The 136,826-nt window shown below is 46.1% G+C and overlaps 3 protein-coding genes across 4 annotated transcripts in view; 2 read left to right on the top strand and 1 right to left on the bottom strand.

Moving 5' to 3' along the window:
* Window positions 1-15,179: 15,179 nt before the first annotated feature.
* LOC135898553 (uncharacterized protein C16orf52 homolog B) lies at window positions 15,180-42,332 on the bottom strand. Of its 2 annotated transcripts, XM_065427570.1 has the most exons (5): window positions 41,720-42,332; window positions 35,442-35,654; window positions 34,239-34,440; window positions 33,465-33,491; window positions 15,180-15,318 (listed from the first exon to the last, which is right to left on the bottom strand). In XM_065427570.1, the coding sequence occupies exons 1-3, from the start codon at window positions 41,820-41,822 to the stop codon at window positions 34,253-34,255; spliced, it is 504 nt and encodes a 167-aa protein (XP_065283642.1). In that variant the 5' UTR covers window positions 41,823-42,332; the 3' UTR covers window positions 15,180-15,318; window positions 33,465-33,491; window positions 34,239-34,252. The 2 variants fall into 2 exon arrangements, with proteins under 2 accessions (XP_065283642.1, XP_065283641.1); XM_065427569.1 differs by lacking the exon at window positions 15,180-15,318 and having other exon boundaries at window positions 32,997-33,491; window positions 41,720-42,330.
* A 242-nt stretch (window positions 42,333-42,574) lies between these two features.
* Upf1 (Upf1 RNA helicase) lies at window positions 42,575-80,051 on the top strand. Its single transcript, XM_065427568.1, has 12 exons — window positions 42,575-42,969; window positions 47,972-48,099; window positions 49,122-49,634; window positions 57,629-57,801; window positions 63,855-63,953; window positions 65,352-65,460; window positions 68,335-68,893; window positions 71,372-71,515; window positions 73,352-73,873; window positions 77,321-78,037; window positions 79,049-79,301; window positions 79,825-80,051. Exons 1-11 carry the CDS (start codon window positions 42,778-42,780, stop codon window positions 79,265-79,267), a joined length of 3,375 nt encoding a protein of 1,124 aa, XP_065283640.1. The 5' UTR covers window positions 42,575-42,777; the 3' UTR covers window positions 79,268-79,301; window positions 79,825-80,051.
* Window positions 80,052-103,640: 23,589 nt separating this feature from the next.
* nAChRbeta1 (nicotinic acetylcholine receptor beta1) overlaps window positions 103,641-136,826 on the top strand; it is a 41,334-nt gene continuing 8,148 nt past the window's right edge. The window contains exons 1-5 of the mRNA XM_065427567.1: window positions 103,641-103,992; window positions 116,699-116,835; window positions 118,263-118,307; window positions 118,372-118,481; window positions 120,899-121,994. Of these exons, the coding sequence (XP_065283639.1) occupies window positions 103,827-103,992; window positions 116,699-116,835; window positions 118,263-118,307; window positions 118,372-118,481; window positions 120,899-121,994 (1,554 nt within the window). The 5' untranslated portion in view covers window positions 103,641-103,826. The remainder of the gene's footprint in view (window positions 103,993-116,698; window positions 116,836-118,262; window positions 118,308-118,371; window positions 118,482-120,898; window positions 121,995-136,826) is intronic.

Raw genomic sequence — 136,826 nt, 5'->3', positions numbered from 1 at the left:
ATGTAGTTGCAATTGAATTATTTAATTTCGAAATTACCAGTTACTAGTTTCGTTTCAATTTATTCTTCTGAAATTTAGTCTTACTTCTTCTATTGAACCGGTGCATGCACCACCCGAGTTCATAGCCGAATCCCCGCAGCGGGTTTCGCCAGCTCTCCGAGGAACAACGAACCCCCTGTGCGTATGTACCGCAGAAAATCATCATCATCAGCAGCATAATCATCATTATCACTTTACCTTATTTTTTGTGCAAGCGGCCTGGGTCGTTCCAGAAAGGAAGCTTGTGCGTGTGATCTTGTTGTTGATACGGGAACGGCAAGACTGATGTGTTAAACAGATTATTCACACGGTGTAAACACACATTTTCTTTACTTTCTTTTCTTATAGGCCCAGCGAAAGTTGTCCTGTTCACTTTTCACCTATTTATACTGCGTTTTCTGCATAGTGGTATCACTTACCTCTAGGTTAGCGCGAAGATAATGCCGTTTCTACAGTTTCCCGGTGGACCTTGCCTTATTCCTCCTCGTTGTTGCGAGCCATAGTTAAATACAAGAACAGCGGCGACGAAGACGAAAACAACAATGCCCGATGTAGCCCGTATAGTGACACTTTTGTGTGCTTCCGACTTTTATCTCTTTGCGCCTACTCCCTGCTAGGATCTTTCCTCATTTATTTATTTTTTACTCTTTATTCAATATGCCTGAGTAATGCATTGGGAATATCGGGATGGTCGGTGCTAAAGAAATGTACCTTCCCATTTTTCTGCATAATAAAAAAAAAATTGGACGCCGTTCGATCAGACGCCCACTTTGATATAGGCCTTGCTCAAAATTGATGCATGGATTTGAACGTGAACGACATCAGCCGGAGCCAAGAAAGAAAGAAAGAAAGAAGGAAGGAAAGGTCCCACATCGGGTGCAGTCTTGGAGAGTCTGCGTGTGGCTCCCTGCCAGCCGAACGCGCCACCGCAGAGCTTTACGTGCGACCGCTGCTTGAAACGCGCCGCATAAAACCGCGTGTAGATCGGCTGAGTCCTCAATTCGTGCAACGTTCCGGAAAAAAAAGGTAAAATGATGGAAATGGAAATGCGCCAAATGCGAAACACGTAATAGAATGGAGAGAGAAAGATAGAGATGTCCGTGTCGGGCGCATTCTTGTCGACTTGGTATTTCGCTTAGAATGCTCGGGAAATATGTCCACCTCCCCCTGCCACCGACCTTTCGCATTTCAATAGGCTGCGCGCAAATCCCCCGTATTTTTTTTTCTATCAATAAAGTTTTCTTCATTTAAAGGCTTTGATAAGGAACCAAAATAAAACGGCGTCTCGAGATGTAGGCATTTTCTTCCGTCTGCACCTGACATCCATAAACAGGGTTGCCTTCACAAACGGATAGCGACGCAGACACACCACGGGAGAACAAGTGTGGATTTAACAACAATCTGTTTACATTTATTACTCGAAGCACGCGTTCGAAGAAACGACAAGGCAGGGCTACTTGTAATCAGCCTTGCTGGTGTGGTGCCGCCTCTCATCCCGGAAGAAGCTTCGGGAGAAATAACATGATTAAATAATAAGCCACATATTTATTTGGTTGTTTTTTGGTTGTTTGTGCATACAGAGCCCGCGAGGACATTTAGAGAATGGGGCAATGTAGCTCACTGAAACTCTGTGTTTTATACATAAACACCTTATTTGAACAATACCAACAATAGAGAGGTGATAAGCGCAGTTTCATTTGATGCAGTAACGTAAGAAGTAATGCACATGTGAAATTCACTAGTTGAGACGCATTTTAGGAAAACGATAATATAAATAAGCATAAAAACTGGCAACAAAACGCATACACACACCAAATACAAAATAAGCGGCACATCTTGTCTAGAATTTATCTACTTGCGCGACTGTCGGAAGACGAAAGTGCACGTAAAAGAAAACGAAATGCAGTAAGCTTATAGAGCACAAGTATTTATTACTACTCAGCTTATCCTCGTTTTATAACACTATGAAAACACTATAAAGACAATATTAGATAAAGCTCTTTTTAGTAAGTTACGTTTGTAGAATACCGAAAACCTCACTCTAACCATAAGCAGGGATTTGGTAAATGTGAAAAAAAGAAAACGGGACACAGTAGGACAGGTGGCGACTGCCTCTGTTAGTTCCCGCACTGGCTTCCTGTGATGTCTTGCTTTTTGACAGTGTGTTTTGTCTGGTTATCTGTTTATGAACAAAAAAAAAAGGATTACACTGTAATTTAAATGAACTTAAACTTAGTGGCAGCCGATGGACCCGATTTTGTTCGTCCACTTTCACTCTCCTTTACTTTATCATTTTACAATTCAACTAAAAACCATTGCCATTTGTTGGGCGTGTTGGTAAACTGAAAGCATATTTAGCGCCAGCGCATTGTGTTGTCGTCTCCGTTCCGTCCTTGTTTGCTGGCGCTAAATATGCTTTCAACCAAAAAGCAGTAATTTTTCCTACGATTTCCTTTTTTCATTGTATATTAGTTTCATAAGATTGTGACTAATTGAATTAGATACTCAATCTAAGAAGTGTTTATCAACTGTATTTTGTGCTAAAATGTCCCAAGTGCAAGAATATATTCTTTAAATTGTGACGCAACACTGAAATGCTGGTGTTGCGGTTGAGATGCTTTTTCAGGAAAGGAACTGGGCCTGCATTTTCTGCGCTACTCATCAACAGTTTTCCACCTAATGGATGTCCCAAGTTGGAGTTTCGAAATAACACGTTACCACTCTAAACTGGCTTACTTTTTCCATTCTGGGATACCTTTAACGCCGTGCATGTAACAGTGCCCAGGACGCGAGGCATGAAGGTTAGAATAAAGACCAAAAGCCTCTCGTCGACCCATTCAGAGCAGGCGCACTTAATTCCGACGCCAGTCGCTGCAGCTTTCTGCGCAGTCCGCACTGAGCTGCCAATTTAATGAGGGGGCAGCTGACGACAAAGCAACGACGAGCGAACACCGGCGGTGAGCACGTGATAAGAATAGGCCGAGCGTTATCGCGATCGTTCTTTCGCTTTTTCGTCATCGTGGCCACCATGCAACAGATGGCTGCCCCCTAGAAAATATGCAAGTGCTGGTCTATAAACGCATAGAGTATAAGCAGGTACTGCGAACGCAGCTGTGAGCCGACGACCCAAGGAACTTCCGGTCGCGCGTCTCATCGCTTTACTACGCCAGAAAAGCGCGCTTTGAAGTTGGTTCAACAGTACGCGATATTTTTTTTTACGTCTTCACATATTGTAGTGCTTTGAACGATTGACATAATTTATTTTCATGTCCCATCGACATGAACTCGACATCGACTGTTGCTTGTTTTTCTATTTTTCCGGCGCTCAAGTTCGCTCAATACAGAATTGGAATCTTGACTCACAGTTTTAAGAATGTTTTCTCCTTCACCGTTACTGAAACGTGGCAATATCAGTAACTTTTTTCGTGCAGGTTACAACGAAATAGGTTTGCAAAACAGCGATGAGCAGCAGAGGAAAAGAGTTTAAAATCTGGCTTCTGGTGGTGCATTTCGGTGGCTCAGCATTGTCTTTTTTGCCAGAGGACTGTATCTGTGGGCGAAACCGGAAGCTTTCCACGGTAACTGTTTGCAAATATCAATTGGCTGTATGTACAAATGAGCACATATATCTCCATTCTGGGAGCACACACACAGAATTTGTGTTGTCTTCTCCCTGATGCCCTCGTCTCTTGCTGCCCTGTATCGCACTTCAGAAACCATGCAGCACCAACTAGCCGAACGTCACTCACTGTTGCTCTTCGATACTTGAGCTATTGAGACGCACTTGCTACCTCATGCTCCGTAAACGTACACGGAAGCCTGTCGATTGTTTCCCAGTTCTCCGAGTTTGCTAGCTATAGTCGAGCAAGAGATTAAATAAAATAAATTATGAGGCTTAATTTAACGTTACGAAAATGCATAGTTGGTTTTTAGGGGACGCATGTCCAAAACCTGGCGCCCATGAAGGATTTCCGGCTCCGCAACCACTTCCGCCACATGCAGTCAGCTAAAGCATGGCCCGCGAGAAGTGTATTTGTTAGCGAGTGGCAACCGTCGCTGGGTCGTGAATATGGACGTCCTGGTGAGTTCATCTTGGCCACCTCGGGTTCTTATCGTGCCCTCAATGCTCGGTACACGAGCGTTTTTGCGTTCCTTCCCCACCGGTATACAGACGCCTCTGCTGCGAATCGAACCACCGACCTCGTGCTGAACGTCTCAGTGCCATAGCCACGAGCCACCGCGGTGGGTTCGAGTAAGATCGGTCGCCCTTAATAGGCAGTGGCGCCATATCGAAGGAGCTCCGTGACGGCGTCCTTCGGCGCCGGTACTCCATCTGTACGGCTGACACGCAGCTGTCACGTCCGTGCATCGTCACTCCAGGTGGCGCTACCTTGTGTTTCCATTGGCGTACACAAAAAGCGACCTTTCCGTTGCTTCGATCCGGTCGGCATGTCCGGCACCAGGCCATTTCCTAATTGCACTAGCCGCTTGGGAGCACACCACACTGTCAAGATATATCTTCCTGTATGAATGCAACAACCATCGGCAGAATAAGACTGTCAGGCACGTTAACGGAAAATTAAAAAAGAGAAGCCTCAACTGCCTTACAATAAGCGTTGTAGCGTTAAGCTAATACTCTATACTTGAGGTATAGTAAGCGAGAAGATATGACTGAATTTGGCGCATTTTCTTAACGCCTCCCTATCCCAGCACGATATCTCGACTCCTGTCTCGATTGTGCATGGTCTCCGTGTTGCTCGGTGCTCGCTTGTCACCGTACAGAAAGGCGTACTTAACGAGTTTTCTCATCGCTTTTATCTATCTAGAATTATCCATAACTAAGTGCAGAGATGACGCGTGTGCCGAAATTTGTTTTTCTTGGTTTGTTTGTCAATTTTCTTACTCTAACAACTCTCGTCGTGATTGATATAGCAAATCGAGAATCACGAATTTATAACTTGCGATCACTAATTTAACCCTGGCTTTACAAAAATTAAATTCTGGGGTTTTATGTACCAAAACCACGATGTTATCATGAAGCGCGCTTTAGGGGAGTGCTCCAGTTTATATTTTGACCACATGGAATTCTTTAACGTGCACTTATAGCGCGGTGAACGAGTTTTCTTGCATTTCGCTTCCATTAAACTCGACCGCCGCGACCTCCATGCTCATCAACAAAGCGCCATAGCCACTAAGCCAACGCTAGATATTTTCTTCTATTGAGATTCTTTCTTTTTTCTCTCTCTCTTTCTTTCTATCGCAAACCGCTTGGCTGCGATGCCTGTCGTATACGATGCACCACTGCCATCGCACTGCTCGAGCAGCTCCTGCAACGCTGAAGCACTGCTCTTGCTTTGCACTTCACCCTCTTGTGGCAAGAAGAGGAGTTGAGTGCGCGCAAGTGGCCAACAGCAAACAGACGGCCAGTCGGGTCATTTGACCAGGCCCTTTCGGCGTGTCCGGTCCATTAACTGACGCCTTTGGCACACATCCTAATGGTCCAGGTTGGTTCCGAGAGTCAGCGGAGCGTTTCAAGTCAGTTCCACGTGAACGCCATGTGCTGGAATTGACCTCTGTTCCTCTAGAACTGTGCAGTGGGGTGAAAACTACACCAGTGGTGCTGACGCTTGAGTGACGACGCTTAAAAAAAGTGACGACGCTAAGCATAGCGTTTCAGCGTAGCATTCATTATGTTATCTCTACCGATCGCCGGCCCTTGTCGTTGCCTGAATTTATTTGCACTGCTTGTGCTGGGAGCATATTCTATGCCGATAAGCTACTACGCGTGAACATCGGTTTGTGACCGTGACTGTAATAAAATTGAAACTAAATTCCGGTGTTTTGCGCGCCGATTTCACGATGCAGTTATTAGGGGACTTATTGGGGGACTCCAGATTAATTTTGACCGCCTGGGTTTCCTTGAAGAGCGTCTTGCTCAAAGTACTTCAACGTCTTTTGCATATCGTGTTCGTCGAAATGCAGCCGCCATGACCGGGATCGAGCCCTGAACCTCGACCTCAGCAGCGCAGCGCCATAACCACTGAGCTACCGTGGCGGGTCGAAACCTTGCGTTCGTAATTGTATAGACGATGCGTGACCTCTAGTCGCTGGAAGACAATAGGCCGGCACAGGGAAGTTCCTGAATTCAGTGTGATATAAGACCGATCTTGTCAGGGCCAGGAGCCGCCGGTCTGCACCTGCCACCAAGCGGATCATTTTCTTGGTCCTACCATGTCGCCATTTACTCTGAGAAAGACGCTTCTCGTTATTTCTCGTCATTCAGGCAACCATTCTACACCTGTGTAAAATGGTTGCCTGAACAATGCAGCCGCCAATATGGTACTGTTATGAGGGCCTACAACATAACGAGAACTTCGGAGGGGCTCCGGTTCTTTCCGATCCGCCCCCCTAACCCCCCCCCCCCCCCCCACACACACCTTAAGTGTCATTACCAGAGTTTTGTGACCCACATCACTTGAGGTTTCTTTTGAGTTACCTCTACCTTCTCACTTAAAGTTTTATTGTGGCTAATAGCTTACTGCATCATTGTTGGGGCGGACGTGCACGGCTTCTAATTCATGATTTCGCTTTATTTCTGCAAATCCTGACAATAGGATGACAAGCGCATCATAACCATCAGCAGCGGCTGCCTCATCCGGGTTTGCTCACTTCAGCATTATTTTAAATTTCTTCTGTTAACACCATGCACATACACAATATATTTAAATATGTACACAGGACAAAGTTTATTGTACATTTGAAAGATAAGGAAGTAGCCAATTAACAATTATTTCTAAAGGTATGGATTGCCTATTCCTACAGAATTAATATGTTGCTGTAATAACTCGCTTCAAATTGCTTTGCGTGCTTTCTTGACCCTGAAAAAAACCCGCAGGCTTCAGTGACCCCTGTGGCAGAGTATTTATATCAATGGCGTGTGCAATGCTAGTGAATGATATCTGTCTCGGTATGGCTTTTCTTTCCAGTAAGCAATGCTAACGACTCAATAAAAAAAGGCTCTTCCAATATTCAACATTAATTAGGCATGGAAACATCGCCACTTGGATGCAGAGGTCATAAATGTATGCAGGGTGGCCCAGCTATCATGCATCAAGATTTTTTTTTTTTAAAAGCAATTGTGGTACTCGAACAAAACCCAGTGCATATTGGCACGTAGCCTGCATTCAAGTATCACACAGATCGCGTTGCAACAAAGCGAAACACCGCCAGCGTCCACGAAACGCGCAGTGCGCCTCGCCTGCCTGCTAGCGCGCGTGCTTTTGTACCGCAATAAGATGCAACTTGAGGGTGCCTACAAATTCCTCATTGTCATTTTGATAATTAGGACAGTACTTCTCGAGTTAGATAATTAATTACAAATACATAGTTAAATCTCAGTTACGCAAAAATTATTGGCGGCTACTCTACTGTGTTGGAAGCAATATGCACTAGGATTTTCATTTTCGAGTAATGCTATTGCTGTTATTTTTTTAACTCTTGGTGCAAGACAGTTGGGTAATCAACAGTGTGAATTTTGTTTACTATCTTGATATCATCAGCATATAGAAGGAAAGGTGTATGTATATGGGCCGGTTAGGGAAACTTCTGAGGCCTCAGACTGGGGCGAAGAGGGGCTGGGGCGGGGAGGGTGTTTGTTTATATTTAGCGGATCGTATACCGCCTTTGTGGCGTGCGATGTGAATACGTGCAGGACAAGAAACTCGCAGCGGCCTTATGCATATGACTCAAGTGACCGTGGGGCTCGCGATTCGGTACATTCGGGGAAGTTGGGGTGCCTGAAGAAGCGCTACTCGGGCGAGCAAGTTTGCAACTTCATGATCAGGCATGTCTTCGGGTCCTGGGATCCAGACAATGTCAATAAGTACGTGTAGCTGGCAGGAAACTAGCCGACCATCACCTTCCCAATCGCTTAACTCTACAGCAAGAGAAATGTCCTCATAGCTGTTCCCTCCTTACATTTGTTCTTTCCGTGGCCCTTGTGCCATAAAACACCATTAATCTTCATCAACACACTTGTTCCGTGCCAACCGTGCACACTCTGTACGCTCTAATAGCATAATCACATCGCCGCTCTTTGGTTCACATGAATCCATTTTAATGACATGCACCAAGCTAAGGCTAAACATTTCTTCCTGCTCAATAAACCTCTCCCCGCCTACGTCATGACAGTTGCTGACGTGATCTTCGGGTACACGTGGGAGTGCTTGAGGGGGAAAAAAGCACGCCCCACGTGCGTTGGCAGGCGTTGACAGTATCCTGTATAGCCAGAGTTCCTTCTGTTACAGCGAAGCTGGATATGGCTAGTCGATTCATCCGTCGGGCCCTTTGTCTGTCTGTCGCCTGTAAGCCGAAAACTCCTCCGGCGCAACCCTATGCGCATGCGCGAAAGAAGAAAAGACAGAGAGGCGCGCGATTGGCTGCGCCAGTAGTGACGTCGTTGCTATCCGTCGGAGCACGCGCGCAGCAGTAGGCCACGCGTCATAAGTACTCCCGAGGAGCAGGCAGCTCTCGATCAGCAAAGCCGCGAGCAGAACCGGGAACGAGCTTGCCTACGCCATGCCGAGACTGCAGTCCGGGCACGAGAATAGGCTCGTGTAGCCGAGCGCAAGCAGCAACTGCGTACCGAGGATCTGGAAGCCTACCAAGCCGTCATTCAAGGAACTGTCGGGATTAACCCAGTGTTAAAGACCGGGGCCGCACTTTTCAGCTTCGCTGGTTAACCGTATGTTGTTGGATTTTTGAGTCGGGCTTGTAGGACGATCGGAGGAACTTGGGGCGACAGGACTAGGCGAGCAGGATTTATTTACAGTATTTACAGTTGAACAGGGGATACATTTACACAGTCTAGCGTGACTCCCAAATGAAGCCCGCAAGACGAAGCATACAGCAAACGAGCACACAGCTCACGAGTACATTTCGAGCACAGAGCACGACGACGAGCACACTCTAGCAGCCAACAACAGCCGCTTATAACCACTCCGTTCGACGTCATCGGTCGACGTCACCGTAGAAAGTCCTCGTGGTCGCCTTTGTGAGAAAAGGTTAGGGGTTTTACACACACACATGCCGCACAGGTTTCGGTGCTCTCTCCGAGGGCCGACGACCTTTGCAGCGCAGTCATCGTGGTATCCATTGTCTGGCGTCCCCGTAGTCAGGTGGTCACGCCCGAACCCAGCCGGCGCCCCTAAATTCCAGAGCTGACCTCGCACAGGGGCCTTCGCCGCGGTCCATTGTCTGGTGTCTCGAAAAGCGCATGAGGAGGTTCCGCCAATTACCTCCCCTCGAGAACTCCCCTGAGCTGACCCTTGCCGCGTGGTTGCCGGTTGTCCGCAGTTCATGGTTGGTTAGCGCTGTCCTCGCTGGTTGAAGGGCGCCACCAACCCGGATCGATTGAAACAACTGCAGCGGGCTGGGAATGGTTTGCAGTTAAGTACCCCTGCAGGCTGATCGTAACACCGGAAAGTCCCGCTGCAACTCGATACGAGGATTGAAAGCTCTGCTAGAATTATCAACCACGGGAATAAACTGTTCGTACTCTGGTTGTGATGTCATGTGTCGTGCCTTCCTCTTATTTTTCCATTTTTGCCTCCCTCCTCTTATATTTCCGCCCTTTTTGTCCGCTCTCTGCAAGCGGGTGGGCGTACTGTCCCTTTAAGGAGACAAAAGCTTCTTGTCATAAACGTAAAGCTAGCTTCTTTTTTGCGAGGTAGTTTGTCCTAATAACGGGGGCGTAGTCATTTTTGGAAACAGCGTGTACAAGCACAGTTTGCTTGTATTATGACATGGAAAACGTAGACTTAGCTTTCGTGATGAAATCATATGCGCAAACGACAAGCCTCGGGATGTGCTGATAGCACTTCGTCTTCATTTGAACGATGACCGGCGCCGCCATTAGTTGCAATGAGCAGTGAAGATCAGCGTACTTGCGAATTATGTAAAGAGTGTAGCAGTCGTTTCTTTCTCTCTGGGCATCTGTTTACATTGTTTACGTCAATAATAATTATTCCCGTAATTTTACGCGGAATCGGTTCATCTATTCCAGGGCACGCTTCGCAATGTCCACGCTGTAAGCATGATTAAATTAGGTCCGTGATTTTGGTTGCTTGTTGACAGTCTCGAAAGAGAACAGCAGTTTACGATAGGTAGCGAGGCACTGGAAGTGGTAAGGGAATACATCTACTTAGGGCAAGTAGTGACCACGGATCCGGATCATAAGACTGAAATAATCAGAAGAATAAGAATGGGCTGGGGCACGTTTGGCAGGCATTCTCGGATCATGAACAGCAGGTTGCCATTATCTGTCAAGAGAAAAGTGTATAACAGCTGTGTCTTACCAGTACTGACGTATGGGGCAGAAACCTGGAGGCTTACGAAAAGGGTTCTGCTTAAATTGAGGACGACGCAACGAGCTATGGAAAGAAGAATGATGGGTGTAACGTTAAGGGATAAGAAAAGAGCAGATTGGGTGAGGGAACAAACGCGAGTGAATGACATCTTGGTTGAAATCAAGAAAAAGAAATGGGCATGGGCAGGACATGTAATGAGGAGGAAAGATAACCGATGGTCATTAAGGGTTACGGACTGGATTCCAAGGGAAGGGAAGCGTAGCAGGAGGCGGCAGAAAGTTAGGTGGGCGGATGACATTAAGAAGTTTGCAGGGACAACATGGCCACAATTAGTGCATGAACGGGGCAGTTGAAGAAGTATGGGAGAGGCCTTTGCCATGCAGTGGGCGTAACCAGGCTGCTGCTGCTGCTGCTGCTGCTGCTGATGATGATGATGATGACACGTTTATTTCTGACTTGGATACGATCATCCAGTGAATATGGCCACATGGATAGAAGGGAAATGGTGTAGGTTGTAAGGGTTATATAACATTACACTTCATAAGGGAGCATGCGTACATACAGAGGCATGCTAACTTCCCTTTGATGATCCGGGACAGGTGGAGGGTGCAGCCACGAGCGAAGCTCCGTGAGTCTAACTATATCAAACGCACTGACTGTACACGAAACATGTGCGCCGACTTTATTGCACTGGTCTCCAACAGAACCGACGCAACGTCCTGAGTACGTTACTATGGGCACCCTGCAATGAAGTTTGCCTGTACATGTCGGGCTACCTGGCAGCGGCGGTGAGCACCCGCGGTATAGGCCCTCACCGTCATTTCACCATTGTCCGTGGTGCGCTCAGGCCCACCTGAAAGCCTGCTTTTCCAATTTTCCGATGAATTCACCGCGGCCTCTTGGTAGCTGTTTCGGGAGAAGTGTGAACAAAAAGGGATGTCGGCATCAAATTGTACCGCTTCCCTTCAAAACCGGGGGAAGCGACCCGGCGCCTGAAGTGGATCGTCGCAGTTCGTGTCAGTCTTGCGAATTTCTGTTAAATAAACTAAGATGTAAATGCAAAAAGAAGAAAAAATAAAAATGCAACCAGCAGCGGCATCCTAAAAACACACAATAAAGCGTCAACTGCATAGAAACGTGTGAACTGATTCTCGCTCTTGTAAATTAGTTTAGGTAATTGTTTAGCTCGTCTTTCTCCAAAACAAACGCGCAGTGGTTGTTACGTGTCAAATCTAGCTTCGTAATCGCTCCGTGCTGGAGCTTTGTACGCGCTGCGTTCGCCGCGCTGCGTTTGCGCGGCGCAGCCGATCGCTGCGCCGCCTGACCATTGCAGGGAGCCCATACTTAGTGCACGATGTCATTTTAAACGTCGACCATATGGAATGGCCATATGGAAGTCGTGACAACTTCGTTGGCATCAAGCCCCGCGAAATGGCGGAAGTTGAAAGCAGAGGTACAGTAAATGTGGCCGCCTCTAAAAAGGCGAAACACGCAGAGCATTTCTTTAAACGCCGCCAACCTGATGCCATGTTTCTCGATGTCACCGTATATTGATCAGCCAGATCTTCTGTCGTCAATCTTTCCCCATTGTTTTATTTTACTAAACAGTAGCAACAATCGCTTGTTTTTGAAGCGTCTTCCGATAGAGTTTAAAAATACACGCGGGGCACGCTTTAAATTGACTCCATTTGCGACCATTGACTGCCGAATGAGTGGTCCATGCTTGCAAGTCAAGGCTAAACCCGATGAGCGCAATTTTGTGCGCGACAGCGACGAGCGACGGCTTCGAGCGACGGACCGGGCCGTCGCTTGAACAGATCGCTCGGTCTTGCCGCGCGATCGCTCGCTTCTGCAAATGTAAAATTCGTCGCTCGTCGCCCGGAAGTGCTATGAGCGACTAGCCATAATGCCACGTAGCCATAATGCCACGGCTTGCCACGTAGATAATACCAAAGAAGTCTCACCAGATAAAATTGTTTTAGCTGCGCTATAACACCACTGCTGTGCCCTTCGTTATCTCTGGTGAGCGCGGTATTTTGTTAAAATTATGCACAAGATCTACTTGACGGGGTGCCTGAATAAATCTTAAGCGGTCAAGGAACCCTTGGAGGAGAGTGTGTTAAATTTTTTTTAATTATGGGGTTTTACGAGCCAAAACCACTTTCTGATTATGAGGCATGCCGTATGGAGGACTCCGGAAATTTTGACCACCTGAGGTTCTTTAACGTGCACCTAAATCTAAGTACACAGTTGTTTTCGCATTTCGCCCCCATCGAAATGCGGCCGCCGTGGCGGGGATTTGATCCCGCGACCTCGTGCTCAGCAGCCCAACACCATAGCCACTGAGCAGCCACGGCGGGTGAGGAGACTGTGTTGGGAGGCTGGTTGGTAAGACATTATTTTGTAAACTTAAACTGCGCTAGGGACGAGACATCGAGGTAGAAGAAGACAGGATGAACGCCGTTCGTCCTGTCTTCTTCAACCTCGGTGTCTCGTCCCTAGCGCAGTTTAAGCTCACAAAACAAGGAACCCTTGCCGGCGAAAGTTCTGAAATCACCGTTCTGGGAAATCAAAAATCAAGAAGGGGATTGACAGATGGAGTTGCACACTTTGCTATAAAGGTTATAAACAGGGATACATAAACTGCCTCGGAAAGGCTTCCCAACGTTTCGATAGGAGCCTTTGACGAAGATAGGTCCTCCTATCGAAACGTTGGCTAGCCTTTCTGAGGCACTTTATGCCTGTTTATAACCTTTAAAACATAGTGTTCTGGATAATGAGTAAGGCCAGCGTTCCGCAAAGCTCCTCTTATGCGGAAGGACAGTTCGCGACTGGCCTTCATAGATCCTTCTCGTCATGACGCCGATCGTTATCCTGAGTGGCGCATGCCCGAACAGCAGCTAATGAGCAAACCTTCTTACGTAAGAGATGTTTTGCGAACACAAGTCCCCGTTGCCTATAAGGATGACTGGCGATGGCACGTCGACTCGACCAACACCTCCTGGGCAGTGTCTGGGAGGAGTTGACTCGACGCCCCACGCGAGCTCGTCTTACTCTATGTCACGAACTTTGCCAGATCAGAGATCAACTCATAACTATGATCGCAGCGGAGCTTCAGGAAACGAGAAACTCTTTAATGAGCGCAGTAAATAAAAAATCATTAGTCACTGTAGGCACTTCGCAAGATAACGGCAAAGGCCACCAGCACGATGCAGCTCATTCGACGCATCACCAACAAACACGTGGGCATGCGCGAAGGCAGCGTCATCCGACTCACCCAAGCCTTCGTCATTTCCCAGATAAGGTACACGGCAGCGTTTCACAACTGGACGGTTGCGGAAAAAAACAAGCTCAACGCGCTCATACGCAAGGCGTACAAATGTGCGTTGGGACTTGCGCCTGGAGTCAGCACCACCAAGCTCTTAGAACTAGGCCTACACAATACGCTCGAAGAACTCGTGGAGGCGCAACAAGTGTCCCAACTTGAACGCCTATCCAAGACCCGCCCGGGCAGACACGTGCTTGAAAATCTCGGCATCACATACCACTCGCAACATGACGTCAAAGTAGACATTCCAAGACCCATACGCGAGCAACTATACGTACCCCCATTGCCTCGCAACATGCACCCCCAACACCACACGGGGAGGCGTAAAGCCAGGGCACAACAAATGAACAAAAGTTACTCTAACGACAAGGATGCGGTCTTCACCGACGCAGCCCGCTATCGAGACAGGAAGAGTTTCGTGGCAGCAGTTACTAGCCACCGAGGCAACCACCTCACGAGCGTCACCGTGAACACGGCACATGCCGAAGCGGCAGAGGAAGCGGCCATAGCACTGGCCCTCACACAAACCAAAGCTACATACGTGATCTGTGACTCGCAAACAGCAATTCGCAATTTTGCAAATGGGCGCATCTCGCAAGAGGCATATCAGATACTCCAGCGACATCCCATACACCAGGGAGAGGCCGACATTGATACCCGAAGGCATTTGCTGTGGATCCCGGCACACACTGGAATGAGCACCCCCAACGAAGCGGCTCACGGCGTTGCTCGAGGCCTGACTCACCGAGCAGCATCGGAGGAAGAGCCCCCGCGGGGTACTGCAAACGTCTGGGCATGGGAGGATCGTATGACCACTTTTCACGACATCACGGCACACTACCAATTACAAAGACGCATATACCCATTCCCTCACGCTATGTTAGACAGGACGCAAGCAGTACACTTCAGACAATTACAAACAGACTCTTACAGAAACCCCAGACTCATGCACGCCATGTATCCAGACATGTACACTACAAACAGATGCACATCGTGTGGCGAGGTTGCCACACTAAATCACATGCTATGGGAGTGTCGGGACCTAACAAACAAGTCGGGCAGTGCCGACCCCTCCGTCTCTTCCACCGCCAGCCTCCAGTCACGCTGGATGACCGCACTGCTCAGCTCTGACCTGACAGAACAACTCTGGGCCGTCCAGCGAGCCGAGGAAGCCGCTTCGAGACAAGGTCTCGGAACCGCGTCCGCGGCGGGTGCCCAGACCCACTAAAAGACGCCGGACTCAAATCTTGCTGATTTGAAATTAAAGTTTACGCTCTCTCTCTGTAGGCACAACAGGGACGTTTATTTTTCTGAATTTTTTTTTTCATTGGAAAGGCGGCAGTATTTGCATTCCCATCCCATCAGAGTTCAGCAGTCACGTCGGAGCAGTGGTGCCGCAATGGGAGTCGATCGTTTTCAGGGATCGATCATAACGCGCGCGTGACCCGTTGTCTGCCTCGCTATGCCCCGCGCTGCCTCGCTCTATAACGACGAGACGCTGGGCCGACAGCTTCGGATAATTCACTCGACAGCTTCGCTGCAGGAAACAGCGTCCCACGGCTCTCCTATAGCGCGTCGACTGGCCTGCATATAAAAAAGAAGCATATATGCGAACATCACCAACACAATGAGAATAGCCGCTCAGATGGGAATAATTCTTAAGCACTGGAATTTTCAGTTTGGGAAGGAACAGCATATATTTATATGGAAGCACACAGCCATTCCGAGATGTCTCAATTATCCTGAACTAATCAATATGGCAATACGACTCGTTTGTGCAACAGTAATTCGATCCAATGCCACGCCGGTATAGTTATCTTCTTCGAATCAGACAAAATAGGCCTATAGGCATTCTGCGCTCCGTTTATCGTGTGATCGTTTCAAGAAACTATTTTGCGCGAAACATTCCAACGCATATCGTTGAATTTCAGTCGCTTTGACTGATTGAAAGATAACTGCATGAGGTCAGCGTGAATTATAAAGCAGAAGCAGAAATCTCGTCAATTAACGATTAGTTTTGTCTGTACTACTATGTTCTGTCCCGTTTTATGGTGCCTGCTGTGAACAAATTAAAGTTTTATATGCATCTGGCGCCTAGAGTACGCCATCTTTATTGGTTTCGTAACGAGTGAGAGGAGCAGGAAGGAGAAAAAAGAATGTAGGACTACGTATCTGATTTCTGAACCAAAGTTGTGATGCCTCGATCCTGTGCGTTCCTGAGCTCCAAGAGCCCCTAAAGCGAAGAGAAAGTGCAAAAAATCAACAATGCTCGCCCTGGAAATTCATTGGCATTCTCTTTGAGATGAGGCGGAAACAAATAGTCACCTAGCCTGCATGATCTTATCAGGTTTTACTCGTATATCGCAGTCTAGCTTTTTTTGGTTATCTATTTATTTTTTTTCTTTCTTCAATAAAGCTTCTATCTACATATTATATACAGAGGGAGAGAAGTTTAATACGAAATACGGAAAGATCGGTCTGAGGTACAATCCTCTAGCCAGGTACTCTGCGCTGAGAGAAGGGAAAGAAAAATTTTCTAGTCAGGGAAAGTTGGCAAATAGTGTCATCGGCGAAATATGACGCCATTGACATTGCGAAGTTTGAAGATTGGAAGCCGTAAGCTCGATATGACCCGTTGCAATTGTCCCGTGTCTCATTTTGCCCTACCTTAACCTAGCTTCAACATTAGGATGGCCTAGGTTCAGTCATGGAAGATGTACCTTTGTTTATTCATTCGTAACTGCACTTACCATTGTCATGATACTTTTAGCAAAATAAATGTTGCCTAGGGGCTAGTTGATTTTAGCAGGCAAAGGGCTGCATAGTTCTACCGTGATTCGGAGCTTTGTAAGACGATCACACGCACAAGATGAGCAAAGTGAAGCTGCCTGTTCAGTTTCAAGACAAGGGATACGTAGCATACAGGTCCACTAACAGTGCCACTGTTTTACTGAGTTAGCTTTTTTTTCTTCCACTGTTTCTTCGCTTTACTGCAGCTGTTGCCCGTATATTCATTCTCATCAATGTGATTATAAAAAATCCGACATAACCCATCTCATAATGACTACTGACGTTCATGCAATTAGCATTCAAGCAATCTGACGACACACCGTATTGCCGAAAACATCTTCACTTACAATCTGCAGAGGTCATTCTAAAGTTTCTATTGCTTCGGGCCCGTTCTTCAAGCTCGGCAGCTAATGCCTTTTACTTGGCATGTCCTAACTGCAAGGGAGACTCTGTAACCGGTTTCCTACAGAATCGTGATTGATATCATAGCGGTGGAATGTGCAGCTGTGTTTTTTTTTTCTTCTTTTTTTGTATTGGGTGACCTGGCGCACATTAGGACACCGAAAAGAAAGCTTCACTAAACGCGGCATTCCAACCTCGGTCAGTTCGGTTCCGCTGGCACAGTATAATTGGGGTTCAACATATCTGTCTTTCAATGAAGTACGACACGATCGCAAAAGCTTCTTTTTCACACGTAACACCAGTTCTCACTATCAGCTAGAAGAGTGCGTGTTCTACCTTTTTATCAGTAAATTCTTGCCTTGTGACACGACTCGCGCAAAAAAGCGTCTCAAAGCGCCGACTTGCGTGATTGAAGCTGGCAAAGGTGCTATGCGGTTTTAGACGTGACGTCAGTGGTCTGATGGGCAGAGCGTCGGGCTGATGTGCTGAGGGAACTGTGCTGGAAACCAACCGTTGGATATTCAATTTCCTTCTGTGTTTCACGAGCAAATGCGGTAGCAGTTATGCAATAGCACGCCAAAGTGGGATTATTAAGCTAAAAATGCTCATCGCGTTACTCGTCGTTGGTTTGTGCACCGTTTTGTCTGTGTTACCCTCTTTCAAAGCAATGTGTCTATATTTAAAACTATTCGCTGCAACTTGTCTTCTACAGCATTGTTCTCAGGTAAAATAAATACTGACTATAAGGGTTGTAATAATGTGAAAAACCACATGGTACGGTAACGCGGTCTTCTCCCTAACAGCTCTCGCGTAGTGGTGAAGCCACTCTTTAGAGATGCTATATTTAAGAGGCGACTATTTGAATAAGCTAACTGGCGTTGGCACGACAGAAGTATGCGTGCGATTGTGGCATAATAATATGACTTTTTCTTATGTTATTAATCCTAATAGTGCTGACAAAGAAAAGTTACAGTGTGCCATAGACCCATTATACTGACGAATGCAGACTACAATATTTATGCAAAAGTCTTATCTAATAGGCTTCAGTAGCAATAGTACTGCTCATTGGACCTCACCAAACGTGCGCATTAAAAGGCCGTTCCATGCAAACCAACTTACACCTAGTCCGGACAGCTTTTCAGTATTGCTCATTCCACTGTGACCAGTGGCGTACCAACTATTTCTCGAACGGGGGGGGGGGGGGGGAGAGGCAAATCGCAAACAATCTGGTCTCTCTCTCTCTCTCCCCAATATATATATACATATATATATATATATATATATATATATATATATATATATATATATATATATATATATATATATATATATATATATTTATATATATTAGGTTAGAGAGCTTGGAAATGCGTCTGTCAGATACTTACACCTTTTTAACAGACATAGACATATTTATCAATCACACGTGGTGAACCATGGGGACCAGAAATATTATTTCAATTTGCATTCATTTCTTGCAACTATGTAAAATCTCAAGATGATACAGGGACAAAAGGCATTGATGCCCCACAGTGGTCGCGGGTCCCGACCAGTAGCAGCAGTACAACGTACGTGAAAAATGCGCATTTGCTACAAACAATTTTAGCAATTAAACAAAGAATTGTACTTCATATTTAAATCTGCAGCATAAATGTATCGCTAGTTAACGTAACAGTGTTGTTAAGGTTATACGCAACGAAGTACAATCAATATAAATTGCTTACATAAAGCTGTTTCTTTCGAACAGTTGCAATAAAAGCCTCAGTTTCTATTGACTATATCGAATACTCTAAAAAGTTGCTCGTATACATATATATATGACTGTTCCGTTTGAAACCTTGCCCACAAGTAATGCTTTGGAGCGCTTCTTGCTGGGAGTTTTTTAAAAAGCCAGTAATTCATCAGCACATATGTTACTTCGCCATAACATTCACCATACTGTCCTACCTTCCTGCCCGCCCCCTTCCCCTCCCCCCATGTCAATTTCAGCTAAATTTGATATCGGTTGGGTTCACAGATCTTCCAGGGCAGCGGGATAATTTTTTGATTCGCAAAACACATTTATAAAACTCCAGATCACTTGTATGCGTAATTTATTGCAAATACCATAATTCATCCACTGCCTTTGAAGTTTACCTACATATTGCCTATAACGCGCCCTTGATTTTCGCCAATTATAAACAAGATGTCTTGTTTAGTTCACCGAGGACAACGATGAAACCCAGTCCGAACATGTTATGACACCTGAAAATAGGGAAATAATTTTTTTTTTCTGTCAGTAATGTTCTATCAGAAATTATTTGCAACGCTTCTAACTGCACCAGGAACATAAAAATTTTGTCGCACATTTCAGTTACCATGCCGCCTGTCCGCTTTCCACAAAATATAAACCTGTTGTAAAATATAGTTATGTTTGGACACTGGGAAGCATAGCTGATAGCAGCCATATCACACGTTCTAACATTCGAATAAGATTTTTTTTTGTTACAAAGGCTGTGTTTGACCAAGCCATACTTCGCTCAAAGAGTTTTCATAGCGTACCAGCACTTTTTGCTAAATTTGGCCTTGGTGGCTTTAATAGTTCAGCGGGATCAGTTCTCTCCCGCTCGTAAGGCACGCTCATAACACTCTGGAGTGCTTGTATACGTAATTTATTGCGAAAGCCCATGTACTCTGAACTTCACCTACACTTCACCCATTAACTTGTCCCTACAGTCACCAAACAAAACGAATCTCTCTTTTATATTAGTGAGGGTACCAGGCGAAACTAATATATATCACGCATGAAAAAGTAAAAAAAAAAAGATGAGGGTTCAATGATTATTCTTAATGCTTCTAAATAAGCCAGAAACGTTAACACTTAAAATGCTGTCTATTCCTACAAAGTATAAAATATGTGAAACGCAGAGTTCTCTTGGGATATTGGGAAACCTAGCTAACAGCAGCAGCGTGATACCTTTGAATACTTCATGACGATTTTTTTAACGCTGTATTTGAGCAACTCGTATTTCCTATCGCACATAAACTTGGCGCGTTGGTCCCCTTATGTTCGCAATATTTTACCTCAATTGTAGTTAAATGTAGTTTTGTCAGCGCGGCCGCATTACACCGCCCGCAAAACAGACTAATAACGCTATGAACCACTTACATATGTATTATACTGGAAATGCGCATTTAACCCACCCATTTGGAACACTGCCTGCACATTGGCCATACTATGCCCCTAATTTTCCACCCACATATAAAGAACATGCCTTCTTTAGCTCACCGTGGACACCAGAGAAACAAACTACGAATCTCGTATGATGCACGAAAGCACATTAAAAAATGGGGATTTAATAATTATCTGCAACACTTCCATTTAAAGCAGGAAAGTGAACGTTTCGCAACGCATTCCGTTTAAAATTATCTCTATTTTCACGGAATGTCAGCCATCTCTTGTGCTGTAGTTTAAGGAGTATGGGAAACATTCAGATTAGCGGCAGTATGACACTCTGGAACGCTTCAATCAGTAACTTTCTACAAAGGCTGCAATGAACCTACACAGAACAAACATATATCGCTCGTCACTCAGAACATTGCTTCGTACTTCGAATAAATATAAACACTGTGCCCCGCTTATCTTGCCGAGGATACCGGGGGAAAACAAATAACTGCGGTGTATAACGCATAAAAATTGGGATAACGCGACCACTCAGTTATTGTTTTCAGAGTACCTAAGCAACCTACACCAGTGTGAACTTTCGGTACACGTCGCTAAAAAGTGGCCCTCGTTTTTCGAAATACGTAATATCTGCTTTTCTTTTTTCTGTCTAGTAACAAGTAATAGTGTAGCTCTTATTTAAAAACATCCTGAAAAAGAAATCGTCAAAGTCAGAAATGACACATTCCTTTAGTAAAAGTTCAAGTCAGTGATCTATTGGTATTGCAATGGCTCTGCACGTTCGACCAAGGCCATTTTCACTAGCATATTTACGATAAGCCGTGATTGCACGACGAAATTGGACAGTTATATCTGTAAGAGATTTGATTAGATTTCCGATGGTGTTGATATACTGAGACTGCAACGCTACCTAGGTTATCTCTAGACAGAGATTAAGTAGTTCCAGCATTTGATACACCAACGATTTCATGGCGTAAGGCACGGCAGTCGTTGGGCGCGGCTGATTGTAACACTTTCTCCGGACCTCCCCCTCCCCCGTATATAGGTTAAATGTACGAAGCTGATTGTGTTTTCGAATACGGAAACAGCGGTCCCAAAAACCTGGGCATGATGCAAGTTGCGCAAGCTGACATTTGTTAGGGCGCTAACTGCCCAGCGTCAGGGGTTCTCCGCAACGCGAGTTCGTATATTGCCAACCCCTCGCGTCGTCCGCTACAGGGCGTCCCGAGAAGGCACAAAAGACAATCCTCGCTGTCGAAGCAAGGGATGCGCGGTAAAGAAAAGCGTTACTTGTGTGGTCACCCTATTAAGAAAGAAAATTTAGCTTCATCTGTAGTTTTGTTCGACTTTCCAGCGTGCAGCCGAAATTGCCCGCTTTCGAAAGTGGGCGGGTGGGAGGGGGGCAAGTGTTTCTCTTGTCGCCCCGGTAGATACGCCTATGACTGAACACGTTGCACGGCTCCAGATCGATTTAGCAAAAGCACTTGATCGAGTGAACCGCGCCTTCTTTTTTTAAATGTTTCGAATGCGTTAACGTTGGCTCCATTTTTTACAAAGGAGTTCGCACGCGCTGCACTAATGGTTCTACCCGTATCATTGTTGACGGCAATCTGTCCGAGCCTGCGCCCAGTCTTTCCTCTGTAATACAGGGTTGTCCGTTATCGCCAATTCTATTTGCCCTTTCTTTAGAGCTATTGTGCATAAGCATTATAAAGTGCAGCGACATTCTTGGTTTCAACATTTTGGGCAACGAACTCAAACTATTGGCGTACGCAGATGATCTTGCCTTTTTCTGCTCAAGGAAACCGAGCATTGACAAAGTTTTATCATTGACTGAAACATTTAGTATGGCTTCTGGTGCCGAAATAAACTGATAAAAATCTCAGGTCTTTGGTTTCTTTTATGTGAATGTACACCGAGTCAATATGCTGGTATATAATGGACAAGCGTACCATCTAAGTACAGTGGTGTTCCTTTTGATGCATGTAACCTTATCGTGCATTTCTGGCGAGAACGTGTACCGGCACTCCAACGTCACGCGAATTCTTTTACTCCACACCGCCTTCCTAAATTTGGTAGGGCGGCGGTTTGCAACTTGTCGGGACTTACATTCAACGTTTTCACAGAACATTCGCTACTTTTGAGTGGTCTTCCGCCAAAGAGCCTACGAGGCGAGATAATATCTCTAGACCCGTAAGTGCTGGAGGATTTCGTCTGGTGCAGCTAATTGCGCGACAGATTGTCTGTCGTTTCTTCTTTTTTCGTGATATTTCACACCCAATAATACGGTCATTCATGCAAGTTAATGTAGTCGATGATTTACCCAGCCTGGTAGTTTCATTCCAATATTTATAATTTATTGTGGTGTTTTATGTATGAAGTATTTCGTATATTTAGCTGTGCAATTTCCCTTAGTTCGGTTTTCTACTAAATATCCCTACACGGTGTCGAGAAAACAACTGTATAACGATTTCATATAAATGATTTTTCCGCCTTCCCTTTATGTTTTGTAGCGTTCCTACTTAAAGGACACAGTAAACGTAAAGCATTGCTGTGGAACTGGCGTCCATCTTGTCTACAATTTATTCTCACTTCCTTCTTCTCTTCTCCTGAACCCAGACTCCTGCGCTTCTTCATCTTCTATTCCAAGGCTCATACCGCTTCACCCTTCCAGGTTTCTTTTGCTAACCCCTCCTGGGGTAATACTTGAAAACGTTTCCAATCGAAGCACATTCAACTGAGCCACGTTCGCCAATGTACCACACAGTCTTCAATATTCCTTTCTGAGTGGCCGTCTTTGTCACAGAGTAAGGACCATAAAATTTGGCATTGGATTCTCTTACTCCTTTCCTAACTAGAATGAGGTCGGTGACTTGAATGTCTGGAATATCTGAGCAATGTCTCTTGTCAAAATTTTTTTTTCATTCGTTTACGGTACCTCTCCTCCTGCGATTTCTGTTTCCTTTCCTCGACGATCTGGAGATTTTCTAACAGCCCAAGTTCACGGTCCGCCTGAAGAATAGGGGTTTCTCCTGAAGAAGCGAATTGCGGGCTGCATCCCAAGCCGCTGGTGTAGGAGCGATTGTGATGTCTTACAGCTGCTTCTAAAGAGCATTTCCAACCACCAGGGAAACTATCGTACATCCTGATGTATTGTTTAACATCTCGTATAGCACGCTCTGCAAGCCCATTCGCTGCGGGATGGTATGGCGCACAGAACTGGATTGATATATTATGGTCTCGAGCCCATCTTGCTAGCTTTTCGCTCTTGAACGCTGGACCGTTGTCACATACGATTGTCTTGGTTGTCCTAAACATATCCCGTTCGAGAAGGGCGATGACACTATTCGCATCTTCTTTTCCTGCCCGTGCCGCGACCATCCTGGTGCATTCATCTATGGCCAGAAGAAAAGCTTGCGTTTTTCGGACTCCTTCTCGTTTCTTATTTAGCTCGGCGAAATCCAGGTGTATAACTTCAAAAGGCACGTTTGAGTGGCAAGGTATTATCATGGCGTCCGTAGGCTGCTTATATTTCACTTTGTTGATTTGACAAATGTGGCATGAACGAACGTATCGATTGACGTCGTCTTTCATGTGAGGCCACGTAAATCTCTTGACTAGCTTGTTGTAGGTGCGCCAAAATCCATCGTGTCCTCCAGATTCTGGGCTATCGTGGTACAAATAAAGCACCCTGGAAAGCAGCGTTGGCGGGACTTGATAGCGACCTTCCCTAAAAATCAATTGTTCAGTGCCTTCCCACAATTTAATTTCATTGATTTCTGCCGATTGTTCGTTGTTGGCCTGTATCATCAGTCTAGACAATGCATCTGCATCAGTCAAAAGGGGTCCAGGTCTGTGGGAGATGGTGAAATCGAACTGCTGCAAATAGTTCACCCATCTGGCGATACGTCCCTTAGGTTGGGTCATATTCAAGAGATGAGTGAGGGCTTGGTGATCGGTGAACAAAGTAAACTTCGCACCTTCTAGGTACGTACGGAAGTACTGAATTGCTTTGAGGACTGCAAGAGCTTCCTTTTCAGTAGTGGTGTAGTTGACTTCAGGTGGCTTGAGGGTGTAGCTGTAGTAACCTACTACGTGTCGCTTTTCTCGGCCGGATGCTTCTGGACATTTCTGGTACAAGACTGCACCTGTCCCATAGTGTGAGGCGTCGGTATTCAGTTCAAAGGGTAAAGTGAAATCTGGTATGCGTAGAATAGGGTCAGCAGATATTCTGTGCACCAGATCACGGTAGACTCTCTCACATTCCTCATTCCACTCAAATGGAACTTCTTTCTGTGTTAGGCGCGTGAGGCATCTTGTTTTGATGGCAAAGTCTTTTATGAAGGGCCTGAAATGTCCTGCTAATCCCAAAAATACACGCAATGAGTGTACGTCATATGGTTTTACCAGTTGGGATATCCTCTCGACGGACTCTTGTTTCGTGCTTTTGGTAGTCCCATCAAAGACTCTTCCAAGAAACACCACTTTTCTTAAAATTAACCTTGAGGTGTGCCAAGCTCAAGGCATTTAATACCTGGGACAGGTGTGCCTGATGCTCCGTCTCTGTTTTGGAGAAGACGATAATATCGTCTATGTACACGTTACAAAAGACACCTAGGAAAGGCTTCAGGACTTCGTTCATAATCTTCTGGAACCATGCTGGTGAGTTTTTCCAGCCGAAAGGAAGCCGGTTATACTCGTACAGGTCGAAGGGCGTGATAAAAGCAGTGTACATTTTTGTTTCTTCGGTTAGCGGGATCTGCCAGAAACCTTTGCACAAGTCAATACGTGAAAAACATCGGCAGCCACCTGTCTCATCTATAATCGTGTCTATCTTCGGCATGGGAAATGGTATAAGTTCTGTCTGTCGGTTGAGAACCCTGTAATCTGTGCACAGTCTGAAAGTTCCATCTTCTTTCGGCGCAATAGTTATGGGAGAGGCGAAGGGTGACACCGAAGGCCGGATTATATTGGCGTCTAGCATCTCCTGCAATTCCTTATTCAACCATATCTTGCGCTCTCTTGACATGTTGTAAGGTGATTTTCGGATGACGGTCTTGTCGGTGAGTTCGAAAGGCACCTTGTGTGACGTCATCGCCGGTGGATAGCTTCCTATGCATACTAGTTCAGGATAGGTCGTTGCAATATCCTCCGCGCAATTGACAACTCGCAGGTTATCCTTTCTATCCGGCTGTGTCTCTTGCCTTGATAGTCCTTCCACTAAAACCGCATCGTCCCAGTATACGTTGATTTTTAGTTTCTTTATATCTGGTCTGGATAGCAGAAAGTCATACGTCACCCCCTCAATCACCAGTACTTCACTCGCTATTTCATGACCTTGGAACTCGATGTTTACTGAGGCCCACTGATTATGCATTGTCACTTTTCCATCGTAGCCTTGCACCCGTAGTACTCTTCCACTATGCAGGTGACTTGCATCTACCAGCTTGGCATTTATTATAGACACAGAAGCACCGCTGTCAACCAAAGCCATCATGTGTCTGTTTCCCACTTTCACAGGGATGTGAAGTAGGCTAGAGCAAGTTAAATAAACAGTCTCAGTTGTGGTCATCGGGTCGGACTGATCACCCTTGTTTATCAGTTTTTTGTCGTCGGAGCCTCTTCAGCGTACGAAAGTAGGGGAACAGGGTCGCTGTCAATGTTATGCACCCGACCTCTGGGAGCGCGCCAACCCAAGCTCTCTGTGCCGCCTGCAAGGCGGCGCGGTTCTCGCTGATTACGGCTTGACCAATCCGTGCCGGACCGTGTGAAGTGACCGCTTGAGCTAGCGTTTATATTTTCTTCTGAAGTAAATGATATGTCGTGAAGGCACTCCAGGAGCCCGTCCATAGTTTTAGGTGACCGTAGTTGCACTTGCTTCAGGACTTGCGCGTGCAGTCCGTGCATTATTAGTGCTACTACGGCAGACGGAGGAAGCATAGGCTCGGCCAGCTTTAAAAGGCGGCATTTGTCAAAGAAATACTCTACGAGGGAGCCTTGCTTGAATTTGAAATTAAGCGCGGCGTCCCACCTTTGCACTGGGTTGCTTCGGAATGTCGTCAAGAATTTTTCTTTCCACTGATTCCAAGAGTTGCCAGCCTCTTCAATAATGTGCAAATCATACCACTTCCGTGCAACACCGCTTAAGTAACTACGCATGTTAGTAATCTTGTCCTCATTAGAGTGCCAGTTGTTCTTTCCAGCGGCATATTCATAGAATTCAAGCCAACCTTCTGGACTTGATGACATGCCGTCGAATGCATCAGGTTCTACAAATTTAGTCACTGGCTTCTCAGCGTTTAAAGAGCTTATAAGCGATGTCACCAGCTGGTTTTGTTGCGAAATCTGTTCTTGTTGTAGCCGAAGTGCTTTCAAAACGAGGCTCACCTCTTCCGTCGACGACTGTGATCCAGAGTCCTTCCGACGCATCGGTTGAAGAACTAATTCGTCGAAGATCACCAGAGGCAAGTTCACGTTCACAGCACCCTTCCGACGTAGTTCATCAGGGTCCATGGAAGCCTTCTCTAAAACCAGGTTCATGAGTTCTGCCGAGTTGAGTTCGCGAGGTAGTTCCACCGCTGGTTCATCTTCAGCTTGGTATCTCGAAAAGATGATCTTGTCCGCGGAGGTCTCCTCAAGGAAAAATCTCACCCACATGTTGGAGTTCGCTGTCGGCTGCGCCAAAATAATGTAGCGTTCCTACTTAAAGGACACAGTAAACGTAAAGCATTGCTGTGGAACTGGCGTCCATCTTGTCTACAATTTATTCTCACTTCCTTCTTCTCTTCTCCTGAACCCAGACTCCTGCGCTTCTTCATCTTCTATTCCAAGGCTCATACCGCTTCATGTTTTATATTTTCTAGTCTGCCAGGCCAAGTTTTCTTTAAATCAGACAGCGCGATTACAGAACGCAGGCTTTCCCCGTTCTGTGGTCACCTCAGAATCGAAGCCATCTTGCAGAAAGAGAAAAGAATAAGCTCCGAAACATCACAAAAAGAAAAGATTAAAGTCAAGAGACAAGCGCACGTGGTCCCATACTTGCACAAGTTGTCACACCAATCTAAAGAAACTTTCCAATACACATAATATTAATTTCCTTTTCAGTGCCCAGTGTAAGCTGTCCTCGATATGTAATCGTTTGAAAACGTACGAAAGGCCCCTGTGCACCACAAATCATAAATCCAGTTTCACTGACAGCAGGCGCAACGTTATCTATCAGATAGCGGCCGCTGAGCTGTGGAAAAACTTATATAGGTCAAACGGGGCAGTGTTTCAATGAAAGAGCTCGTCAGCACAGCAGTAACCTAAAGAATAGCTATGGGAGTCATTTAGCAGGACATTGTAACAAGTGTCACTGGACTGCAATATTTGAAGAAAAAAAAATTCACAGGGAAAGGAAAAGGTAAGAGGTAAAGGGAAATAATAGAGGCTTATTACATTAGAAAGGAAGGAGCTAGATAAACGTGTAAGCTCTCCCTCTCTTGCCTTGTCGGGAAAAGAAATAGCTTTTTTGGATGAAAGATTACGATGTTAGTGATTTGCAGATGTTTTTGCGACTGGCGTACGCATGCCTATGCTGAAAAATGTATAAATGGCTGGAGAATTTCAAATAAACTTCCAGTTGGCAGTCAGCGCTTGTCTGTGGTATTTGTTTCCTAGTGTCCTTGTTTTATTCGCGCTGTTTAACCTCAGTTCTAAACACATATTTTTTTCTGTTTTTATTACGGCGGGGAAGATTTTCTTATTGCTGTGAGGAAATCAACCGACTCAGGCGAAACCATAGAATGGTAGACTAAAATATATTTGCTTTAATAAAAAAAAAAAGCGAATCTAAACACAGGCAGTCCTCTGACTTCGGGAAAGGCGCAACACACGGCTGTTTGATCGTCGAGTGTACAAAGAGGCTTCCCGAATAATCCGACGACAGGCAACGTGCTCGCGAAGAGCGAGGGCAATGCATCGCGAGCGCGGGAGCACAGTGAAAGAGGAAATTCGTGTTGTCGATCCGGTCTTCCCAGTATTACTGCAAAACTCTCCCAATCTTAGTCACAGAACGCACGCACCACTCGAACGGCGGGTCAATTCCCGGAGCAGCAAGATGGGCGAAAGCGAGGGCCGAGAGGAACTTCCCGCGAAGCCTGAGTGAACGCCGCCGCATCGCATAGCAACGTAGCATCACGACGAGCATGAGCGCGAGCCAGACAAAGGGTGGGGGGGGTTACGAAAGTTGCCTCTACAGTGGCATCATAAGAAGCCAAAAAACAAAGACACCGAGGACAACATAGGGGAAGTGACATGTTTACTTACTAGTGGAATTAAAGAAACGATAAATTAATGGAAATGAAATTGGATCAGAGAAGAAGTTATCACGATCCCGTGTCTCTGCATTACGCGTGCGATGCTCTTACCAATTGAGCTACTGCGGCGCCGTTTTCCCGTCCACTTTCTTGGGTATTTGTGTTTTTCTACTAGAACTAAGTCTTGAAGAAGTCTTTGTTTGTTGCTTCTTATGATATGCTTAATGTGCTTATGATATTATTAATAAACATCGGGCCCCTCGGTTAACCCCTTTTCCTCTCCTTCACTGCAGTGGTAACCACAAGGCATTCGTATAGCGGAGGAAGTTTTCAGCTCTATATAATAAGACGCTGTAATGCACTGCTTGCCTCTCGACTTAAAAGAAGAACTGAAGATGCCGCCAATGAAATGCAAAGTTGCCGCTTCGCCATCATCGACGCGAGGATCACAAGTCACGACAGCACAATAGCGAAATCGCTTAATCGACCGAGCCGAAAACGGCAAAAAAGCGCTGGAAAGAAGCTGCAAAGCGCTCACGTGACCGACCGGACACTGGCCGGATCTCGCAATCGTTGCGACGTCCGCGGTGGTATCATTTCTGGGCACCCCAAGTCAGACTTTAGCCATCTGAAAAAATCAACCAAATGCAGTCGGAGGGCGCTTTTTGACCATCCAAACAAGATGACTGCCTCTGGAGTGCCCCGAAACGACCACCCGAAGAAGCCATCAGGACCCGGAAAGGCGCGTAAGGCACCGCAAAACAATGCAGCCTAAATAAAAAAAGTTAAAAAAGGAAGAAAGAAAAGAAGGAGCTCTCAATAACACCATTTCCGGCTCGAAACAGATTGAAGTGAAGCGTAGAAGAAAGAGAGAAGCCGATAAAAAAATGAAAGCAGTAAAAAAGTGCTGAAAGACAAGGGACCGCCAGAAAAACAAGCGACGTGAATGAAAGTAACCGAGGGCCACTAAAAGGACAGTAAAGAGAAAACTGATTTGAGATGTGTTAGTAGATCACCCTTTCACAGTACTAAAAAAGCTATTGTTGCCGTGAGAAGACGCCTTGGTAAGCCAGGAAATATTCAAGAACGACAAGACGGTTAATTAAGCTTGCCTTGACATCTTCCGTTTAGACGCCGTCTGCTCGGGCCTAGTTAAATTACTTGTAAAAATGAACTACGTAATATTCTAAAGGAGCCAAGGGCTGAAATGAGAAAGTTTCAGGATCTGTTAAAAATTTAAATTATTTGCGGAGTTTTATGCGCCAAATCAAATTCTACTGAACGACTATGGCCACAATGCGAAAAAGTACTTTGCAATCCGCGACGTCACGCCGAAGTACCGGCGCTCGGGTATCGGCGTGAAATTCGAAAATGAAATTTTGGCCATCAGTTTCTCTTCTAATAATCAGCCTATTAGCACGAGATAAACGAGGGTACAGTGGTTCAAGAATATTTATCAGTCAAAACTGATTAAATGTTTCTCCTTCGTGTCCGTTTAATGTTTAATCGAGCAGCAACCACATGAAGTCACCAGACAATGAAGCCAAGGAAAGCGCGGAGGAAATGGAGTATACTACATTAGACTTAATGTTTCAAAGTTTAATGGTACCTTTTAATAATAGTACCGTCACATTTATTTGTACTGCAGGCAGTACAGTTTATTGTGCGTATTTCATTTCTCGTCTGCCTTCCCTGGCGCCATTGTGTTTCCTTGGTGAATTTGCAAGCAAAGCAGCCTCGCATATCGCTTCCGAGTTTCGATGCATTCGCCACAGCTGCGTCCGTCTTTTACACGGATGAGTATGCATAGGGCGTGTCTTCTTACAACCAAGCACGCACTCGACTACCACGCGTCGATGCTCGGCCAACTTCCCTGGTGATCAGAACAAAGACGCGGCCAAGTTGGCTTAGCAGAATCGCCCAAGTTCACGTAGCGCAATCCATAGCCTGGCCACTGCAGACAGGCAAGATACCATATCGAATTTCACGAAAAACATGGTCCATAGAGCATTGCACCGGGATCACACAGTCAGGGTATCGAGGCTTTTCTGCACTTGCGTGAATCTCTGTGACACGTGTTCAGCCATGCATGCGTTACAATATCGTTGTCGAAACAGTCTCTCGACAGGCGGAAAGTGCTGCAAACGACTCGCGAAAGGAAGTATACGGAATCATACCTCATACACAAGTTTAATTGCCTACAACCGACGGGAATTAATTTGGCACGCGGCAACTTAGAATCTTTAAAAGCAGTAACTTAAATCTGAAATGAATGAAAATCTGAAATCTGATTTCACAATACGGGGCAACCACGTGGCAAACTGTGAACCCGCCGTTGACGACTTTTCCACTGGAGTCCTTAAGAGTGGCTCTGTCATCAATTAGTGACTTCTTCGTGACGGTCAATCTGTCAGGATCGGGAGACTGGCCTTCGGTGTAGTCGGAGAGCGACGTTGTTGTCTTGAAGTGAGGTGTCATTTCTGGGCGCTAGAAAAGCCCAAGATCTGGAACATGACTGCTTGCCCCTAAGACTCAGGTGATATTGACTGAGTCGCCTTGAGTGAACGATGAGACGTGATAAGCATTTGTGACAGTTGCATGTCTGCCGGTGAAGCATCCTTTGCTCCGAGGGATCACCAGGCACAACAGCGTTCGTTTGCTTCAGCTCGGAACGTTCGGGAAAGTGCTCGTACGTACGTGTGCGTAGGCTATATCAATATTAAATTTAAGTTTTAATGGGAAGCTTTAGCTCGGGCCAAACTCCGATGTCGCCTTTACAGTACATGTAAAACGCATTAACGCTTTTCTGAGATAAACACTGGACCGATTTTAATGAAATTTGTTGCATCTGAGACAGAATGTTAAATTCTAGACTGTTGGAAGCGGAATTTTCATTTAGCCCTCCATTTTTTTGCAAGAACTGGCAAGTTTGAAAAAAAAAATGGAAACGCGAAGTTTACATATCGTAGCACTGCACTAATAGATATCGCAGTTCTGTGAACTGCACCCGTTAGCGCATCCAAAGTGGACAAATTTGAGTTATTAATTGACATCTTACGTGAATTTGTTAAACTTTTTGCGAGTGTCTTGCAAAAGTCCTACTCACATATTAGTGCTCGATTTGAGAGCCATATATACCGTATTTACTCGCATATGATCACACTCGCGTAATGATCGCACCCCTAAATTTTGTCGTCAAAATTAGATTTTTTTTATTTCCGTGTAATGATCGCACCCCGAACTTGCCGCAGCGATATGTCAAGTTCCAAGTCTAGCTAATAGTGATCGCGCTTACCATCTGTCGAATGCTATGCGAACGACTCAAGACAAACCAAGCGATCTGCACGCACCAAACATTCTTAAGTAGATGCCTCATTTCATTACTTTCATCACTTTCCGCACTTTCATGACCCAAAAAAAAAAGCTGCAACCAAACTTGCCTTTATTATGTGTAGGCTTTATAATGGTTGTAGTCAACAACAACAAATCGCGAGCGGCAACGATAGTAGCCACGTATACACTGATACGTTAAAAGTGTACCCTATTCATACGCCGACGCTTGTAACACAGCTAAGATATTCACCCACCCTTAGCGGAAACGCGCCGTATTAGGATAGTAGTGAACACAGATGCCGCAGTTTCTGCAGCATGCCGGTCATGTGTTTCTATGTCACTGGCAGCTAAGCACGCCCATCTGTTTCTGTCCCCTCAAAGTGGACATGGCTACATTGTTGCCGCAACCTTGCCGATATTAACGATATTATTCATTAGTGATACAGAACAAAATGTTTCAATGAACATGATGTACTCACGACAACACACACACAAAAAAAAAAATCGCGTTCGGCTAGCTCTGCCGGCCGCCATTTCTGTTTTGGTGTCCCGCAATAAACGCGGGACGAAAAAGATTTTTTTTTCTTTTCACGGGAAATTTAACCCTCGCGTAATGATCGCACCATAGAGTTTCCTACAAAGAGTTCCCTCTAGTAATTTTTGTAGGAAACTCTATGGATCGCACCCCTAATTTTGCGTCAATTTGTCTGACAAAAAAGTGCGATCATTATGCGAGTAAATACGGTAATGCATCAATTTTTTCCGCTTTAGATGTACTATTAGATACAATGCACTGAATTGCGATATCGTTTTTCATTGCCGAGTTAGAGTTGTAAACTTCACAGTTTCGTTTACTGAAAATTTGCGATCTTGAATAACCATTTATAAAAAGGTCGATGGCCAAAATCGAAAATTTGCTACCAAGTATGAGAAGATTTTAACTTTTCTTTGAAACAAACCTGATCAAATTTAGTGTAGTGGTTGCCGAGAAAAACTTTCCCGTGCATTTACACAGGAACCCCCTAGCTAAAGCTGAAAGAAAGGAAGCTTTAGAACTTATTATTTATTGGACCGATATCATTTAGTGATATTTGATGTGTAGCGGCTTACTGTCCTCTCAGTTATGACAGTGGGAAACAGGCCAGGCACACCTTTTTACACATTTAGCTCCACAATGACAATTATATTATGCCACGTGTAGCAAAACAGCAAATAAACATCTTACCGCAACTTTTAACAATGTTTCTATTTTCACGGAGAGTGTGTTGGCAGGCTAGTTAGGAAGACATATTTTTGGGAACTTAAGCTGTACTAGGGACGAGACACCGAGGTAGTAGACAGGGCGAATGCAGACTAGCAACTGGTTTATTGAAACTACACAATGATGCCTCTCTGAACAATGTGCATGCCCAAGCCCGATCATAACCATGTGACCATGGAACACTCCCTTACCAAGCCCCTATCTACACCAAAAAATGAAGCTCTTTCCTGAAAAGATACACTGACGGTCTGCTGACGCACCTATCTGGGCCATGTGTTGCTATGAAGAAAGCTTCCAAGATTCCACGTGCCCTTTGGCAGGACAGGACAGTACAGGACAAGAAGGACAGCATTCGTCCTGTCTTCTTCTACCTTCGTGTCTCGTCCCTAGCGCAGTTTAAGCTTCCCCAAAAATGTTTTTATTATTCTTTTTTTACAAAGTGAAAAATGTAATGGAGCAGATACAGTAGGAGTGGAGATTTTACCGCTGTGACTGATGCAATCTGAAGTCCCTGTAAAATAAGAAGTAGAGCAATTGGTTTGAAAAAAATATCGTGCCTGACTTGGCAACATGCTTCATTCAATAAAAACATATTAAACAATACACACTATGTTCAGCCCAAGGCTTCACTTTAGTTTGGTTTACTTCTTTATAGCAAACTCAGTAAATTCAGGTAATTTGCATTACTCGCACACTCCTTCACTGCAGCTCTTTGGTTCCACAGTTTGTCAGGCACAACTCTGCTATGAATTTGGAAAAGATTCCAAATGGCAAAAACCCATTACACTAGACCATTGCAAGAGGACATGTGCACACCATTGCTTTGCCTTTTGAAATGGTTTCTCTTTTATGCAGCCTTGAGGCATGATTGAAAAGCAGACTGCAAAGTTCTCCTCTGACACATAACCTTGTCACAAGAATTTAGACTGGTTAAGCACCAATTGGCTATATTTATGGCCAACAGATACCAGTTGAGTGCTTCATCTGCACCCCCATAGTAGCGTGGATAACTCGCTTTAGAATTACCATACTGGTCCTACACTTGGCCTTCTTTATATGTCATTGGATTGAGGTCAAACCTGATGAAACGAAAGAAAGACCGCTTGTAGTATGCACATTCCATACATAATGTAGAACACATTGCTAGGTGCAAAGCTATATGACATTGCTCGACAAGAAATAATAACTATTGCATCATATTGGTGGAGGTGTAATGCTTTAAAAAGCTTGTGCAGCTTCAGTTACAAAAGCCACTCACCAGAGCTTGCCTGCTCAGAAATGGGGCATGCAGACCTTGCCAGCAAATAGCTCGGAGATGACTGTGATCCAGAGTGCAAGCACAAAGAATATATACGAGAGGCCCACTTGGTGGCTGCTGGGCAGCTGGTATGGTTCGCCCCCGATTTCATCCATGCTGAAGCCCACCGGGAAGATTACAGCAGCCAGGCAGAACAGAAGCACTGCACCATTGATGTTTGGTCACCAAAGGGCAATGCTGCAGCTCACTGCCAGTACTACTACAAAGCAGCAGGCACGAATGTTAAGACAATCTCTTCAAAAGTAAAGTTAGCTGATTGAGAGTGTTATGAAGCTTCCATGACTGTTCACTTGAATGTTAAAAGCTACATTATCTATATTATCAATGACTAAATTTTAGAAATACTTTCACTTATGCTCAATCACTTGTAGGACTGCATCATTTCTCAAAATGGCAACAGGGATATGACACTTCTGCAACCCATCCCTTTGACTGAATTGAACAAGCATCCCCACCTGGCTTCAATGTGAAACTGATAAGAAATGTCATTATCAACTGATTCAATCCCACTACACGATGAAGGCCTCTCCTAAGGATTTCCAATTATCTCTATGCTCTGTCAACTGAATTCATTTTAGGCATGCAATTTTTTTATATCATTAATCAATCTAATCATGTGCCACACCCAAATGTGTTTCATTACTTTTGATGCCTATTCTGTTAATATGATAAGTCAATAGTCATATGCATTATGCATTACATAAACTGTCTATCTCCATTTATTCTAAACCTTAACTGCAATATCAGCTATTTGTATTTGACCCTCTAATCCATACTTCTATTTCTCAATGTAGTAGCATGTGTTACATAACAGCAGCATTCACTGCAGCTCCAAGGCTTGTATTTGACATTAATGTCAGTCCAGAAAGCAGTTCAAGCAATGACTTTTTTAGCTATGGTGGCTGTAAAAAAAGTAAACGCTACGACAGATGTTACAGCTTACAACTCAATAGCTTACAAGTCAGACACTGTTTCTTGAAATTGAATGTCAGTGACAACTTCAACTAAGGTCAGGCCCAAGGAATTCTTTTGTTGGCTGGCAGATTTAGATCTTAAATGTCAAAGCAACAGATTGAGAACTAATACAGCCTCTCTAGGCTGACCGAAGGAATTCACTGTTGAATCACAAGAGAGAAAGCTTACTAGCAGAGAAACCCATCCATCGTGCATATGGAACAACACGGCCATTCCAGCGTGACAATCCAAGTAGCACTGTGGTAGCTGTGATGCACACACAGCCCAGCACAATGCAAACAAGAGCCAGCAGCCACTCTGGCTGCAGGCGTGGAGGGAAGCAGGTTGGTGGCCGACCCTGCAGCGTGGTGCATGTCTGTAGTAGCCCAAGTCGTGTGTCACCTGCACAGGCAAGACTTTCACTGAAGATGGTGTAAATGCACTTAAAAGACAAGGATGATATGTGAAGATGAGACACACATATCAATGAAGCACACACTAGAAAGCCACAAGATGAAACAGTTGTCCAGGTCTTTTTTTATTTCTCAAGGCAGGTGTTAACCATGCATGACATCACCACAGCCTTCTGCATACACTTCTATGCTTGCCAGATCTTCACAAAACTGCCATATGGAGGCCCCATTTACAAAGGGGATGAATATTTACAAAGGAGTCATGATATTTTGGGTAGGGTAATGACAAACCTTGACACCACTCAGAAATGCACCATTGGTACTCTCAAAGGGCAGAGCACAAATGTTATGTGTGCCCTAGAAACAATTGTGATTATGTGCAGGTATAGCTGATAATTTTCTCTTGAGAAGCCACCAAAATCAAAAATTTATATTTTACATGTTGATACCATTTCTTTACTGATGCCGATGCTATCTTTTTTCGTCAAAAAAGCATCCCAAATATGAGAAGCGTGCAAGAAGCACCCTATGCATGTGACACCACAGCCATAGCTCCAAGAACGGCCACTGCCCCTTGCTTTGCAGATGATCCAACAGGCATAGAATACAAGGAGGCTGTGACATCACTAAATGTCACAATTTTTTTTTACACTCGACTGCACATATGATAGCCTTGGTGTGAAAATGGAGCAGAGCACAATGTTGGGCTAAAATTGATGTTGCATGTCTTCTGAAATGCAAGACAGCACAGCAAGGTTAAGACAGACAGGAAGTGTTGCCTCTCTTCTTTATCTATCTTTGCCTTGCTACACTGTCTTGTGCTTTGAAAGCAATGTTAAAACACCACTGAGTATATTGGGGTTCAGTTGCCTCCAGTCAATGCTTTGATGTTGCCTAACAAACTCCTTCTTTTTTTATGTGTTTCAGCTCTTAAGCGAGATGGTCCACTGCTACGAAGGCGAACAGTGCTGAATGCAGTATAACAAAATCACATGATTTGCGAGATTATGTGCCATGATGCATTGTGTAAACACTGCAGACAAAAACATGCCGTTATCTCTGAGGCAATGCAGTGCTGTTGCACTTGGAGTATTTAAGCAGAGTATTACAAAGTTGGAAATAGTAAAATATGAATCCCTGGGTATCCATTCCAAGCCATTCTTTATGGTTTGGACACCACCTATGTGAGTAGTCTCAGAGGGAGAATCCACAATACAGTGGAAGCCATAGTGATCTCAGTAAGAGACAGACAACAGGATCCAATGGGAATCCGATACATGATGGCTGCTCACCACATGTCAAAGTAAAACAAAGCTTTGTCAGCTGGCAAGAGTGTGAGCTAAGCTTGGACTATAGGGCTCAGGTATAGCTGGCACCTTGATAGTAGCCTTCCTATGACTCCTGCAGGGATGTTGGAAATGCTCGGGAATGGGACTCGGGGTGACATTTACTCTATGGTAACTTCACAGGATAGGCTGTGAAGGTAACTCCAACTGCCATTCATGCGAAATTCCGGAAACAGACTGCCCTGATCATAGCACGTAACTCTAGATACTTAATGCCACATTGTCTTGTTTAGACAACCTGCCTCTTCTTGAGTGGAAGATAATGAGTCAAAGTGCACTGTGAGCAATAAGAGCACTCATGAAATGTATAACAAAGTAGCTTCAACTCCAGGTTCTAGTACTGGTCGACAGGCAGGGTGTCTACCAACCGGGAAAACCAGGAAATCTCAGGGATTTTGAGTAGTCTGGAAAAACTCGGGGAATTTGTGCTTCTATCCAGGAAAAGTAGCTGTAATTTTATTGAAAGGGTTGAAAGACGAGATAATGCTGGCTCGAGTAACAAACAGGAATCGTAATGAATCATATTTGACGCCCTGTCGATGGCTGGAGGAGTTGCCAATGTACAGTCAACGACCGACTTTTGGATTTCCGATAATTTGGACGGCTTTGCGGCACCATTACATAATTCTCTTTCCCCCATAGAGTCAATGTATCAGAATGTCTGAAATTTGAAACGTAAGAACTCTTCGGCGTCCGATTTTCCGGAGGTTTTGCCGTGACCGCAGGTCCGACACTGCATTAATCAAAGCCACCACCGCTGCCATTTTGATTACCTTGCTGCCTTGAACCTGCGCTCTCGCGCGCAGATCCGCTAGCAGCCGTAGCCACCACGGCGGCAACGCTAGGCCTAGGTGCTTCGACGTTCGCTATGAAGCTTCTTGCCGTTGGATGCTGTGTTTTTTATTGAAAGAATTCGCTGCTGTCAACAATGGCATGGACTCCGCCTTTGTGGTCCTCACGATTGGCTTAGAAGCTTAGAAAGCACGATGGGTTGCATAATGCCAGTTCCCAAAAGTGAGCTTCGCCTCTGTACACAAGTGTTAGTTGGTGAAGCATACGCAACAGTATCGCAGTGAAGCATAACGAGCGTGGGAAGGGGATGGGACATATTGCCATGGGACACAGTATATATTCCCTAATTATACATGCGTGCACCCGGTATTTCCATTCACAGTACGAGCACCGATATGCTTAATACGTGTACCAGCAGGCCTTCAGAACGTTTTAGAATGTGCCCGTGGCGGTTTGAGACCTTAAGGGCAGTAAATGACATGCATTTATTTTTTCCAACTGGCCGATTTTTCTGATGTTTTTGCGGCCACTAGGGAGTTCGATAAATTGGACGTGGACTGTGCAACTGACCAAGATGCTTCAAGTGGTCTGTGGGCCGAATGAGTGGCGGAAGGAGGACAAGAACAGAAAGGACCTACACATTGAGGAATGAACGGGAAAGGAAGCGTGCTGCCGCCGTTTTGAAGGAGCTTAAGCTCAAAAAACGAAGTGCTGGCTGATGCCGAGACGCAGGTGTCCCTCATCCAAACCAAAATAAACTCTTTAAAGCAGTGAAACACAACACTGAGACGTCGTGCGGGTTTGAGAGTATGTCAGGACAGTTGAGGTTGACTTATGGGCTGTTGAGAGAGAATCTCAATTGTGACAATGTTCGGGCCTAATTCCACTGAGCTTGCTATCAGTTGATAGAAATAGCTCATATTAGAAAATAGTTGCTTTTGTATGCATCTCCTTTTTATTCGTGTTCGATTCGCAATTCTTTTTCGAGGACATTTTATTTTCTGTGCATTTTACTAACCCCTCCCTTCTATTCTCTTTTTGAATAACATAAACACTACTCCTTAGTATTCAAATTGGACTAAGTCGTTTTTTTTTCGTATGCTTATCAGAGAGTGACAGCATCTGGCGATATGGTTTCAGCCCGTCTTGACATAAAACATAGTTCTGCATCACTCAGGGAATTTTACAAAGGCACTCAGGGAAAACCTGGAAAACTCAGGGAATTTGGAAATGTCAACTTGGTAGACACCCCGACAGGTGCCTGTGTGTTGCAATGAACTGTGTGCAGGACATTGCACATGTACACAGTCCACTACAACTGTACTCAGACATCACCACCTGAACTACCTTTCTTTCCTTTTCCATCCCCTTCTCGTCCTCTACAACACGGAGCAGCAGAGACGAAGCTCCTCCAGACAACCTGTCTGCATTTTTCATGTTAACATTTTCTCTGTCTTGAGAGCTGGGAAGAGGAGGAAGTTGGGCAATAATGATGTAGAGCAGTCACCTGCCCATCAGCATGATCCGAATCCAGGTATATACAGTGAATCCCCAAAATTCCCTTAACCTTAGTGCATTAATTTCTCTCCATTGTTTTATAACAGATGGTTCAGATTAACAAAGTGTTTACGGTGCTTGCATCACAAGTTAATGTTATTGCATGCAAGCTTGCTGTCATTGTGGTAAAAGAAATCTGTACACCCCCTAGTAACTAAGCGGTGCAGTGAGTGCATAGCACATTTCAGGAGACACTGGTGTTTGTGGATGTAAAAGGACATCTGTTGAATATACTTCAAGTGACACTTAAGACTTTATTCCAAAAGTATAGACAAGCTACCTTTCTCAGTAAGTATGACATGGTTACTTTCATTCATTTACATTCTTTTTTACTATTGCCATTGGCAATTGCACAATCAGGGTGATAATCTAAATGAAGATCCTCATCCCCATGTTCTTAAATGTTCCTTGGCTCGAGGCTACCTGGAAAGGAGGGCAGCACAATGTCTTGAATGGTGTCTCTCTACATTTCCGTAATGGTCATCTGCCATTCCTGTCCTCGATGTTATACCATTCCTGTCCTCGAGTTATGTTATTAGGCTGAAAGGTGTGATGGTAGAGAAGTGTTTCTTAAAGAATTGCTCATTGCAGGGGTATTATTCAAGGAGCATGGCTAAAGAGAAATTGAGAAATCGGGCTAATCAGAAGGTCAATTTCTATTTCCAACAACTGCAGCGAAATTAAGAATGAAAAAATGCTTGTGTACTGAGCATTTGGTACACATTGAAGAACACCAAGTGGTCAAAACGAATCCAGAGTCAGCAACTACGGTGTGCCTCATAGTCAAACTATGGCTTTGTAAAACCTCATCGATTATTGTCGATTATTATTTCAATCGAAAGGCAGTTGCCCTTTGCTATTAGAAGTAGAGGAGTGGCCTCAGGTTGAGGAACCTAAAGGATGACATCAGACTCAAGCCAGGCACTTGGCAGCATACATGACACATAATTTTAACAGTGCCAGATACATGTAAAAAAAGAAAGAAAAAAAGAAGGAAAAGAAACCAAATGAGCCAGCTTTTAAAGGGATTGTAAAGAGGAACATTAAATCAGTTTAGACTGATAAAAATTTCTTCAGCACTAATTTCACAAACCTCACTGTCAGTAGTAAGAAGAAAAAAAATGATCAAAATTCAACTTTTTTAGCTTAGTGCCATAACTCCAACACTGGCATGCCAATGTGTCGTCACATATTTCAAAATTTTTTTTTCATGTTTGGGTCGTTTTGCTCATAAAAAGTTTTTGAAACTTGCTAAGGTCAGTGTTTGAATTGAGTCACTTAATATACAATACAGCACAAGTTTACCAATAAAAATTAACTGGGCTGGAACAGATGCCATAAAAATTCACGACGTTATGATGAGCTGGTGTGGAAAGTTCGAGGCTAAGGTGCCACCAGTCTTTCATTTGTGAGTCTTTTCTGGCTTATCAAACATCTTCTCACGGTAAGAGTGGCTTTTTCAGCATTGTTAGAAATTAATTTGCTAATACAGCTCAAATCGTTTTTCTCTCTAGTGTCCCTGTAATATTGATTCATGACAGAGTGTGCTATTACTGACAAATCACTTGCTTAAGGGGCGCTTCCTCAACACATATCACAAGTAATCAAATTTGTCTGTGTTGCTTTGTTCATTTTTTTCTTCACTATGTTCGCTACATGCATATGAATTAGTAAGCGTCTAGTAAATTTGAGTTATCGAGGAAAGAAGTGCTTGCGTTTTACCTTATAAATCCGAGTCTCGTCACCCTTCACACTTTTAGTTTAGCAGTCCATATTCAGTGTACTTGCAACCACGCGCCCCGCAATATTTTCTCTTCGTGCAGCGCATTGCTTCTATTAAAATATTGCCACCAATGCTCATCATGGAAGGCCACCATGGTAACAAACTTACTTACATGTGGAGCCTGTGCCTTTCACTCTTTTTGTTCTGACAAAGTAGCATGCCATTCAGTTTAGAAGCTGATGTCCCTGTAGTAAAAGTCGTACTGTTAGGTTTGTAATGTGGAGCTAAAGTGCTTTCAAGTAAAACTTTCATGTTCTATTAAGCGTGCTGACAGTTGCTACAGCACTCTCGTGTAACGCTTTATTTTTAATGGACACGACACTGCTAAAACGACACGTGCGCTTTAAAGTCCGCGTTTTCTGAAAAATGAGAGAAAAATACTTGTTGCGGAGACTACGCTTTTTGTTCTTGCCGTACAGTTTGTGATCGTCCAGCCCCTGTAACCCCTGATCTGACTCAGATGTGAATAACACTCGTTCTCTTTTTCTACCAACAAACTTTTCGTAGAGATATGTCACCTCACCGCAGGTGTCGCTTATGAGCCTGCAGTGCATCCAGGCTCGCTACGATACCCACCACCAACGTCGGAGACGATCCAGTCGGGAAGCACAAGACTCAAGATGGCAAAGATGTTGGCAAGGAAAAACAACGTGCCCGAGATCACTGTCAATTTGTCCATAGTCACGTACTGTGGCACACTTCGGTTTGTGACGCTTCGAACACGTCACTCGTGCTTTTCGCACCTAGCACTTCGCCATGGACTGTCACAGCGTTCCGAGTTTTGGATGCTCATGAGCGAAAGCATACCCCAAATTCGGCAGCAAGGCGGTGCACCGTAACCCAAGATATTTGCGCTGTCTTCATTGGGTGTGTACAGTGGGCAATGTTATCCATGTCAACAGTGACTGTACGGAGTAAATGCCGGAGCTGTGACGTTATGTTAAGCAGGCTGCAGCGACACAGCACTGCGAGGCCCGCACGACATGACACAACTGTCTTTGAGAACACCGACTACCTATGAGCTACATAGCACCCCACATCATGAAGCCATGTACACTGTACCAACTGTACGACTGCACCACCGTGTACTGCGGATCGCAGCTAAAGATGGGCGATGGGCCATAGAATAAGCTATGTACGGATAAATCAAAATAAACACACCAACACAATTGACAATATCAGCTTAGCGATCTTAGCGCTGCTCTTTAGTGGTGTTTGATATTGTAAACAACTTGTCATCATGCCGTGTATCAGGCTAAGGTTGTTGTAGTTTTTAATTATAAAATAACCTGCACTTATATTCAAAGTAAAGTGTAATAAAAATTCAGTAACAATGCCAAGAATTACTTCGTAAAAGTATTTTTAACTTGTGCTCCTGCAGCGGCATTTGGAAATATTTCAGCAACCCTGTTACACGTGCTTTCTTTTTTTATTATTATTGTGTGTGTGCGCGCTGAGCGCGTTTGTGCGTATGCAGCACAGAAGATGGCGTAAAGCTGCTTGTGGTGCGCTGTTCGGTAGGATTGTCTTGCTTCAAACTCGTTGTGGTCGTCAGTGCGTCAAGATAATCATCTCGGATGCGCATCAACCTGCCTTCTCCTTCAGTAACACGCCAGAACGCTTCTTGAAACATCATGAGCATGAGTGTCGACGCGTACGGACCCAGCTCGCAGACGCTTACATTCCTCGACACGGAGGAAGCCAGCGACTTGCTGGGAGCCGACACGCAGGGATCAGAGTTCGATTTCACCGACTTTACGTTGCCGTCTCAAACTCAAGCGTCTCAGGCAGATGGCGGACAGACACAGGGAAGCCGTGGAGGCCAGGTAGGTCGTGTTGTCGCCTGTGTACGTGCCACTTGCGAGAATACTTCTGTTGCCGCGATTCCAAATGCGCTAGGCCTACTTCGCAGGCGAGTGTGATAAGCCTCTTGCTTATTTCATTCGTCACCGGAGCTTGCAATTTTGAACATGCAGCCGTTCTGCCACCCGTGCGTTTGATGCTGTTTTCACACACTAGGCACCAGTATATGCCATCGCGTCTAGACCACGGAGTAGCGTTCACTGTAACGTCGTTTGAGTGAACCCGGCGATTTCGTTCGCCTGTGCGAAACCTTGCCCGAAGCTTCGACCATGCGTTTAGCGCTTTACTAAAACAAACATCTCGGTCTACCGAAATATGTCTGAAGGTTTTGGACTACCATTTCCCAGAAGATTGAGTTCATTTCTTAATCGAAACGTGCCAACGTGCCGCGCATGCCTTCCGTAACCGAGTCCACGAATGAGGCGCTGTCGCGCCAAAGCATATCCATGTCTTCGTGCGCTGGAAAAATGTGTCCACCAAGTGATACGTCACACCTCGAGAAAATGAGTGTGGCTGCTTAACTCTAGAGCATATTCCTACTGTAAAGGAATACGATCCGGCAGATTAGGCTCCTATGGAGATCCGCTCCTGCGCGAGCAAGAGCGGGAACGGCGCAGTAATCGTGTGCGGGCATGTCCACAGACTTGATAGAAGCGTTCTTTCGCGCGTTTTGGGCTACTGCATTTCCCTGCGATGTAACACAGTCTGGAGCAGTTGTCGAGTTAGACATTTTATCTGCTGTTAGTGGCGCAACTGAGCGATATTTACTGCATTGTCCGGACGAGGACGTCGTAAACACGTGTACAAGTGTTAAACTGATCGATGCAGAGCTTTGTTCGATGTTAGCCGTGTTCCGTTTAGTGCATTTCTTTTGTTAGTTGGGTTTGTCAGAGCACAAATGAATGCCGAAACACGTCATTATTTTGTTCAACTGGCGACTGGGGCTAATAAACATTTCACCGCCATCTGTGATTTGGGTATCTTCACGTAGCAGGCTCACTTACCCATTCCTTAGTGGCTGTGGACTGGAAAGATATGTGACCGAAATTGTGTTCTTTTCAGTCATTTTCGTTTACCGAAAAACCTGCATTGCGTTCACTGTGAAGCGACAGCTTCTGCTCGGTTTTCATGAGGCGAGTTCGAACTTTGCTACTTATGCCCTTTATCATCAAGTTGCCTTTCTTATGACTAGTAGATCTTGGCTCCAGAAATGCCAGTGTATAAGCTAGCTCTGACCTTTGTTGATGTTTGTTGGCTTCAAATGACAGTTCAGCTGAAACATGGCCTGCTGAAACTTGAAAGGAACATTGTTATGCTGTCATGTTAAATGACATTACAAATAGGGACAAGGGTAGAAAGGAAGTTTGTTAAATTAGCAAAATTAGCATTAAACAAAAGTGCAAACAAGATGACTGGATAGGTGCTCAGATAACAAACTGGAGCTGATGCAATTTGTGACAGATCACCCTGTTTTGTCACATTTAATAAAACAGTAATTTGATGATGATAGCAATGGCTATCAAAAATACATTCTTTTTCTGAAGAATTTTTGACAACCTCCTTGCCATAACAAAGCAGGCTTTGATTGCATTGGTGTTGTTGCATAGTTTGAAATCGGCAGTCCATTCTGTTTGCTTTGTTGTTCGTGCCCTTGGTGCTGCTTCAGCAGCACATGTATGCTTTGGTATGTGCTGTAGGCTAGTTATGGTGTGAACAAACATTGGGCTGAGGGGTATACAGTGTTTATCAATAAAATGAACACCAGACTTTCCTCTGAGCCCACTAATAGTCATGGTCTTCTCAGTGGCCTATCTCCAAAGAAAGTATGAACTCTTTTGCTAAGTGTTCTTCTCTGCTGGCTTCAAACATACTGGTGGTGGCCCTTTTGTCTGTGTGCCTTGATGCTTAAACAAGGTACTAATGAGCATTGCACAGCTTTTAGTCCTTGGGTTTCTCTTTTTTTCTTTGCACTACTTCTATCACCTTTGCAGAAAGCTTCCTTGCGAAATAAGTTTGACCATTTCTTGACTTACCTTCATGGTACAAATAAAATCCAGATTCTGTCCATGTAAGATCGAATATCTTGATCACAGTGCAAATCTTGTATGACGCAGTTGTTGGCACTCATGAGCCAACTCGCACACTCTTACTGTGGAAAAGGCTCCTTTTTGTTAAGACACTTTATGTGATGTCAAAATTACCTTTCATCCTGTAGTCTGAGATAACCACAGTGAATAGTGACTTGTGACCATCAGTCTGTGTGTCTCCAGTGGCTGCTGGAATGCAAGTGTCATTTCCTTGTGTGAATCTCAAAATTTTCTCCACCTCGATTTGCTGGAACTTTTGTAGGCTAAGTTATCTCTTGAAGATATGGCCACCTTGACTTGTGGAATTGCTAGGTCCAGCATTACTTTTGCATTGATAATAGTGTCGTCGTATTTGTGTCGGTTACTGGAGACCCTGATCATGAGAAGGAAATTTACATTAGAATGAAAAATGGGTTGAAGTTCATTCAGCAGGCACTACCAAATCCTGACGGGTAGCTTACCACTGTTGTTGAAAAGAGCAATGTATAATCATTGCATTTTACTGGTTTTAACATATGGGGCAGAAATTTGGAAGGTAACCAAAAATCTCGAGAACAAGTTAAAGACCGCAAAGGGCGTTGGAACGAAAAATTTTATTCATTGACCACAAGAAGAGAGTGGTGCGGATCAGAGAACAAATGGAGATAGCGGTGTTCTAGCTGACATTAAGAGAAAAAATAGGAGCCGGGCAGGCCACCTAATGCGTAGGCTGGATAACTGGTGGACCATTAGAGATGCAGAATGGGTGCCAAAGGAAGGAAAGTGCAGTTGAGGGCAGCAGAAATTTAGGTGCTGTAATGAAATTAGGGAATTTGCAGGTGCAAGTTGGAATCTGCTAGCGCAAGGCAGGGGTAATTGGAGATGCAGGGAAGAGGGGCTTTTGTCCTGCAGTGGACATAAATGTAGGCCGATGATGATTGTTTATGTATTCCATCCATTTCTTGAAGTCTTTCCAACTCGTGTCCTCCACTTCTTTATTTAAATGTTGGATTTAAGAAGTAAGTCTCTTTGGAATGCAGTGAGCTTAGCGAGTGACAGCACCTCCTGTGACATATGCCACTTGGTTTTTGGTATGAGGGCATCACTTCATTCCAAAGAAGGCTCGGCCTTTCAATGAGGGCCGACATGACTTAGACTGGTGTCCTCAAAGCCTTTAAGAAATGGCACCGAGTTGCACACTGGTGGCTAACGGCTATTCGTATCCTATAGTGAAAAGTTGCTTCTTCAAAATCAAGGTCTGCAAAGTAAATGGCTCCATCCTGTGCGAGCTCTATTGTCTGTGCAATGCTCAATTCAACAAGACCACGTGCTTCCTGTTAACAATGTAATCTGCTTCCTGGTCCGTGAGTTGAACAAGTGTAGTCTAGACACTGGAAATAAACGGGGTTCAGACATGGGATTGATGACACATGCGCTGTTGATACTGCGACAGCACGATGGTGGTTCCAATGGCTTGAATACACTTTGAGTGTCCATATAATTGCTGTCACAATAAAAACCAGCTGAACACTGTTCAGGTTCTGGAAACTGTGACGGCAGTAAAAAACGGGCATTTGTCATGAAATTCTGCTGCTGAGGCCAAGATCGTTGGTTCAATTTTTCGCCGCAGTGGCCGAAAAGATGGCTCAAAAGATGTTTTCATCTAGCAGTGCATGGTAGCCATGATAGTAACTTCTATAATACTATGGTAGCATAGACTATCCCCTGCCTGTTCACTGACTAATCATTTTTTTCCGAAGACCATTGCGGAATGTAACAAGCTGCCCGAAGTGCAAGTGTGTCCTGAAAATTTAGGCTTGTTTATGTCCGTGATGTTACCCTCCTACTGCAATGCCTACAGACAATGTGGGGTAATTATTGAATAAAAAGAAATATACTTCTTTACTGAGGTGGAAATGTAATGCTTGGCATCTGTATGCTGTGCCAGGAAGATGGGCATTTAACATCCATAACAAAGCGCTGATAATTGAGCTTTGGCTAATGTCTAAAGATGAGAGAAAAATAGGCTGCATTAATGTTTAATAAAAAAAAGCCAGACATTACGACATACTTGAAACATACCGCTAAACCGCCATGGAGGTGCAGCTTCAGAATCACACTCCAGTGGAAAGTTGATAAAGGTATATAGTGTACTTGTTTTTTGCAATGGAGCAGCAAAAATCTTCTGGACATTTTGTACCTTCTTTGTCTCTGAAGGCGATGCTTTTGTAACTTTTGGTTACCTGTTTTGTGCCCTTCGTGCATGTGTTACTAGTTGCTTCTTATAGGGCGGCTTGGTTTCCAATAAGCTCATTGACGCTGTCCTTCTTTACAGATATATCAATTTGCATGTCATGTTAACACAAAATTAAGCACCTTGCAATTCTAAGCAGCCTCTCTCAACAGCTGCGCCGGCATAACCTACCGATTCTACGCCAATTCTTTTTCTTCTCATGCTTCGTCATTAGTAGTCCAAGAGGCTGTCTGTCTACATTGTCACCAAAATCAACTGGTCATGGGCAGTGGGTTACAAGAATGGAATTGTCATATTGTATGGGGTGAAGTGTACTGTAGAAAGAGAGTGCTGTGTATAAAATATTAGTCTGAGCACACAGCTCAAGTTCGAGTGCTCAAAATTTGTAGAAGGTGTGTTAATTATCATTATGGCATTGAATTTCAAGATACAGAGTCATAGAAATAATGCTATAGTGTAGTCTTATTTTGCACTGATTTATTTCATTTTCCATTGTGCGGCCATTATAGCCAGATTTAGCCACTCAGTGGAACATACGAAGCATGAAAGTAAGCAAAATATACCCTATTGTGTTTGCTAGCTATTTTTTAGAGTATTACTTGTGAAATGGCTGTAATGGTTATGCCCTTTTCCTTGTTGGTGAAGCTTCCTGGGGAGGTGCGCAGCAACGGCTTGGAGGTGGCCGCAGCTGGACAGGCCCTGGGCGAGCTCACCTTTGAGGAGGATGAAGAAGACCAGTACTACGCCAAGGATCTACCCGAGCATGCCTGCAAGTAAGTTGCGTTTCAGTGCCCGGGAGGCTCTGTGCTGAAGTCATACCGGCTAACTTTTGTGATTTTACCATAATATGCCAGGTTTCTTGAACTTGCTTATAATTGTCATATTTGTGCGGATAATTTTACTACCTTCCTCTGCATCCACTTTAGTGCAAAGTTGATTTGAAAAAGAAAAGTACAAAACACAGCTGCTGACCAGTATGTCTGATTTTTTGTACCTACTAGACTGTTAGCACGTACCCACAGCAGCACCATCCACTTATAGTAGCTGCCGTTATAAGAATGTTTCATGAATAAAATCGATTAACATTTATTTTTGTTGTACATATCATTCTTGCTGCAGTTATAAGAGTAGAGCACCTGTTCACAGCATCCTTATAGAGCGCTCTTTCTGAAACAAGGAACATAAATAATAAAATAACAATTATTTTTTTTCACCAAATCTTAGTATATTATTGCATTCTCAACATACCGTGAATGAGATGCTTAGAAGAAAAACCAAAGGATAAATTAAAGTCAGACTAGCTTGGTTTCTTACGTATCTAAAGTAGCAAAGGAGCTAAAGTTAACAATCCCAGAAAGTAACACTCTGAAAGGCTGGGGACGATGTGACTAATTATTGCAACATCTCTATTGGATGTCAAAATTGTGGGAACAAGGGGCTGAAGCCTAGAGAGTGTTGACTAAAAGAAAACTGATATTTCATTCACATAGCAAGTTCAGTCCAGCAGTTCTGTAAGTCACCCTGCTTAAAGAATAATGTAATGTTTGTTTGCCTTGTTTGAGTTCCTTAGAGCTTTCTTTGTATGTCTAAGGCATTACTTTGAGGTAGCTCAAGTTTTAATGGAAGCTGCTTCTCGCAAATCAGCTAGATGGAGTCATCATGGAGCTCACTGTAGCAATGTGTGCATTGCAGACAGACAGAAAGGCCTTAACTTCACTGGAACAGGTTTGCAATTTTGAATACAGCCTACATGCTTTGGATACCTTGTGTCTGATAATGCTGTGTGCTGGTGCAGGTACTGCGGCATTCATGATCCTGGGTGCGTTGTTCAGTGCAACGTGTGCAAGCGCTGGTTCTGCAATGGTCGAGGCAACACGTCTGGCAGCCACATGGTGAACCACCTGGTGCGTGCCAAGCACAAGGAGGTGACCCTCCACCGAGATGGCCCACTTGGCGAGACAGTGCTTGAGTGCTATTCGTGTGCCTGCCGCAACGTTTTCGTCCTTGGCTTCATTCCGGCCAAGGCCGACTCGGTGGTGGTATTGCTTTGCCGGCACCCATGTGCCGCCCAGTCCTCCCTCAAGGACATGAACTGGGACCCGGACCAGTGGAAGCCACTCATCCACGATCGCTGCTTCTTGCCATGGCTAGTGCGTGCACCTCTCGAGAGAGACCAGCTGCGTGCCCGCCAGGTGACTGCACAGCAGATCTCAAGGCTTGAAGAGCTCTGGAAGGACAATGTGGATGCCAGCTTTCAGGATCTGGAGAAACCTGGTGTGGACGAGGAACCCCAGCAGGTGCTGCTGAGGTGAGCATTTGTCTGGAAATGAAAGGGACGCATATAAAACTGATGCCCAAAATGAGCAATCTTTTTCTCCCAAACAAATGCTTTTACGTTTCTTAATCTGAATGCTAACTGTTGAGATCGTAAGGCTTTTCACTTCAGTGTGCCAAAGCACCACACCGCAAGTGGTTTATCTTATGAGCACTCATCAAATGTTCGATGGCTCATCACACTGAGCAGTGAAGGAGCATGAAATCATGTTTTCTTCTGTTGGCTTGTTCCTCACTATGTTTCTGGATTTATCCTTTTTCAAAAGTCTCAACAGTAAAGATTTTAAACTTTCATGCCTCAACAAATAACTCTGCACCATATTGTGACCCGTCGGTACCTGTGAAAGGCTTTCTGAAATAATCCGCAAGTATTCATTCACTCTACCTCCATTATAACATGAAACCTTTTGACGTTCGATGCATAGCTTTTCCACGAAAAAATCATAAGCCATTCCACTCTGTGAAGGTGGTTGACCAGTGAAGCTGTTTAGCTCGCGACACGGAGGTGACACATAATTTTCAACGAAGGTACAAACTTATTTATTGTCTTAATGGGTGGTCATCGTGATGAAAGATACGCACACTCATTTATTGTCTTGATAAGCGGTCATTATTTCACTCGCATCTGCAATTGCATTCTTTGATAATGCCAAATCGATGCAAGTACACCACTGTGTGGTCGGTTGGGCTGAATTGGTGTGGCATCGCAGGGGATATATCTACAACACGGAACACGTAAACCACTCCCTTTTCAGTACTGACACATCCACATTGAAATGGATGGATGGATGGAATAACTTTAATGAAAGGTCCTGCGAGCTACGGGACGCAAGGTTCCATAGAGCGGGCTACTCCCACGTTGGGACCGGGAGTTGTAACTCCCTGGCCGCATCGTGGGCTCGCTGGATGGCCCAGAGCTGCTCCGCCAGGTCCGTGCTGGGTAATGCTTCTTGTAGCCTGGCGGAGTCTTGATCCTTGTTTGCGTGGGTTTGACCACACGGCCAGAGCAAGTGATGTACGTCTAGTGCGCATTGAAATCACCGACGACAACAACAAGGGTAGTGTCATCGCAGCTGATTCATGCAAAGTGAGTAGCCATGAAGCTTACGGGACTAGGACATGACATGACAAGAACTTAATATTCGAGTCCTGAGGAACTGAGATCTAGGGGAGCCGAAGGCTCCCGTGGATCAAGTTGATGGCTCCGCCCATGATGGGACCGGGAGACGAAGTCCTGCTGCAGTGTCGTGGGCCCTCTGGACAGCCTGGAGTTGAATGTGAAGATTGCTGCCCTTGAGCCATATTTCACGGGGGTACGAGCCATTGATGATGACAGTTTTCAACATGCTGTTATGTATGTTGTATGTGCCATGGGATGGAATTGAAGCGCTGTTCGTTTCACTTTGACGGGTGCTTGTAGTCTCTGCCTTACGGGGCTATGAGCCATTTCATTTTTTGCTTGTTTACGGGGGTATGAGCCATTGATGATGATAGTTTTTGTTCAGGGAGAACAAAAATGCACGGAACCCTAGCCATATACAGCTTTGCTGTAATAATTGGTTCTGTACAGAATTTCTCTGGACATTCCGAACATTGTTGCCCTTGGTTTTAATAGACAGCATCCTGATTTATTAGAGCCCAGCTGTTAGGCGCCTGTTCCTACGGCGAGCTTTGACGTTGACCCTCATAACTGAGTGAACGAACACAGCGAAGGATGAAAGTGAATGCATAATGAATACAGCTGAGGATGAAAGACGGTGATAGTAAAGAGAGCACAAAGAGGAAAGCAGAGGACGAGGGTGCAGAGGAACCGTGAGGTGGAAAGTGGAGGACAAGGCTATGGCAAAAGCGGAAGAAAAGCATACTGCCACACAAGACGGGCTTTGCAGTGACAATGGCTACAAGATGCTGCCAGAGTAGTGCACGTCGTCTATATGGAAGCAAAGTGCTGCATCAGCGGGAGGTCCCCCTGCAGCGGCTGCTGTGAATAGTCTCCACGCATCACCCACGTGCCGCCTCTTGCAATCTCCCAATTAGCGGACCTGTTCCGTATATTCTACCATGAATGTCTCAAGGTTAACCCACATGGACCTCTTTTAGACATGCACGTGAATATTTGTCCTCCAATTGAAGCTATCTTTGTCTCATGAGTTTCTTCATAACAGAAATATGTTTTCTTACATGTTCATTATAATCCGAAGCTGTCACGTCTGCAGCTCGTGAGCTCGTGCTTACGTCGTACTACAAGTTTTCTGATGCTATCCATTTTGTAAACTTCAATTAGTTCAATAAGGCAGTTGTGCCTGGTGCAGTGCTTAGAAGAATGACGAGTATGCTGCATATCTGCGGGTAATGTGTGCACACAATGTATCTGTTCTTGATGTATGGGTGCCCTGCCCATTGCATTTATCACACAGCGTGTGCTGGGACTGTAATTTACATTATGGCAAGCAGTATGCAAAAGACCTTGGCAAATGTCCGTAATATGTATGCAGCATGTCCACATAATGCCCCTCGTGAACATGCAACGGATGTCCGCAGGACACGGAAAGTGTGGCTGCAAGTGGTCATATGAGGGACATTCACAGGACGCATTTGGCACACCCCTAGGATATTGATGTCCTGGCAGTGGATGTTGCTAAGACATCCATAGGACGTTATTCTTGTCACTGGGGATATGGTGCATCATTTCACAAAAGGGGCACAATTCCATGGTCTGTGTAATATGTAACGAAATGCTCGATATATGCAGGCATCACAGAGTATGGGGATGGACACAAGAGCCGGTAGGGCACCAAAGAATGGTATCTGAAATATTTTTCTTCACTAATGCAATGGCGGCATTAATTGCCTGGTAATGGGTGCAAGAACAAATTGCCTGCATTAATAAAGTCCCGCTGCCTGCTTTTCTTTAGCAAGCCCTAGTCCCTGTAACAACAAAAGTAAGTTTAAATTAAGCAGTTACTACATTGTACGATTGTTCTCTCCTTGGCACGCCTTTTAACAGCGCATTAAGTGATGACCTGGAAAATGCGAACTGCACAAAGGAATAATGTCGCACAAAATCAGCTGCTGGCCTCATTGCAGTTGACGCGAGCTGAAATGTTACGAATTTAAAAACAGCAGACATTCAGAGAAAGGGGGCGAAACACCACCTCCTCGCAACAGGCACCGCATGCAAGAGAGAGTGATTGCAGTGCTGGCACTCCTTTCACCACCAGCCATGTCAGGTGCCCCTATGCATCGCTGCCTCTGTGCTCTGCACTGCCCCTTCTAGTTCACTGTAGCACAATGAGGGTACGCTGCCGTGTCACCAAGCCAGCACTCGCCGACGAAAGTTCTGTCATGAAAGCTAGCTCCATGTGGGTCGGCCTTGACTCGAACGCATGATCTCGTGACTGGTCACTGATGAGCCAACTGTAGGAGCATTAACGACAAGCTTTCTGCAACGTTTTGCGGCCCGTTATCTCATCGGCCAGCAACAAATGTTTGTTAAGGCCATACCGTTTAGTCAGCTAGGCCTAATCGGAACTGCGTCAACAGGTGTCAGTGACTAAAGTACGGTAACTGAATTAATGCAGATCTATTCAGAGTGGTCGCACGACCCTGAGAAAGCCGACAAAATGCCTTGCCAACGAAAGTGAGTGCACAGGATGACTGTTGCATGTTCACAGCCGCCAACTTTGCGAAATACCATGTAGTGGTCCTTAGTTCAGTACACAGTTCGTAGGTGCACAACAGTCTCTGTTTTTAGCCACAGGCGACCTGTCACAACACTGGCTTTGGCTCTACATGGCGGGCTTGAAAATATCATGTGACATTGCGCCGACCTCCGGCTACAGATGCACACCGACCGCAGATGGACTTGGACAAATAAAGGGGTGGGTGGAGAGGGGGAAGACATTGCATGAACTTGGCGTGGGCGCTCCTGATTTGAGAACTCTTTAGTGTCGGCGCTGACCACATTTGATGCGTGCGGCGCCAAGTGACGTGATGCGCATTCCCCACTTTTGTCTGTTGCCCACAGGCCTTGACGAGCTGACGATAACTCGCAAAAACCACCTGCCGTAAAGATGAAAAAACCCTCCTGTTTCCTGTAAGAAAACTGGAAAGCAATACTTCCTAAGCAATAGAAGATTGCCATTATACAGACCCTAAACCACATTTTATAAGTCGAGAAATTCATTTGAAATTGAAATAGGCTATTTCAGGAATACTTTGTCGCAAAAAGTACTTCAGTGCATTCAGGCAAGGCACAGTTATTGACAATCAAACGTCCCCTACGCAGTGCTTCCACTCCTTCACTTACTTACACTGCGAAGCCTATGGTGCAGAGGGGCATGCCCACAGTGCTCCGCCTACTGAGCGTCACCATGGTGCACAGTTCAAATTTGATTTTGGATGTCCGTGTATGTGCCACTACCAATTTTGGTGCCTACAACGCACCAAAAGCGACTCAGGGAGCCGCAGTATGCTCACTCAGCGAACTCGTCGTGGGGCCGCGGTATCTATGCTACGTAGCAGACGGCACCTACATGCTACTGTAGTGCTTATGCACAGTGTTTGCTTTGTGCATGACAGGGTTTGAGTACGCACTCGCACTCATATGCTCCAGTCTGGCTGTGTTACGTGGTGCGGGCTGGCTTTGTCTCGCACCAGCTTGACCGACCGATAGTAGCCGCATCCAGTTTGTGCATTTTGAAGTGCAATCAATAGCTCAATGTGAAGCTATGTGAGGCCTGCCATGGCCTCTAAGCAGGAGCGACCAAGAGTGGGCACGTGCTGGCAAGTTTGTGGGGTCTGGTTTAAGTTTCGCGTGGTCCTAGGCTAGTTCAGTGTTCAAAACTAGTCGAAATTAACGAGGATCGATGGCTACGATGCCGATAAGCAGGGAGGCCAAAATTAAATTCCTACGCGGCCTCCCCGGCATGAGCAGATGTTAGGGTGCGTTTTCCGGAAGCACGTAATTATTTACCGAAATTAGAAAGCAGATTTTTGCTTACTTGTGCCTGTTTACTAAACTGCGTCAATAAATATGCAAAGTAACAGTAAGAATGAGTACACTGATCAAAACAAGCACCTTTACTGATTGATGTCAGCTATTGGCCAATAGCAGCTGCGTATGGGAATATGCTATAGAGCCAAACCTGGATATATTGAAGCCACGTATAACAGATTGCTGTGTAGAACAAACAGCTGTAATATCCCTTTGAAAATTTTTGTATGATATCTTTATTTTATATATCAAATTACCTATGCTATATAAAACTTTTTTGTGATCCCCTTCAGATTTGATAAACAATTGAAACTCGGTTTAGCAAAGTGATGACCATGCTCGAATTATTTAGGTAAATCAAGAAGTTAGCAAAATCGAAAAAGGAATTTTTTGGTCCTTCGAAATCTAAAATTGTAACGTAGCGACATGCAAAGGCTACTGCGGCATCATATTTTCCGCTATTCCAGCCATCTGTCGCATAAACCATGAAATAATGAAAGCAACCACCACTGCCCTTACTGAGGCAGTGCTAAGTTGGCTGTTTCGTGGATGGATATGGTGTGAAGCCTCATCAAAATAAAGCTAGGGATGTGACCATTGCACCTAGATATATTAATGCGATAGCTTTAGAGTGGACGCTCAAAGAAGAACCCGTCTGTGTCATACTAAAAAGGAAATCACCACTTTTCTTACTCATTTATTTCAGGAAAAACTTCGTCAAATTGAGTTTGGCCAAGTTTGTTTCGTTAATTTGGGTTGGTGATAACATTGAATCCTATGGGTACCTGCCGGGGAATGTAAATTTTAGGGGTGTGCGAATATTGAAATTTTCGAATACGAATCGAATACGAATAAGGCGAAAACCTGTCTTCGAATATCGAATCGAATATCGAATATATGTGTAGCATTAAAAAATTGCAAAACGAGGTAACAGTAGCTTTATTACCCTTTTAAAAATAATATTGCATTTTACGAGTCTGCTTCAGGTTAAAGAGACACTCATTATAGGTAATGCACTCAGGTAATGTCAGGTAATGCTCTATCAGGTAAACGCTTGTTACAGATTATCGCGAAGAAAATTGACTGCTCAACATGTTCAGAAAGTAAGGGCTCTCTATGCACTGTGACAACATTTGTCCAGGTAACATTTTCTAGGTGCATATTTTATTGCGCATACTTACAAAGCCCGAAAGTACATCATATATTGTTATGAAAGAGCCCTGTAATAAAGCTTGGTAAAAAGAAAAATCGAAACTGATCATGTCTCACGGGCCTGATGCAGATAGACTGGAACAGAGCGTACACATTCATAGTAAGGTTCGTTACAGCACTTAAGATCACAGTGCTGTAACGCTCTGTCGTCGTTTTGTAGCTTCTTTTGTCCTTGTTTTGTGTTGCACTGTAACGAACCTTACTATGAATCCCAACCAACTGGCCCAACTTGCCATCTTGATGCAGAGCATACAGATAATGAGCGGATCATGTGAAGCTCTCAGTGAATAAACATGTTTTTAGGAGAATGTGGAGCAAGCATATAATTCGTTAATTGCTAAATTATTCACAGCCTGTCCGAATATTCACCATTTCGACCATTATTCGGCCGTGTTCGAATATTCGGGAATTTACGAATATGCATTTCTCGAATCGAATACGATTCGAATAAGGGAAATATTCGATTCGTATTCGAAATTTCGAATATTCGCACACCCCTAGTAAATTTCTTCGTTAGATCAGGAGCTTCATAAAACAGTGTTTCATTAGATCGAGCTTAGCTGTATTCGGGTTCGATTGTGTTACGAAATAAAGCGTCCAATAAAGAGTGGGGAGCAGACTTCTGTTGAAAAGAGAGTGTTTGAGAAAAAGGTGACTTCGTGCTTTGCTTGTGAGCTCCACACACGGTGCAGCTCTGCGAAATTTGGCTGAGATGTTGAAAGCAGTGTATGCTTTCCGCAGACTGTGTTTTTTCACCAAGCCTGAGGGGTGGTGACATTTTACATGTCAAACATCACATTTTCTTTTTTTGCCTGCAGCAACACAGACAATTTGATTTATGTCTATTGTGTGGCTCACGCGCAGTCGTAATGCCAACTTTCGCAGAATGGTGGCATGCTGCAGTAGTTTCCGGAAGTTGCACTTCTGGTTAATTAGAATACTTTGCTGTCTTGTGCAGAATACAGTCGTGTCCCACTGATAGTATAATAAATCACAAGCTCTTGAATAAAAAATGGCGGCAGTTCTTGCAGTTTCAACATGCCAGGTGATTGGAACAATGCGCTGTTTTGTAACAACTATGTGACGTCGCATTTCATTCTTTAGATGGAGTATTTAACGGACATTTGCAGCTAGGTGCGGGAAGGAACGCACTGGGTACAAAAATGAAACTGAAAATCTGGTTTTCGGACCCAAGTGCTGCCAAATGCTGTTAGTTATTTAGCATTATTAAGGGCGAGTCCATATATAACAAACTACTAATATAAAGACCACTTCTCGCCAAACTATTGAATTCGTTATAAACGGGTTCGACTATAGTTCCTATTCCTGAGGGCCACCATTAATGCAGGTGACAATGATAGGGCTGGCACTTATCTGCTGCTGACAGTGGTCTGCCTAATTTTTCAGTTTCATAAGTTGCAAATACGCACTATATTTTGGTTTACACATTCATTATATTAAGGTGCTACGAATACAGATACAGAGAAAGGATAAAATTTTGGTCGTTACTTTAAAATAATTAGTGTTTTAAAATTTGCAGTACTGAAATCTTTTTACATTAGAACAATAGGTTTCTGACTGGGGATGTTTCAAATGTTCTTTAATCCGAAAAATCTTTAATCTGTGGTTTGTATAACGATAACGAAGGTTTGTCACATCAGTTATACATGGTCATAAGTGTTATCATATAGTCAATCGAAAATGGCTCCTGAATAGCAAGCTGCTCTGCAAGCCTTGTGCATTTGTTACACTGGCTACAGGTATGAGGATGGCTACCAGTACCAGAACATCTTTGGCCCTTTGGTCAAAATGGAAGCAGACTATGACAAGAAGCTCAAGGAGTCGCAGACACAGGACAACATAGAGGTACGCTGGGACATTGGGCTCAACAAAAAGATGATTGCCTATTTCACAGTCGCCAAGTCTGATACAGGTGAGCAAAAGCTATCTTTCAGAGGATTTGTGTCTTGCACCTTGCCGCTAATGCAGTGAAGCTGCTCTGTTTGACTGTTTGTGTAAGTCATGCACTAGGTGCAAAAATTTGTTTGAGTGGGAGTTGAGATAGGATTACCGTATTTACACGATTATAAGTCGACTCGAATGTAAGTTGACCCCCCCATATCGAATGTGACAGGGGGGAAAAAAGCATACCCGCGGGCGCATACCATAACGAAAATTTATTAGTAGCTGGCATGGTCACTGGACTACTGCTCCTCACTACTGCTGCCATTGTCATTGCTGCTGTGGTCCCACAGCATGTCGCCGTCCAGCGAAATTCTGCATTTGCATACATACATAATTCCACGCCGAGAGGACCCAACCACATAGAGCCGTCAGGAAGGCTCTTTTGACATGTCCGGTTGGCGTAAGTTTGCTGTCTTCTGCCGCCAGCCACTCGTACTCACGGTGGAGCAGGTCCTTAAAAGGCGAAGATCCAGGCTTGTCTCGTGACCATGTCGCACGTCACTAGCAGGGACTGATCACGCATTTCGGTGACGTACGCCGCAAGCTTGGCCTTCAGCTCCGGAAAGCATCCCGACTTCGGCCCGTGGAAAACCTCTTTGCTTGCCATCACAGGTGAAAATTTTGCTTCGCTGTCGTCGCCACTCTCGTACCACCCATTGAGAAACATCAAACTTGCGGCCCGCTGCGCAGTTATTTGTTTCTTCAGCGTAAAGGATGGCAGCCCTCTTCAACGCCATTGTGAACGAGCGCAGAATGTTTAGTGAACTTTGAGCACTCATGACGACTGAGGAAGCACGGAAGTAGCACGTGGCCGGCAGTAAAATCAAACGCATGAAACTAAAGAGCTGCAGGAAAGAGAAACACACGAGCCGCGAGAGGTGTCTGCTCTTCCATGAACTATCGATACCCCCGCAAGCGCCGCTGTTCTGAGGGGGCCGCTGCAAATGGAACAGTGGCACTTCCATGAACTGTCGACACCCCCACGTGAGTGCCGTGTGTGCTGTAAAACTCTAAATAATGTTGAAGAACCTTTCCAAAAAGTGAACAAACGCGAGGGATAGCGAAAAGCTACGGGTGGGGCCGTAGAGCAAACATAAAATTAGAACTACGTTGTAACTCCCCTGCTATCTCGTTGGTCTAGCTTTTTTTTTGCGGTGCCATGTTTTGGTTTCGATTGTAAGTAGACCCTCCCACTTCAGATATTCCAATGTTAAACAAAGAGGTCGACTTACATACGTGCAAATACGGTAGTTTTGGCTGCTCTTGGAATCCTAAAACACCCTTCATGGAAACCCCTGGTTTTCAAGAAGACAAAACTGGTGGTGCAGACATCAGTTTGGCATCCCATGTTAAGAGCCACTCTGCGAAGGAGTATCATCCACAAACCCTTGTAGAATGCACATCGAAATGGGGTGCCTTTCACGTTATTGAAGCGGTGTGGCGCTCAGCTTTTGTTGATAATGAACAGTCACTGTCTGCATGAGCCATTCATATTTGTAGCGAGTAAAACTGAGACATGCAACTTGCTCATTTTTCCTCTAAGGTATATACTGCCCTTTAAGTACAACGTCTTGTTTGACAGCATCTGCCATAAATAGTGTGGTTTCGTTGGCATTAAATACTTACATCTGCATGAGAAGTGATTGTGGCCCCTTTAGAAGCGCACTTGCAGGGCTGGGGCGTTTGACATGCCGAATGGGGCAGTGGATGGTGATGGTCAAGTTCAAGTCATCCACTGAAAGCCAATTTGAGGATCAAAATAACGAAAATTTGGGCTCATGGAAACGCATGGGTGCCGGCCAGTACCTTCAGTGGGGATCAGATTAACTGGGGTCTAATTAACGGAAGTTTGCTGTGTTTTTGTTCTTTTCCTGTGTTCACCCAACCATAGTGCTTCCAAGCAAAATTGCTAGGAGGAGCTCTGGCCCTGCAAGCAACTATGGGAATGATCTTTAGTGTTTGGAATTGTCTCACCTTCATGCTTCTGGCTTCAAAATTCTTTATGATGCAATTTATTAAATTTTCTTCTTTTTAATAATTTCCTAGCACTCGGTTTTGTAAACATTGCGAGTTTCTGAGTACAAGCAGAATCATTGCAAATTGTGGCATTTATAACACAATATGCCGTTAAAAATTTTCAGTTAGCAAAGTTGCCAAACTGTTTCAAGCCAGAAGGATGAACTTTAGGCAAATGCATGTATTGCCCATCATTCCTATGTGCAGGGATGTTAGTGCTGCACCAATCGCGTCATCTTGCACCAAACCGTTGAGCTGCACTAACCTGCGCCAAAACACCCATTTTGAATGAATTTCCCAAATTTACCAGGATGTGCATTCTCAGTGGCAACCACACAGCCATAGGCATGCATTGGCTAGCACTTAGCCCTGCAATTCAAGCCTCCGCAATTCGTTTCAGTGTTTTCATCTTTGGAGTGTGGTTGTGTTTGGTGGCATAATTGTAACAAGGCCACAAGTGAATGAAAACTGTTATGTGCTATACAGCGCATTACGAAGGTTTTATAAGAGTGTTGCACATTTTCATATAAGCGGACTAGCTAAAGATGAGTTGAACTGGCTCATTTCATGGGCTAGTGGGAAGGAAAGCCACGCTGAATGAATAAGGTTGTACATTCTGCTCAGCGTGTAGCCCATTAGTTTCGTTACACATTCTAGTACATTCTAGCAGTGTTAGTACATCTGCATCAATTAATGGGTGCACGCCGTGCGTGTGATGCTTGAAATCTAATTTGCACGTGCACCACATCCGGTTACCGGGATGATAGTGCGGCACACTGACAAACGATCTGCTTGCTTTCATGAAACTTCTTGGTCACGCATATTGAATGGCAACTGTAATTGTACCTCACATATGCACTCGGGCTACGCAACTTTCTGCCCAGCCACACCACACATAATCAGGCTCTTGCCATTGCAGAATGCAAGGCAAGGATGTAAAGTTTCATATTTAGTCACCCTTTGTGGTCAAATTGTGGTTGTAATAAAACATTTGGCAAAATCACAAACATTTGAAATTGTGTTCGCAGCAACGATGTGCACAATTTGCCTTGCGCAGATCAAGGCCAAAAATTGTAATAAAGCATTGTTCAGCGTATGAAATACAGTTGAACCCGATTATATAGAACTCTCAAAAAAGCCCCTATCAGTTTGATATAGGGCATAATTCGATATAAGCCTGCTAAAGAACTGGACGTCATAGAAGCACATACCATTTATAAAAACATTTTATTGATGGAACTAGCTTAGTTTAATTCACATGAAATAGTCCTATATCTTCTTCCACTTAGACAACTTTGCTGCGTGCGACAGCACGCACTTCTCCACAATGTCTTAAACAGTCGGAGCAGCCGAAGCCGCAACCTTCCACATTCGTGCAGAAGCACCGGACTAGTGCGAGTGCACCAGTCACCTTGGAGGATGTGGGCAAAGGACAGTCCTTGCTTTCCTCATTGTGCCTGCTTTCACTCGTGTTTAGTACGATGTCAGCAATGTAGTCTTTGCTTTCGGGCTTTCCCGTGGCTGCGACACCACCATTCGCACTCACAAGCTCATCGACCGTTGACCTGTCAATGGCTTCCGGAAATTGTGACAGCTCGCTCTAAACCTCGGCGACACCGGCGATGGCTTCGTCGCACTCATAAGCATTTTCAGAGTAATCACTGGGTCGTTTGTCTGCTTTAGCCCTAATCTCCTCCTTATTCTTCAAGATCGTGCTGAGAGCATCTTGGAATATTGTATGCTGCGGCGACATCCGACTTACCTTGTTAGACTCGATTTATGATTTTGAGCTTCTGCGAAAAGCAAACTCAATGTGCCTCGCACTAGCCATCACGGCAACACTGCGGGAGAAGGGCCGCAAGGCGCTAGCACAATGAACGAGGAGAGCAGTGAGGCAACTCAGTCTTTGACTATGCTCTGACCATCTTGCACGACGACGGCACAGGAGCCCCTGATTGGCTGTCTGAGCAAGTGCTGTGGGTGGGCCAGAATAATTTTTTGCAGGGGGGTGTTGCCGACTTGCCCGACGTGGTGTGGTCATGGTAGGGAGAGCAGGTGGATGGAGCCGCGCCGCTGGGCTAAACCTCGTTTGGGATGTGTCGGCAAGTTTTTTTGCTGCCGCGAGGGAAAGCCAACTTCTGGGGGCACTTTTGCACCGCTTGGCGTTCGATATATCGGTAGTGGCTGCTATTTTTGTTCGATGCAACCATAATTTTTGCTATATATACTCATAGTAACTATACCATTTTCAGAAATTGTTCGATATACAGGATGATTCGATGTAAACGGGTGCGATATAGTCGGGTTCGACTGTATATGTTGCCGTTTTACACTGGCTTCATGGCGCCTTTGGCGAAACTGTGAATAAACACGAATAATTGAGCTTATCCAAAATATTCGTTGACGATGCAGACTGGAAAGCCAGTGAACATTTTTATCCATTTATTGTTTTCAAAAATATCTTTGCAGCTTTTTCTTGGCAAGCGATGTGAAGTACTAAAAACATGCAGTGACCTGTATGTCAACTTCAGATTTATCCTGCGGTATTCTCCTGTCTTTACTGAAGGTCGCTAAGAATTAAAAATTACCCGAGGGCACTACATGAATGGCGTTCACTTGATGGGTATTGTTCATGGTGGCCACTGTGAATATTTCTCGTTCATTGTGCACTGATACATTTTTAATTAGCTAAATATATAGCCTTACATAATCGATGATATGTCAATAAAAAAGTTGTGGACGATGTTGTGAAATCACCGATAGCAGTATTTAAAACCTAGGATTCGTGAAGACTTAACGAGAAAGAAAGCCTGGGAGATAAATAAAAAACTTAATGAAGCAAGAACTCGCTGTGGCCGTGACAACATATCTACGCACCAAAAATTGCATCATGCTTTACGCAGACCTTGTCAAATAGGAGCACTGGGAACGAGCGGCCGCATTTTTGTTTTGCCACGTTAGCAGTTTTTATCCATAGTAACAGTCTTGTAACATTTCACTTTCCAAGTGGTTATAAGATCATGACCCAGGCTTGCACATTCATAATATACACAATGCACTCATGACGTTTATATCTGATACTACTTATATTACTGGTATTATGTTGTCATGTGGATTTAAAGAAGAAAATCTTAGGTTTCTTTTTTTTTCTTTCTGGCAGTCTAGGTAGCTGTATGTTGTTAATAGGTAATTTCTCTACGTATTCCACAACTTTTACATTGACACCTTATTGGATAAGTGAGGTAATAAGTGTTAGTTCATTAATATGAAATAATATTTGCTTTTTTGCAATAAAAATAAAGAAAAAAATTCAACTAGAATTAACACAAACCTATCTACATAGGGCAAGTGCCTTGCAGGCTTCTGCAGAACTGATCTGCCGTAACCTAATAGTGTTCTGCAAAGCCAAATAAAAAACGCCTTTTCTTCATATGCCAGCATTTCACTCATATTCACCTTTGCCAAGCTGCTCCAAAACGAACAATTCATGCTGCAAACCTGCTCCAAAGTGTCAAATTTGCTTCTCCCAGAGGTACAACAAAACTTCCTTAGGTGCTTCCATCCCTCTATGCTGGATAAACAGGCATTCCGACAGCTCTCATAGTCATTAGCGTCACAGTTTCCTCTAACAATTTTTGTAGGAAACGCTATGCACCTGTGCCTAGTAGCACAGTCATTAAAATGACAGTACATGGGGACAATCAAACGACCGTGCACACAGGTGTCTGTTAATGGCTTTGGAACAGCAATGCTCTTAATGCTACTTTTGCTGCTCCCAACACCTGCAAGTTGAATATGACAAATCAGTTATGTGAAAGCCCACTAGGTGGAGGAAGATTCAAGAAAAGGAAAGTTGTCATACCTCCGACAGTAGCTCGAAACTACAAAGGAAAACGCATGCTCTTTCTTTTTGTTGTTGTTGAAAAAAAAGAAGCCCATACAGTTTCTTCAAAAAACTTTTGTGTAATAAATGCTCTCAATATTGTGCTCTAATCTTCTGTGCAGATATGCGACTGATGCATGGTGATGAGCTACGACTGCGCTACCTTGGAGAACTGCACAAGCCATGGTCTGGTGTGGGCCATGTCATCAAAATCCCTGACAGTATCCTTTAAAACTGCAAATAGTTTTGATCTTTTGACAGCAGTGTGTTAGTGTAGAGGGGCGCCGGGGTATTTTTTTCCTTCTTGTCAGTTGCTGCGGTAGCTCAATGACAATGGTGATGTGCTGCTTAGCAAGAGGTTGCGGGATCAATGGACGATTTTAGGAAAGCTTGCGGCGCTTAAGAAGGCAAGGGCAGTTTGGGAACTTTGAAGGTCAGTCTCGGTTCCGGATGGCATGTGCTGACTGGCACTTACTGTGGCTGCCGCAGGGTGCTCACTAGCCCACTCGCCATAGTGCCCCATTAGTATGCCAAGCCCACCATCGAAAGACTTGAAAAACTGTGTGCTCTGATTGGTCTTTGTGTGTGGATGTGGCGGCGCATGCTAGATTGAATTCGCGCTGCTCGCACTTTAACGTGCAGAAAATGTCTCGCAATGTTTGCGCGTGCTTGCCTTATACACAGTAATATGTGAGATTGGCAGCTGATGCTTTTTCTCGCGGGCTCTTCGGCTACACGCGCCAATACAACCTGCATTCTGCGAGAAATGCATGAGAAGTTATCTGCCCGCAAAACATGCGAAAGGCTGGCAAAACGTTATTGGATGGCTGCTGAAATGAATTAGGTTGCGCAGCGTTTTGTGAAACAATGTGGTCTTGCCTGCTCTCAAACATATAAAACGTACTCGCAGGAATCCCGTACATGTTTCCAGTATACACCAAGGCGTATTTATCAGCATGGCATTTTGGGGCCACTGGGTCGCACTTATCTTTGTTTTGCCATGTAACCTGTTGCGCTATACAGTCGAGGCTCTTTAAACGGAACCTCAAAGGACCATGGAAATTGGTTCCGTTTATCAGGAATTCCATTTACTGAGAGTCAAAGCTGAATTTACAGTTGCATGAATGCAAAACCAGCCAACCATGAGGATGTTGTTCCGTTTAAGAGGCAGTTTTCTTCAAGCAATTTCCGTTTACCGACATTACACTGTGGTTAGCTGAAACGGTAGAGGACAGGGTTGAGGCACATCTTACGTTGGTGGCTGCAAGTGAAGCAGACAACGGAGCGCCTTCCCTCAAGATTGCCATAATGTCTTACTAGAAGCCGCTTGAGGGCACCCGCCATTTCCTAAAATTCTCCATTCCCGGCTGCTGTGGCAGTATTCCGACGAGGCAGGAATGCAAAAATCATTTGTGTACTGTATTCTGTGTGCACATTAAAGAACCCCAGGTGGTCAAAAGTAACATGGAGCAAGTAATTGGGGAATTAAACCTTGATTTTCATTCACTCTTAAAATTTTTGTTGTTTTGGCATGCTCATGTTTTTAAATTCTAGGATAGACTTTGCTATTGGTGTTTTCTGTCTGCCTTGGGGCTTTTTTTCTTGACTAATTTACACAGACTACAGTGAGGAAGTAGGCATTGAAATGAAGACAAACTTGGGCGTCCCATCTGAGTGCACCTCCAACTTTGTGGTTGACTTTGTGTGGAAGTCCACGTCCTTTGACAGGTGTGTGTTGCGGTGTAGGGCCTCATAATTAGTTTATTACGTTATAAAAATGAGTTTAGCCTTCTTTTTCTTTTTTTTAATGATTCTTAATTTCAATTGGGATCACACTCTGCAATGTCAGGCACATGTCTGAAATTCATGTTCATCCCAACTTTTATAAGAAGCCGTTTAACTGCACAAATTTGGAGAGCTTCTGTTTAAGGAAATGCAGGGTGCTGTGTCCAGTCAGTTGAAAGCTAGGCTGATAAAGCAGGAAGCTGGCCCTAATAATCATAGTATATATAGTAAGCTGACTGCAAAACGATGCCTTTTGTGTGCACTACTGTCTTTTCCAAGTACCGTATTTTCCGGTGTATAAGACGCGTTTTTTTTCCAAAAATCTTGCTGGTGCGTCCTATACAAGGGTGCGTCTTATATGCGAATTTTTCGTTTTTTTTTGCGGGTTCAGAAATTACTCAGGTTCATGCTCAAGCTTTTTTCACCGAAAAAAAATATCACTACCAATGATGCGGTAGTAGCACGGTTAATACTTCAATACAGGGACCGCCATGCGCAACTTTTTTTAGGTGAACTTTATCATGAAACGGCGGGGATGACGACTTCCAGAATCGCAAACACGCGGTCGTTTCGGAGGCGCAAGCAAAAGTAATGTGGAATTCCCAAAGATGCCGACAGTCGCGCTTTTCGACATTGTCAAGACAAGCCAAGCCGGCGTTATTTTTTAGTCATTCTTTGCAACTTCGCAACCGTGTACGTATTACGTCTGTGTTGGTGACTTCGGCGTGTGTTTTCCACTACCTACACCTGTCGTGCTCGGTCTTACTACAGTACGCCACCGAAGTTGCGCAAGAGATACACCGCAAAGTTCAAATTATCTGCGGTCGAGTATGCTACCGAAAACGGAAATCGGGCTGCGGGCCGCCATTTCGACGTCACCGAGAAGATGATTCGCACGTGGCGACAGTCGTCCGCCAAACTGCAGGCAATGAAGAGCGGAAAGAGGGCTGACCGCGGGAAGAAGGCGCGGTGGCCTGAACTTGAAGACCGGCTCTTCAAGTGGGCTCTTGAACAACGGGCTCAAGGTAGGGCTCTGTCAACCGTGCAGTTGCGCTTGAAAGCACGCACTTTGGCGAGTGAAATCGGTGCCGCTGATTTTGTTGGTGGGCCGTCATGGTGCTATAGATTTATGCAGCGCAAAGCCTTGTCAATAAGAGCGCGAACGACAATGTCTCAACAACTACCAGACGATTTCAGAGAGAAAGTGGAGAAGTTCCATGAATTTGTGAAGAAGGAAGTCGAAAAGAATAACATCATCGACAGCCACATCGTAAACATGGACGAAGTGCCTCTAACATTTGACATCCCTATGTAAAAAAGTGTCGCTCAGAAAGGTGATAAGACTGTCACAGTACGAACAACTAGGCACGAAAAGTCTCACTTCACTGTCGAACTTGCGTGCTGTGCTGACGGAACAAAGCTGCCGCCGATGATAATTTTTAAAAGGAAAACGATGCCAAAAGAAAGCTTTCCGCGTGGTGTTATTGTCTCAACTAACCAGAAGGGCTGGATGGATGAGCAAATGATGGGAGTTTGGCTCGAAAAGTACTCCCGGAAAGGCCTTCTGGTTATGGATAGCATGCGGGCGCACATTACTGACTTGACACTGAGGCAAATCAAGGCGAAGAACTGTACCCCTACAATAATACCCGGTGGTTTGACGAAGGTTCTACAGCCTTTGGATATTTCCGTCAACCGCAGCTTTAAAGCTATTTTGCGACGTATTTGGGAGGCGTGGATGACGGAAGGCGAGCACAGCTACACCGCAACTGGACGCATGACGCGCGCTTCTTACAGCGAAGCTGCGAAGTGGGTCCATGAGGCCTGGAGTGCTGTTAGAGTGGCAACCATAACTGCACGGTTCCGGAAAGCTGGCCTGCTAGCTTCATCGCCAACCGAGCACGACGACAATCAGACCAGCGGTTCTGAGTATGAAGAGAATGCTTCAGCCGCGTTGCCTCCAGAAATGGGCGAGCTTTTTGAGAGCGCATCCGAAGATGAAGACTTCGATGGTTTTAAGTAAAAATAAAATGTTGTTATGGGCATATGGGACAGTTCTTTCGTCGTATTTTTCTTTCTTTTTTGCTAAAACGTGGGCGGGTATGGCGTGAGTGTTGCCTTTTGCGATCACTTAGGATTGCTTAAGAACTTCTCACAGGCCGCCGCGGTGGCTCAGTGGTTATGGTGCTCGACTGCTGACCCAAACGACGCGCGTTCAATCCCGGCCGCGGCGGCTAGAATTTCTTTGAAGGAGAAATACTTGAGGCCCGTGTACTGTGCGATGTCAGTGCCCGTTAAGGAACCTCAGGTGGTCGAAATTTCCGGGGCTTTTCACTACGGCGTCTCTCATAGCCTGAGTCGCTTTGGGACGTTAAACCCCATAAACCATAAACCAAGAACTTCTCACAGATAGGTGGGTAGGATAACTTTATTTAGCTCTACGGAGCTTTTATGCGATCAGATGAGTCCACCCATTGTTCATTTCGCGATGGTCGATCAAGCGTGTTTAATTAACCCTGACTAGCCTAAGTGGGTAAACTGGGGTGCGTCTTATACACGGGTGCGTCTTATATACCAACTTTTTCAATGAGAGCCTTCATATATGGCGAGTGCGTCTTATACAAGGGTGCGTCTTATACACTGGAAAATACGGTATAGATGTTATAAAAAGAGGCCTTATTGGCACTGGACATTGTTGCTGAAAGTGTGAGGAAGGTGCATTATTTGCCTGCCAAACAAATTCAGACCCTGTGAGAAATAATGAGAGCTGCCTGTCTTGTCCGTGTTGTGATTTGTGCTTGTTGGTCACCATTGTAGGATGCAGGCCGCACTCCGCAAGTTTGCCGTCGACGAGTGCTCGGTATCGGCATACATCTACCATCGGCTGCTAGGCCACGAGGTGGAGGAAGTGGTGATGCGCTGCCCATTGCCCAAGCACTTTTCAGCGCCTCAGCTGCCTGAGCTGAACCGCTCACAGGTGTATGCAGTGAAGCACGCACTGCAGCGGCCACTGTCGCTCATCCAGGGACCACCAGGCACGGGCAAGACGGTGACATCGGCAACAGTTGTGTACCACCTGGCCAAACAGAGCACAGGGCCTGTCCTAGTGTGTGCACCCAGCAACATTGCTGTGGACCAGCTGACGGAGAAAGTACACCAAACGGGTCTGCGGGTGGTGCGTTTGTGTGCCAAGAGTAGAGAGGCCCTGAACTCACCCGTGTCCTTCTTGGCACTGCACAACCAGATCCGCAGCATGGATGGCCACTCTGAGCTGCACAAGCTGCAGCAGCTGAAGGACGAGACGGGCGAGCTGTCGTCAGCTGACGAGAAGCGCTACCGCATGCTCAAAAAAGCCTGCGAGCGTGAGCTCTTAGAGGTGGGTGCACGTGTCACCGTGCTCGAGCGTCTAGCAGCCCATGCTTTGTCATGGTGTAACCTGAAGCTAGCTTGTGGATTTTGCTAAAGCATGGCTCAGCTGGTGGTCAGGTGTGGCCTCATATTAGGGAGACTAGGTGTACGCGAAGCTGTAATGTCTTAATTATAAATGTTTTGTAGTTAATATTGTCTCTCTTCTGCATGTGTTGACAGCCCACTCTAATGGCTGATTAGTAAGAGTAAGTTTTACTGATATTGGCAGTCCTTCGAGTTTTATCACAAAAAAAAAGTTGTGGAGGAAGTGTTTGTTGAAGCATTATCCCAAAGTTTCAAAATGTGCCACTGAAACATCAAAGTGCTCGGATTTGGCCTCTGCTGTGCTAATCTAGGCAAACTTTGTTGCATATAAAAAAGGAAGCAATAAATTGCAATTACTGCTTAAAGCAGACTTCCTAGCCCTTTTCCTGAATGCGTGTGCAAATTAAAAAAAAAATTAAGCATCACATTCACAACTATGTAGCCTCCAATTACAATATGCGTATCATCGCGTGGTAAATCAAACTGTTAAATCCTGTGAATTTCACATAATTGTTATGTTACGTTGAAATACATGTGTGCAGATTTTTTAATCCAACATTTGCATGGACAAAGGTGCAGTTTAACGCAAACTGTAAGTGAATACGCAAGGTTTAGGCTGTATCCCATTTTGGTGCATGGTTGTGCAATTTTAACCTTGGTGCTTGATCCTTAATCAAAAAATTGTTGGTTGCTTGCCACTTAGGCTATCTATTAGCAGGCCTCTTAAACATGGGGTACTTAGAGCACTGGAATTTAACTTTCTCTTTTAAATTCAACAAGGTTCATTCAACCTAGTTCAACAATTGTGTTACAAGAACATTTCTGCATTTCTCAAGTGCTATTTGTGTTTGGTGTGTTGTAAGCCCTGAGCTAAACCTTCCAAGTATATCCATGCCTAGCGCGGCCCTGAAACACTTTTCTAAGTCATCATAGCATGACATCACTGTTGAATTACATTGCCTGACAAATCTCCTGCTGCAAAAATGTTTCGAATCCTTCAAGCACAAGTAAACTTAGACATAGTTATCAGATCTATCAGCGACTTTCCGTTTCCTTTCCAATAAGTGCGCTGGAAGCTACACGGGGGAAACGGCAAGGGGGCGCAAGGGGACAGTGTCGGCTGCAGTATCTGCTCTGCGCTTTTCATCTCGGAGGCTGCACACAGCAGATGCACCTATGCAAAACCAGCACTGAAAAGATTAACTGGTTTTTCTTTTTTCTGTCTTTTTGAGATTGCAGACATATATTTTTCATTTAACTCGGATTAGCAATAATTGATTACTGAGAATGTTCTCACACTTACGAAATCAGCCAGTAGCTGTTGTGGGTCCAGCTGCTTGCTATGACACTTCATGATGACATTCCGGAAGCGAGAGCTAGTGATATGTCATTGCCTCTTGACACGAGATGGCAAATTCTCTATTGCATGCAGTGCAATAGTATTTGGCTCACATGTTCACAGGAGCCAATCAACAAATCAATGCCATTCTCTTACTGTGGTCAAAAAGCTTTTCAGGGAACACCTGCCTTGTAATAAAGCCACCGTATAGCTGGTACAGCTCTTTTTTTTATTGAGAGAAAAAAACAAATGGCTGCTACATTGTATTATGTGCATAAAAAATATTCATACAATTCCATAATGAAGCTGTAATTGGTAACTTGTACTAATAGGACATTTTCTACAAAGTGTCCTTCACCAGGCTTGGGCGCAGTGAGCAAGCTTGGTGCATAGCTCATGCGCTGGCAATGGTCTGGAAGGTATTGCATATGCTGTAAAAGCAGCTAAAATTCGAACAGCAGCCCAAATGCTTTTACTTTTGAGTGGGCCTTGCTTGCTAGTAGAGCAACCGTGTCATACCAAAGGAGTGTCCACATACGTCTGCAATGTCATCGATCATGGCATGTTTCTTTGATAATTCATTCAATGCAGAACATGTTAAATCTACATCACAAAGGTGCCATGCAGCATTAAAGGAGGAGAAGAAAGGAGGTGGGGATCATGTACATGAAGCGTACATGATGTGGCCCTTCATCTACAGTATGGTAGAGGGCAGAGAATGACTGTTGCCTGTGGACATTAGTTAGGGCAAGAGAGTGTCTGTGTTGGGAGCTTGCCTTCTGTCTGCATATATTCAGGACATTTCAATTTCTCCCAGGTCCTCTATTAATGAAAGAATTTGAGATCATTGTGGTATAATTCTCCCTAGATGGTGGTTTACAATTTCCGGTATATATAACCAAGATATCCGATGCGGCCTGGTGAGGTAACTGTGGACCATGCTATGCATTCTTATATCAGCGCAGGATTACTACCAAAAAAATCAAATAAGTATTTTGCGTACAGCGTAGGGAAGGGCTACCAGTGTTTTAATTATTAAGCCTGAGAATGGTGGCCTTGCAGGCTGCCGATGTCATCTGCTGCACGTGTGTTGGGGCAGGAGACCCTCGGCTAGCGCGCTTCAAGTTCCACTCTATCCTCATCGACGAGAGCATGCAGGCCACTGAGCCAGAGTGCATGGTGCCCGTTGTACTTGGGGCCAAACAGGTGAGAATGCGTTTCACAGTGCCATGCAATGAAAATACTTGTCTTAGCTATGCAGAATGTATTAGAGGACATTAAAGAAGAAATTGCTTGCCTACATTAGTACAGTAAAATCTCGTTAAGTTACAGTTGGCCGGAGCTCGGCAAAATTATGTATTGAACGATAGCACTGCATAACCGAAATAGCATGAGATCGCCCACTTACCTGTCAAAAACGGAACTCTGAGTGCAATGAAAAAGCAAGTGTGCAGTATTTATTCATTTCACGTGACAAAGCCTGTTATAGTCCAATCTCTTTACTTTGAACATGTTTAATTCGAACATTCGGTTTATTCAAACTGACGACGTGGTCCCCTCAAAGTTATGTGTATTCCAATGGGCAAAGACGCCCGGTAATTCGAACGCACAAGCATTTGCGACGGTTAATTCGAACATACTGCATTGTGACAATGCTCTCAGCAGCACACCAAATCCCGAGGTGGTGCCTCCGACCAGCATTCCTCTGACCCTGCCATAGAAGAAGAGCTTAGGAGAAACTCCTCAACGTTGTGCGCGAAGAAAAAAAAAATACGTGGCGTAAATTTGTGTGCATGCATGTGTAGGCGCGCATCACCGATTACTTCTGTTAGTGACAGGTTAGCGACTTCTGCTAAGTGTTTCGGCACCGTTGTGTACACCATAGTCATTGAAATTTCTGACACAAGAAACCTTCGCCGTCCATTTTCCGGACTTGGTAATAGGAACCGAACCCACTATCTCGCGCAACTGAGGCGGGCACTCTACAAGTTTGCCATGACCGCAGTTCCGAAGCGGAAATAATCGAAGCCTCCACCACCGCCATTTTGATTACTGCGCTGCCTCGAGCCTCTTGCACGCAGATCCGCTGGCAGCCATAACCACCACCTTTGGCAACGCTAGGTCTAGCTACTGTGACGTTCACTACCAAGCTTTTTGCTGTCCAGTGCTGTGTTTTATTGCGATAGCAATTATGTGGACACTCCAGGCGCATTTCTGCTGTCGCCATCACCGTGAGGTTCTGTATGAGTGAAAGCGTGTGAGGCGAGCTGGTGAACGGCGGTTCAATCTCGCATGCGCGAGTGAGGAATGCGGCCCGGATGCGTGCCCTCTTCTGTGTTGTGCGTACTGTCACGTCCATTGGTGGTTATATTCTTTGCTGATGCTGCCACTTCTGGTGCTTATCCATATAGGCAATTAGGCATTGCCGGATTCACATATAAGTGTATATCATTGGTTGACCGGCCTCTCTACTAACCAAAAAGTCAGACGATCTTTTGCGACACAGTGTGCTGTTGTCTAGACAATCAGTTGAAATGACGGGGTTAACCTTTATGCGACGTGAAAAAAGAGTGATTGTGGTACTCACTAACCGATAGTCACATGACGTGCCACTATGGGGTCAGCTAATATATTTAGGCTCTATGGAAACTGAGTTGGGGATTCGTCACATCTGCATTTTAAGTAGGTACATTTAACAAGGTTTTACTGTATGTTTGTTCATGCAAAGTTAGCTGTTAGTTCATTGTCATGATGGGAAGATCTGAACATTGAGGATGACACAAAGGGTGAGTGCTCAATTGCTAGTTTTCTGTTAAAAGCATACGAATAAGCTGTAATCTTAATTCTTTTCTTCATACTTCAAGTAGCTGTATTTCATTGGACTGCCTTTCACTGGGAAAGTTGGATTCAAAAAGTTCAACGACTATAAACATCACAACCTTTCCTTGGATTCGTTCCGATTTGTTAATATTTTAGTGTAAAGGTTCCAAACGATATGTGCACACTCTATTTTAGGGCTGATTAGTGACTCTCGTGATGCAGCTGATCCTGGTAGGTGACCACTGCCAGCTGGGCCCTGTGGTGATGTGCAAGAAGGCAGCACGGGCTGGGCTGTCGCAGTCGCTCTTTGAGCGGCTTGTGGTACTCGGCATTCGGCCCTTGCGCCTGGAGGTGCAGTACCGCATGCACCCTCAGCTGGCCCAATTTCCATCAAACTTCTTCTACGAGGGCTCCCTGCAGAACGGCGTGTTTGCCGACGAGCGCCGCATGCGTGGTCTGGATTTCCCGTGGCCACAGCCAGAGCGGCCAATGCTCTTCTATGCCTGTCAGGGCCAAGAGGAGATGGCGGGCAGTGGCACCTCGTACCTGAACCGCACCGAGGCCGCACTCGTGGAGAAGATCTGCACACGCTTCCTGCGCAGCGGTGTCAAGCCTCAGCAGGTCGGCGTCATCACGCCTTATGAAGGTCAACGTGCCTACCTGGTGCAGCACATGCAGTTTCAGGGGGCTCTGCATGCCAAGCTGTACCAGGAAATTGAGGTGGCCAGCGTGGACGCCTTCCAGGTTGGTTATCACACGAGTGGAGCAACATAGACAGATCCTTGCCCATTTACTGACTTGCATTGTTGTACATGCATGTGGGTCAGTAAAATGGGAATTATGAACTAGTATGTGAAGGATGGACGCTCTTGTAAATAAAAAAACTTTTATTGCTATTTCTACTAGAGGTTTCAAAATTCGTGTACACCAAATTTGCCGCTTACGTTAAATGTATATCTACAAAGTAGGCAGTGAAAAATAAAGTGCTTATTTATACCTCTAAACAGCATCCCAAACGTTATGCATGCTGAAACAGTCAGAAATCTGCACTTGCTTTCGCGGGAGTTTCAGGTTCACAACTGTGGGGTTCGTCACGTGCAGCTGCTGCGCGAACACCGGGGGCAATAATTTAGCTTGCATGAAATCAATTAGCAACTTGATTGGGGTCTGTGTCAGAGACGTGCCATTGTCTATGTCGTCGTCACTGCTGTTGACACCTCTCTTGCACAATGCTGCCGTCTATTGCGACAATGACCACCCCGTAGGATATCTCTTCACTGCACGAGGCAGCTTTTTCTGCACTCCGAAATTCCTACATCTGAGCACCACCTGTTTCATCATCAGTAGTCAGTAAATTTTCTACTCCACTCGTACGCTACCTGGTGTGACAGTCAGGCATTATGACGCTTAGCTTTCATAATGTAATCAATTTCAATAGGTTTTACTTCTTCATTTGTAAGAAACGTGATAACAGAAAATTGTTCTTTGGTGCTGGTCTCAAGTGGGTCAGCCGTCTTTACACTAAGATTATTACTATGGTTGTTCAACTGTACTCATCTTCCACCTATTGAAACTTTACAGCAAGACAGCTTTCTAAACTTACAAGCTTCATGAAAGTGAAAGAGCGGCATACATTTTAAAGGAGCAGTCTTTACACTAAGATTATTACTATGGTTGTTCAACTGTACTCATCTGCCACCTATTGAAACTTTACAGCAAGACAGTTTTCTAAACTTACAAGCTTCATGAAAGTGAAAGATTGGCATACATTTTAAAGGAGCACAAAGCTGCAAAGGAAGTCCATAGGGATATCTCTAAAAGGAAGCTTCACAGACCTCAGACTGCAATGTGCTTGCTTTCTGGTTAGCTGAGATGTTAGAGCGACTGTCCAGTTGAGGCGTTGGTCTCCGAATTTTCCGTTCAAGAAAAAAACATTTCTTTGACTGCAAAGCTGCCTTTTTGAGAAACCCGTATATGTTTCCTCTTCCTACTGCTAGGTTGATGCCAATCTTTTCCTTACTAGAACTGTTTGCACTACTAGCACTAATGTCGCCAACTTACAGGTCAGTCACAATAAATTTCAATATTTTATTATATATTGATGGTTTTCATTTCATTGAATCACATACTTCGTTCTTATACAGTCTGTACTCATTACAGTGGAATCTCGTTGATACGATTCTCACGGGCACCGAAAATAAAAACGTATTATCCAAAAATCGTATTATCCAAAACGGACTCCAAAAGATCGCGAATAATACATACTTGGCACAGAACTTGCTTTTATTAAGGGGGGAGGCTACCCTGGAGACCGAACTTTCTTATTTTTTAAGATATCCAGATGAAACTTTCAGGATATGTTCACACCACCGAACTATAAGGAACTGCAAAGTTTCATGAAGATATGTTTATTAGTTCCAGAGTTATTGAGGTTTAACTAGGTGATTCATGTATATGCCTGAGGAAAAGCCTGGAGAAATGCCAGGACATCGTAGGAAGCTGAAATTCACTGTGATGATTCCTTGATAGATATCCCAGGGGGCTAAAGAGCCCTTTTCTTTAATTTCCCCTCCAAAAAATTTTAAGACAACTTTGAATTTGATGTAGCCAGTAATGACCACATTCATCAAAAATTAATTGCTTATTATAAATTAACTGCACCAACTTTCAAAAAAAGAAGCCTGTTACCCCCTGGCAAAGTCACTCAGGAACAGAATAAAAAAACGGCATACAAATCTGAAAAGCGGTTCTTGAGATATCGCCTTCCCTAGCACCACTACTAGCGAAAAAATACATTCCGAGAAAACAGGCCTTAAAGTTGAACACGTGTTTTTTTTTTTTTATTAGAAAGCTCCTGCGGAGCTTCTAATTAGCTCTTGCGGCTCCAGGCACACTCAGTGTGTCAGATTTTCGACTGGCGACAGCCGAAAGCACAGTTTCGCCGCTGAAAAGCGTCTACGCAGTCGGCACTCGCTGCGGAAGATAGGAAGTTCGATGCTCGTACAAGACGCATATCGCGCTCCCGTGCACCGAACATCTGCACTGTCTTGGGCTTTGCCGGCATCGCGTGCAGCGAAGAACTAGCGAAAAAAAGAGAAAGCTGAGCAAATAATCTAAAAGATAGCGCTAGGCGATGAACAGCTCGAAAGCAGGCGAGCAAGGGACGCGAGCGCGCCATCACAGGGAGGAGCCGCCGCCGCCCGGGCAGCAGCCAATGGCAGGCGCGCTTTAGCCCGCGGGATTTGAGCAGCCGCCGCCGCCGGCGCAGCAGCCAATGGTAGGCGCGCTTTACCCCGCGGGATTTGAACGCGCTGCTCCGGCCAATCAGCGCTCCGCATCACATCGCGGAAAAACGCCAATAGCGCCTCAACCGCGCCGACGATGCGGTGCGTTTGGTGTGCGAGCTTGCGAAAATTGCTCCCAGAGGCCGCCACACTGCTGCAGGCGCTGTGCAGAAGCACGGCCGGACTCTAGCCGAGCCGAGCCAGGCCAAACCTCGAGCATACAAAGCGCGCGTCGCCGCGTCTTTAGTCCGCCGTGCCTGTCGTTTCGCTCGATGTTAATTTCAGTAGCTCTGCCCACCCGCTTCAAAGGACTGGCTCTGATGTTATCATCATACAGAAGACGTTTCCGGGATCGTATTATCCAAACCGACGTGGAAATACGATCGTATTAGCCGTACAAAAATGCATTTACCTCTATAGGGCATCGGCCGGGAACGAAAAAAAAACGTATTATGCCGAAAAACGTATTTAGCCGAATCGTATCAACGAGATTTCACTGTATTAGCATCACAAAGGGCTGCCTTCGCGTCACCGCATGCGCCTTGAGTTTCTTATCTCAGCTGCACGCTGTTTCATGTGTTCATTGGCGAGGCAAAAAGCAGTTCATCTTCTGCTTCTATTTTAAAAGTGCATTGTGCCACTATAGTGCTAACTTCTTATAAAAACAGTTGGGCCGTTGAACATTCTGCATTTTCTTTATGGCTTCGAGCTGCAGCATCTGTATTCTTTTTCTTGAGTTCCTTGAGTCTTTTGGGACTCTAAAACAAAGCAGCTTTTGCAACATGGACCTGCCTTATAGATCCAACTATGCTTTCAAGCTTGCTTTGGTTGTTATCAGTGGTAGGAAGTTCAGGTTTAAGCTTTCCAGCTGCCTTCCAGTGTGCTCATTTTATCCTGGCACCTGCAGGGCCGAGAGAAGGACCTGATCGTGATGTCCTGTGTGCGGTCCAATGAGCACCAGGGCATTGGATTTCTCAACGACCCCCGTCGTCTGAATGTGGCACTGACACGAGCTCGCTATGGTCTTATTATTGTGGGGAATCCCAAGGTGCTGTCAAAGCAGCCTCTGTGGAACCACTTGCTGAGCTTCTACAAGGAGAATAGAGTGCTGGTCGAAGGTCCCCTAAATAACCTCAAGGAAAGTCTAATCCAGTTCAGTAAGCCACGCAAGCTGGTCAACACGGTGAACCCAGGTGGCCACTTCATGAGCACCACTGTGTTTGATGCTCGAGAGGCCATGGTGCCTGGTAGTGTGTATGACCGCTCATCCCAGCTGAATGGTGGGCCAGACTGGCGGAACACTGGCCGTGGAGCCTGGGCACCCCTCAAGGAGAACTTCCCTGAGACAGCTTTTGGCCGGCACCACGACCCACTGGCGTACATTGGCCCTGCAGAGCGGGCTGCAGCCAATCCTGGCCTTCCTGTGCCTGTGGGGCTGTTCATGAACATGGCACATGTTCCACCGCGCTTCTACAATCAGCACCAGCAAGCACTGCAGGCACGGCGAGGGGCTGCTGGCCCAGCAAAGGGCCCCCCACCCCGCCGCACAGCCCGCCAGCAGCAACAGCCTCCACCAGGACGGCGCGCACCACCAGGCTCGCAATTCAACAGTCAAGCTAGCCAGGTACGGGTGCTTCCTTGTTGCAATCCCCCCTTCTCCATCCTTCTGTTGTTGTGTCCACGGGATCCTAAAGCGAATAGCTTTCTTTGCCTCTTTCACCCATTTTCGTGGGGACTGGTGGCCGGATTTTCTCCACCAATGCAAAGGGCACGTGGTCCTGCAAAACCGTGCTGCAGCACACATTCATTGCCGAGCGCCGGCTATCTTATATTCTCCTGTAAGGGCTAAACATTTTTTCATTAATTTTTGACCGTATTTCATGAGGGCATGAGCAACTAGCAAACAAATTCGTATCTGCTTTGAAAAACTGACATGCTCACTGCCATGTGTGATGACCTTCATTTTACGCTTCTTACCCCATTCATGATAGCTGGCACGCCACTGTGAAGCTGGAGCAACTGAAATATAATTCATCACACCTCGCATTAAACTTAGTTTCGTTGCTACAGGGACTAGGACTTGCTGAAGAAAAGCAGGCAGTGGGACTTTTGTAATGCCGGCAATTTGTTCTTGCACCCATTACCAAGCAATTAATGCTGCCATTGCATTAGCGCAGAAAAATATTTCAGATGTCATTCTTTGGTGCCCTACCGGCTCTTGTGTCCATCCCCATACTCTGTGATGCCTGCATATACCGAGCATTTAGTTACATATTACACAGACAATGGAATTGTGCCCCTTTTGTGCCCCTTTTGTTTGCACTGTTCTCTTGCTCAACAGCACACCATTTGCAGTGCAAATGCCTTGTCTGTCGAGTACCTCTGTATGGGCAAGTAATTGTGACATAACGACAACAAAGAACGCTTATACACAGGACCAGTGCAGGTGCTCTATGTAAGTGATCTTTGTTGTCTTTTTGCACTGTTTAAACGTGCCATGTCAAACATCCTTTGAGGGTAAGCCGTTGATTCAGCTTTATTTGATTTTGGCATGTATAGCCTCTCTAGTTGTGTATTACATACTGGGGTGGTAAAAGGCCAGATTTGACGAGACTTGTGCCCATTGTGTGTTCAGGGAGTACTGTCCCAGCCGGGTGGCAGTGGGCCACTGTCGCAGCCTGGAGTGGGCGCCCTGTCGCAGCTGTCACAAGAGAGCTGCTTCCTGGGGGAGGAGCTTCGCTCGCAGGCCGAGGGCATGCTCTCCCAGGACTCATCTTACCAGGGGGACAGGCACTGTTTTGGACAGCCTCCCTCTTCCTCCACAGCCCACTTCGCAGCACAGCAGCCCTACTGAGGAGCCAGGCAGCGGCAGCAGCAGCATCAGGCAGGTGAGGAGGCGTCCACTTGCTCCAGAGCTTCATATGCACATCGGAATGGCAAATCTGGTTTGCTGATTGTGCAATGCCATTAGTAGTGACCGTCATTGTGTAAACAAGTGACATGTTGCTGCAGTTTCCATGATTTTGATGCTGGTTATGTGTGTTCCTGCACAATTGTAGTAACCCTCATAGACTGACACTGTTGTCGTGGTAACATGGAACTATGCTTCTGTCTTTATTGCAAATCTTCCATTACCCCTCAGTGATTGGTCAAAATTATGACAAATCACGGAGTGCTAATGGCGAATTTGGAATAAAAACTGGATTAGTTTTACGTTATTGTGACCTAGATTTTCTGTAATCTTCTTGGATAACTGTTCATGATACACCACTGCAGCCAGAGCTGTGGTTAGGCCCTGCACATATTGAACCTTGTGCAGGGCCTATAGGACCTATAGCTTTTAACAGCAGCCTCAAAAGGATGCTGCATGGGCTGCCAGAATTGATGGTGGTGGTATGTGTAATGTTGCAGGTGGACTGAGGCAACAAGGCCATGGGGGCCCCCTGGACAGGGGGACCGTGGGGCAGGGGCCAGCCCCGGGCATCGCGCGCCGGCGCACCACCCAAAGTCCGGGACCTGAAGAAGGAGGCCGGGCCACGCCCCCCCTCTTCCTCCTCTCCATCACCGCCGGAGGCAGCACCACAACTGCGCAGGCTGCGAATAAACAAGGCACTGTGTGTGCGCGGCGCGGGCAGACATTTCCAGTCTCTTGTTTGACTGTTTGGGAAGCTGCTCAGGCAGTGTGACAAAATGTAGAGAGGCCATTCACTGTCTCTCTCTCTCTCTCTTTGTGTGTGTGTGTGCCCTAGTTCCAGCAGTGCAGCGCCCACAGGAATGTTACCATGAAGTCCAGTACATGTATAACTTTGAGGTGCATGCTGGGAGAGAGAAATGTATAATGGCACAGTAGTGCACAGATTCACTGTCCGGCTGAGCTGCAGTATTGTGTTTCACATTGCCAGGCCTATTTAGAAGTGCAGTGTGCTTGCACCACACTGCTGCGATTCCAGAAGCAGGCAATGGGCTCCATCCAGCCCCATATACCAATAACAGCTTGAGCCATTAAGAGGAAGCTTTAGCTCTGCTGCTCCTATTTAAAGACATGGAAAAGAAACAATTTTTCTCAACCACTGCAATGAATTTGATTGTTTGTTGCATATATAAAAAAAAGTTAAAATCTGTTGACTGTTGGAAGTACATTCTTTACTTATGCCATCAATTTTAAAGTAAATATTGCTGAAAATTGCAAAATTTAGAGAAACGAAGCTATCAAGGTTACAACACTAGCTCAGCAATGAAGAATATCACAATTTGAAAACATTTAATAATATGTCTAAGAGAGACAAAATTTAATCAGTTATATATCCCTGTTAAATATCTTCCTCATTTGTAAATAAGACTTGCAAAACTCTTGTAAGCATTGTAACAAATCCACATAAGCTGTAATTTAGGAAATAAAATTTGTCCCCTTTTGATGCTTAAACCTAATGGATGCAGTTCACAGAACTGCAATAAGTTTTGGTGCAGCATTACAGATCTGTAAATTTGCGTACTAAATTTGGCAATTTTTGTAAATGCATTCAGGTCCTAAATTGAAATTGCGCTTTCTACAGTCACTAAAATTTAACTTTCCTCTCGAGTGCAACAAATTTCCTAAAAGTTGATCTACAGTTTATCTCTCAAAAGCATTTCTACCTTTTGCATGTATATATTTTAATAGGCAGCATTGGAGTTGGGCAGCAGATAAAGCTTCCTCTCCTGAGGGACTCCCAGTGCGTTGTTTGCATTGCCTTTGAAGTGCCTCTGATTATGCCTTTGAGAGCACTTCTGGTGAGTGCCATTGAGAACAAGTCAAGGAGCACCTGTGAAACCACTGGACTGAACTGGAGCACACAAAGACTCTTCTTTGCCCGTAACTGTGCATTGATTAAAGTGGAATTTTTCAAAAGCAGTCTCTTAAGATGTTTCAGTGTAAGCCCCAGCCATTGCTGTCTCGGTGGCTTTTTGTACCACTTTTGGGATAATTGCGTAGTACATTGAGCACAATCTTGTACAGGTGAACAGCCCAAAATCTGAGAAAGATGAAGAGAGGAACAAAAATTTGGAGGGCGCTCAAGCTTCGCCTTTTAGAGTGGAGCACGATAGCATTCAAAGGTCCCCGACTGCTCACACTTGGCAACTGGAACGTATGTTATTGCAATGCTTACCAGAAAATGCTCGCAGCGAACACTGTGCACGAAGACAGGCTTTCTGGTAGAAACTCGGCTTCTTGCGTGGGCCGCGATGCAGCGTAGGCAAGCGCCATCTGAAAGTGTTTCAAGGAAACGGGCACGCCGCTTGGCGTCCGAGATATGTGCCGGCACGCGCAAATGGCGGAAGCCATGTCCGGTCTATGTATGGTAGAAACGCTGGAAAAGGTGTTTCTTTGAGTTTTCGCTTAACAGAATGATGTTTTCTCATATAGTAAAATTACAATCCCACGCTATCTGTAGGTTGTGTGCAAGTCGTACTTTACGATTTTTCTACGTATTTTAGCTTGAGAAATTTATTAGTTCAGTGGCTTCCTTGCGCCATGTGGTGGGCCTGGGTATCAATGGTTCGAAAATCTTGCCAAAACAGCGTCCAACGCCAACGCTGGATTTTCTGCGACACAGGGCTCTTAACGCTATCGCGTTAAAAAAGATGCATAGAGCCCCTCATTGCTACACTGTATTACTGACACTTATGCTATCTTCGGCTGGTCGTTTCTGAGCGCTCTGGAGCGCTCTCGCGAGCGGCGTTGTCTTCGGCTGGTTGAAAGAGGGTGCACGCCCTGCGTTCGGCTGGTTCTTCTCGATTGCTCTCCTCCGTCTTGGAGCGCTCTGAGGCGCTCCTAGCCCTGTCGTCGGAGCAGTCATCGAGATTGAAACGTCATCGCAGCGCCACGTCACTGCTGTTGGCGACGGCCCACCGTAACCTTGGCAACCTAGGCCACTGCATGCTGGCGTCTCGACGAACGCTCGTCCCGCCGGCACGTCTGCTGGTTTTTCTGGCAGTGCCGGGAGCTTTAGACAGGCGAATCATTGGATGTTGGCAGTAGTCGCGTGGTTTTGCATCGGCAATTTCATCCTCCGAGAGCGAGTCGCACGTTCGGCTTGCGCGCTTGTCCCCTACCTTTGGGCTCGGGAAACGACCGATCTACCCGACTCTGCTTCGGGGCATACAGGCGACCAGTCAAAGATACCATCAGTGTTCTCCCCGGAATGTCCTGTTGTGTCCCTCTCAGCAATGCAGAATTTTGATTACCCTATTGCGATGTCGAATACCACAATTAGATCTGTACTTGAGTAGGTGTGGGTTTGTATCATCAAACCTTTTTGCGTCATGTGGGAATACAGAATTGCTGTACCATTTCCTGCTCAATTGTTCAAGATATAATTCTTTAAGTCTGGCACCTTCGTCGAAAATTGGCATGACCACTTTAAAAAGAAAATTATCCTTATTTAAATATAGGTAGTACTGTACAGAAGGTTAACAGGAAGCAAGTAGTTATGTTCCCATTGTGAACCATGGTCAATCTTCCCCTTTTGAGTATGTGCCGTAAGTTGAAGGCGACAAGATACAGTGCTTTGTCTCTGCTGCGCAGTTCCCCTGTATGATGCTTAACCAATAAGCCCAATTGGAAACGCTGCTCAAAGGTTTATTGGCATACCTTTAAAGCGGGCCACGCTGCTCAGCCCATTCCCTTTTAACGCCAGATAGTTGCCACAAGAAGGGAGGGAGGCAGCGACCGCATTGGTATGATCAGATATTTTCGCTACCGATATCACTAGCATTTGTGCATAGGAATAGCAACTTTACTGACCTCTTGCTCATCTGTATTAGCCCCGAGATCCTTTAATGGCGCCTTCTCGCGTGACGTAAGGGGGGGTGGAAAAGGGAGTGACTTCCCTGCTGCGCTGTGCGTGTGCTCGCTACGAGCATTTAAAATGTGAGTCGGCAGGTTCATAGAACAGTGTATAAGGATTGTTTTAGGAACTGTTCCCTGCGAAATCCAGCGGCGGCGCAGTTGTCACCACCCTTAAGGTGGCTTGCTCCTGGCGTCATCTGCTAGTCAATGTGTACACTTGCGTGGAGGGCAGTGGTTTTTCATCATTGCAGTTCTGTTGTTGTGGCGCGCTTATAATGATTTGTTGGCCCTTTTTTGACGAACTGCAGCATTTGACCTTCAGCTACCATGTTTGCTCTGTAATACTGTGTTGGGCTGTGTAGCGCGTACTGCATGTTCAATCACCTGCTCCGATGGCCGTGGACAATCCCATTTTGTTGCTGCCCAGCGCATTAAGCATATCACGAAAGACGTTTGATGCCATTCTTGGGACGTGATCACTGTGCAAGTTGGTGCATGCACTGCTTTATAAAAATACGATCTGGAACGTCTGATACAAGGGCGGACAAGATTGGCGGAGAAAACAAAGTTATATAGTCTTGCGCTGCAGTGCTGACCTTTGCAAGATAATTTTATTTAAGCTTGGTTACTTTCCCTGTAACACAGCTCGCCGTTAGTTAGCTCAGCATAATTTTTTCTTTCTTTACTCCTGCAACGGGTGGTAGCGAGCACATTGCACACATGTGGTTCATCTATCGTTGAGAAGTATTGCTATTGTGTGAAAAAAACAAGTGGCAACCTTTGCTGCCACCACTGTTCACAAAATATTTTGTTCTTAAGCATGTCGTACATTTTTAGAACTAATACAAGGAAATTGAAACGCTTAGGCTTGCTGGTACTTGACCAAACAAGTAGCAGTCCTAAGCACTAAACACGTCGCATTAATGTACACTAAACACACGCGAAGACAGTAAAATTTTCACAAGCTTGCCATCGTTTTCTCTCTCTTTATAACAATATTTTCATGACACTGATAAATGATGCTTTCGGAGTCGTCGTCGGTAGTCTAAAAGTGCGTTGAACGGAAATAATTTCTGCTAACCTAAACAAACAAAATTTTTGCATTAGAAAGTCGTAATCTGATCTATTTTGTAAGAAAGTTGTGTAATGCATGCTTGACGATTGCGAAACATGATAGACCATGGTGCATCTAATGTTTGCGATAAACTGCTTGTCATAAGAATTATTGTAATTTTATTGTCAGAAAAAGTTTGAGGTTTGCAACACCAAGCGACTAGAATTATGTGCGAAATCTAAAATTTGTATTTAACTACAATGCCGCTTAACCGACACGAAATTTTGCGAATCATCCCTGTGACAGGGCTTCATTTCTGAATGTGCGAGTCTCATTTACTCGTTCGGCGCGGTGCTCTATGATTGAGTCACGAGGTCTATGACTGTCCCTGCCCGCGACGGCTGTTATTATATGAAAAAAAAATTTATTTATATAAAAAAATAAATTCGATGATATTACATAAAAAACCATCATGTTATTATATTATCATCATATTATTAGGCTCGCCGTAGTGGGGAACTGCGGATTAATTTTGACCACATAGTTTTCATTAACGTGCATCTAAATGCACCTTTGCACAAGCGTTTTTTGCATTTCGCCCCCATCGAAATGAGACCGGTGTCGAATCGGCGACCTCGAACTTGGCAGCGCAACGCCATAGCCACGGAGCTAACACAATGGGTGGTAGCATAAAAGATACACAATATATAATGTTTGTTGTCTTCCGGACGATATTGTACTTTGCAAACTGGTTAATTACTGTGAAGACGAAGGGGACAGTCTAGGTTTCAGTTTTAGTGCAGCTAAGTCCGGTGGGATGTTTTTCAACAATACAACTGATCAGGAGCTTGCAATACAAGGCCATGAAATACCCCGAGTGGCCGAATACAAATATCTCGGGGTATGGATAAACAAAGGGCAGATGGGCATGAAAAAGCACAGTCTCTCGTAGCAAAAGGGTGAAGAGATGCCGGGATAATGAAACATAGGTCATTGTGGGGGTACAACAGGTACGAGGTACTGAGAGGCATTTGCAAGGGAGTAATGGTGCCGGGGTTCACTTTTGGGAATGTGGTCCTGTGCTTAAGGGCAGAAGTTCAGTCAAGATTGGAAGTAAATCTGAGAGCTGTTGGAAGATTAGCACTAGGTGCCCACGGGAAAACCACAAACGAAGCAGTACAGGGGGATATGGGCTGGGCATCATTCGGAGCACAGAAAGCTCAGAGTAAAATCTTATACGAAAAACGCCTAAGGAAATTGGACGATAACAGGTGGGTAGCTAAGGTGTTTAAATACCTATACAGAAAGAGCGTTGACTCACAGTGGCGGAAAAGAACTAGGAAGCTAACCAGTAGGTATGCGAGACACGAGGACGGAGAAAGACCGAGCATTAAACGACAGGTTACAAACGTGGAAGGTAAAAATTGGATAAATTCAATGGAAAACAAGCATAGTGCTGAACTATATCGATACTGGGAAGAGCAGATCAGGAAGGAAGCATTTTATGATAACTCAAGGCAGTGCCCTACTCTTTGAAGCTTGGTCAGGATGTCTTAGACCGCGGACTTACAAAAAGAAATTTAACGAACCAGAAGATACATGTACTGTGTGTCGTAAATCTTTAGAAACAATAGAACACCTCATACTAAAATGTGATGGTATCCTTCCCGATGTCGATGCGGGCACAATCACGCTTCCTTAGGCCATTGGGTTGAGAGATAACAATAGTAAAGTAAATAAAAATGCGGTGGAAATTAGCAAAAAGCGATTGGAGGATTGTTGACTCAAAAGCAGAGATGTGACATAAGGTTAAACGTATAGGAAGATGTACTTAAAGAAAATGACGAATTTTAATAACTTGCAGCACAGTTAAAAATAACAGGCTGAGCGTCGTGGCAACTGCCATCGCCCCGTTTCAAAGGGGTGATGGTCCATCCATCCATTTCTTTCGTTAGGCTTCGACTCGTTCGAAACGAGAAGCAATCTTGAAGAAACCACGAGGTTATCCATAATACTCTGTCGTCAAAGCGGCCTGAGACTAAGCGAACGCCGTTTACACAATCATTTGCTACGAGTGAAGTGCATTTTACAAAAGCAACGCCAAATTCAATTCGAAGCGGGCAGCCGGGACCGCCACCATGTTTCACGCAAACTCAGCGAACCACGCAAAAACGCTAACGCTAACTCGTTTGCGTTGCGTACGCCCGCACACACGAGGACTTACGGAGTCGCCATCTGTCGGAAGCACCTCCTTTGCGTAGTATGAGGGATCACAAGGCGCGCTCCTTTTAGGTTTCGCTTACGGCGCTCAATAAAAACCACGCGGCAGCCCTACTGGACATCTGACTGTCGATATAATAATCTTAGGCAAACTGAAAGCACAGGATCGTTTACAGACGCTATCTCTTTACCGAATACGTACAGTAAACGCCACTGCGCGCGGTCGCCGCGATGGAGTCTCCCGAACCAGCTTCTTGCATGAAAGGTAGGCAAATGCTGACAGTAAACCATGTTAAATATGTTCTTACAATGGGTTCTCTGTATAACCAAATGGAGCATAACAGAATGAAGCCTCACTGCAACGATCGCACGGGCCCCCAGCGATCTACTGCGCGTCTGCATGCATGTCCGCACACAATGTTTTGCTTTCGGTGTGAGCGCGTTTTCGCACCGTGCGTGAGCTTTAGGCCGCAGCATATGAGCACATGACAGTACAACAGCAACCATTGTTGCGTGGACGATGTCAGAACTTCAAAAACAATTTCGTTTTAACAAGGGACTTCGACTCATACGACGACTGTGATGTGCCGTCGCGACGATTCAATCTTTTTTTGTCTTCTGACGATGTCAGAACTTCAAAAACAATTTCGTTTTAACAAGGGACTTCGACTCATACGACGACTGTGATGTGCCTTCGCGACGATTCAATCTTTTTTTGTCTTCTAAATTCTTGGACACGTGTACTTAGATTTAGGTGCACGTTAAAGAACCCCAGGTGGTCGAAATTTCCGGAGCCCTGCACTACGGCGTGCTTCATAATCAGAAAGTTGTTTTGGCATGTAAAACCCCATAATTTTAAATTCTTGGACATTTCAATATTATTTGTCAAGTTGCGTCGCACTGTATGTTTATCGGTCTTCTCAGAGTGCGATTTCCCTCTGCTTGTTCTTAATCCAGTGCATTAATTCCTAACAAAAACATGACCATACCCCGTGCCTTTCTTTAAATGTGCGTCTTACCGCTCTTTTGCCTATCCTCATCGAGCTCCCTTTCCGTTCCAGTGAACTTGCCAGTATCTAGCATCAATTTCATAGACCAAACCGTCATGGCATTAACCGGACAGCGGGCGCGGGCGAGCGTCTTAGTACGCGTTTTCTGCTACTCGCCGAACATCGCAGTCCCGGCGCCGTAGTAGAAATCTTCCTCGCCTCTGTGCTTGCTGCATACCCGAATTGCAGCCGATGACTGTCTGCCGGTTCTAAGTTTCGCGAGCCAAGCTTCACGCAGCTCCTTGTCCTGGCGGCTACATGTGAATAAGGCTGACACCGGGCTCCGTTGCGTACGTCGGGCACTGCGGCACTGAGCAGTAGCCTACCATGCTGCACGCCTTTAAAGGCAGCCACTACCTATTATAGTACTTTCAAATGTTGTCAAGCAGACACCCAAGGCGGTAAAGCCTAACCACTTAATCAGAACCGCAGCGCAGCTGGGTGTTTTAAACTTTCGTTTTCAGCTCGCTTCGGCCCCTCCGAAGCAGCCGACGCGGCCGCTGTGTCCACGTGATCCCTCATGCCACGTCACGCCGACGGTGGCGCCAGCTCTTCCAGTGGTGGAGCTCGAGGCCAATAACCGCTATTTCGTTTAGCGTTCAGCGCATGCGCAGTGACGACCCGCTATTTTTAGCGTACGCTATATTAAAACTGTTTAGTAATAGGAGATCGCCATGCTAAGCGAGCACGCAGTCGGAGCGCGAGCAAACGCGTGAAAGTGAAGCTTTTTAGCCAGAGCATAGCATACGAGAATAGCGAATCCTCCCTCTGACGTCACCGGAGTGCTGTTTGCAGTGCCCCTATCGGCTGCGCATGAGGCTTATTGAGGGGGCAAAGGAACGGGTAATGGCATCAGCCGTGAGTGAGGTTTTGGATCGAATGCCCCAAGGAAAAAAGTTGAGCTATATTAGTAAATTGCCCTTCTGCAATACCAAAAAGAAAAGGCTGCGGAGTTACTGCGAGATGAGAAGGGTAAACAGAAAAAACAATAACACAAGATGTCTGGCGAAGCTGGCTTAAAAAAACGTAGGTTTGTCCGATTCAGAAAAAGGTGCGTGGCAGCACAAATGAAAAGGTGCAGGGGATGCCAGTTCACCCACTCACTGCAAGGTTCAAAGGTGCACTGCACCGCGGCGGCACTTTGCCTTGCATCCAGTGACGTAGCTAGGTCGTCTGGCACCCGGGGCCGATAGCTCTTCTGTCAACCCCCCCCCCCCCCTCCGGTTGTAGTCGAGTAAGGCGAGGATATCGACAATTTTCGGGTGTTTTCAGACGTATATGACAGCCCCCCCCCCCCCCCCTACTGGCCCCGTGCACCCGGGGCCCACGGCCCCCCGGCACCCCCGTTGCTACGTCACTGCTTGCACCCCGTTCAATCGAGGACGAGCATGCAGGGTGCACCCCTGCACCTTGGGGAATCGAAGGCCTAGGTGCAGTGCACCGTGAATAAGTGCAGAGGAACTTGGCTGAATCGAATAGACCTTATGTACCAGTTTGCCATGACGTCATCGATTTTGACAGTCTGCTTGGGGCCTAAACATTTGGACTACAGGGTTGTGCTACATTGTGATACATTCTAAAGGAGCCAAGCACGGAGCTTGTGGTACATTCGACTGGTCACTTTCGAGCGCTCTCGCGGAGCGGTTTACATTCGCCTCGTCGAAATCGATTGCTCGGAGGCGCTCTAACTTTTGAGCTAGGAGCGCGACCAAAATCTGACAGAATCCGCATTGCGTGGCTACTCCGATTATTTTGGGAGCAACTAGCACGTTCGGTTGGGTCAATGCTTTCTCTGGCTCCATTCTCGAGAGGGCTACGCATCGCTGCAAACCGAGTTGGAGCGCAGTAGGGACTCGTCGAATACACCATTAGAAAACTTTGAGAAGTGGCAGTGCGCCAAAACGACCCGAATACGAATAGTACTTCGAAACCCGTAACGTCACATTGTCCCAGCGTTGTCGTATAGGCGCGAAAAAAAAAAAAGAACAAGTTGCAGTATGCCTCTCACCGCGGAATCAACGAAAAACGTGTTTAGCGTGACCCTTTAAGTTATATATGCGCTGCTCGCAATGCGCTTGGCGATGGATAGAGCGTGGCTGGACGCATCAAACTGAAGCAAATGACGTGCGCTTCCGTTGTTCAATATGTCGCGCCATTTTCGGGGCTTCTGTACCGGACGCTATCAGCGTGTTTTAGCTGCACCCTCAAACTGCGCTTCCTGGCCAGCGCTAGTTCCCCTCAGGTACCTCCCGTCGACAATACATTAGCGGCGACTGGTGCGTTGGTTGAAGCACAACTGGCGAGACTGCGCGTCACGCCGACTGCGTGCTTGCAAACGATGTGCCGCACAATGGCTGCAACACGGCTGACCGCCAGATGATACTATTCTGATACATAGTCGAAGTACAAACGTCACTCTGACTAGCTATACAGAACATAAGAAAGTCGCAGTATTGCCGGAAATTTGAAGTATCGATTGCGATAGAAAATTATTAGAGAGCTGTACGAAGTACGGATATATATAGTTTTATCGGCCGTATAAGCTTGTGAACATTCGCTTACTGATTAAGTTGAGAAGCATGGTGTCATGCGCGCGCAAGCAAACATGAACACATCTCACTCGATGACCGCGCACACGAAGCTATCAGCACATGGCGACTCGGTCCCCATTGCAGTTTTTTTTTTCAAGATTGGGCCCGCGCGGCCCCGCCATACAGCCGCTGCCGGAGTAGAAGAACCCGCCCCCCCCTCCACGCGGCTTGCGCACGACGGAAGATGGCGCGCTTCCTCCCCGCTTTCACTGCTTTCCTCCTTTGCACGCCCAAGATTGAGCCACCATCGTCGGCTCATTCTCGCACGCTTTCACTCGCATTGGCGGCGAGGAGTTACGGAGTCGCTATCTATCGGAAGCGCCTCGTTGGCGTAGTATGAGGGATAACGCGGCGCGCTCCTCATATGTTTTGCTGTCAGCGCTCTCTGAAAACACCACGCGGGAGCTCTCCCGGACATTTCTGTAAGTACTTTCGAAACGAGAGAAGTTTTTAATGTCTAAATAATAATCTTGGGCAAACTGAAAGCACAGAATTGTTTACAGACGCTATCTCTTTACCGAATACGTACAGTGAACGCCACTGCGCGCGGTCGCCGCGATGGTGTCTCCCGAACCGGCTTCTTGCGTGAAAGGTAGGCAAACGCTGAGAGCAAACTATGTGAAATATGTTCTTATAGTGTTTGTATAACTAAATGGAGTGTAATAGAATGAAGCCTCAATGCAGCGATCGCACAGGTTCGCAGCGACCAACTGCGCGTCTGCATGCTTGTCCGCGCACTGTTTCGCTTTCGCCGCGTGCGCGTTTTCGCACCGTGCCATGAGCTTTAGGCCGCAGAATATGAGCATTTGACATCCATACAAGCAACCATTGTTGCGTAGACGCTATCAAAGCTGTTCAAAAATAATTTCATTGTAGAGACTTCGACGCCTACGGGGAGGGGACTGTGATGTGCCCTCGCGACGGTTCAATCTTCTTTTTTCTTCTAATTTCTTGGACGTTTCAATATTATTTTTCGAGTTGCGTCGCAGTGTATGTTTATCGGTGTTCTCAATGTGCGATTTCCGGCTGCTTCTTTTTTGGAATCCAGTGCATTAATTCAGACCACAAACATGACCATATGCCATGCTTTTTTTTTTAATGTGCTTCTTACCGCTCCCTTTCCACTCCAGTGAACTTGCCAGTATCTATAGCATCGACAAGTTAAAAATTAAATTATATTATGGGGTTTTACGTGCCAAAGCCACTTTCTTATTGGAGGCACGCCGTAGTGGAAGACTCCGGAAATTTTGACCACCTGGGGTTCTTTAACGTGCACCTAAATCTAAGCACATGAGTGTTTTCGCATTTCGCCCCCATCGAAATGCTGCCGCCTTGGCCGGGATTCGATCCCGCGAACTCGTGCTCAGCAGCCCAACACGACATCGACAAGTTCGTAGAGCAAACCGTCATGACCTTAATCGGGCAGCGGACTCGGCGAGCGTCTCGGTGCGCATTTTCCGAACATCGCAGACCCGGCGCCGTAGCAGAAATCTTCCTCGCGTCTGTGCTTGTTGCATCCCCGGGTTGTAGCCGATGTCTGTTTGCCGGTTTTATGTTTTGCGAGCCAAGCTTCACGCAGCTCTTTGTCCTGCGGCTACGTGTGAATAAGGCACTGCGGCAGCGCACTGCGTCCGGCACTGCGGCACCGAGCAGTAGCGTACCATGTTGCGCGCCTTCAAAGGCAGCCAATACCTATTGTAGTGCTTTCAAGCGTTGTAGAGGAGACACTTGAAGCGGGAAAATCTCTCCACTAAATGAGGACCTCAGCGTACGAGGGAATTTAAACTCTCGTTTTCAGCTCGCTTCGGCGCTCCCGAAGCAGCCGACGCGGCCGCTATGTCCACGTGATCCCTAATAGCACGTCACGCCGACGGTGGCGCCAGCTTTTCCAGTAATGGAGCTCGAGGCCAATATACAGCATACAGCCAACACCCTCTAGAGAACTTAAGGCCTTCTGGCTCACCCTCTCCCCTTGAGCTACGTCACGCAGAAGAGGCCAACATAGAAGTAGGGTGCCTCGATGCGCGCGCCCCCCTCCGCCGCCACGGAGCGGCGAAGGGGGGCGCGCGCATCGAGGCACCCTACATAGAAGTTCCGTGCAGCGCGCTGCGAAGCTACTAGCGGCGTACCTGTGTTGAAAATGAAGCGTGGAAGATATAGGATAGTTAACCCCGGCTATTCGGAGAAGACCGAGGCAACGACGGCGGCGACAACAATTCGATTAGTTCCAGGAGCCGTGCCGCTCCTCGAATAGCTTCGCGGTTAAACAAGTCCTGGCATGCTCGGCCATGCTACCGCATGCTTCCGAACGCACTTCGCACTTTTTTTTTTCTAGACGTGACCAGCGCTTGCAGTCTCAACACTTGTGCTGTGCTTGCGATTGTGTGTACCGCGAGTCTTCATTGCCACGGAATGTGGAGTGTCACGCCAAGATATTTGTGCTTCGTAGTTGAGGAAAAATTCGTTACTTGGTTCATGCACCTTGCTTGCAACGTCGCGGTATTATTCCGCTGAGCTGGTTCGCAACAACACCCGAGGAGTGCAGGTGCACCGCTGTGTATCTAGCCCTCGCGCTGTCAGTGCTTCGCTCTTGGGGCGAAAGTGCCACATATTCTAAACGAGCCGAAGCATGAACTCTGTGTCAAGCACTTTTAGACAGCCCCGGTGACCGAAATATGAATAAATACGTTGAAATACGTGACGCCTCAGAGACTTGCCGACCTGGTGTCAGAAAAATAAGAAATTAGAAAAAGAAATGTAACTTCGGTCTTCGTTTTCTCTTCTAAATAAAGCTAATATGGCCAAATTGACAAAAATGTAGTTTTCAAATAATACTTTTTCAGTCTAGAGTGATTTAGAGTCTCTCTTTAGTGTTGACAACCTCTACTCGCACTTCCCACGCAATATTAACAGCTACCAACAGACCCAGGCGTCTGTTTTCTGCTTCTACTTGAACTATAATACAATAAGTTTTGTCTGTAGACGGTATAGAATTGTAATGGTACTGAAAATCTCTCATTTGATACACTACTTACACACGCACACGCACACACGCACACACACATATACACACACACGCACGCACACACATACACACGCACACGCGCGCACACGCACATACACATGCACACGCACACACATACACACACACACGCACACACACACACACATTTATATATATATATATATATATATATATATATATATATATATATATATATATATATATATATATATATATATATATATATATATATATATATATATATAGGGCGTTTCTACGAAGACTTTAAGTAATATTTAAGCATAGCCGTTTTGAAATAAGTGGACGGTTCCTTCGGAGACACACCGCCAGTGGTGGCGACCATGCACGGGGATACGGGTGATGCGGAGTGCTTGGTCGCTAATTAACAAAAAAAAAACAATATATTAGATTTTAAGCGTTTAGTTTCAAGGGGCTCATCGTAAATGGTCAATCGAAGCGGGGTCTCCTTACAAGCCATGGCAACTTTTGTATTTGGAAAAACTTCGATTAATCGCGGAAATGCGGCACGACGAATTTCGGCTATCAAAGTGCACGAAACCGAAACTGGGTAGTTGAAGCGAGCGCAAACCGCGCCACTCCAGGCGCCCTCCTAGAGGCCTGGGCTTCTTTAGCGTGCGCCTAAATCTAAGTGCATGGGCGTTCTTGCATTTCGACGCCATAGAAATGCGGTCTCCGCGGGCGGCAATCGAGCCCTCAACCTCGTGCTTAGCAGCGCAGTGCCATAGCTGTTAAGCAACCGTGGCGGATGAATACATTTTTCGAATGATGAACAAGCGTTTTCACCAACAGTGCAAAACGAAGTTAACATCCTAGTATATTCACGTTAGCAAGTTTCTGTCATTACGTTGCACATTATAAAGCGTTGTTCACTAATAGCGAAAATTGAGCATTGATATCAAGTAAGCACTTAATTCACATGGTCGGGAACCTTGGGTGACCGCGAATGATAGCTGTGTACTAGGAGATGTGTAGCTCACCGCTAAGTGAAGCATAGCAGTGCTCTACTATACATGAGCTACCATGTTTTCTATTATGGAGGAAGGAAAAAACTGTTTTACTTCCTCCATGTTTTCCATCTACCGTGACGTCATCTACGGGTTGAAATGATCCAGGTGATGCAAACGTTTATTCCGATCTTTCTTTCTTTCTTTCTTTCTTTCTTTCTTTCTTTCTTTCTTTCTTTCTTTCTTTCTTTCTTTCTTTCTTTCTTTCTTTCTTTCTTTCTTTCTTTCTTTCTTTCTTTCTTTCTTTCTTTCTTTCTTTCTTTCTTTCTTTCTCTTTGATCGTACATGCACAGTTGAGGATCTAAAATATTCAAGAAATATCCGGAAAAATATATTTGTACTTGCGAATAGTGACTATTCGATTCGAAGGCCGAATAGAATTGGACATTTTTCGATTTGTTATTCGAGAATGTCGAACATTCGCACATCCCTGATTGTAAGTCATGCGATAGCTTCGTAGCGTAAACCTGCTATGTTCAATTGTATCGTATGATGCGAATGTGTGTGAAGGAAAGACGACGGAGAAGACGATGTAATTGCGATGCTGGCATTTCGATGTTTGTTGGCTTCTCTCATTTATTCGCGGATCCGTCCTCGTGCTGCTTCAGTTCTGGCGTCGGCGCTCACGCCACCTGCAAGCATAGGACGGTGCTGCGGGACCAGATTACTTACCCAAGAAAACAGGGACGGTTTCGCTGAAAATCTTCCCATGCAGGATATTTTCTGTCTGTAGGACAGGCACACCGCAAGGCTCTGTCCTTTCCCCAATACAGTTTAACCTGGTTATGCACGGATTAGCACAAGAACTACAAAAACTTAACGGCGTTGAACACACCATATACGCCGATGACATTACACTCTGGGCTGCAAAGGGCAGTGACGGCAAAATCGAAACTGCCCTACAAGACGCCACTGACGTCGTAGAAAATTATCTTCAAGGCACCGCGGACTCCGCTGTTGCCCTGAAATGTCGGAGCTTCTCCTATACCGCCCCACACTCCATCCCCACACTCCAATGCCAATACGAGGAAATCAAACACCACCTGAGGGATGGCAGACAACCATGGTCCCTAACATCTACGTTCTTGGTATGACCATAGAAGCCAATGGAGCTAACCTTACGGCTATCTCCAATATCCTTCGACAGACCGCTAATACATCCAAACTGCTGAAACGGGTGGCCAATTGACGAGGGGGTATGAAGGAAGAAAGCTTCATCCGCCTTGTCCAGTTTTTTATCATCTGTAACATTACTTACGTTGCGCCCTTTCTCAACTGGTACAAAGCTGAAAAGACTAAACTGGACATTATCTTCAGGGGAGCCTATAAGCAGGCCTTAGGACTACCCAACCACACGAGCACAGAACCTCTACAATTATGTATCCACAACACGCTAGACAAGCTAATCAAAGCGCAACGTCAATCCCAACCGGAGCGGCTTACTCTCACAGAAACGGGCCGCAGCATTCTAACCAAGCTTGATATCACCTACCACCGCCAACATGGAGATAAACACCCAATACTACGCGACATTCAGAAATGGATACACGCCGACCATATTCCCAAAAACATGCACCCAGACCACAACAAAGAACGCAGGAAGGCACGAGCTACCTCCCTCATCAAAGCTTATGCCAACACCTCGGGCACCACCTTCGTCGACGCAGTTGGATACCATGATGGACGTTGCTTTGCGGCGGTTACCATAGCAGGCGGCTTGCTCCGACATGCCGCCAGCATCGTTACCCAAAATGCCGATACGGCCGAGGAAGTGGTCATCGCCCTGGCCACTCTTGACCCAGCCTATCACACCATACTGAGCGATTTTCGCACAGCAATCAACAACTACATCAAGGGTCATATTTCTCAACAATCACTCCGTATCTTACAACAAGCCCCGGATTCGTCTGAAAATCAAATCACTCTCCTCTGGATCCCAGCACACACCGGCGATGTCCACCCGCACCTCACCAACCTCAAGGAGGTTACACACTCCGTTGCACGAGGACTAGTCAACCGTGCCGGAGACGGTGCAGGTGCACCCGCAGGACGCGACCGCCTTACAAGGTACAACGACCTTGTAAAGTCATTTTACCTTGCAAGAAGAACCTTCCCCACCCCTCACCGCAAGTTAAACAGGGCAAAGGCAACCACCCTTCGCCTGTTACAGACGAATACATACCCGTCCCTCACACGCTATCACACTATATACCCCGACATCTACCCGAGCCAGACGTGCAAGGTCTGTCAAACTGAATCGGCAACACTCCCTCACATGCTATGGGAGTGCAAACATCAATACCCAGACCTTAATCCCGTGACCCTCTCGTCGAGATGGCACGCCGCCCTGCGCAGCTCCCATCTCGACGACCAACTCTGGGCGACCCAGCAGGCCTACGAAGCGGTGAAGAGGCAAGACCTCGACGTCCCATCGTGGGAGGCCTAGGCCCAGCCGACTAAGCTGCTGGTTCTCATTAAAGTTCACTCTCTCTCTCTAGGACCATCTGCCTGCCTTTTCGCCTGTCACATTATTTTTTATGCACGCATCACACAAGAACTTTTCACCAGAAAGGAGTGAACTTGACAGTGGTTTAGAGTGTTCGCCTAACTGAAAACGGCGATAAATAGTATTTCGTCTCAATACCTTGAGCACAAGAGGACATATCGTGTAACATGCTTTATGCTTATGCCTATGCGAAACAGGGGAGGAGGCTGGTGAGGAATGCTAGTTGAGTTCATCTTCTGCCTGCGCTTGGTTTGTTAAGGCGACTGGACATGTAACGGGTAAATAGTTGATCACCTGCAGTTACTACCATTCGTGTCTACCACTGCTTTCGCGCAATGAATGAGAACTGCGCTTTGCTTGAAATGCGCTGACGTGACGGAGCGTAGCGGAGTCTCACTAACAACGAGCACGCCCCCAGTTTTTTTTTTCATACGGTTGTAAGACATATTCCGTTCTGCTGTCTTTTTGTAGGGGACTTAGGGCCGCTCAGATCTTAGAGAGGGGCTTTTGGCCTATGCTTGGCCTCCCCCTTTTGCCTCTAAATGGAAACTAAATGCTACAAGAGAATATTGGATGGTACGTCACCTCGAGCACGCAGACAGACAGTGTGGCCGCTTGTATATATACAGATCCCGTCACTTACGTCTAGAGCAACGCCGCACTGTGCTGCTGAATTTTATGAAGGCAGATTTAGGGTATGAAAGAGTTGTAGAGATCTCTCAATCAAAACCACACGAATCTAATAATACATACGTTGAACGTAGAAGGTGCTGAGAGATTACGCTTTTTTGTTTCTTTAAAGCACGAGGGTATACGGTGCTCTATACAGTCCTGATTGAGTCTGTACTGCCATGGTGATAAAAAGTTCTCGACTTGACTAAGACGTGAGAATGTGGAGGCATATACAGGCTTTACGGCGCTGCCATCTGAGCACGTGACTGCGCCGCCGTCACTTGCCTTTTGCCTTCTCCCATAGCAGAGAGAAACAGTTTATCGAATAAATATATGAAGTTGAAGCCCTCAGTTTGATGTTCACTGGCGTAATGGACGAGGCACAGGGTCATTACTGAAAAGCGCTGTCTGAATGAATTATCAGCTCGCCAGCGATGCAGCTGCTTCAAGCAAAAGCACATAAGAAATGTTTACGCTTTTCGTAATTACATCGCATCTTATTTAGGTGTATAAACTAAGTATTTACTTAAATATTTTTATACAGTACGAAAATTTACAGAGAGTCTACAGGATCCATAGCCTAATGCTAGTACCGACATAGCCCAGATGCTTATTTTTTTTACGTGCTTATAACATAGGACAGTTATCGTCACTTTATTACTCTGCAATCACAGGCAGGTCTAGAGGGAGAACCCCTGGGGGTCCTGGCCAACAGCGCCACACAGTTTGCCGAGCAGTCCCTAATGACCAGCCTACAAGCTCGGGAGGGAGGAAGTGTCCGTGCGACCCCTGGAAACAACCATCGCCAAAATGCCCACAACACAACCGCACAAGGCAGACTGGAGTAATCGCGCCTCCCTGCACCTCTTTGTGAAGGTGAGCGAATGAAGGCGTCGAGTATGTGTACTCACCAACCACAGTGATAAATCAAAATATGCAAACGACGGGAACCAGTCGCAGGAGTGCCTCAGTGTTTCACTTGAAGCTTGATATGCACAAACTGGCCCGTTAGAATATTTTGGGCAAGTGAACGTAGTTTGAGCGTTTTTCATAAACCATCCATGAATATCATCTATTTCTTATGTTTGCACCACTATGCCACAACTCCGATAATAGGGGTTAGCAGTATTTGAAATAAATAAATAAATAAATAAATAAATAAATAAATAAATAAATAAATAAATGCCGGCATATCCACTGTGGTGACGTATAGTGGCTGTGGGGTTGGGCTCTTGAGCCTGAGTGCGCGGAACCGAATAACGGCCGTATCGGCCGCATGTTAACTACATTACATAACTATTGCGGTGATTTAGGAATTCGGCTGGAGGTGGTATTCTTAGTGAAATGTAGAAACTTAACACCGTTTATCTGATTGTTTCTTTTCCATTTCTGTTTCCTTTTTTCCTTACTTTTTTCCTTTTTTGTCGTGAAATCGTAGGACGCTTCCAATGGTCCCGCAAAGCAACTTCGCTGTTTTCAGATATTACAGTAAAACAATGACTTTGCCTCCTTTGTCTTGCTTTAACCTCAGTTCCTTTGCAGTGGGGGACAAAAGAAACGCCCTCTTTCCTTCCCCATTTCCTCTATGTGTTTGTTAATTTGTTTAATTGTTTGCTATTCAGCGAAATCACCACAGCAAGCGTTAGATGCTACCGTTTCGCAAAATTAGGCTGCCATACACTTTATTATTATTCTTTTCGGCTTTCAAGTACAAGACAGCCGTAGTCGCATGAGACGGCCACTTCGCAGAAAACTCGCAGGCGTCGTATAATCGTATAACCTCTTCGTGGAATCCATGCTAGTAGCACTTACCATGCGTTACGTCGCCACAGTCATTACCGGCCGGCTCCGGAAGCCAGTGAGGAAAAACGGGGTCAGAGAGAGAGCGACCGGGCACTGATTAAGCCTACAGCGGTTCCTCGAACGCAAGGCGATGACAGACGCTGGCCTAGGAGAACAGAGAGGGCACTTGGCGGGTTGACGGATAACTAAAAAGAAAGCTACCTTCTAAACGATGTCAAATTGAACAGCGAAAACTTTATGGATACTAGATCGCTTCGTTCTGGGGAGAAATGCAACAGGTAAAGAGAAAAAAAAGTGACAAGAAAGCAGTTTAACCATCGCGAAGGACTCAACAATGTCGTAATTAAGACACCGGATACGTGCAGCCTTCCGTAGTATTGAATGGCAGTGCTAACTATCATTGGCCGAGAGTGAAATTTCAGCGTATTCTTGGTAAAATAAAATGTGTTATATTGTCACATGTATAAAACTATTTACACGGTGTATTTACAAGGTGTATGTAAACAACAGCCGAGAATCCCGAGATGATGTTGCCACTTCGTCGTCTTCACCGTCGAGGACCTTGTTCTCTTTTCCCACCCAAACAATATATACCTTCTGTGCTCGTTCAGTAATGCAATGGCGGTGATAAGCATTGTTTGCGCAATAGGGCAGATGCACACGCAGGTATGACGCACTGTCTGCAGTCCAGTGTCCTGCTAAGTGAACTCACGCACACGGGCGCCCCCGTACGCACACAAACGGGCATGCCTGCAAGTGAGACAGGCATCGTGAGGTCCGAGCCTTTACCCCAGGCATGCATACACAGGTGACATGACTGAGGACAAGGGGAACAAAAGAAAGCCGTTAAGTCGCGCCTTCACCGTGCTCCTTTCCCGCATGTATACATCGGTACAGCGGTACGCACAAAAGCATAGACAGCACAGGTCAAAGCTATTTACAAGGAAGACTCAAAACAAAGAAGAACACGAGGTGCGGCATAAAATGTACCATACAACAAATACAATAATGACACGTACTTATGTTTATCGGGCAACCACATTTCGCCGCTTAACAACTGTAATTGCAGAGCGAGGGACGCGCCTGCATGTATCCGACGTTTCTGGAAAGTTATCGACGCTTCTATCCGCGTGTCTGTTGTCGCCGAACCTTGTGCTATCAGATTTCATCGCGTGACACGAATGGTGTAAAACTTTGTGGAAGACACGCGAGTCCCATCAGTTAATCTGGAACATTCGACGACTGATCTATAAAAGCCGACGCGCTTGACTCGCTGATCAGATTTTCGACGATCGCCGACTGTGTTCGCCGCTATCGTTGTGCTTTAAGTGTAGCCTGTTTTGTGGGCACAGGTTCGCCCAATAAAAGCTAGTTTTGTCTTTCACAGTACTGCTACTGTGTTCTTTCTTCACCGTCACTAGCACGTGACAATAACATCTCATTGCAGATATTCAATACAAATCAGAAAGAAAGAGTTGACAGTCACTTCAGCATACGCTAAAGAGGATGAAGGCGAAAGCCTGCGCCCTCACGAGTCACTCATTGCATTACTTGACATTTTTATTCGAATACGTTGTTACTTCCTGTTACTTGTTTTCTCCCTCCAGAGGTCGTGGGTTCGAGTGCCTTAATTAACTATATCTGAATTATCTGGGCCTTAATTACCGTCACCCTAATTTACACCAATAGGTCGCGGGTTCAACTCTTGACCTTCATGATGTCAATTGGAATCCAACTGGGAGATATGGCCTGTTCGCCCAAATCTCCAAGTGGTTTCAACTACCATCAAAGCTCGTTGGTTCGAGTGCCTTAATTATTTATATCTCAATTAACTTTGCCTTAATTAACACTACACGAGGTGCTCACGCTGTTTCTTCTCCGCCTCGGCTTCACGCTTTCTTATAAAGAAATGGATGGTCTAATTCGTCCTATTGAACACCAAAGGCCATGGGTTCGACTTCCATCAAAGGTCGAGGGCTCGACTCCCACCAAAGGTTGTGTAGCTTAATTAACTTCACACCACAGATTCTGGGTTTACCTCTCAAAGAATTTTGGTGCCATGAATTTTGGTGTCATAATGTTGGGCATCGAATTTTTCTACCCATGAGCCATCCAAGGCGTTCGCCTTAATAATGAAAAGGCAATGTACAGAAATAATTAACGAACGATGTTTCGAAGAGAACTGTAAGAAATTTCACTGATCAAGGTGCAAAATAAGCCAAACTTGTTTAGTAAAGAAGGCGAAGTATATTTTAGAGTTTGAAGACTTCGTACGTGACAAAGACCAATATTCATGGTGTCGTGTTTGGTAGTAGTGAATGTTGGGGTGGAGGTGAGCAACTTTGGGTAAGAATAATACGCCGTGTTCAATCTGTGATTTGTGTAACTGCGGCACTTGTTGGATAGGTGCATGATGCGATAGGTGGTAAACAGTGGTTCAGAATATGTTCTGTAAGGGCCGGCAGCAATTTATATAAGCGTATTCTTCTGCATGACTGAGAGCTTCACGATGCTTGTCTGTGTCGCAATGCTCCACACCAAAACGTGGGCAGTGTGTCTTGTTTTAATTTGCGAACATTCGCTGAGAGCTAAAGCAATTTGGATGAGTGAAAGCCAAATGTGGTGACAATTTCAAGGCGTTTCATTAAGCTAGATCTGTAAATAAAAGAAGCAAAAAGAATCAGGGATACCGTAGGGCTTGATTTTTCGTTATTTACAACCACAAGAAGCCAAGAGACAATTGAATCGTCACATAGGCATTGAAACTGCTCTTCAAACAAATATTCAAACGTGCTTAGATTTTGTCAAATAATAAGCAGCGTGTCGATTTCATAAAAAAAAGTAAAGTGCGAGAAACATATTCATTATATCACAAGAATGAAGTCTTAATTATAGCACCAATGATGTTTACATTCGTACCACTCGATGGATGTTTACTTCTCATTGGAAGTAGCCTGAGTAAGGGATCAATTCAGATACAAGTAGCTATATTACAATAGGAATTCTTCCTTGCAGCCCTTTTCGTTCGGTGCTCCATGGTTTCCAGTAGACATAAAACCACTTAACCTTGGCCGGTAGCATCCGAGCATTAGAGACGCAAGCTTATTAATTTCAACTTGAGACATACCGTGCGAAAACCGACGACAGATGCGTGCGAGTGAAGTTTCAACAAAGTCTTGTTAAATTTCTTAATGTTAGATCATACTAAAATCAATATTCTATCGATTTAAAGTGTCAACAACTCACAGAAAATTTGCTCGTCTAAACTGCACCAAATGAAAAACAGTCATTATCATCCTTCATTTAATGGTTGCATGGGATTCAGTCCTTCCCGCCTTTTAAACGGGTCCAAAAAACTAAGTGCAGGGAAGTCTATGAGCAATAATAGAACAAATTCAGGATGAGTCGAATGAATTAACAAAATGACTAAAAAAAATTAAACGTATGCTTTTATTTCTGAAACGTTGGTTGGGGCGAACAATTTTTTTTTATATGTAACATCGCCTTTAGAAGGAGCTTCTCCGTTAAAGCACCAGCGTTGTAGTGAAGCTACCTTCGCAGAGCACAGCTGACAAAAAAGCATCAGTTCAACCGTGGACATCGATGTTACTTTTCGTTGCCTACTCCTTATTAGGTCTCCAGATAGTAACTGTTCAACCTTAGACGCTTCATGCATATTTTGAGGTTGCTTATTTTCTGAACTTCCTCAGGAAGGGCCACTGCGTCGCCGACTCAGCGCCATGCCACCCTCTCTCCCTAGCTCTGTTCCTTTTTTCCCCAACATTTGAAGTTAGTAGATGCTGTTCGTCAGACTGAGCGAGTGCATACTAAAGTTACTTTGGAGCCCTTCTCTCTTCGACAAAAATGAGCAAATCACCAGGACGCCATCACCGGCGCTGATCCGGCGGTCGAAAGGGCAAGAAAGATGAGCGCAAGCGGGTCTATTCGTCTTCAGCAGAAGTATCTCAAGTATCAGCGTCGACACTGTGGTAACCTATGCTGCGGTGTACTTTATTGGGCACCTCCAAGGCTGTTCGCAGTTGCCACAAATACTATAACTGGCGCACTCCAAGACTACATCACTTCTTTAGCAGCGTGCCGCATGCGAATGCAAAATGTATCCGTTAACTGGTAACGTGCCGTGACCCTTGGTTCAATAGGTCAAGGGCTTTCAGAACACAAACGACTGGGGGCCCCTTTAACTGCATTTCAGTCTGGCTGCACTTGACATTTCCTGGCGTTTCTGCACCGTCGGCCGCCGCCGCAGCAGCGGCGCCCGCTCCCCCTTTCTTCCCGCCGCGGGAGGGACGTGCAAGGGCGTCTCTGGCACGTGAGGGTCGCGCGAGCCCGCGCTCCTCCCGGGGTTGCCGCCGCCGCCTCGGAAGCGCCCCCAGGCCGCCTCGGAAGCCGACGGCAGCGGCGGAGACGATTCCGAGGATTACAATCGCCGGCAGCCGAAGTGCCGCGGCGGCGCTGCAGGCGCGTCTCGGGCGAAACCCGCGGGTCGATGGTGGATGCTGCGCGCGCGCAGCGTGTTCCCGGCGTCGCAGCGGCAGACCGGGTGCAAGGCGGCGCCAGCGGAGGAGCAGGGAGAAGCGAGCTCGGCCGATGCCGGTGAGGGCCGCCATGGGGCCCCGCGATGGGCGCAGCCGGGCGCTGGGCGGCGGCACCGCGCCGCGCGCCGCCGCCTGCTGCTGCTAACCGCCGCCGCCGCCGCCATGTCGACCGGGCCGTCCGCCGTCTTCCCCGGCCAGCCATGACGGCCGCCTGCACCATCCTGCTCTTGGCCCTGCGGCTTGCGCCAGGTGAGCGAGCCCCGCCGGCCAGGCCTAGCCACTAGGCCTAAGAGGAGACCGCGCCATTGGCGCGCCGCGGGGCCGTCGACCCGCTGCCGCACTGAACCACCCACGTGGGCCTCGCAATCCGGCCTCGGTAGGTGCGGGCCCCGAGGGGGCCTGCACGATGGCTCGGAACCCCGGGGGTCCTATCGCGCGCGCGGGGCGGCCGCCGCGGACGAGGGCGCCCCCCCTCCCGCCACACGCGACTGCAGGGGTGCACGGGCGCCCCTGCCGCCACGGGGACACAGAGGGGCCCAGACCTATTGCTCTCGGACCGTCCTCAGTAAGAAGGAAGCACGAACATCGAAGAGCGTGCGCCAATGAAGTGAAATTTGTTGCGCGAGCGAAGCTTGCGATCCAGGGAAGCTCAGAGAACTCGCACGTCAGACAACAGGCACAGGCTATACGGAGAGGGTGCCCCCCGAGTCCTAACTCCAGGCAGAGCACAGAGAAGGGAACGTTCCAAGAACACCATGGAGGATTGAAATGGCACATGTACATCTAGTCTTGTGAACAAATAGAGCATGAGGTTCCAAAGCGGACTTTCGGCAACTGCAAGCACGGCGCAACCTCGCCAATTCCATGTGCCTCGCTCAAGATCTGGTGATCCAATGCTTTTCATGGGGCCGCATGGCCATTGGTTTGCGCACCTAGCGCCGAGCATTGTACCACGTGCTCTTTCACTTGCGTCTTGGACATGCACGTGCCGGCCGATGCCGTGGCACCTCACTGTGTTACCTATATCTGCATAAAAGTGATTTTTAAGAGACTCCCGCTCTTCAGCTCACTTATGTACTAGCGACATATCAGAGTTACGCGGTGTGCAATACCTGCGGGTTTAATAGTCTGGAGTTACAAGCATCTCGAACTTAACATGACCGTGAGAAGGCTGCTTCTGGCCAGGAGTTGGTGACGCTTTTTTAGGGCGAATAAGATTGTGCAAGCGTATTATGATTGCATTGCTCCATCATCATAGAGTGATGCATTGGTACAAAGTACTTAACATGAAGCCGCAATAAATGACTTGCTGTCGTGAATGACACTCTGAGACTGCGTTTTTCATGTGCAAGTGATTCGGCAAGGATGAAATCCCTAGGAAACAACACAGTTTTCTTCTAGAGATACTTAGTCAATAACCTGACTTGTACGTTCATTCATGACGCTGCCCGAGTGAACTCGCATTGTTCATAAACATATCGCACGGTATGTCCTAGCGGATTACCACTGGAAATTGGATAAACTGCAATCAATAGAAGTATAACTGCTGCAGTAGTAGATATCACTTTCGCATTCTTAGGCTCGATCGAATTCTGCGCGGAAAGAGCGCTCAGTGTTTCCTGGCCACATTGTCTTTCTTTAGCACACCCCTCCCCCGCCTCATTTTCTTAACGCCCGTACATCCACAGCTGCCGTACTTTATTGGTTGCGGCGATGAGGACTTGGTGACTTCACACATCAGTATGTTTGTACTTATGAACTACAGATAAATCCTATGAAACAACATTTGAACCGCTCAAGACGTACTGGAGCGTTCCCGAAGTGACATCGTCGAAGAACTGGGCTGGTTTAGTGGTATTGCAAACGAAGACAGAAGATTGAGAACAAATGAGGAACGTGAAGAATGAAGAAAAAATGACATCAAAGCACCCTAAGGGTAGCCATCGTCATCGACATCATTTCAAGGAACATAAGTTTACTGCGGCGAAGGTTTGATACTGACCCTTTTAGTTCTAGTCTTATTTAAGTCGTAGATATAAAGCGAGGCTTCAGCATATATGGAAATTCTGACAGTTTAGGAACCAACTCTTGGTCAATTACCTTGGCACAGTTTGGGGAAAGTTCACCATGGTCGCGCTTTCGGTTCCAAGATTTGTCAAACCGCCCAGCCTATCCGAGGGACTACCATCCCCTAGAAACGATAGAATATCCTAAATTTACCATCGACAAGATTGAACAAGCAAATTATACTAAAATGACGGGGACATTCTACCAATGCATTCTAGTAGAACAATCCCATGGAACGGAAACTTGGAGCATAACAAAGCTTGAGAAGAAGCGAAGGAGCGGGCCACACACAATGGAGGGACAAATGAGAAGCGCCAAGATAGATAAAAGCACCTGTATTTATTAGGGAGCAGGCGGGTGCGGCTGATATTCTAGTTGAGATTAAGAGGACGAGGTCAAGTTGGTCAGCTCATGTAATGAGTAGGAGGAGACAGCCAGCTAAATAGAGTAACAGCGCTGAGTACAGGACAGCAAGAGGCTTAAGGGTTTGCCTTCCTGCTTCACTGAAGTGACGCAGGATATAGCAGAACGTAGGAAAGGACAGAAAGTGAGATAGGCATAAAGGAGAGATGCCTCGACCTGCACCACTAATATATCGCAGGTTATACGAAAGGACACTCAGAATGAACTAATGAAGCCCAACGATCATTTTTTTGATCCTATCCTGTGCGCTGTTGCTCCATTTAGCTATAAGATGTACTAGCCAACCCAAATAAGCACAATTTTGAAGACAAGCAGTAATCGGTTAGAGTAACACAATGGGTGCCAAATGAAGAGAAAGACATTCGAGGACGACACTGAATAAAGGGCTGGGACGAAATTGGGACATTTCCAAGCGTAGAATGGAACGGGCTGACAAAGGATAGGGGTATCCCACCCTAACCCTTCCTGCCAAATTACAACAAATGCAGGCTGTTTAAACTTTTGATCGCTTGGATGTATAGTGTTTGTGTCTTTTCGTCCCTCTCGTCATCTACATGCTATAATCAAGGCAGACAAGTCGAGAGGGAGGGAGAAAGGAGGCCAAGAAAGAGAGGGAGGCCCAATAGGTACAGCTTTTTACCGTGCACGGGGCGGGGGGGGGGGGTTCGGGGGAGGCGGAAGATGTAGTTAAGATGAAGGAAATGGGAAAACACGACTGGGATGCACACCGCAATCACGACGCGAAGCAGCTTGCAGCAAGAACTGACAGCTTCTCTCGCACGTCCGTTAATATCAAGTTGCTTCAGTTAAGTTTATTTTGTTTTCAGTGGTTTTGTAGTGCCTTCATCTATAATAGACGCGAAGAGGTTCCGCTAGCGCATACATGCGTTGGAACCACAGTCTTAGGCTCCTCTTTTCTCTTAGTGGGAGTCTGTCTAGTCTGCCAAGGGCGTTTGCGCCATAGCACCGTAACGTAGAAAGATACAAACTACATGCACGGATGTCTCGTCCCAGCTGGAGGCATCAGAGCTAGGGCTGCTAGCTGTTACCATAAGAAAAAAAATTAGAGGACGCTTAAGCTTCGCCTTTAAGAGCGATAGCATTCAAAGATCCCTGATTGCTTCTCACGTTTCCCGGCAGCTGCAGCTTATGTAACCGTAGTGTTTACCGGGAAAAGCTGGCGGCGCACGCTATGCATGAAGGCGGGCTTTCTGGTAGGAACGCGGCCTCTTGCGTGGGCCGCGATGCGGCGGAGGCGAGCGCTAGCTGGAGGTGTTGCAAGGAATCGGGCGCGCCGCTCGACGCCGTGGCCGGTCTATGAATGGTAGAAACACTGGAAAAGTGGTTTGTTTGAGTTTTCGCGTCGCAAAATTATGTTTTCTCGCAGATTCAAATTACAATCCGACGCTATCATGTCTGTAGGTTTTGTGTAAGTCGTACTTTGCGATTTTTCTACCTATTTTAAATTGAGAAATTCAGTTAGTTCAGTAACTTCCTTGCGCCACATGGAGGGCCTGGGTATGCGTGGTTCGAAATTGCTTTTGTCGAAACGGCGTCCGACGCTCGACGCCGTACGCCGACGCCGGATTTTCTGCGACACGGGGTTTTTAACACCATCGCGTTATAATACGTCCATAGACAGGAATCATAATGGCGCTGGCTTACATTACAAACGAGATAACTTCTCACTGAACCGACAAACAAAATGTCGGAGCAGTTCCTTAAAGTTCACGAGGGTTGTAATGTGGGCTTGTTCGTTATGCATTTTCAAGGGGTGTACGGTAGCGCGATTAAAAGACGGGACAAAAGAAGATACACAGAGGCACACACAGCGCTGTGTGTGTCCCTGTGTGTCTTCTTTTGTCCCGTTTTTAAATCGCGCTACCGTACACTCCTTGAAGATGTTCCTTAATGTTGACAGCTGAATCGAATAACTTCAAAAAAGTCAGGTAGCTGTCGATTATTATAATATTTAGCGTGGCTTCGCAGCTTCCTTAGCTTACTGTACGCCGGACGCCAATTATAGAACCACGAAGCTCAACGGGAAAGGTGGCGCTAATTAGCACGCTTTTAGAGTTGGAAGCTCGGTGTGTGATGACGAGGACGAGAAAAGAAGGCAGACACTGTGACCCTATACTTCCTTTATACTCCATTTAGGCACCGAGTATGTCAAATCACCTAGCTCTGGAAGTCACTAACCTGACAAAGTCAGCCGCACTCACTCATGCTTCACCATTCGTTAAGAGCACATATCTCCCTTCTAAAAGTAATACAATTGCGATTCTAAAGAGGACCGCAACTATTCTATCTATTTGTCATAAAGTACAAATACATGGGCACGGTTGTTAGTAATTGCAGACCATTTGAACGCCCTGCCCATACAGGGTGCGAAACCAGTCGTGGACGCCGTCGCTCAAACAGCAGCGTAATGTCGATGCTGGAGAATGTCGACTACGAAAATATTGAACGAGCAGATTTAGTTTAGAGGTAAAAAGAACCAACCAAACCAAACCAAACAAAAACAATGAGTACATATAGTTGTGTAAAATGTACCGTAGTCCTTCTAATGAATTTCACATTCTAATTTTTATTATTATGATTATTCTTTTCTATTTTGGGCTTGTATTCAGGAAAAGTTCTTGCGTAAGTTAACGCTGGGGCTATCGCCGTGGTGATTGTTCTGTTTTTCACGCCCACCGCCATCATGAGCGACGGGTTCCACAGCGCCGCCCGGTGGGGGAATATTGGGAAGTTGGATAGGTCAGGGTGAAGGTCAGGCTTTTGAACTGCTGCTCGACAGAGATGAAAGGGGGACATATGAAAGATACGTACAGAAGCGGCAGATGATGGTAAGGGGGCACGATGATTAAAAAAAATATTTGTGATCTCACACACGCGTGGTAGTAATGCTCCGAGCTATGAAGAGCAGCCAGCATTGTCTGCACAGCCTCCATCACTTGCACTATTTTTTTAGCCGCAGGTGTGTTCAAACAAGCAAGTACCTGCTGCTGCAAGGTGCTAACCACTTGCTTTGTTATCGTCTTTATGTGACAGTTCAACGCTGAGCTCTAGCTGGGCTGCTGTCGTACGGCCGGAAGGCACGTTTGCGAGTCCAGTCTGGTGCACTTTACTCGAGGATAAGCTATCGGAAGACAGTTTACAGCTCTTGTTGCCTCCATTCGCGGAGCAGACACCGACGAGGCTACTAATTCGAACGTTAGAAAGGTAGTATGAAGTTAAAGAGAGGCTACAAGGAAGGTAAAGCTTTCAATGTGTGTGATTTCATTCTGCAGTCTAAATGGCTTTGTCATCTTTAGAGAGGAAGAAAGAATAAATTAGGAGAGTGCAGGTAGATCCCTGCTTCCCTGCACAGCGAGAAGTATCATGCAAATGAAAGCCATTGTGCTTTACTGTGGTGAGGCTGCATGCGGCTGAGCTCGATTGGCTAGCCAAATAAAACTGACACGCCGAGAACGAGGTGGATGACAGAGCAACCACGACAAAAAGGTCCACACGTAGAACCGTCTGCTTGCCTTTTACATAGGTAGTAAACGTTGATTCAACCATGGTGCCGATGTCTGGTTTTCAACGCTTGATCTTATGCTACGCCTTTGGATTGACCGCCTGTGCAGTTACGCGTGCAGATTTCAAAGTGTCAGTCAGACAGCTAAACCTTAAGCTGTTAAGAAATAGGAAGCGGTGAAGGACTGGGAAAGAGGGGCTGCGGCGAAGTAGGTCGAATATTTCAGTATAACATAGCATGATTATATATATATATATATATATATATACGCTAAACAGTATTTGTTTGCTCATTCTGCAATGAAGTGCCTGCGTTTGAGCGAGTAAGTGGTCGAGCAGCTGGAAGCGTATCGTGGCTCATAGCCAGTTTATCCAGAGAAATAAAAATTAAATAAGTAAAAGGCCGTGGTCAAACGTTCATATGTGCACATCAATGTTTAGCCACATTAGCGAGAAGTGGGCGTGTTGGATGGAAGGCTGAAAGGGAAGGCGAGTCGATGACGCTTGCGAAAGCCTATGTGTTGGCGCGCAAATGGCTGTCTGCGCGCTGTTGCAGGCGACATTGACAGCGTGCGAGAAATCGTTAGTCGCTCTCCAGCGCCATTGAGGCTCGGGTCCACTGGCGACCCCGGCAACGAATGGCGGCCGCACTCCGCGTATAGACGCGACGTTTTGTATCGTCCAGCGTTTTGTTTCATCAACATCGAACAAATTATAGGGAAGCAGGGAGTTATGTATAACAGATGCACACAGCAGCCTCTCGGGATATAGGTGGTAATGTTCCGATATACCTCTAAATTGATATAGCAGATCCAGTTCACGCATACAGTCATTCATCTATGAAGTATTCAATATCGCATTAGACGTAAAATGTAATCAGCAATTACTTTCATTGCTCAATTTCCTGATCGCTGAGTAAAGCCAGTGCAAGCCAGTGCTGTTACGAAGAGAGACATATTTTATTGATAGGAAATGCAGAGAGGTCGACCTGAGCCAGCGCGCTCTAGCCTGCTACTCGATAATACACAAAATATACGGATATTGAATGTCGAAGATCCCTTTTATTTTACGACTACGAGAGCATGTTTCATTAAAACTCGCGGCACGCCAGAATCAAAGCACCGCCGCTGATAGGCCTGTTCCACGTCTTGTGTTCAGCTAATATGAAGACTTATTCAGGCTTCTTGCAAAGCGGCTTCATCTTCGTGCAAGGATATATGCTCTGCGAACGAATTCAGCGCCGGTGATTTGAAGGAGAAGAAGCAGACCGAGTACTGGCTGCATCACTCTTATAGTACGTAATAAATTTCTCGAAAAAACTTACTGCTTGACGAAGCGGCATCATGGCCTACGGTTGCCTCAGCCTCATAGCCTACAGAATTGACGGCGCTTTGCTCATTTACATTGCTTGGGCCGTCCTGTCAATATTTAAAGACAGCGTGGTTACTGGTGTTCTCTTATGGTTGCTCAAGGTCTTGATAAGTTGCAGTAAGGCTGCAGTTCTAACATTTTCCAAAGGCAATGACACCGTGCTCATGAAGGAAGCCGCCTATATGTGCGCTTGCTGAGAAGCCATTTCCCTCATGTGGCAAGCATTAATATATTTGTCTTCGGCTTTGCTCCCATGCGCCCGTTTTCTTGTGCCACCGACAGTTTGACATGGATTTGGCAAGGCTTCCATTGCAAAAAGGCAAGCCTAGCACATCTTGGTTCACAGGAAGCTATAAATTTAGTGACGCACACTGATGCGATGGATGCTGAAACTATACACCACATGTAGTCGCCAGTACATTCTTTTCTCTTTTTTTTTTCTACCATTACGCTCACTTAGATTGATTAAAAAGCGACCGCTTCTCTTGCTAGTGGAACAGCATTTGCACTTGTCGCATATTCTCGTTGACAATTAATATCTTATGTAGTCGATAGATCATTTTAAAAGCGATGTATCGTTTTGCTGTAACTTATAACAGGGAATGGTCGCCTAATAATCGCTTTTGTGACGAATTGAAAAGACTACATCCATAATACCTCCGAAGATACAATATACTTCTAACAAGACCAGAAGAATCGATTTGTATTGTCGTTAGTCAGGTTCTCCGTGTAGCAGGCGCAAATTCTTCTTCGACCAAATAAAGCTATACTGAGGAGAATAAAGCCGTTGTAAGCAACGAATGTTTTCCAGAGCTTCCCAGATTAAATTTTCCGTGACGGACTGCAAAATATGCCTACCAGTAAACCATTAAAGCGAGGCGGAGCAAGGTTAGAACACTCTTACACGCTATTATAAACGCGTTCAGTATTGTGCATCCGCATCCTCTCCACGAATAGTCCATCGTAGAGCGATAGTTTGACTGCGATGATTCCGCCCGGCCTCACTGGGGACAATCAGAAAGCGCGGTATAGAGGCGAAGATGTGAGGAGAACCAGAGGAGAAGTAGACGACGGCAGTCGCGTGTACAATATAAAAGGCGCTCCGCGTAGCTAAAGGTACGCACAATGTATGTCTCCATTCAAGCCGAAGACTCCGGATGAAGAGCCGTAGCCATAGCATCTCTTGAGGTGCACGAGAATTCTTCCCGAATGCGCGCCACTATGTTCGTGCCTATCGGCAGTGGTGCAGAGACAATAATGACGCGCCCATAGCGAAGCGGAGAAAGCAGTTACGCCTTATCGTGTTCACTCCTATCGTTCCATTCATTGACTCTTAGTTGCAGACACTGATTTTGTCACGTCGGTTTGGAAGAACGAGCATAATAAATCTCGGCACCCATAGCTCCACCTTGGGTGACCATGACAGCAATTCGGCTTTATCAGGTGTACAATGCTTGTGGCGAGCTGATTTATTTGCAATGTGAAAATACTACTAACCAGCCCATTTATGCAGAAGTCTTCAAGGTTCAGGAAGTTTCAGGTAGTCAATAGTTGGGATTCACCCACCAATAGCAAAGATGCTACAAATAGAACCGTTTCCAAATTACCAACTTCATAGAATTCTGCGTGGTACTGTAAGGTGGATGGCTTTTCTTGCACTCTAAGTTGCATGTGTTTACAGAAAGTATAAGACGATTGAGTGGCTTGATTTAGAGAAGCAAACCAGTCAAATCCAGGAAACACGTGTCGACTGATGCATGCTGCCATTCGTCACATCTCAAGTCGCATGCCTATATGACATCCTTGAGGAGACCGGGATGTGAAATTTGGTGTTGATGGACGAAAATGCTCGCATAACCATCTTCGAAACAATAGTGCACTTCTCGAAATGAACCTGCGATAAAAAAAGGGCAGCCTGATGAACATGGCGAGGTTGGACACATGACAGGCGTCAAACTGCGTAGAACTCAGCTTGTTGGGGAGCAAGCGTGAGGCAGGATGTCTACGAAGACAGGCAACAACAAGAGCTGTTTATGAAGGAGCAATAGCTGTGCCGTTGGGAATGCGACTAGCACAAATCCTACCGCCATACTTTTGATTTTCTTCATAAGCTATCTAAGCTGCACCGCAAGTCATGACGAAAATGCTACCAAGAAAATACGATTCAAGCCGACCCAACGTCGCTGTAATTGCAGTGCACACGAAAATGGGCAGACACATAACCTTTACTCGATTCATTTCTTGATAAACTTTCTTTTCATCAAGATTGGCAATTGCTTACGACAGTGGCTTTTATAAACAATTTTATTCAGCAGGCGAAGGGCTCATATAACGAGGCAAACTGGAAGCTCTGTTCTCCTGATAGTGCTGCTAGTCTGCTCGTCTCTGAAGCTAAATCCTTGATGCAAGTATTATTTCTTATGTAAAACGTGGATTTCAGTTGCTTATTTATTTGTTACCCGTACCTTCAGTGAGAGGGCATTATCGTAAGGCGGTTACATTGACTAGATTACTCTCACTAGCGAAAAAGAAAGAAAACATATCAAACATCAAACGGCCATAAACGGAATGGTAATTCGCTCACAAAAATAGGTAAGGGATGGGAAAAGCCTTTCAAGGGGGCCCATGATCATCTGTTAGGCGTTGATGGCGCCTCTGGGGGACAAATACCTGAAAAGCACTTAGGAGGGCCTAACGTTGCCAGCAGTGGTCGCGTCGACAGTAGTTCAGAAAAAAGAAGTCATTGGTGTGGCACAGTGGATAGACAATTTTATACTTGACTTTAACCTACCCGATTTTTGGCGAATCCCCCAGAGTGGGTACGTGTCAGTAGATCACAAGGTTGTACATCTACATGTCGCAGACGATCGAGGGTTCGAATACAGCGGGCATTTTTCCAATACACCCTCTGCTTAATATTAATGTTGCCTGTGCTCGTCCATTCTGTTTTCTCTAATTTTTGTCGAAATTCTAGTTATGTCTCTTGAAAAGATAATTCTTTTTCTGAAAGTTTTTTCCCCCTGCATGGTCTGCGCACAAACATTAAAAAGCAGAAAGCAATGGGATGTTAGGGTGGCTCTGTTCCCGAGTACACGAGTTGGCGCAGAATGTTCACTGCACTAAAGACTCTGCGAGTGATAACTGTGCACCGAAGCACCGCCACAGGGAGACAATAATTGGGGAGTGTTCGGACATTGTCATTGCAGGCCTGCTTGCAGACTGCTGCGCCGCATGCACGATCTCGCCGCACCGTTCATTCGACACGCGCTAATCCCCCCCCCCCCCCGCTGTCGTGTCGACACACTTATTCTTTTGCTGAAGAGCGATCGTGTTCTCATTGACACGTGTTGTCCCTGCCAAAAGTGATGCTCAGATAGTGGCGCAAGAATCAAGTGCCGGATGCGAAGATTTGTGTGTCCTTCCTTCCCCCTTTCGCGCTAGTCTCGCTTTTCGCTAATATGCGCCGTGCTGCGCTTACTGTGAACGCCAGAACTACTGCTATTCACAGGTAAATTGTCAGCGGCCTTTTTAAATTTGTTCGGTATACTCATAGTAAGCGATAACGAACACCTGATACGAATTTTGGCTTAAGAAAAATTTTTCCCTCAGCGTGGCAAGTCAGATATAGCGTCATCGGCACAACTCCATAGTCGCCAGTTGCAGAGAAATATGTTTCAAGGAAGGGAGGCTTGGTAACAGTTGGACCGCGTAAAGGACGAGAGCTTCGCAAGCAAGAAGGCAATGCCAATTGATTTTCACGGTAACGAGAGGTGATGTCGGCCGGCGTGTCCGTCTGTCATAAAGCCAAATGGAAGATATAAAGTGCAAATGGATAAACAAAACAGAAAAGCTGACGAAGAACAGAGTTCTCAAATAGAGATCAGATGCACTTGAGAACAAAATAAAAAAATCGCTGCAATGGCGCGGGGTCGTACGTTTGGTCTCTATTTGAGAACTTAGAGCACGTTACACGCCGCAATGCTGAACAGACGATTATGCGTAGTACAGAGCCGATATTCCTACAGATTATTCGTCCCAGGGATTACTCACGAAGGATGTACTTGTTCCGCTTCTTTGTTCTTCTTTCCCATCTTACCACCGATATCATTAATTTTATTGCTTATAAAACAGCGAGAACGTGGAATCGCGGTGACGATTAGGCAAACAAGAAACAAATTGCACCATAAAAAGCACAACGGATACCTCTGCCTGCCTCGAAGGAATAAAAGTCCGTAAAGAAAATAATCATAAAAAGAACGCGCAATAGAACGTACAGAAGGAAAATATACGAAGGAAAAAAAGATAGAACATGATGGATAAATACATTTTCGAGCTAGATATAACGGAATGTCGGGACATGTCGCTGAGATAAGCTTCGAAGGAGGAAGACAAACATGACCTCCATGGTCGCATCGAACTGACGCCACACGAAAACCAGAATTATACGTGGAGTGAACGAGGCTAAACGGCAAGACTCTGTCTGCTACGGCCACAACGCCTACTGTGTGCACCGGCTACATGTGAGCTGCGCTAAACTGTGCATCGTTTATTCGTTGGACCAGGCAAGGACGTCCAAGAACTCGTTTCTACAGACCTACATGCGACTTATTTTCTCAGCCTCCTACAAAGAAAGATGCTAGCACCGCTTACAGACTACGAGACAACAACGTCTTATGATTGGCCTGCGCATCCACCGAGGTTTCCTTGTTCTATGATCGACTTCATCGCACGAGCGCTTCGTTCCAGCCAGTGCGTGGACCTTTGTTGGCGCCTTGATTGGGGTGTGCGTCTGTTTACTCTGCCTTAGCAGCCAACTGGCTGCGAAAGCGTAAGAGAAGTTTCGAATGCCAGCTTTCAGCGTAGAAGGGCTCTTTTTATTGCGTTGAGACCTTTAAACACCACAAGATGTACAAACGACAAGTACACAGGACAAGCACCGGGCTGTGTTTTCCAAGCGCATGGCCCGCGTTCTTCTTTTTGAGCGCTATCCTATATTGGAGCTTGAAATATAAAAGACCTTTGGTTCCGGCAGCCTCATCGCGCTTTGATAGCGAAGCAGCGTAATCGAGTGGCAGCGACCGGATCAGTGAGAGCACGGACCTGCCGCGCGCAGACCACGCGGTTTACGCGGCGCTCGTTATTAATGCGAAAGCATTATATATGTCCCATGAGGAAGGAAACAAAGATCAGCGTCGTCAGTGACGTCATCAACGTTTTTATGACGTCAATAGCAATGTAGAAATAAAGGTAGAAGAAGTTAGAGTAAGATGACTTAAGGTGGAGTAAAGTGAATTAAGGTGGAGTAAACTGATTGAATGCGAATAAAAGTGGATTAAGGTGACTGAAGGGTGTTACGAATTAGAACAAGGTAGATTAAGGTTGAATTGCGAAGAACACGTGACAATGCATGGTGTCACGTATCGTGGACGTAACCAATAAATTAGAGAAGCCATAATGCTTTCGCATTCAGATCACGTAGGGATACTTAAGTAACTGTCAATTGTTGTTTACTGCTGTCTGTAGAGACACTTTTCGGGCGACTTTGTAAGATGAAATTGCGTTTCGCTTCCAGTTTTGGCATCTGAAGACGAGGAGCGGCTGGTGCGAGATCTTTTTCGGGACTACAACAAGCTGATCCGGCCCGTGGAAATAATGAACATGACGGTGGAAGTGCAGTTTGGGTTGTCATTCATCCAGCTCATCAACGTGGTACGTATACCACGTTCACGATGCAACTAGACTTTGTTTCTTTCTTTTTCTTTTCCTGGTTGACGCAGTTGGCCTTATTCAGTGGGCGCCGCCACTAGCCTTATAGTTTTTACTGTAAAACGACATCACGCGGACAATATCCTTGCAGATCTGATCGTTCAGGCGGCAGCGCCTACCACGGTCCTTTTCTAAGACGCGCTTTGGTTAGTCTCACGATAGAGATTAAAAAATATAAATAATATGGTGGTGCGTACTCTGTGTGAATCTCGAGCTTTAGAATTCTGGAGCTCATTGCCAAGTGTACCTACATTGAAACATTTGATAGAATTTTATATATATATGAATATTATAAACTTCCAACACACGGTAAGCGCCTTCAAGAATTTAATTAACGTAACCAGATGTCATTACGGCCCTCGGTGCTTTCATTCTCCTCTTCTCCCTCTTTTTCGTCTTCGTTATCTCTTCATTAAGCATCACTACATATATATACGCGAATGTAATATTCTTGTGCCCGTTAACGGTGCCTTCAAGAATGTCGAAGTTTTCATGGAACTTCTCCCATGTTACTACAGACGCTATTACTCTAACAGAACCCATTACTTTCGTTTTGCATGGTACAAAGTCACACGGAATATTTTTTGCGGATTACGGTACTCCGCCCGATCAGGCGGAGAGCCTGGAAGTAACACGCTCCCGCACACTCCGTGCGTCTTTAAAGGTGCAGAAAGGCATGAATGATTCCGATCATACAGTGCAACCAAAACGTTACAGTTGTACGGGGGTGCGAATCTGAAGCGGCGACCACGTGGAATGCATTGCAGGCGAAGTATCGTTGCGCCTAATTCGCCGTACTTGTGCCCAACCGGATATATCGAATGAAATACACTCCATGCATCTTCTTCGTTTCTATTTTACAAATTTCGGGCAGTTGCCATGGCTTCTCCGCTTTCCTGCAAGCAAACCAATTCTCCTAACAGCAACGGCCTCATGAAACGAACTTCCAGCCCTTTTTCGATGTGGCGCCACTTGGAGTTGGTGCGTCCGCATGCACTGCGCAACGACCTCGTCAAAGCAACTAACTCTCATTAATGGAACAAGTTTAGACCATCATTGAAGCACGGTTAACCGCCCAGCGTGAGGCGGGCGCATACAGAAATGACGTTGGGCATACGTCTCATGTGGTCGCCGCTTAACGGAGTTTCAGAGAGCGCATTCACCTTGCAGATTTCAGACCACTGCACTTGCCGCATAACAATGCCTCTCTGCGCTGTTCTTCAAATCTTGACAAATGCTTGAGAGTTGTATCGCAGCTGCCACTAGGAAGTACTGCATGATAAAAAAAGCCCGTTGTTGATTGGATCTCGTTGCGCGTTTGTCCGGCGTGCGTCACTACAGTGGCATCTCTCCGTTTTGCGTGTTTTCAGAACGAGAAGAATCAAATCATGACGTCCAACGTGTGGCTGCAGCTGGTAAGTGGGAATTTGTTGGCTTCGCTATCGTGGGCATCCCTCGAGCCGCCTGCGGTCGCTGCAGGTCTGGACCGACTACCAGCTCAAATGGGACGAGGCGGACTACGGCGGCATTTCGGTGCTGCGGCTGCCTCCGGACAAGGTCTGGAAGCCGGACATCGTGCTCTTCAACAAGTGAGCGAACGCTGCCTGCCTCTACTCCTAGCAGTCTTGCACTCAGCCATTTTCGCTGCTTGCCAAAAGAAGTTCAGGCACTGTGGTGCTATACGAAAAAATAAAACATTGACAGCTGGCCAGAACGTACATATAACCTTGACATTGTCACTGCGCGTGCTATAGTATACCTTGAAATTCACGCGAACGGTCTTATTTGCAAGTCCGTGAGCATTTCGTAACGTCTATATCATTATGCTAAAGGAACTACTGAGGGGCACATTGACGCAAACAATATGGATAGAAATTTTCATTCGGAACTCTTCTCCTCATCACAATACTTTCCTTTCATTATTTCTTCGAGCTTATATTGAGGCAGTATATAACCGCCATCCAATACAGGTCTGTACATCGCAAGGTAGAGAGAGAGTTAATGCTTTATTGTGCACGGGGCTGAAACTTTCTAATTGGGCAAGGAAGAAAGCATCGCAAGCTAAATGAGCCATGGGACACTTTCCCATGCCCTTTCTTTGTGCCATTTTTCACCCTTTCGCAGAATATGAAGCAAAACACTTAACTTTCCTGCCTTTTCTCTTCACACTTCTCTCCTTTGGGTGCAGTGTCCGGGACGCTGTCATGACACTATGGTAGAGCACCCGGTCCGCACTCATAGATCAAAGCTTACCATAGTTTTCTCGCTTTTTGTTTAGCAAAACCTATGCGATGACGGCTATGCACGCAGCTTAAAACCAAAAAGATGACTTCTCAAAAATTTTCGTTCACCACCTTTGCGGTCGAGGTTCGTTGCACGATTGCTATATAGTTATTAATCACCGGAAGATCGATGTACCTGAACTACCTATTGCAGGGCTGGTAGAGAGTTTGAGCTGGCGCAACATTCAGAGTCTCTTATAATCGGGTCAATTCAAGGTCATTGGCATGGCCTTGGAACTGCAGTCTTGGAAATGCAGTACAGTGTATCACACAAATATATATATATCACGCAAATAATATCACACACTTTCCAGCATATCGAATATAAAAGAAAAGGAAGGAATATTTAGTTCATCGTAACTGTTTCTTGAGTTGTGTTATGTTCCTAGGGGGTGTCTCACAGTAAATGTGTCGAGCCAAAGAGACGTCTTCCTGTACGCTTCCAAATGTCGGTGACGTAAGAAGTCGGGAGGCGTAGTCAGTATATGCACATGCCTGTTATATATACAGCACTGTTATTGGAATATGAAGAGGCCGTTATGTGGTGCTATAGAATGCAATATACTCAGTAATACGAAGTGCTGATGATTTTTCTCTCGCGGCATCGCTGTTGAGGCTTCCGTCTTGAAATAGGCAATTATACTCGGTGCCCGGGGCAAGAGACTCCCCCGGCCTCAGCAACCATTGCTATTTATTTCCCCTGCACCTCCCCCTGCACTGCCCATCGAGGAGCAACAAGCACGATTCGGAACGTGTATTCACGAGTCCAAGTGTGAAGCGTGCAGTGCAGTTTACATGTATTTACACGTAGCCAGTGCCAGTGAAGCGCGCCCTACGCTATTGCCACAGACTTCGCCATTGCTGCGGTACAACGAGGGGCGTCCAAGCTAAGCCTGAAGTTGTCGCCAACAAACAAAGACATATTTATGTGAGTGAAAACCATAACTATTATCTGATGTAGTTGCGCGCCGGTGCTTATTCCAGCTTTTTGTAGTGACTGGAAGCGGTAAGCGGGTAAAATTTTACGCTCTTTAGATAGTCTGGAAGCTTGCTTCGCATTATAATTTCCCCACCATCACGGTTTCCTAGAAAGCTCTTTGAAGGCACAAGGAGTTTGAAATCCTTAATGTAGGTGCAATAGCTACAGTGCAGACGTGGCTATATACAGAACAGACGTAGAACGAGCATTCCTCGAGCTCGAACAGAAGTTGACCTGCGTGAGTAACCTGGTCTTTCGTTTCTTTATTTACATCTTACATTGGAGCCTTGCGCACATCATGACAAGGCGAGATTAGCATGCATTGTTTCCGGAGACTGTAAGCACAGGCTGAGTTTTTAAAGAGAAGCCTTGGCATAATTCTGCTTGCTAGGGGAATCAAGTGGAGGGCTTTCGGTAGTTCCTGTTTCCCCGCGAACAGCCCATTTTTACTATCACACGGGCTTTGGGATTAATTCAACCAGTGGTTCCTTTGAGGTAAGTTTTGTCCTAGCTGTAATATACTTCTACACTCATGACAGGCTTTCATGCATTCCTGCTTATCGAAAGTTGCAAGTTGTGCCAAGAACCCTGGCATGGCGCTAAGTTAAGTCCTAAGGATGCGTGGTGCAGCGCTAGCGCAAGAACCATTGGCGTTTCCAGCTGATTGGCGGTGTAAGTGCGGGAAATAGGAGCGGCTGTAAACAACAGGTGCGCTGTGTACGAGAGCGTCGCTTCTCCCCCGCAGCGCGGACGGCAACTACGAGGTGCGCTACAAGTCGAACGTGCTCATCTACCCTAGCGGCCAGGTGATGTGGGTGCCGCCGGCCATCTACCAGAGCTCGTGCACCATCGACGTGACGTACTTCCCGTTCGACCAGCAGAAGTGCGTGATGAAGTTCGGCTCGTGGACGTTCAACGGCGACCAAGTGTCCTTAAAGCTGTATAACGACAACTACTGGGTGGACCTGTCCGACTACTGGAAGAGCGGCACCTGGGACATCGTGGAGGTTCCGGCGTTCCTCAACCGGCACAACAACAGCAAGCAGCAGCGGCCCACGGAGACAGACATCTCCTTCTACATCACCATCCGCCGCAAGACGCTCTTCTACACGGTCAACCTGATCCTGCCCACGGTGCTCATCTCGTTCCTCTGCATACTGGTCTTCTACCTGCCGGCCGAAGCCGGCGAGAAGGTGACGCTGGGCATCTCCATCCTGCTCTCGCTGGTCGTCTTCCTGCTGCTCGTCTCCAAGATCCTGCCGCCCACGTCGCTGGTGCTGCCGCTGATCGCCAAGTACCTGCTATTCACCTTCCTCATGAACACCATGTCGATCCTGGTGACCGTGATCATCATCAACTGGAACTTCCGCGGCCCGCGCACGCACCGCATGCCCAACTGGATCCGCGTCCTCTTCCTCAAGTACCTGCCGGCCATGCTGCTCATGAAGCGGCCGCACAAGACGCGCCTGCGCTGGATGATGGAGATGCCGGGCGTCGGCATGCACCACTACCACCCGAGGCCGCCGCCGCCGCCGCCCGCCGCCGCGGCCGTGCCTCCCGCGGTGCCGCCGCCCCCTCCGCCGCCGCCGCCCGCGCACCACCTGGCGGCCAAGCACGGCGGCGGCAAGCACGAGTGCCTCGAGCTGGCCGACGTGCACCACCCCAACTGCACGCGCAAGGCGGCCGGCCCGCCGGCGCTGGCCGGCGGCCGCCGGGACTCGGTCGACGGCCGCGACTCGGCCGCGGGCGACGTGCTCTACCTCAGCCCGGAGGCGTACCGCGCCACCGAGGCGATCGAGTTCATCGCCGAGCACCTACGCTGCGAGGACGAGTACATTCAGGTGCGTCTCCCTTTCCTTCGCCCCGTCGAGGCTACAGCTGGTTGCCTGTTGTCATCGCGAGTTGCCCGGATGTGGCGGTATACCGTTAGTTTCATTTATCGTCATAGATCGGCAAAACGAGCCTAAACTGCTCACTCACCAATATTTTCGCAGGATATGCACTCACTCACACTCACACTCGGAAGAGAACAGCAGTTTACGATAGGTGGCGAGGCACTGGAAGTGGTAAGGGAATACATCTTCTTAGGGCAGGTAGTGACCGCGGATCCGGATCATGAGGCTGAAATAATCAGAATAAGAATGGGCTGTGATGCGTTTGGCAGGCATTCTCAGATCATGAACGGCAGATTGCCATTATCCCTCAAGAGAAAAGTGTATAACAGCCGTGTCTTACCAGTACTAACGTACGGGGCAGAAACCTGGAGGCTTACGAAAAGGGTTCGACTTAAACTGAGGACAACGCAACGAGCTATGGAAAGAAGAATGATGGGTGTAATGTTAAGAGATAAGAAGAGAGCAGATTGGGTGAGGGAACGAACGCGAGTTAATGGCATCTTAGCTGAAATCAAGAAAAAGAAATGGGCGTGGACAGGGCATGTAATGATGAGGGAAGATAACTGATGGTCATTAAGGGTTACGGACTGGATTCCAAGAGAAGGGAAGCGTAGCAGGGGGTGGCAGAAATGTTAGGTGAGCAGATGAGATTAAGAAGTTTGCAGGGACAACATGTCCACAATTAGCACATGACCGGGGTAGTTGGAGAAGTATGGGAGAGGCCTTTGCCCTGCAGTGGGCGTAGCCAGGCTGTTGTTGATGATTATGATGACGACACTCATGTGTGCTGACACTCGGCTGTGCTCATCACTCCCGTTGCTCATGCCCGTTCATACTCAACGACTTTCAATCGCGTTCATAGTCGCCTCCAGTCTCATTTACCGGCGCTCTCTCACATGCACGCTCACGTCCATTTACACTCACTGACAATCACTCACGTCCACTCAATATCACCGTCACTGACATTCGTTTGTTTTCACGTGAACTGTCATTAACTCCTTTTTTTTTCACTCACGTCCACTCAAACTCACCGGCCCACTCACTCACACCACTCACACCCTTCGTCCCTCACTAAAGCTGCACCTTACACCTGCGAAGTGAGTGTGGGGCAAGTACCCGTAAGTGTACCCGTCAATGCGCAATATCCGCAAGTATGCCGCGGCTACGGAAGTCACCAGATCAGCTGCATCTGCAAATCTTTATATATATATATATATATATATATATATATATATATATATATATATATATATATATATATATATATATATATATATATATATATATATATATATATATATATATATATATATATATATATATATATATATATATATATATATATATGCATTTTGTTTAGCTATTTATTTATTTATTTTTCTTGTAATGGTTCTTATAATTGTCGTTGTCTGCAACCTGTATCCTCTTGTCTCAATATGCTCTCAGTTTATGTGGCAAAGCGCCCTCCAGAAAAGCACCCGCTTCATATGCATGCTGCGGCGTTGCCCGCGAGCACTTCACGGAAGCGCTGCGCAGCTTGAGGGACGCAAAAACTGCATATATTTGTTCCTTCTGGTTATTTATGGTCTGTGGATTAATTACTGAGCGGGCCAGTGAGTTAGTGAATTTAGGGGGTGAATGAGTGAGCGAATAAGCGAAACGGCAAGACAGCTGCTGTGTGCAGTCAAGCTCAGCTCGTTGGAGAGGTGATGGCATGACTCCGCCCTCATGCGGACATCTGTCTCCTCACAAGTCTCCACATTTGATTGTGGGTGTGCTTTTCAGGACTAACACTCTTGTCTGCCTCTGCTGTCTTAACTGACGCACTTGTCCAATCCATCATTCTCGTTCTGGGAGAGATGCAACCAGTTTATTATAGCAGTACCTGCAGAATCTGCCGTTGCAGCGATATTGAAAGGGGTGACATGGGTTACCTTTTTATTTCCCTTAGCATAGTGGGCCTGTTGGTAAATTTTTGGAGCTGCTTAAATTTTGAACCATGCTAATTGTTACTGTAACTATGACACGCAATTACCATTTTTCCTTCTATCTTTCCTTTCTTTTCTTGAGTAAGGCTTTGTTACACAGCTGTCCTCCAATCAAAGAAAGGGCCTCATTAAAGTTTTAAACGCGTAATTATTTCTGTGCCTAACCAACGATGAAACCCGTCTGTCCGTCTGCCCGTCCGTCCGTGCGTCCATCACGTAAGCCAATCGGTTTCAAGATAGAGCCCGAAGCAGCGAGCGAATTGACCTTCGTGCTGCCTCTCGCTTCAACGCGAACTGAGCGGCGAGAACACAGCGTGCACGAAGCTATCAGCAGTTGGTGCACTGTGTCCCCATCGCATGTCGCTTTCAAGATAGGGCCCAGGTGGCCGCGGCATACGCAGGCTCCGCCCGAGTACGATTGATCATGGTTGATCAAATTTCGCATCGAGAAGAGGCAGCGTCATCGACCATGTCTACATACGAGGTCTACCAAACGCGACACTTCAATTACGTCACGTACTTACAGCAGGCATCGGCCATTGCTCATCTTCCGCGAAGCAGCGGCATCATCCAAACGCACTATCATCCACATTTACGATAAAGAACAAAAAAAAAAAACGTAACAAGGACCAAACAAGTGACAGTGCACATAATAAATGTTGCGTATATGTGCTTCATTTACAAAATCTCGTACTTTCATCCCACGCCCACATCTTCTGGGAGTTATCTATAACACGAGTGAACGTTGCTACTACTCGCCTTTTCGTCGTCTCCTGCTGGTCTCAGTTAACATTTCAGTGTTGCAACCACGCTTCTCGGTTTCACGATTCTTTCGCGGTGTTTGCCGCAAGTATACCAAGCACAGCTGCATACAACGACGAAACAGCAGGCGATTAGTAGCAAATGCTTACCCGTCATTTGGATAACTCCTGCAGGAAGTTCTGCGTGTAATTGTTCTTTCGTGCAGCTTGCCCTGCAGCATATATATATATATATATATATATATATATATATATATATATATATATATATATATATATATATATATATATATATATATATATATATATATATATATATATATATGTTTAAGTAAAACGTGGAAGCCCTGGTCGTATAAAGAATTGCTGTTGTGGCTTAGCCAGCATCTGGTCCATGAGCTGATGCCAATAACAGTGCCTGTTTGATTCTTTCGTAGCTTGGCTGCTCTTTGCACTCTTTCTCGATAGGCGCCTTATTAAGTTGCGCAAAGAGCTATCGTGTTGTGAACACGAAATGACGCGGTGGCGTACCGTCAATAGCGTTTATTCGAAAAAAAGTTATTTCGGTGTCATGGATTCTAGAGTGGGAATCGGGACCTTGCTGCCTCACGAACACACGTTTTGAGTATTTCGGGCTTCAGATTAACTATGTTTATTTATCTGTAGTAGATCACAGTTTGCACTGTCACGCGCGCTTTTGAAGATACGTTGAGGCAAGAAAGTATTAACGTCGGATTTTTGGCAAATATTGTAACTGGGCCTGTGCAACCAGTCGTGCGTCAGAACGTACCAATCAGCGACGCCATTTTGTTGAACTACATGGTTTACTTCCTCTTCTTTTTTCTTTCTGTTTTCAATCTGCATTGAAGCACCATCTTCTGCCGATAAAAAGCGATCATTTGGGGTTTAATTAATTAGCTGCTTAACTCTGCTGTTGACCGACATTGTTTGCGAGCAGGGGCACGATGCCAAAGGTAATTGGCATGTTTTGCACCTATGTTGGGATATCAGAAAGGCAATCAAATTGATTTTAATTTTATTACAAAAGGGCGCTGAACACTAAAATTCAGTCTGTTCTAAACCAAAAGCATAAGACAAGTTTTGATTTGCACGCAGAAAAATAAATAAAGATTAAAGGCATGATTTCTCGATTTCCTTCGAAAGCAAACTTCGCATCGATAAAAACAAACTATTTCAATTTCGTTTCTAAAGTACAAATCCTTCCAGTAACTTGTCATTGTTTTCGTTATCTTGCCTTTCCTTCGCGCTTATCCCTCCTACAGTATATACGGTATACGGTAGTAAACCAAGTGCACAACCATCCTTCCTTTCCTTTTCTTTCCCTAACACAGGTAACATACTTCCGCTACACGTTGACCATATCACCGGTATCCTCTGTGCAAATGCAAGACTAGCATTGCCCCAATGCCGGTTTCCACAAAACAGCGTCGCCGCGCCAGTTTTGTCGTGTACCACAAACTTTGTTGCACGTCTTGGCGGTTCCATTGACCGCCGCCAGTGCTTTGTTCTTTCTGCCGCTAGCGCTCATCTTCTTTCTTTAACTCGCTTCCTTTTCTGCGCTGCACTTTCCACTGTGCATCGCTCGTCACGCGCGAGTGGATCGATTAAAGAGCCGCCAGCTTTTGCTACGACAAAAGTTAACAGGTCGCTCTCGTGTTTAATCCTACAACTCTGTCTTGGTTACTGCGTCCATATTGTCACGAGCCTTCTGAAGTGCTCTTGGAGGTTTAATAAACCGCGGAGCAGCTGGCTCCTGGAAAAAAGCGTCCGTTGGGAATGGCTCGCGAGCAGGGAAGAGAAGCGCGTCTTCTTATTTTTATTTTGGGCTCGACCCACTCTTGCCCTCGATCGACTACCTACATGTGGCATTATCCCCCATTCCGAACAGAAGCATCGCGTCGATGCTGCAAGGTAGACGTAAGCAATAAAAACAAAACAAACAAACTAAAAAATAACACAACGCAGGCAAAACGAAAGTACGAAAAAAGAAAAGGAAACGCTCCGCTGGCACAATTAATGAACAGAGAGGCAAGCTCACAAAGATAAATGAAAAGTAGAAACAAAGAAGCATGAATGAGAGAAAAAAAAGTCACGAACTCGCAGTGTACGGCTTCATGCGCACAACATGAAGTATGTCCGAGCTTGGTTGTCGTTGTGTCCGGGTCCGTGCCTGCGATGTTGTGTCCGGAACCACTTCGTAGTTAACGTCACCGACGCGGTGTAGTACTTTATACGGACCAAAAAATGCTGGCTCAGCAACTTTTCACAGAGGCCACGGCGGCGAACAGGGGCCCACACTCAAACTTGGTCTCCGAGGTTGTAGGACACGTCACTGTGGCGGATGTTGTAGCGTCGTGCGTCCATCTGCTGCCGCTGGCCCAGCGCGAGCTGCCGAGCTTGCTCGGCACGCTCACTAAATTCATCGGCGTCAGCTGTCAAGTGGTCGCCGTCTCGACACAGCAGTGTAGCATCCAGCATCGCCTGGCCTACGCGACCGTAGAGAAGGCGAAATGGTGCGAATCACGTTTTCTCTTGCACGGCGGTGTTACACGCAAAGTTCACGTAAGATTCGATCCCATGTTTTGTGTTGGACGTCGATGTACATGGAGATCGTGTCTGCGATCGTCTTATTTATAGTCGCTCGGTAAGTCCGTCGGTCCGTGGATGATACGCGGTCGTAATTCGATGCCTGGTGTTGCTTAATTCAAAAACTTCACGCATAATCTGGGCAGTGAATGCTTTCCCTCTGTCGGTTATGACAGTGGAGGGAGCACCGTGACGCAGTACGATGTGGCGCATGAAGAATTGCGCGACCTCTGAAGCCGTGGCTCGTGGAATCGCCTGCGTCTCAGCATAACGTGTTAAATAATCAATCACGACGATCACGCATTTGTTGCCGTCGGCAGAAAGAGGAAACGGTCTGAGAATGTCCATGTCCATGGTCGAAAGGCGTGCGAGGTGCTTCGATTGGCTGAAGGAAGCCAGCCGGCTTAACGGATGCTGTCTTTCGGCGCTGGCATTCACGACAACCTTTAACGTACTGTTTGACGTTTGCCGAAAGCTCGGGCCAATAGTACATCTCGCTTACTCTAGCGAGTGTTCGTGAGAAGCCTAAATTGCCAGATATGGGTTCGTCATGGCAATCGAAAAGGACGTCGTCTCGCATGTCTCTTGGAACCACCAGGAGGTAAGTATGGCTGTTTGAACGGGCATTCTTCTTATACAGCATGTTGTCTCGTAGACAGAAGGATGTCAACGAGCGGGACAGATGTCGTGGTATGGCTGTGCCGCGGCCCTCTAAATGATCGATGATCGGTCGAACCTCAGCGTCGTCACGCTGCCGTCTGATCAAGTCTGATGAACTAATGGCGCCCAGGAAGCCGTCATCGTCCTGTGTTTCCTGACTGACAGGATCAATGGGTGCGCGGGATACTGTATCGGCGTCTTCGTGCTTATGGTCAGACTTGTAAACGACAGTGACGTCAAATTCGTGTAGCCGCAAGCTCCACCGTGCCAGTCGTCCTGAAGGGTCGCATATGCTTGCCAGCCAACAGAGGGCATAGTGGTCCGTCACTACTTTGAAAGGACGACCATAGAGGTAGGGGCGAAACTTGATAATCGCCCACGCGACTTCGATACACTCTTCCTCTGTAGCCGAATAATTCGCCTCGGCGTGGAACAGTGAGCGGCTGGCATAGGGCTATTACTCTTTCCACTCCATCTTGAAGCTGAACGAGCACTGCGCCAAGGCCAATGCTACTGGCGTCGGTATGCACCTCTGTATCGGCATCATCGTCAAAATGTGCAAGAATGGGTGCTGACTGTAGGTGCTGTCGTAATTCACCAAAAGCTGCCTGTTGCTCACCATGCCATACAAATGGCGTGTCGTCCCTTGCAAGGCGAGTCAGAGGCTCCGCTACTTCGAAAAACCCTTAATAAACCGGCGATAGTAGGCGCACAAACCCAGAAAGCGCCGGGCCTTCTTATCGGCAGGAGCTGGAAATGCGGCCACAGCGGCAAGCTTGTCTCGATCGGGTCGGACCCTTTGGCGCTTACTACATGCCCGAGGAACTTGAGCTCTTCATAACCGAAGTGCCACTTTTGCGGATTACGTGTGAGGTCTGCAGATCGGATGGCTTCTAGCACACTCCGCAGGCGGTCAAGATGCTGCTCGAACGCTTCAGAAAATACGACCACATCATCAAGGTACACAAGACAAGTCTGCCACTTCAGTACAGTGAGGACAGTGTCCATCATTCGCTGAAGAGTAGCTGGGGCTGAACACAAGCCAAAAGGAAGGATTCAGAAGGACAAAGGCTGTTTTCTCGCCGTCTCGTTCGTCTACCTCGATTTGCCAGTAGTCACTTCTTAAATCGGGAGAAGAAAAATAGTGGGCACGCCGTAGCCTATCTAATGAGTCGTCGATACGCGGCAGCGGGTACATGTCCTTTTTAGTCACGTTGTTAAGCTTCCGGTAGTCGACACAGAAGCGGAGCGTTCCGTCTTTCTTTTTGACAAGAACGACCGGAGACGACCACGGGCTGTTGGAACGTTCGATGACGCCATCGTCAAGCATCTCCCGGACCTGCGTACATATGGCTTCGCGTTCTTTTGCCGATACGCGGTAAGGCTGCTGGTGTATCGGGCGTGCGTCCTCGAACGTGATGATCCTGTGTCTAGTGGTGGGAGTCTGGCCTACGTTTGAAGAACTCACGAAGCAGGTCCGGAGTTCATGCAAGAGCTTGCGAAGTGCTGTCTGGCTATCGGTGTACAGTTCAAAATCAATGTCGATGTGGCCCAGAGACGCGTCTGCTGTCTCCACTACTTTCGACGTGAAACAGTTGTTAAAGTTTGCATCTTCGTCTGCAAACGCTATCGAAGTGGAGCGGAAAAGTGGTCGATGCTCGTTGCTAAAGTTGGTAACGAGCAGTTGCGATTGGCCATCACGAAGCTGTATAAGACTTCTAGCCACACAAACACCTTGCTTCAGGAGGTGTACCAAATTAGTTTCGGCCACCGCTTAGCCATCGCATAAGCCACAGCATGTGACGTCGACGAGGACACTGGCTCGTGAAGGAAGCGTTACACTGTCTCCAGAAACACGAAGTACGTCGGCACGCCATTGATCGTCCTGCACGTCGATTGCTCGGTCGGCTGAGAATGGGATACGACACTCTTGAAGATTAAAAATAGCGCCATATTCCTGCAGGAATTCTACGCCAAAAATAACCTCACGGGAGTATTCGCCTAAGATAAGGCAACACGCTACGAATGTAGATCCTTGAATTTCAACTCTAGTCGTGCAGGTGCCCAGTGGGGCAATTACGTGGCCGCCAGCCCTCCGAATCTGAGAGTTATACCATGGCGTGATTACTTTCTTCGGCTGTGTTGCCGTTTTCCCGCTTAATATAGAGTAATCTATGCCGGTATCCACTAAAGCACTAACGGCGTAACCGTCAATAGTCACTGCTATATCGAGAGAAAGCCGGTCGTCCTGTTCAGCTGCAGGTGGTGTCGAATCGAGATCTGTCCGTGTCTGCGTCGATCGAGGGTTTTCAGCACTTCGATCGTCAGCGACCTCGCCCCCAAAGATCGCTTTAGTTTGTTTTCCCGGTGGGGCTGCGTGACCGCGCGGTAGAATACCGCTGGGAGGGAGATGAAAATCGTCTGGGAGACGGTGGCCGTGACTGCCGCCCGGCAGGTGGTAGCAAGCGCTGCCGCGAGAGGTAGTCCTCAATGTCCCGGGGTCGCTGGGCGTATCGGGGCGGCGGCGAGTATGCAGAAAAGCCGCGAAGTCCAAGGCGCCGGTATGGGCACTGGTGGTACAGGTGGTCAGCTTCACCGCAGTGGAAGCATTGAGGCCGGTGATTGGGTGTGCGCCAAACATCCGGCTTCCGAGGGAACGTGCGTCTGTCGTCGCGCAAGTGGACCGGTTGCTCCGGACGATGGGCAACTGCAGCGGCATGAGCAAAGGGCGGCGGCGTGTACCCAGCTTCGCAGTACGATACCGGCTGCGCCGACTGCAGTGAAACTGTAGGAGGAGCACGAACGAACAGCGGTGGAGAGGAAGCAGGGTGCCTTAAGGCTTTCGCATAGGTCGCTCGGCGGTATTCAGTAGGTGTAGCCGCAGCGTTATCAGGAGGCAAGGCACCACGGAGGGCCTGGTGCAGCTCGTCCTTGATTACGCTTGTAAGGGAGCTTACCGTAGGGTGCGTTGTTGGTGTGACGCCGGCCTTTTGCAACTCTTCACGCACTACAGAGCGGATTAGGTCTCGCCTACAGTCACTGTTGCTTCCGATGGTCGTGAAAATGTCAGCAGCGGACGTTCTGTTATCTTGCCGCTCGTACAGCTTGGGATGCAGAAGCGTCTTTTCCATGGTCACGGCCTCGGACAAGAACTCCGCGACTGTCTTCAGAGGGCTCTGCACGAGACCAGCAAAGAGCTGCTCCTTGACCCCGCGCATCAGATGACGTAACTTCTTCTCCTCCGTCATTTCTGGGTCAGCGTGTCTGAAGAGGCGATTCATTTCTTCGATGTATGTGGTCACAGTTTCGTTTGGCAATTGGACGCGTGCCTGAATCGCTCGTTCCGCTCGTTCGTGGCGATCAGCACTGGTGTAGGTCTCCAGAAGCCGACGACGAAATTTGTTCCACAATGTCAGTTGCTCCTCATGGTTCCGAAACCATGTACACGCGCCGTCCTCCAGGTAGAAGTAGATGTGTCTCAGTTTTGCCGCGTCATCCCAATGGTTCAAGGCGCTCGAAGTCGACCATCCAGTCTTCGACGTCTTCGAACACTGCGCCATGGAACGTAGTCGGGACCCGTGGGCTCTCAAGTGTATACCGATTCAACATCGTCCTCTCCGTACCGGTTGAAGCGAGTTGAGTGGGAGCGCTGGTCATATCGGTTGAAGTGGTGGGAACCGTAGCGTCGAAGATTTGCGGGGCCAGTTCCTGCGGCTGACCCGATGCACGGGAGTGTCGGCTGGCACTGGATTCGTCGTGTGGATCCTTGGAGGGGTTTGCAACATTCGTGAGGGCTACCCAGCACCTCCACCAGTTTGTGACGAGCCTTCAGAAGTGCTCTTGGAGGTTTAATAAACCACAGGGCAGCGGGCTCTTGGAAGTCGCGTCCGTCGGGGTTGGCTCGCGAGCAGGGAAGAGAAGCGCGGTCTTCTTTCTTTTTTTCTTTTGGGCTCGACCCACTCTTGCCCTCGACCCAGTACCTACATGTGGCAATACTGACTACGTGTGCATGCGCCGCCACACCGAAGCTTGCAATGCCTTGCATCACACACTGGAGGGAACTGTGGCGCTAGTGTCTACGGGAGCTGCAACTAGCTGGGTCGTTCAGCCAGCATTGGAATAATGGTTAGTATACAGGGATTTGCCCTAACTACGTCCTTCTGGCTTGATGGGGATATGGTATGATAAATCGACAAAAAAAAAACGATATTTTTTAAAATTCATTCCTAAAAAATAATACAGACTATGCGGAGCAAAGCCGTGCATTGGCGAGCGCGCAAATCACTCGAAGCCATTTAAAAATGGCACTAAAAACCGCGCCTCCTGGTAATTAAAAATAATCATAATATTGCATTTTGCTCAAAATCCCTTTCTGAAAATTTTCCGAACCTTTATGTACCTTTTCTCGAAAGCTATCTGATCGATTACGCTGAAATTTTCTCAGGTTATACTGTAATCCGTCGCACATAATGAGAACTTCAAACTTTGAAAAACTGTTTGAGTTATAATACTGAAAGAAAAAAGATTAATTCGAAAGCGTCTCTTACGGTACATGACACATGCGGGCAATATATTTTTAATTGTAAGATGAATGTCGGAACCTAAATTTTTTAAGGTTAGGATTAAAACCACCATCATGTGGAATTAGTGTGCAAAATTTAACGGTCATACTAGTTTTGTTCCTGAGGAAAGGTACATTTAAATTTATATCCCAGCCTAAAATTTGGTTCTGAAGTAAAAAGAAGAAAGGCTGCAGTAAAAAAAAATTGCACCTAGAGAAGGCCAAAAGCATTCCTATTTAACACGCAAAATTTCACAATAAATTATGGAGCAGTTGTTGAGATACAAAGCTGAAACCGAGATGACCCATTTCCCATACCGTACTTTGCCATACCATATATACCGTACCACCTAAACAGCTTCGTGACTTTGCAAACTGATCTCTTTCGTGAAAGCGCTGTCATAAATAATGAAATAGGCATTATTTATATTGTCGGACGGCAGGGTTCGAAACCTCTAGCACAGAAGCCCAATATTAAAAGCATTACGTTACGGACGCATGCACAAGCGGAAACACGGCAATTATCAACGATTATGCGCGTTTGCAGATTCTTATTGCCTTCCACATTAAAGAAAAAGTATAGACTGTTCTGAAACTTGGACCAATGAAGGCAGATAAAGCGCATCAAACGAATTCACGCAGAACGTCTGAAGCCTCAAGCACGTAGAGCAGACAAATCCACGTACTGTGCCTATCATTCCCACGGTGGCAGAACGATTGCAGCGCCAGAGTTTCCACTAGTAAATGTTGTGGGAAACTCTATGTCTTGCACATTCACCTTGTTCTGCCGCCGTTAACGGCGGAAAACATGGTGAATGTTACATGGTGAAACATGAGCCACCGTGAACGAGGATTCGTTCACGGCGGCTCATCTTCTTCCCGAAAGCAGTAACCATCATCTTGCTTGCTTGCTTGCCTTGGAGAGTGGCTCACACCCACTACGAGGGATTGGCCAAGGATCGGGTGATTTATGAAAAATGATTATATGAGTCTTAAAAGAAGCACTATTGAAATATTTCGAATCGCCATCTATCTTGCTTACCTTTTCTGTCTTCACCGCTGCGTGCCCGGTGCTTCCACGTCACGAACGGCCTTCATGTTATCAGCGTGGCAGCGTTCTTGACAGGAAAGCCGAGCGTTATGAAGGAAGGAGAAATGCACGATGCGTGCGTGGCGATTGGCGTTTGCCCACAGGATATGCCCAAAGGGTGCAATTTCTCCTTTGCGTGCATGCGAGTAATGCTATGTTCACACTACGGTCGTAACGCGCGTAACAGCTCTTTTGGCGTATCGAACGTAACGGCTGTAAAAAACGTTACGGCAGTTAAGCCGGCACCTTTGTTCACATTTACTGCTGCTTAAATTACGGCTTTTACAACAGGCCAATCAAATTTGGAGCTGCAGAATCGACGTCACCAGCGGTCCAATATCGCTCCTGCCAACATGCGAGCGCTGGCCGAGATCGAAGAAATTCACGCTCAAAACAAACTTATAGTCATGTATTCAATCGCCCAAAGACGACGAAGGCGACGCAGAGGGGTTTGGGTGCGGCAAGTATTTCTCGACAGGGCCGTGGACGGCGATTTTCACAACCTTTTCGCCAAGCTCCGAGTTGGTGACGCTGCGATGTTTCATAACATCATGCGCATGTCGCCCCAGCAGTTCCGCTTCCTTGAAAACCTAATGAGACCATTCATCGAAGTTCGGAGCACGCATCTGCGGCCATCGATTTCCTCGGCGGATAAACCAGATGAACTGAAAACAGTCTCGCAAGGCGCACTGCAAAAATTTTCACGAACACAGCCAATCGTGCGCACGGAATGGCGGAATGGCACTTCCCGCGCCCGGAGCTGTCTGCAGACGGGATGATGGAAGTGTCGTCACCGGTTGTTGAAAGCCGAAAGCTTATCGGTCATTGGCTGTGTCGCAACGGTCGTAACATAACAGTCGTAAATGTTGCCGACCCTTTAACACTCTCACCCACGATTTTTGCGAGAATTGCGCACGTTGGTACCTTTACGTTCGCAGTCTGAACTAGACGCATACGCTTGTTGCGCTTCCGCTTACGTATGTTACGAAAAATCGGCGCCTTACGAACGTAGTCTGAACATAGCATAACGGTGAAGCTGAAGAAGAAGAATATGATGATGAAGGGGATGATGATAATGACGCATTTTAAGCCTCTTTTCCTTTCACCCAAATTGAATTTGAATTGTTTTGTTTTTATGGTTATGGTAGAATTTTCATATTTACAATATCACGCCGGCTATCCAATCTCTATCTTTCTATTATCTTTCGATATCTTTCTAACTTAGCCAGTGTACAATTTTGCACTCTTTTCTGACATTTTCCTTCGACCTACCCGATTCTTGGCCAATTCCCCAGAGTGGGTACGTGCCAGTATTACGTGCCAGTATATGCCAGGGATCTACATCTACGCATTAAGTCGGGTGGAGAGGCATTCGGGTAATATTGAGACGATGAGAGGCAAATGTCTTATTTTAATATACTTTTAAATATCATTTGGTGAAATCAAGAAGAAAATAAAATGAAGACTGACTGAGCAGTCGATGCGAATTAAGTGCATGACTTGGGTGTTAGAACAAGTAGGAACACCGTGACGTGTCACGTGTCATCTCGAGCTATCTCTTCTTCCTTACTCAGCAGGTGGTGTTTTGTTTACAGGCTTTACTTACATAAACTCACAAATAGTAACATTCTCAAAGTAATGGTATTCGAATTTATTACAATAGTACAATATAAAGGGCACCAAAGAGAAACTAAATTAGATTAGATGGATAAATTATTCATTCAAAACTCTCTTTTTGTTAATGCCGTGGTAAGAGGCTGTCTACTGGAATAGAAAGTGAAGCCAAAGTACCTTTCTTTGAATGTTGTGCTTACATTGATTGATTGATTGAAAACTTTATTATTCCATCGAGCTGGGGTGCCCGCTTCTTAACCTACACGTAGGTAGTGGGGGAGGACGAAGCAGTCCCCGCGCGTTGAGGACGGTGAGTCTTCACGGCCTCAACGGCCAGGCGGATAGCTCGACGCTGGTCGTCTTCAGACTCGCTCTGGAGCAAGGCCTCCCAGGCTTCTCTACTGTCAATGTTTTCCTTGGCTCCTAGGGAGCCAGCACACTCCCATATTATATGGTCTAGCGTACCTTTTTGCTTACAAATTTTGCAGAGGGCGTCGTTATAGTCCCTCGTCTGTGTTAAGTAGATCCAATGCGGTGATGTATAATTGTTTCCCTGGAGGCGTCGCCAAATGTCCTCCAGACAGAGAGACCGATGCGGAGGCGGAAATGATCTTCTTTCGGCTTTGTAATGGTCGACAATTTCCCTGTACGTGATGATGCTATCTTTTATCCCTGGAACTGGCTGCTCTAGAGTTGCCCGGTGGTAGAGTGCTCGGGCGAGCTCGTGAGCGGCTTCGTTGCCTGGGACTTCTTAATGGGCCGGTACCCAAATAAAACGTATGTCCCTCCTGGGAGGGTTTCTGAGTAGAATGTTGTTGTGCCATTACCACAAGCCCGGATCCCGAATCTGCAAGATGCAGAATCTATCCTGCGAGCGCCATAATTCTCCCTTCACAAGTCAAGATGCTGCGCCTTCGTGCGGGAGAAGCCTCGGCGGAGCAGCGTGTTTTGACGTGTCCGCGTGTGCCCGACGGCCCGGCGCCGCACCTCCCTTGCCTGGAGGTCACCGCGCGCGCGAACTTTGAACCGAGTGGCCAGCGCGGTCGCTGGTTGGACCCCTCGGACGACCGTCGTGTGCTGACTTTGTATTGGGCCGTTTGAGTGACAATGGGCCTCGGGGATTATAAAAGCAGCGACACGCCGCTCGAAAACAGGATCTGCCGACCCCACCGGGAGAGAGTGTCGCTCCCGACTGGGGTGAGATGTGTAACGCGTTTTCGCCGGACGTCGTCGTGCGAGAACAGTCGCGTTTGTTGTGAGCACTCGGCCCCAGTGCCGACCCGTTCATGTCCTGTATGATAACCTGTATATAATGTTTAAAGTCCCTTTTGTTATTCTCATCGACGCCAGGCTCGGAGTCATCGCTACCAACGCTCTGTCACGAAACGGGTGACGAGCGCTACGGGACCACAAAGCCGTAATCGTGGTGCAGCGGTACAAGTTCGTAACACTGGTGGCACCGGTTGGGTGTCGTAACACTGGTGGCACCGGTTGAAG

The sequence above is a fragment of the Dermacentor albipictus genome, chromosome 2 (genome assembly GCF_038994185.2).
Source record: "Dermacentor albipictus isolate Rhodes 1998 colony chromosome 2, USDA_Dalb.pri_finalv2, whole genome shotgun sequence".
In the NCBI taxonomy this organism is placed as follows: Eukaryota; Metazoa; Arthropoda; class Arachnida; order Ixodida; family Ixodidae; genus Dermacentor; species Dermacentor albipictus.
Note: the sequence above shows the minus strand (reverse complement) of the source record. Positions and strands in the feature narration are given on the sequence as shown.

Coding starts and splice junctions, on each gene's coding strand:
- Upf1 (XM_065427568.1), top strand. CDS start 42,778: ATGAGCATGAGTGTCGACGCGTACGGACCCAGCTCGCAGACGCTTACA. Junction 57,802..63,854: donor AGTCGCCAAGTCTGATACAG/GTGAGCAAAAGC, acceptor TCTTCTGTGCAG/ATATGCGACTGATGCATGGT. Junction 71,516..73,351: donor TTGTACTTGGGGCCAAACAG/GTGAGAATGCGT, acceptor CTCGTGATGCAG/CTGATCCTGGTAGGTGACCA.
- LOC135898553 (XM_065427570.1), bottom strand. CDS start 41,822: ATGGACAAATTGACAGTGATCTCGGGCACGTTGTTTTTCCTTGCCAAC. Junction 35,655..41,719: donor GATCGTCTCCGACGTTGGTG/GTGGGTATCGTA, acceptor TTGCCTGTGCAG/GTGACACACGACTTGGGCTA. Junction 34,441..35,441: donor ATGGATGGGTTTCTCTGCTA/GTAAGCTTTCTC, acceptor TCAATGGTGCAG/TGCTTCTGTTCTGCCTGGCT.